Below are 144,179 nucleotides of genomic sequence, written 5' to 3' on the forward strand. Positions count from 1 at the left end.
TGCATAAAAGCCGATGAGGGAACACCAAACCTATCTTTAAGGTGGGTAAATGACACAAACTTGTTACCATCAAAGATGTCATGTAGTTTAGAGATTCCCCAGTCAACCCAATTTGAATGCAGATCATACGAGAAAACAGTAGTCAAAAAAGAGAGGGGAAGTCTAAGCATCAGCTCCATCTTGGCAAAATGCTTTTAATTTTGAGAAATTTCCGCCATGCTACAGCTACATGAACAGCTACAAAAATCGGATGATCAGACCGAAGCAAAGACTTAGAGGTGAATAAATTCATAATAATATTACAGGGTGTTTCTATTAAAATATAATTCCAATTCCACCCATGAAGGTGTATGATCTGCAGACCACCAAGACTCTGTTTATTTAAATTAGAGAAATAATAGGCCGAAACATTAGGTACACCCATACCCCCACGCAATTTATGTTGATACAGTTGACTAGAGGCTATACGAGCTCTCTTGTTGCTCCAAACAAACAGATTGAGGTGTGCCTGCAAACTGGTCAAATAGGAAGCAGAACCAAGTAAAGGAAGGGACCTGAAGACATAGAGAATCTTGGGAAGAATTATTGATTTTACAATGAGGCACTTTCCCCACCACGATACTTTATCATCATAAAATCTAAGCTCTTTAGAAATGGAAGCAATAAGAGAATCCAAATTGCTGGGAATCAAGGAGCTAAGGTTTCTAGAAAACCTCAGACCCAAATAAACAATATCCCTCTCCGCCCAACTCCAGGGTGAAATATCCTTTATACTCCGGATTTGAGAACAGTGAGATTAAATTGAAAAATTTTCAACTTGGACTTGTTTATTTTAAAATATGAAAAAAATGAAACATTTTTAAGAAGGGTTTGCAAATGTGGAATAGAATGACAAGGATTGGTAAGGGACAGGAGAATATCATCAGCATATAAACTGATTTTAAATTCCTTATGATCTGTGCGAACTCCCTCTATGGAGGGATTATCTCTAATGAGCTGGGCTAATGGCTCTATGGCAAGGGCAAAAAGCAATGGAGAAAGGGGGCAACCTTGCCGGGTACCATTAGAGATTGGAAATGGGGAAGAAAAGTGATTATTAGTATAAATTTTTGCCTGAGGATCGGAATATAAAGCTATAATTTTATTTATAAAGTCCAAATCAAAGCCAAATTTTTGTATTGAACATTTCAGAAAAGTCCAATTTAAGCGATCAAATGCTTTCTCTGCATCAAGGGAAATTAAAGTGGAGTTAATTTTTTCGGAATTAATTAATTTAATAATATTTATCAGCCTCCTCGTACCTTCAATGGATTGCGGCTGCTTGATAAATCCAATCTGGTCCATGGAAATTAATTTGGGCAAAATAAGGTTAAGGCGGTTAGCTAAGACTTTGGAATAAATTTTAAGATCAGTATTAATTAATGAAATGGGATGGTAATTAAGTATTTTATCAGGACTAGTGTAAGGCTTGGGAATAAGTATAATTGTGGCATCCAAATTTTCCCTAGGGAAAGAACCAATGGACGCAGCGGCATTGAAAATTTGAACTAAATGGGGGACAAGAATTTCACGGAATGATTTATAATAATTATTGCTAAACCATCAGGACCAGGGGCCTTATAAGATTTCAATTGTTTTATTGTGTCACTAATCTCTTCTGCAGTAAAAGGAGCAGCCAAAAAGTCTGCATCCATGGAATCAAGTTGTGGAAGATTGACAGAAGACAAAAAGTCATCAATAGATCTCGCACCTGGAATGGGAAGAGAGGGATCAGACCGCAAATTATATCATTGATTGAAATATTGTGCAAATTCATTTGCAAAGTCCTGTGGGTGGGTGAGAGAAATGCCCTTAGGAGAAATTATCTTGTCGATTCGGTTACGTATTCTAACCTTTTTAATTTTATTGAACATAAAACGAAAGGGCTTGTTAAGGGACATAATAATTGAGTTTTGATTGTTTGACCGCAGAGTCATAAAATGAAAAAAATTGTGACCCTTCATTCCTAAGATGGGATAAATGAGTCAAAGTTTTGGAACAAGGGGTTGGGCTATTGGCCAATGCCAGCTCCAACTCCTTCTCTTTAATCAAAGCTTGTAAATGTTTAATCTTTTAGCGGTTAAAATTTTAAATACAGGAGGAAATATGAATGAGAGTGCCACGTAGAACCGCCTTGTGCACGTTCCACTGGAGGAATGGCTTGGAAGGGTCATACACATTCTAAGAAGAATAAAGGTTAAGAGATCTAGAAATTTCCTCATGGTATGTAGGATTTTGAAAAATAGAAGCATTATACTTCCACAACAGTTGATTATTCATAGAGTGACCTTCAATCAATTTGGCAATGACAGGGGCATGATCCGAAATGGATTTATTACCAATGGATATAGAGGAAAATCTAGGGAGGGAGAACACATCTGATAATATCAGATTAATGCGAGAAGCTAACAAATGGGAGTCAGAAAAATACGTGTATTCCCTTGAAGTGGAGTTTAAACATCTAAAGATGTCATAAAGTTCGTGAGTAAAAAGCAAATTATTTAAGGAGGGGAAGTTAAGCCTATTTGAGGATGAGGCATCAAGTATATTATCAGGGACCAAATTAAAGTCTCCTAAAAGTAAAATAATGCCTTTTTTAAGTGGTTCAATTTTTTTCAGCAACTTATCTAAAAATGTAATTTGACCCTTATTAGGAGCATAAATATTTACAATTGTGTAAAAGTGGGAATTTAACTTGCAAACAAGGACATGAAAATGACCATTCACATCAACCAATTCCTCCAATAGTTCAAACGACAAAGAGTCTCTGATCAGGGTCATAACGCCTGCCCCTTTAGAGGGATCCGAGGCTTCAAAAACATGTGGGTAATTTTTTAGGGCAAATGCAGGATGATTATGTATCTTAAATTTAGTCTCTTGCAGGCACGCCACATCCGCAACAGATTTATTAATTTCCCTCTGAAAGGAAAAACGTATATTCGGGCTATTAAGACCCCTCACATTATAGGTAACCAAAGTAAGCACCATGAGAGAAAAAAGAAAGAAAAAATTGACGTTAGTAGGCAATAACCGGCTGGAAAGTAGCAAGAAAAAGAAATTACTACCAAGACTAAATAGACAAAGAAAAGTACAAACTTTAAACTTTACAGTACTAGAGCACTAGAGGGAAACCAAGAAAATGGCTCTCCTTCTTGTAGCGGGGGAAAAGTCTGTGCAGCGCAAGGCCAAGGAGACCCTCATTAGTACCAATAACAAATATTTAAGATTAAACAAATGAATAGTAGAAGCACAATATCATGCAATATTAGAAAATCCAGGTAAGCAAATCAAAAAATGACAAATTGAGCTCAAGTGACATAGCCTGGACCTGTGGAAGTAGATGCAGGAATGGAAGGAATAACACTGTGGGATTTCAAAACTAGGAGACCCTCCTCAGGTGCAAGAAAAACTGCATTTTTCCCCCATAACTAAAGATGAGCCTCAGAGGAAAACACCACTTGTAAGGAAGGCCTTTCTCTCTCAGAACAGAGGTGAGTGATCTAAAGTGCCTCCGAACCTCAATAGTTGCTTTGGACAGGTCAGCAAACAAATTAAGATGGTGATAGTGTTCCGGGTATCCTCCTTTAATTTTTACCAGGTTTTGTATTTTCTCTTTAATATGATTAAAGTGAATTTTCATGATAACATCTCTAGGGAGGTCTTTAGGGACAGAAGGAGGCTTAGGAAGACGATGGATAAGATCTATAATGAGATCCGTATCGAAAAGACTGGGAATCATCCTCCTAAAAATCCCCTTAAACTCAGGAAGCTTAATGGGCGAGATATCTTCCGATATACCTCTAATTTTAATGTTGTTACGACGGGATCTGTCCTCTAGATCTGCCAACTTAAGCTTCAACTGACTAATCTCTGACTTAGAGTCAGACTGTTCCTTTAGGGACAGTGCATGTGTCTTTTCCAATTCTCCCAGTCTAACTTCATGGTTATCCAACCGAGAAGTGAAAAACCTCGAGAGTCTCCTGAAAATTTTTTGTCTGGTTGTCCATATCAAGACGCAATCTGACGCTAAGTTTATCAACCAGAGTATTCCTACACGCCTCAAGCGATGTTGCATCATGAAAGGTGGATGCTGACTGTTGTGTCTGTGCAACTGTAGGTTGTGAACAGCAAGAATCAATGCCTCCTTCCTGGACAGCAGATTCGGAAAGGCGTAATACAGGGGAAGGGCCAGTGGTTTCACCATCAGACACAGATTTTTTACCCAGGAGTTCCGCCCACCAACTGGGGTGCTGCGTATATAAGGAGTATATGACATATGCTAACAGAGGTATTATGTCAAATTTCCCTTTATAAAGATATGTGTGGGTAAGATTTTTAAACTAGCAGCATATATAGAGCATGTTTCATTACTCATATTATTATTCTGTGTAAGCTGAAACCTGAAGAATTGTGTGGAGCTTATTAATGCATTCATGTTTCAAAATGTCCAAGTGCAGACCCAACAATCAACATCAGGCTACCAGATACATTCTTAAAGAGACCGTGAGAAGGTCAACACAATAAAATAATTATAATAAAATATACTGTATAGAGATTGAGAGTAGAAATTTGACTTTTGCACAATGTACAAAGGTTTCAAAAAATAACCCCAATAGGTCTGTAACATACCAGCTGAAAGCTGGGTACATCACAATACACTTTGCAGTTATTACATGAGGTAGAGATAGAGAGTAAAATTTTCACCAATGCACAATGTGCAAAGGTTTTAAAAAATTACCCAAGGGGTCTTTCTCAGTCCTGCTGAAAGATGCCGTGATGGGTACATCACAATACTCTTTGCAGTTATTATAAGAAGTAGAGATTGAGAGTAGAAATTTGACCATTGCATAATGTACAAAAGTTTCCAAAAATTATTTCAAGAGGTTTCTATCATACACGCTGAAAGAAACCGTGATGGGGACACCACAATACACTTTGCAGCTATGACAAGAGGAAGAGATAGAGCATTGTCATAGGGTAATCTTTTTAGCATGTCTACCCTTATAGCCCTCTAGCATTCATGCTCTGAAAATGGCTCATCTGCCTTCGACATGAGAGAAGCACATTTCTCCAAGTACCGTGGGTCAAGAAAGGTGCACAGCCAGTATTTCATGGTGGTCAAAATATCTTTTCCGGGAGGGTCTTGGGAAAGGCATCTGGACATGAACTGTGCCATATGTGTCAGACTACAAAGAGTCAAATGTTCAGTGTCCTCACCAGGAAGAACACTAACCATCCTTTCCTCCTCACGATGCATAGCCTCCTCCTTTTCTGGGAATTCTGGGAAGCTTGGATTGGGAATTCACTCGGTAGCGCAGAGCAAAAACTCCTGTTCCTCTTCATCCTCTTCCTTCTCCTGTTCCTTGTCATCACCCAATGTGGCCTGAGAATATTGTGTGAGGTTGGGCTGTGTGTTATCAGCCACTGTAAAATATTGCTTCATAGCCACCTGTTAGGAATTCAAAGCTTCCTCTTTGGGATTCTGAAGCGAACGTTTTAATACACAGAGCAGTGGGATGGTTACACTGATAATAGTGTCATCAGCGCTCACCATCTTTCTGCAGTACTCAAAGTTTTGAAGAACCTCACATAATATTAGTGATCCAAACCCACTTGGCATTTGTTATGTCTGATGGGCATTGAGAAGTTGGATTTTAGAGACTACCCTCTGCTGCTCACTAAGCCTTGCCAACATAAGGGAAGGTCAAAATTCAGATTGTGGGCAGGTCACAAATCAGTCGGTGAAGAGGCAAATTACTGTTTACAAAGTGATCAAAGTGATCAAAGTGCTCAAAGTACTGCTGCAGCGAAGCTAGACCGGGGAAATCCTGAGATGAATTTTGGAAATGAGCGCTGACATGGCATACCTTGGCAAGTAGATCAGGCAAGTCAGGGTATGTTTTTAAAAACCACTGTACAACCAATTTCAGCATGTGGACCATGCATGGAGCGTGTACCAGCTTGCGGAGTATTAAAGCCATCACCAAGTTACGCCTATTATCGCACACAACCAGACCTGGTTGGGGGTTGGCTTTGGCTTCATCAGGGTGCTGCACAGCATGGGTCCCGACTCCCGATATACCACATGATGGGTAATGATAAGGAACCATAGGATATGGGATGGTCTGATATGTACAGGGCACTTTTGCTCTAGGTACTATTACTATGGTTACTCACCACCTTATTGCCTTGTTTCTTTCCCTTAACATGATGGGACTGCACTAAGCACTTTATTATATAAATGATGTGGTATGTTATTATTTTCATGCCGGTATCCACCTTATTGCTCTGCTGAACATATCTCCTGTACTGTTGTTCTACAATTTGTCATATGTATTAAAATGAATGTTCTTATGAGATTCTATGGAATAAACATACCTTTTTACTATTTTTTGGACTTAAGCTCCATATTTTTCTCTTGTTTAAAACATATTTAGATTTGGAGTGTCCTTCTGTCAATGTTTTGCTCACAGTTTCTCCACACGGTGTGGAGCATGCATGGCAGACTTGCATCAATTATTCCTTATTTGGCCTAGATTTACTTGATGGAAGTTTGGCCCACTATTCTTGGTGTGGATAAGATGTGTGATGTCCCAGCCTCTAACTCTGTCTCAAATTCCACTAGTTTAACCCAGTGTCATGGAAATGTATCGTCCCTGTCCATAGGAACTTGTCCATGTGTCTGTGGTTAGGTGGATCTTCCCTGCAACTGCGTTGGCAAGAGCATGGCTGATATTGTGTAACATATGCTTATGGAACCCGGGGATGGCACACCGGGAAAAATAGTGTTGACTGGGAATCGAGTACCATGGGGCTGCCACCGCCAAGAGGTCACGGAAAGACTCAGTTCCCACAAGTCAAAACGGCAACATATCAAGGGATACCAATCTGGCAATGTGGATGTTTAGAGTTTGGGCCTGTGGGTGAGTGACTAGATATTTCTGCTTTCTGGTAAATGTCTGTGGAAGGGACAACTGAACACTGCATTGGGACAATGAACTGGATGTGGCTGCTGACTGTTGTGTGTGTGCAACTGCTGGTTGTGGGCAGGAGGCATCAGTGCCTGCTTCATGGTCAACATATTAGGAAGGCCATAACACAGGGGAAGGGCCAGTGGTTTGACCCTCAGACACATATTTTGTACCCAGGCATTCCACCCACCTACTGGGGTGCTTGGCTGCCATGTGCTTTTGCATGCTGGTGGTGCTCAGGTTGGCAGTGTGCTTGCATCTTCTTAGCTTGGTTTGGCAGATGCTGCAAATTACAGTTGTTTTATCTGAAGGACTTTCAGAAAAAAAACCTGTCATACAGGGGAACAACGGACCTTTGGCCTGTTAACTAGTGGAGTGGGAGAGCTCTCTGGAACAGTTGACCGAGATCTCCCTCTGGTCAAACCATTACCTCTTCTTGCCTGTTTACTTGCTATGGATCCTTACCTCTCTGCACTCCTGTGCTCGCTAGGCATGCTACCATGCCAGTTTGGATCAGTGGTAGGGTTGAGCGAAACGGATCGTTCATTTTCATAAGTCGCCGACTTTTGGCAAAGTCGGCGTCTCATGAAACCGACCCGATCCCTGTGTGGGGTCGGCCTTGCGGTACGCGACTTTCGCGCCAAAGTCGCGTTTCAATGACGCTAAAAGCGCCATTTCTCAGCCAATGAAGGTGGATGCAGAGTGTGGGCAGCGTGATGACATAGATCTCAGTCCCCACCATCTTAGAGAAGGGCATTGCAGTGATTGGCTTGCTTTCTGCCGCGTCACAGGGGCTATAAAGGGGCGTTCCTGCCGACCGCCATCTTACTGCTGCTGATCTGAGCGTAGGGAGAGGTTGCTGCCGCTTCTACAGAAGCAGGGATAGTGATAGGCAGGGTACATAAAGCCACAAGCTTGTGCTGTAGTGATTTCCACTGTCCAACACCACCTTTTGTTTGCAGGGACAGTGGAAGCTACATTTTTTTTTCCTCAGCGCTGTAGCTCATTGGGCTGCCCTAGAAGGCTCCCTGATAGCTGCGTTACTGTGTGTGTATGCCGTGCGCTGTGCAAACCAACTGCTTTTTTCAAAGCACAAATCCTGTTGTTCCTTCCTTTCTGCACAGCTATCTTGTGTGTTTGTCCCCACTTTTGTGTGCAGCAGTCCTTTTTATAGCTGCCTGCCATACTTTTCTGAGATTACTGCAGGGAGACAAAGATTAGCAAGTCTGCCTCTGTGCCAGTCCTGTGTGTGGCATCTGTCTCTCATTGTGTGCCACCGAAAACCACTGTGTAATACTGGGCTTTTTTTTTTTTTTTTTCTTCTAAATTCTGCCTTTTAAAAAAAAAAAAATTAGTGGGAAATAAAGATTGGCAAGTCTGCCTCTGTGCCAGTCCTGTGTGTGGCATCTGTCTCTCATTGTGTGCCACCGAAATCCACTGTGTAATACTTGGCCATTTATTTTTTGGGGGTAAATTCTCCCTGTAAAAAAAAAAAATAATTAGTGGGAGATAAAGATTGGCAAGTCTGCCTCTGTGCCAGTCCTGTGTGTGGCATCTGTCTCTCATTGTGTGCCACCGAAAACCACTGTGTAATACTTGGCCATTTATTTTTTGGGGGTAAATTCTCCCTGTAAAAAAAATAATAATTAGTGGGAGATAAAGATTGGCAAGTCTGCCTCTGTGCCAGTCCTGTGTGTGGCATCTGTCTCTCATTGTGTGCCACCAAAAACCACTGTGTAATACTGGGCCTTTTTTTTTTTTTTTTCTAACTTCTCCCTTTTAAAAAAAAAAAAAAATTGTGGGAGATAAAGATTGGCAAGTCTGCCTCTGTGCCAGTCCTGTGTGTGGCATCTGTCTCTCATTGTGTGCCACCGAAAACCACTGTGTAATACTTGGCCATTTATTTTTTGGGGGTAAATTCTCCCTGTAAAAAAAAAATAATTAGTGGGAGATAAAGATTGGCAAGTCTGCCTCTGTGCCAGTCCTGTGTGTGGCATCTGTCTCTTATTGTGTGCCACCAAAAACCACTGTGTAATACTGGGCCTTTTTTTTTTTTTTTTTCTAAATTCTCCCTTTTAAAAAAAAAAAAAATTAGTGGGAGATAAAGATTGGCAAGTCTGCATCTGTGCCAGTCCTGTGTGTGGCATCTATCTCTCATTGTGTGCCACCGAAAACCACTGTGTAATACTTGGCCATTTATTTTTTGGGGGTAAATTCTCCCTGTAAAAAAAAAAAAAATTAGTGGGAGATAAAGATTGGCAAGTCTGCCTCTGTGCCGGTCCTGTGTGTGGCATCTGTCTCTTATTGTGTGCCACCAAAAACCACTGTGTAATACTTGGCCATTTATTTTTTGGGGGTAAATTCTCCCTGTAAAAAAAAAAATAATTAGTGGGAGATAAAGATTGGCAAGTCTGCCTCTGTGCCAGTCCTGTGTGTGGCATCTGTCTCTCATTGTGTGCCACAGAAAACCTAGTGTGTAATATTGTTGGGGTTTTTTTTGTTTTTTTTTTAATTCTCCCAGAAAAAAAAAAAATAGTGGGAGATTAAGATTGGCATTTCTGCTTGAGTGCTGGTCCTGTGTGTGCCATCTCTCTCAAATTATTGGGGCACAGAAAACCTAGAGTGTAACATTGGGCCTGATTTTCCTTTCAGTGTCAGGCACCTATAAAGGTATATATAAATCCTACAGAAGTTTGAGTTCACCTTATAAGTTGTTTTACAGTAACAAATACCGTTACTTTGGTTACGTTTTGCAAACAATGAGGAAGTCTAGTGGAAGAGGTCGTGGCCGTGGGCGGTCATTGTCAGCTGGTACTGATGGTAGTGGTGGTGGAGCATCAGGTGGTCGTGGTAAAAGCAGTACAGCACCTAAGTCTCGAGTTGTTGAGCCAGGTTCGTTGTCTGGCTACACAAGGCCTCGAACGCTCTCTTTTCTGGGAGTAGGAAAACCACTTTTGAAGCCGGAGCAGGAGGAACAAGTATTGGCTTTCATTGCTGACTCTGCCTCTAGCTCTTTTGCCTCCTCCTCGGAAAGTGCCAAATGTCAGAGCAGTGCATCGTCAGTGGATGCTCCCGGTCAGGAACAAGTCGCTTCCTTGTGTCCTTCACCCAGAACAACAGTGAAGGATGCGTCAGTCGACAGAACAGGTTACTCCATGGAGCTCTTTACACATACCGTTCCTGGGTTAGACAGTGAAACAGTTAACAGGCCATGCCCATTTGAAGTTGAATCGCACATGGAGTGTACAGATGCACAGCCACAGCCACATTACTATGCTGTTCCTTTGACTCAGACCAGAACATTGCCCTCGCAGTGTACTGAGGCAGAATCAAACCCAGCGGAGACTATGGTGCCCCGTCACGAACGCAATACCACCGGCTTACACGGTGACACAGAAGAAGTTGCACACGACATAGAAGAGGAGGTCATAGATGACTCAGTTGTTGACCCCGATTGGCAGCCATTGGGGGAACAAGGTGCAGGTGGCAGTAGTTCTGAAGCGGAGGAGGAGGAGCCGCAGCAGGCATCAACATCACAACAGGTTCCATCTGCCGGGCCCGTATCTGGCCAAAAACGCATGGCAAAACCAAAACCAGTTGGAGGACAGTGTGGCCATCCAGTTAAAGAAGCTCAGTCTGCAATGCCTGAAAAGGTATCCGATAGTAGAAAGAGTGCAGTCTGGCATTTTTTTAAACAACATCCAAATGATCAGCGCAAAGTCATCTGTCAAAAATGTTCAACTACCTTAAGCAGAGGTCAGAATCTTAAAAGTCTAAATACAAGTTGCATGCATAGACATTTATCCACCATGCATTTGCAAGCCTGGACTAACTACCAAACGTCCCTAAAGGTTGCAGCACCCTCGGCCAATGAAGCTAGTCAGCAATGCTACATCCCTTCCCTCCCTGTAAGCCCACCATTTCCCACGCCACCTGCAGTATCTGTGCAGCTTTCTTCGCCAGGCCAAAGCAGTCAGGGAATCACCAGGTTAGTAGTAGGAAACACTGCATGTAGGGCACCGGCAAGAATACCATCTCCAACCCTCTCTCAGTCACCCATGTCCACCGGCACCACCGCTAGTTCCACGATCTCCAGCTCTCCAGTCCAGCTCACCCTACATGAGACTCTTGTTAGGAAAAGGAAGTACTCATCCTCGCATCCGCGTACACAGGGTTTGAACGCCCACATTGCTAGACTAATCTCATTAGAGATGATGCCCTACCGGTTAGTTGAAAGCGAAGCTTTCAAAGCGCTGATGGACTACGCTGTACCACGCTACGAGCTACCCAGTCGGCACTTCTTTTCTAGAAAAGCCATCCCAGCCCTCCAACAGCATGTTAAAGACCGCATCGACCATGCACTCAGGCAGTCTGTGACTACAAAGGTGCACCTGACAACAGATGCATGGACCAGTAGGCATGGCCATGGACGTTACGTGTCCATCATGGCACACTGGGTGAATGTGGTGGATGCAGGGTACACAGGGGACAGCAATATTGGGACAGTTCTGCCTAGCCCACGGTCAAAGAAAGAGTTGGCTGTAGGCATTCGCCCCCCCCCCTCCTCTTCCTCCTCCTTCTCCTGCAGAAGCGAGAGCTCGTCCACAGACCGCAGTCGCACATCCACTCCATCCGCAGCTGCCACTGTTGCACACCAGGTGTGCCATTATGGGACAGCTAGTGGCAAGCGTCAGCAGGCTGTATTGGCAATGAAGTGTTTGGGCGACAACAGACACACCGCGGAAGTTCTGTCTGAGTTCTTGCAGAAAGAAACTCAGTCATGGCTGGGCACTGTACATCTTGAGGCAGGCAAGGTAGTGAGTGATAACGGAAGGAATTTCATGGCTGCCATAGCCCTTTCCCAATTGAAACACATTCCTTGCCTGGCTCACACCTTAAACCTTGTGGTGCAGTGCTTCCTGAAAAGTTATCCGGGGTTACCCGACCTGCTCCTCAAAGTGCGCAGACTTTGCTCGCATATCCGCCGTTCGCCCGTACACTCCAGCCGTATGCAGAACTATAAGCGTTCTTTGAACCTTCCTCAGCATCGCCTAATCATCGACGTTGCAACAAGGTGGAACTCCACACTGCACATGCTTCAGAGAGTGTGCGAACAGAGGCGTGCTATTATGTATTTGTGGGAGGATACACGGGCAGGCAGTTGGATGGCAGACATGGAGTTGTCAGTTGTGCAGTGGTCAAAGCTACAAGACCTGTGTCAAGTCCTTCAGTGTTTTGAGGAATGCACACGGCTGGTTAGTGCAGACAACGCCATAATAAGCATGAGCATCCCCCTAATGCGTCTGCTGATGCAAAGTTTGACGCACATAAAGGAGCAGGCGTCTGCAGCCGAGGAAGAGGAAAGCCTTGATGACAGTCAGCCATTGTCTGGTCAGGGCCATGTAGAGGATGCGGTAGCGAGCGAAGAGGAGGAGGAGGACGAGGAGGATGATGGAGATGAGTACCTTTTTAATGAGGAAGCTTCTCCTGGGCCAACAGAAATTAGTGGCGTTGCAAGGCTGGGTTCTGTTTTTTTAAGGGAGACAAGTGACGTAGATTTGCCTGTAACTGCCCCTCAAACCAGCACAACCGCAGATTTGACAACTGGAACTTTGGCCCACATGGCGGATTATGCCTTATGTATCCTCAAAAGGGACCCACGCATTAGTAAAATGATGAGCGATGACGATTACTGGTTGGCCTGCATCCTTGACCCTCGCTATAAAGGCAAATTGCAAAATATTATGCCACATGAGAACCTCGAACAAATATTAGCAACCAAACAAGCTACTCTTGTAGACCGTTTGATTCAGGCATTCCCAGCACACAGCGCCGGTGATGGTTCTCACACGAGCTGCAGGGGGCAACAGGGCAGAGGTGTTAGAGGTGCACAGATCAGAAGTGGCGTTGGACAGAGGGGTTTTCTGACCAGGTTGTGGAGTGATTTTGCAATGACCGCAGACAGGACAGGTACTGCAGCATCTATTCAAAGTGACAGGAGACAACATTTGTCCAGTATGGTTACTAACTATTTTTCATCCCTTATCGATGTTCTCCCTCAACCGTCATACCCATTTGATTACTGGGCATCCAAATTAGACACCTGGCCTGAATTGGCAGAATATGCATTGCAGGAGCTTGCTTGCCCAGCAGCTAGTGTGCTATCAGAAAGAGTATTCAGTGCTGCTGGTTCAATATTAACCAAAAAAAGGACTCGTCTGGCTACTAGTGTTGAGCGATACCGTCCGATACTTGAAAGTATCGGTATCGGAAAGTATCGGCCGATACCGGCAAAGTATCGGATCCAATCCGATACCGATACCCGATACCAATACAAGTCAATGGGACTCAGGTATCGGACGGTATTCCTGATGGTTCCCAGGGTCTGAAGGAGAGGAAACTCTCCTTCAGGCCCTGGGAACCATATTAATGTGTAAAAGAAAGAATTAAAATAAAAAATATTGCTATACTCACCTGTCCGACGCAGCCTGAACCTCAGCGAGGGAACCGGCAGCGTTGTTTGTTTAAAATTCGCGCTTTTACTTGGTTACGTGAGGTCCCGGCTTGTGATTGGTCAGGGCGGCCATGTTGCCGGGACGCGGACCAATCACAGCAAGCCGTGACGAAATTACGTCACGGCTTGCTGTGATTGGTCCGCGTCCCGGCAACATGGCCGCCATTAACCAATCACAAGCCGTGACGTCACGGGAGGCTGGACATGCGCGTATTTTGAAAAGCGCGCGTGTCCAGCCTCCAGTGACGTCCCGGCTTGTGATTGGTTAATGGCGGCCATGTTGCCGGGACGCGGACCAATCACAGCAAGCCGTGACGTAATTTCGTCACGGCTTGCTGTGATTGGTCCGCGTCCCGGCAACATGGCCGCCCTGACCAATCACAAGCTGTGACGTCACGGGAGGCTGGACACGCGCGCTTTTCAAAATACGCGCATGTCCAGCCTCCCGTGATGTCACGGCTTGTGATTGGTTAATGGCGGCCATGTTGCCGGGACGTCACTGGAGGCTGGACACGCGCGCTTTTCAAAATACGCGCATGTCCAGCCTCCCGTGATGTCACGGCTTGTGATTGGTTAATGGCGGCCATGTTGCCGGGACGCGGACCAATCACAGCAAGCCGTGACGTAATTTCGTCACGGCTTGCTGTGATTGGTCCGCGTCCCGGCAACATGGCCGCCCTGACCAATCACAAGCCGGGACTTCACGTAACCAAGTAAAAGCGCGAAATTTAAACAAAGAACGCTGCCGCTTCCCTCGCTGAGGTCCCGGCTGCGTCGGACAGGTGAGTATAGCGATATTTTTTATTTTAATTCTCTTTTTTACACATTATTACATTAATGTTGTTGCGATACCCGATACCCGATACCACAAAAGTATCGGATCTCGGTATCGGAAATTCCGATACAGCAAGTATCGGCCGATACCCGATACTTGCAGTATCGGAATGCTCAACACTACTGGCTACCCAAAATGTGGATGATCTCACCTTCATTAAAATGAACCACTCCTGGATTTCAAATTATTTTGCCCCACCTTTCCCGGCTGACACCTAGCTTTCCTATAAAAAGGTCTTGCTTGTGGACTGGTCTTACTGAGTGTTCAAATCTCTTAATTTGCAGCAGCTGTTTGTCCAGCATACGATGTTTACACATCCCCCAATGGGAAAACTCCCCCCACGGGGCCGTTGTCTCACTCTCGACACTTGGCGCAAGCACCCGTTAGTTACAGTGCTGTTTGTCAGAAGAGGTGGGTGTGCTCGCTTTTGGTCGACGGCACTGCCACTGGGTCCCTCATAGTACAATTTAGTGTCTCTGGCGGTGGTGGTGCGCACCCAACGTCAGACACACCGTTGTAACATGAGGGGCCCTGGGGCGGTACCGCCGGCCACAAGAGAGTTCACCCCCTCCCCCAGCTCAAACTGTGCTCTACCACGTGCAAAATTATCTCGCACAGCTCCACCAATGTTTAGTCTATGCGCTGACATCATTCAATGCCTGGCACTGACAATACCAATTTGTTGACATCTATGATGCTAGTTAAAGTAGTCTGGGTCAGTGTCCTATATTGACAACAGTAAATACTTACTGCCAAATTACTTTGTCAGAAACTCAGCAGATGAGCCCACCCCTGTACCTAAGTATGCCACCCTTTTTTTTTTTTGTTTTGCGAGACATTTACATCTATTTATTTTTTGTGAGTACTAACTGTGTCAGACACTCCTTGCAATCCTCCTCCGATGACCACAATGCTGCCTGTGTATCCATGTAACCGATTTAAAACTGCCTTGAGCCTATTTTTTGTTATTTTAGGCCTTCGTTAGCCTGTCTGCGGTCCCTCCTTGCAATACTCCTCCACTGACCACAATGCTGCCTGTGTATCCATGTAACCGATTTAAAACTGCCTTGAGCCTATTTTAAGTTATTTTAGGCCTTCGTTAGCCTGTCTGCGGTCCCTACTTGCAATACTCCTCCACTGACCACAATGCTGCCTGTGTATCCATGTAACCGATTTTAAACTGCCTTGAGCCTATTTTTTGTTATTTTATGCCTTCGTTAGCCTGTCTGCGGTCCCTCCTTGCAATACTCCTCCACTGACCACAATGCTGCCTGTGTATCCATGTAACCGATTTAAAACTGCCTTGAGCCTATTTTAAGTTATTTTAAGCCTTCGTTAGCCTGTATGCTTGCCCTCCTAGCAATCCTCCTCCGCTGACCACACCAATGCTGCCTGTGTACCCCTGGAACACATTTAAAAGTTCATAGAGCCTATTTATATATTTTATTTAACATTAATAAAGCCATGATGGACTACGCTGTACCACGCTACAAGCTAACCAGTCGACACTTCTTTTGCGAGAAAAGCCATCCCAATCCTCCACCAGCATGTAAAAGACCGCATTGTCCATGCACTCTGGCAATCTGTGAGTACAAAGGTGCACCTGACAACAGACGCATGGACCTGTAGGCATGGCCACGGAAGGTTACGTGTCCATTACGGCGCAATGGGTTAATGTGGTGGATGCATGGTCCACAGGGGACAGCCTACTAAGTCTGTCTGCAGTCCCTAATTCAAATTGTCCTCCACTGTCTAAATCTGAGCTTCAACCTTCTGGCTCTCCTAAAGTGCTTTTTAAAAAAAAATTGGTGGTTGGGGCCTAATAACTATGTCTGCCGCTCCCTGGTGTTTGTCCTCAACTGTATAAAGCTGAGCTTCAACCTTCTGGCTTTCGGCATATAGTATCAGATATTAAACAGCATTTGGCCTTCAACTTTGGTTGCGGCCTACTAACGGTGTCTGCCGCTCCCTGGTGTTTGTCCTCAACTGTATAAAGCTGAGCTTCAACCTTCTGGCTCTCATTAAGTGCTTTTTTTAAAAAAAAATGGTGTTTGGGTCCAAATACCTCTGTTTGCCGCTCACTGGTATTCTCCTCAACTGAATAAATCTGAGCTTCAACCTTCTGGCTCTCATTTTTATTTTTTTTTTGAAAAATTGGTGTTTGGGGCCTAATACCTCTGTTTGCCGCTCCCTGTTGTTTGTCCTCAACTGTATAAAGCTGAGCTTCAACCTTCTGGCTTTCGGCCTATAGTATCAGATATGAAACAGCATTTGGCCTTCAACTTAGGTTGCGGCCTACTAACGGTGTCTGCCGCTCCCTGGTGTTTGTCCTCAACTGTATAAAGCTGAGCTTCAACCTTCTGGCTCTCCTTAAGTGCTTTTTTAAAAAAAAAATGGTGGTTGGGGCCTAATAACTCTGTCTGCCGCTCCCTGGTGTTCTCCTCAACTGAATAAATTTGAGCTTTAACCTTCTGGCTCTCATTAAGTGCTTTTTTTAAAAAAAAATGGTGTTTGGGTCCAAATACCTCTGTTTGCAGCTCACTGGTGTTCTCCTCAACTGCATAAATCTGAGCTTCAACCTCCTGGCTCTCATTTTTTTTTTTTTTTTTGAAAAATTGGTGTTTGGGGCCTAATAACTCTGTCTGCCGCTCCCTGGTGTTTGTCCTCAACTGTATAAAGCTGAGCTTCAACCTTCTGGCTTTCGGCCTATAGTATCAGATATTAAACAGCATTTGGCCTTCAAGTTTGGTTGCGGCCTACTAACGGTGTCTGCCGCTCCCTGGTGTTTGTCCTCGACTGTATAAAGCTGAGCTTCAACCTTCTGGCTCTCATTAAGTGCTTTTTTAAAAAGAATTGGTGGTTGGGGCCAAATAACTCTGTCTGCCGCTCCCTGGTGTTCTCCTCAACTGAATAAATCTGAGCTTTAACCTTCTGGCTCTCATTAAGTGCTTTTTTAAAAAAAATTTGGTGTTTGGGGCCTAATACCTCTGTTTGCCGCTCACTGGTGTTCTCCTCAACTGAATAAATCTGAGCTTCAACCTTCTGGCTCTAATTTTTTTTTTTTTTTAAAAATTGGTGTTTGGGGCCTAATACCTCTGTTTGCCGCTCCCTGTTGTTTGTCCTCAACTGTATAAAGCTGAGCTTCAACCTTCTGGCTTTCGGCCTATAGTATCAGATATTAAACAGCATTTGGCGTTCAACTTTGGTTGCGGCCTACTAACGGTGTCTGCCGCTCCCTGGTGTTTGTCCTCAACTGTATAAAGCTGAGCTTCAACCTTCTGGCTCTCCTTAAGTGCTTTTTTTAAAAAAATTGGTGGTTGGGGTCTAATAACTCTGTCTGCCGCTCCCTGGTGTTTGTCCTCAACTGTATAAAGCTGAGCTTCAACCTTCTGGCTTTCGGCCTATAGTATCAGATATTAAACAGCATTTGGCCTTCAACTTTGGTTGCGGCCTACTAATGGTGTCTGCCGCTCCCTGGTGTTTGTCCTCAACTGTATAAAGCTGAGCTTCAACCTTCTGGCTCTCCTTAAGTGCTTTTTTAAAAAAAATTGGTGGTTGGGGTCTAATAACTCTGTCTGCCGCTCCCTGGTGTTTGTCCTCAACTGTATAAAGCTGAGCTTCAACCTTCTGGCTTTCGGCCTATAGTATCAGATATTAAACAGCATTTGGCCTTCAACTTTGGTTGCGGCCTATTAACGGTGTCTGCCGCTCCCTGGTGTTTGTCCTCAACTGTATAAAGCTGAGCTTCAACCTTCTGGCTCTCCTTAAGTGCTTTTTAAAAAAAAATTGGTGTTTGGGGCCTAATAACTCTGTCTGCCGCTCCCTGGTGTTTGTCCTCAACTGTATAAAGCTGAGTTTCAACCTTCTGGCTTTCGGCCTATAGTATCAGATATTAAACAGCATTTGGCCTTCAACTTTGGTTGCGGCCTACTAACGGTGTCTGCCGCTCCCTGGTGTTTGTCCTCAACTGTATAAAGCTGAGCTTCAACCTTCTGGCTCTCCTTAAGTGCTTTTTTAAAAAAAATTTGTGGTTGGGGCCTAATAACTCTGTCTGCCGCTCCCTGGTGTTCTCCTCAACTGAATAAATCTGAGCTTCAACCTTCTGGCTCTCATTTTTTTTTTTTTTTTGAAAAATTGGTGTTTGGGGCCTAATACCTCTGTTTGCCGCTCCCTGTTGATTGTCCTCAACTGTATAAAGCTGAGCTTCAACCTTCTGGCTCTCCTTAAGTGCTTTTTTAAAAAAAATTTGTGGTTGGGGCCTAATAACTCTGTCTGCCGCTCCCTGGTGTTCTCCTCAACTGAATAAATCTGAGCTTCAACCTTCTGGCTCTCATTTTTTTTTTTTTTTGAAAAATTGGTGTTTGGGGCCTAATACCTCTGTTTGCTGCTCCCTGTTGATTGTCCTCAACTGTATAAAGCTGAGCTTCAACCTTCTGGCTCTCCTTAAGTGCTTTTTTTAAAAAAATTGGTGTTTGGGGCCTAATACCTCTGTTTGCCGCTCCCTGGTGTTCTCCTCAACTGAATAAATTTGAGCTTTAACCTTCTGGCTCTCATTAAGTGCTTTTTTTAAAAAAAAATGGTGTTTGGGTCCAAATACCTCTGTTTGCAGCTCACTGGTGTTCTCCTCAACTGCATAAATCTGAGCTTCAACCTCCTGGCTCTCATTTTTTTTTTTTTTTTTGAAAAATTGGTGTTTGGGGCCTAATAACTCTGTCTGCCGCTCCCTGGTGTTTGTCCTCAACTGTATAAAGCTGAGCTTCAACCTTCTGGCTTTCGGCCTATAGTATCAGATATTAAACAGCATTTGGCCTTCAAGTTTGGTTGCGGCCTACTAACGGTGTCTGCCGCTCCCTGGTGTTTGTCCTCGACTGTATAAAGCTGAGCTTCAACCTTCTGGCTCTCATTAAGTGCTTTTTTAAAAAGAATTGGTGGTTGGGGCCAAATAACTCTGTCTGCCGCTCCCTGGTGTTCTCCTCAACTGAATAAATCTGAGCTTTAACCTTCTGGCTCTCATTAAGTGCTTTTTTAAAAAAAATTTGGTGTTTGGGGCCTAATACCTCTGTTTGCCGCTCACTGGTGTTCTCCTCAACTGAATAAATCTGAGCTTCAACCTTCTGGCTCTAATTTTTTTTTTTTTTGAAAAATTGGTGTTTGGGGCCTAATACCTCTGTTTGCCGCTCCCTGTTGTTTGTCCTCAACTGTATAAAGCTGAGCTTCAACCTTCTGGCTTTCGGCCTATAGTATCAGATATTAAACAGCATTTGGCGTTCAACTTTGGTTGCGGCCTACTAACGGTGTCTGCCGCTCCCTGGTGTTTGTCCTCAACTGTATAAAGCTGAGCTTCAACCTTCTGGCTCTCCTTAAGTGCTTTTTTAAAAAAAATTGGTGGTTGGGGTCTAATAACTCTGTCTGCCGCTCCCTGGTGTTTGTCCTCAACTGTATAAAGCTGAGCTTCAACCTTCTGGCTTTCGGCCTATAGTATCAGATATTAAACAGCATTTGGCCTTCAACTTTGGTTGCGGCCTACTAATGGTGTCTGCCGCTCCCTGGTGTTTGTCCTCAACTGTATAAAGCTGAGCTTCAACCTTCTGGCTCTCCTTAAGTGCTTTTTTAAAAAAAATTGGTGGTTGGGGTCTAATAACTCTGTCTGCCGCTCCCTGGTGTTTGTCCTCAACTGTATAAAGCTGAGCTTCAACCTTCTGGCTTTCGGCCTATAGTATCAGATATTAAACAGCATTTGGCCTTCAACTTTGGTTGCGGCCTATTAACGGTGTCTGCCGCTCCCTGGTGTTTGTCCTCAACTGTATAAAGCTGAGCTTCAACCTTCTGGCTCTCCTTAAGTGCTTTTTAAAAAAAAATTGGTGTTTGGGGCCTAATAACTCTGTCTGCCGCTCCCTGGTGTTTGTCCTCAACTGTATAAAGCTGAGCTTCAACCTTCTGGCTTTCGGCCTATAGTATCAGATATTAAACAGCATTTGGCCTTCAACTTTGGTTGCGGCCTACTAACGGTGTCTGCCGCTCCCTGGTGTTTGTCCTCAACTGTATAAAGCTGAGCTTCAACCTTCTGGCTCTCCTTAAGTGCTTTTTTAAAAAAAATTTGTGGTTGGGGCCTAATAACTCTGTCTGCCGCTCCCTGGTGTTCTCCTCAACTGAATAAATCTGAGCTTCAACCTTCTGGCTCTCATTTTTTTTTTTTTTTTTTAAAATTGGTGTTTGGGGCCTAATACCTCTGTTTGCCGCTCCCTGTTGATTGTCCTCAACTGTATAAAGCTGAGCTTCAACCTTCTGGCTCTCCTTAAGTGCTTTTTTAAAAAAAATTTGTGGTTGGGGCCTAATAACTCTGTCTGCCGCTCCCTGGTGTTCTCCTCAACTGAATAAATCTGAGCTTCAACCTTCTGGCTCTCATTTTTTTTTTTTTTTTGAAAAATTGGTGTTTGGGGCCTAATACCTCTGTTTGCCGCTCCCTGTTGATTGTCCTCAACTGTATAAAGCTGAGCTTCAACCTTCTGGCTCTCCTTAAGTGCTTTTTTTAAAAAAATTGGTGTTTGGGGCCTAATACCTCTGTTTGCCGCTCACTGGTGTTCTCCTCAACTGAATAAATCTGAGCTTCAACCTTCTGGCTCTCATTTTTTTTTTTTAAATTGGTGTTTGGGGCCTAATACCTCTGTTTGCCGCTCCCTGTTGTTTGTCCTCAACTGTATAAAGCTGAGCTTCAACCTACTGGCTTTCGGCCTATAGTATCAGATATTAAACAGCATTTGGCCTTCAACTTTGGTTGCGGCCTAATAACGGTGTCTGCCGCTCCCTGGTGTTTGTCCTCAACTGTATAAAGCTGAGCTTCAACCTTCTGGCTCTCCTTAAGTGCTTTTTTTTAAAAAAATGGTGGTTGAGGCCTAATAACTCTGTCTGCCGCTCCCTGGTGTTCTCCTCAACTGAATAAATCTGAGCTTTAACCTTCTATCTCTCATTAAGTGCTTTTTTTTAAAAAATAAATGGTGTTTGGGGCCTAATACCTCTGTTTGCCGCTCACTGGTGTTCTCCTCAACTGAATACATCTGAGCTTCAACCTTCTGGCTCTCATTTTTTTTTTTTTTTTTTGAAAAATTGGTGTTTGGGGCCTAATACCTCTGTTTGCCGCTCCCTGTTGTTTGTCCTCAACTGTATAAAGCTGAGCTTCAACCTTCTGGCTTTCAGCCTATAGTATCAGATATTAAACAGCATTTGCCCTTCAACTTTGGTTGCGGCCTACTAACGGTGTCTGCCGCTCCCTGGTGTTTGTCCTCAACTGTATAAAGCTGAGCTTCAACCTTCTGGCTCTCCTTAAGTGCTTTTTTTTAAAAAAATGGTGGTTGGGGCCTAATAACTCTGTCTGCCGCTCCCTGGTGTTCTCCTCAACTGAATAAATCTGAGCTTCAACCTTCTGGCTCTCATTTTTTTTTTTTTTTTTTTTTTTAAATTGGTGTTTGGGGCCTAATACCTCTGTTTGCCGCTCCCTGTTGTTTGTCCTCAACTGTATAAAGCTGAGCTTCAACCTTCTGGCTTTCGGCCTATAGTATCAGATATTAAACAGCATTTGGCCTTCAACTTTGGTTGCGGCCTACTAACGGTGTCTGCCGCTCCCTGGTGTTTGTCCTCAACTGTATAAAGCTGAGCTTCAACCTTCTGGCTCTCCTTAAGTGTTTTTTTTTAAAAAATTGGTGGTTGGGGCCTAATAACTCTGTCTGCCACTCCCTGGTGTTTGTCCTCAACTGTATAAAGCTGAGCTTCAACCTTCTGGCTTTTGGCCTATAGTATCAGATATTAAACAGCATTTGGCCTTCAACTTTGGTTGCGTCCTACTAACGGTGTCTGCCGCTCCCTGGTGTTTGTCCTCAACTGTATAAAGCTGAGATTCAACCTTCTGGCTCTCCTTAAGTGCTTTTTAAAAAAAAATTGGTGGTTGGGGCCTAATAACTCTGTCTGCCGCTACCTGGTGTTTGTCCTCAACTGTATAAATCTGAGCTTCAACCTTCTGGCTCTCATTATTTATTTTTTTTTGAAAAATTGGTGTTTGGGGCCTAATACCTCTGTTTGCCGCTCCCTGTTGTTTGTCCTCAACTGTATAAAGCTGAGCTTCAACCTTCTGGCTTTCGGCCTATAGTATCAGATATTAAACAGCATTTGGCCTTCAACTTTGGTTGCGGCCTACTAACGGTGTCTGCCGCTCCCTGGTGTTTGTCCTCAACTGTATAAAGCTGAGCATCAACCTTCTGGCTCTCCTTAAGTGCTTTTTTAAAAAAAATTGGTGGTTGGGGCCTAATAACTCTGTCTGCCGCTCCCTGGTGTTCTCCTCAACTGAATAAATCTGAGCTTTAACCTTCTGGCTCTCATTAAGTGCTTTTTTTAAAAAAAATTTGGTGTTTGGGGCCTAATACCTTTGTTTGCCGCTCACTTGTGTTCTCCTCAACTGAATAAATCTGAGCTTTAACCTTCTGGCTCTCATTTTTTTTTTTTTTTTTTTTAAATTGGTGTTTGGGGCCTAATACCTCTGTTTGCCGCTCCCTGTTGTTTGTCCTCAACTGTATAAAGCTGAGCTTCAACCTTCTGGCTTTCGGCCTATAGTATCAGATATTAAACAGCATTTGGCCTTCAACTTTGGTTGCGTCCTACTAACGGTGTCTGCCGCTCCCTGGTGTTTGTCCTCAACTGTATAAAGCTGAGCATCAACCTTCTGGCTCTCCTTAAGTGCTTTTTTAAAAAAAATTGGTGGTTGGGGCCTAATAACTCTGTCTGCCGCTCCCTGGTGTTCTCCTCAACTGAATAAATCTGAGCTTTAACCTTCTGGCTCTCATTAAGTGCTTTTTTAAAAAAAAATTTGGTGTTTGGGGCCTAATACCTTTGTTTGCCGCTCACTTGTGTTCTCCTCAACTGAATAAATCTGAGCTTCAACCTTCTGGCTCTCATTTTTTTTTTTTTTTTTTAAAATTGGTGTTTGGGGCCTAATACCTCTGTTTGCCGCTCCCTGTTGTTTGTCCTCAACTGTATAAAGCTGAGCTTCAACCTTCTGGCTTTCGGCCTATAGTATCAGATATTAAACAGCATTTGGCCTTCAACTTTGGTTGCGGCCTATTAACGGTGTCTGCCGCTCCCTGGTGTTTGTCCTCAACTGTATAAAGCTGAGCTTCAACCTTCTGGCTCTCCTTAAGTGCTTTTTTAAAAAAAATTGGTGGTTGGGGTCTAATAACTCTGTCTGCCGCTCCCTGGTGTTTGTCCTCAACTGTATAAAGCTGAGCTTCAACCTTCTGGCTTTCGGCCTATAGTATCAGATATTAAACAGCATTTGGCCTTCAACTTTGGTTGCGGCCTATTAACGGTGTCTGCCGCTCCCTGGTGTTTGTCCTCAACTGTATAAAGCTGAGCTTCAACCTTCTGGCTCTCCTTAAGTGCTTTTTAAAAAAAAATTGGTGTTTGGGGCCTAATAACTCTGTCTGCCGCTCCCTGGTGTTTGTCCTCAACTGTATAAAGCTGAGCTTCAACCTTCTGGCTTTCGGCCTATAGTATCAGATATTAAACAGCATTTGGCCTTCAACTTTGGTTGCGGCCTACTAACGGTGTCTGCCGCTCCCTGGTGTTTGTCCTCAACTGTATAAAGCTGAGCTTCAACCTTCTGGCTCTCCTTAAGTGCTTTTTTAAAAAAAATTTGTGGTTGGGGCCTAATAACTCTGTCTGCCGCTCCCTGGTGTTCTCCTCAACTGAATAAATCTGAGCTTCAACCTTCTGGCTCTCATTTTTTTTTTTTTTTTTAAAAATTGGTGTTTGGGGCCTAATACCTCTGTTTGCCGCTCCCTGTTGATTGTCCTCAACTGTATAAAGCTGAGCTTCAACCTTCTGGCTCTCCTTAAGTGCTTTTTTAAAAAAAATTTGTGGTTGGGGCCTAATAACTCTGTCTGCCGCTCCCTGGTGTTCTCCTCAACTGAATAAATCTGAGCTTCAACCTTCTGGCTCTCATTTTTTTTTTTTTTTTGAAAAATTGGTGTTTGGGGCCTAATACCTCTGTTTGCCGCTCCCTGTTGATTGTCCTCAACTGTATAAAGCTGAGCTTCAACCTTCTGGCTCTCCTTAAGTGCTTTTTTTAAAAAAATTGGTGTTTGGGGCCTAATACCTCTGTTTGCCGCTCACTGGTGTTCTCCTCAACTGAATAAATCTGAGCTTCAACCTTCTGGCTCTCATTTTTTTTTTTTAAATTGGTGTTTGGGGCCTAATACCTCTGTTTGCCGCTCCCTGTTGTTTGTCCTCAACTGTATAAAGCTGAGCTTCAACCTACTGGCTTTCGGCCTATAGTATCAGATATTAAACAGCATTTGGCCTTCAACTTTGGTTGCGGCCTAATAACGGTGTCTGCCGCTCCCTGGTGTTTGTCCTCAACTGTATAAAGCTGAGCTTCAACCTTCTGGCTCTCCTTAAGTGCTTTTTTTTAAAAAAATGGTGGTTGAGGCCTAATAACTCTGTCTGCCGCTCCCTGGTGTTCTCCTCAACTGAATAAATCTGAGCTTTAACCTTCTATCTCTCATTAAGTGCTTTTTTTTAAAAAATAAATGGTGTTTGGGGCCTAATACCTCTGTTTGCCGCTCACTGGTGTTCTCCTCAACTGAATACATCTGAGCTTCAACCTTCTGGCTCTCATTTTTTTTTTTTTTTTTTGAAAAATTGGTGTTTGGGGCCTAATACCTCTGTTTGCCGCTCCCTGTTGTTTGTCCTCAACTGTATAAAGCTGAGCTTCAACCTTCTGGCTTTCAGCCTATAGTATCAGATATTAAACAGCATTTGCCCTTCAACTTTGGTTGCGGCCTACTAACGGTGTCTGCCGCTCCCTGGTGTTTGTCCTCAACTGTATAAAGCTGAGCTTCAACCTTCTGGCTCTCCTTAAGTGCTTTTTTTTAAAAAAATGGTGGTTGGGGCCTAATAACTCTGTCTGCCGCTCCCTGGTGTTCTCCTCAACTGAATAAATCTGAGCTTCAACCTTCTGGCTCTCATTTTTTTTTTTTTTTTTTTTTTTAAATTGGTGTTTGGGGCCTAATACCTCTGTTTGCCGCTCCCTGTTGTTTGTCCTCAACTGTATAAAGCTGAGCTTCAACCTTCTGGCTTTCGGCCTATAGTATCAGATATTAAACAGCATTTGGCCTTCAACTTTGGTTGCGGCCTACTAACGGTGTCTGCCGCTCCCTGGTGTTTGTCCTCAACTGTATAAAGCTGAGCTTCAACCTTCTGGCTCTCCTTAAGTGTTTTTTTTTAAAAAATTGGTGGTTGGGGCCTAATAACTCTGTCTGCCACTCCCTGGTGTTTGTCCTCAACTGTATAAAGCTGAGCTTCAACCTTCTGGCTTTTGGCCTATAGTATCAGATATTAAACAGCATTTGGCCTTCAACTTTGGTTGCGTCCTACTAACGGTGTCTGCCGCTCCCTGGTGTTTGTCCTCAACTGTATAAAGCTGAGATTCAACCTTCTGGCTCTCCTTAAGTGCTTTTTAAAAAAAAATTGGTGGTTGGGGCCTAATAACTCTGTCTGCCGCTACCTGGTGTTTGTCCTCAACTGTATAAATCTGAGCTTCAACCTTCTGGCTCTCATTATTTATTTTTTTTTGAAAAATTGGTGTTTGGGGCCTAATACCTCTGTTTGCCGCTCCCTGTTGTTTGTCCTCAACTGTATAAAGCTGAGCTTCAACCTTCTGGCTTTCGGCCTATAGTATCAGATATTAAACAGCATTTGGCCTTCAACTTTGGTTGCGGCCTACTAACGGTGTCTGCCGCTCCCTGGTGTTTGTCCTCAACTGTATAAAGCTGAGCATCAACCTTCTGGCTCTCCTTAAGTGCTTTTTTAAAAAAAATTGGTGGTTGGGGCCTAATAACTCTGTCTGCCGCTCCCTGGTGTTCTCCTCAACTGAATAAATCTGAGCTTTAACCTTCTGGCTCTCATTAAGTGCTTTTTTTAAAAAAAATTTGGTGTTTGGGGCCTAATACCTTTGTTTGCCGCTCACTTGTGTTCTCCTCAACTGAATAAATCTGAGCTTTAACCTTCTGGCTCTCATTTTTTTTTTTTTTTTTTTTAAATTGGTGTTTGGGGCCTAATACCTCTGTTTGCCGCTCCCTGTTGTTTGTCCTCAACTGTATAAAGCTGAGCTTCAACCTTCTGGCTTTCGGCCTATAGTATCAGATATTAAACAGCATTTGGCCTTCAACTTTGGTTGCGTCCTACTAACGGTGTCTGCCGCTCCCTGGTGTTTGTCCTCAACTGTATAAAGCTGAGCATCAACCTTCTGGCTCTCCTTAAGTGCTTTTTTAAAAAAAATTGGTGGTTGGGGCCTAATAACTCTGTCTGCCGCTCCCTGGTGTTCTCCTCAACTGAATAAATCTGAGCTTTAACCTTCTGGCTCTCATTAAGTGCTTTTTTAAAAAAAAATTTGGTGTTTGGGGCCTAATACCTTTGTTTGCCGCTCACTTGTGTTCTCCTCAACTGAATAAATCTGAGCTTCAACCTTCTGGCTCTCATTTTTTTTTTTTTTTTTAAAAATTGGTGTTTGGGGCCTAATACCTCTGTTTGCCGCTCCCTGTTGTTTGTCCTCAACTGTATAAAGCTGAGCTTCAACCTTCTGGCTTTCGGCCTATAGTATCAGATATTAAACAGCATTTGGCCTTCAACTTTGGTTGCGGCCTACTAATGGTGTCTGCCGCTCCCTGGTGTTTGTCCTCAACTGTATAAAGCTGAGCTTCAACCTTCTGGCTCTCCTTAAGTGCTTTTTTAAAAAAAATTGGTGGTTGGGGCCTAATAACTCTGTCTGCCGCTCCCTGGTGTTCTCCTCAACTGAATAAATCTGAGCTTTAACCTTCTGGCTCTCATTAAGTGCTTTTTTTACAAAAATTTGGTGTTTGGGGCCTAATACCTCTGTTTGCCGCTCACTGGTGTTCTCCTCAACTGAATAAATCTGAGCTTCAACCTTCTGGCTCTCATTTTTTTATTTTTTTTTTTAAAATTGGTGTTTGTGGCCTAATACCTCTGTTTGCCGCTCCCTGTTGTTTGTCCTCAACTGTATAAAGCTGAGCTTCAACCTTCTGGCTTTCGGCCTATAGTATCAGATATTAAACAGCATTTGGCCTTCAACTTTGGTTGTGGCCTACTAACGGTGTCTGCCGCTCCCTGTTGTTTGTCCTCAACTGTATGAAGCTGAGCTTCAACCTTCTGGCTTTCGGCCTATAGTATCAGATATTAAACTGCATTTGGCCTTCAACTTTGGTTACGGCCTACTAACGGTGTCTGCCGCTCCCTGGTGTTTGTCCTCAACTGTATAAAGCTGAGCTTCAACCTTCTGGCTCTCATTAAGTGCTGTTTTTTAAAAAATTGGTGGTTAGGGCCTACTAACGGTGTCTGCCGCTCCATGGTGTTGTGCTCCACTGTATAAAGCTGAGCTTCAGTCTTTAGGCTTTTGGCCTATAGTAGCAGATATTAAACTGCATTTGGCCTACTAGTGTGGTTGGGCCCTTAAAACAGTGTCTGCTGCTCCTGGGTTTGCTACTCCACTGAACAAAGCAATGCCGCCTGTTTAGTCCTGTTACCAGTTTTGAACTGCATTTAGCCTACTTTATTCTTTGGCCCTATATCTGTGTTTCCTCCTCATCCTGCCCATTGCCCAGCCACTGCTAGATGAGTCTGCTGGTACATTGACCTAGACCACTACATTCCCCTTGCACTCTACACAGCCAGAATCTGACCCTGCTGAAAGTAAGGTTCCCCTTCCCGCATGTTATACCACCTTACACAGGGACAAAGAGGAAGGTGCAGATGAAAGTGCAGGTTCCTTCATCAGGTGGTGGGCATACTCATTGGCGACGTCACTGGCACAGGGCCCCTCAGAGTACGCAAAAGTGTCACTGCTGGTGGGAGGCGCCCCCGCCGTGCAAACACACCGCTGTACTTTGAGGGGCCCTGTGCCAGTGCCAATGCCAACGAGTGGGCCCCCCTGCTTGCTTAGGATCACAGCACTTGCAAACTTGACATACTTACCTCTCACTGCTCCACCGCCGTGACGTAGTCCACGTTTCCTGGGCCCACTAAAACCTTGAACCAGCCCTACCCCCCACAACTTTTGCCAAATGACCCCCAATTTCCAATGCCCAACTATTATTATAAAGTTAATTAAGATTGACAAGCTTCAGAAACAAGAATGGATGTTTTTGGCATTAAAATGGGCACTGTAGGTGTTTTCCTGGCCTCCACTCACTGTCGACTATGCTTCCCCATTGACTTGCATTGGGTTTTGTGTTTTGGTCGATCCCCGACTTTTAGCGATAATCGGCCGACTGCACTCGACTCGACTCTGGACAAAGTCGGGTTTTGCAAAACCCGACTCGATCTTAAAAAAATTAAAGTCGCTCAACCCTAATCAGTGGCACTATCATCGACCACGTCATCTTCCAATTTCTCAATCTGATCCTCCTTCTGAGATATGATTTTAGGCTGACCTAATGGCAACTGTGCTTTAGACATGAATTGAGATTCCACAACGTGAATTTCTCCTGGCCATTGGTGCTCAAATGTTTGCGCTTCACTGCACTCCACCTCCTCATGACCCCCTTTAATGGTGCAAATCGAGAGGCCTGACAAATTACAGGGGAACATAAACAGTTTCTCAGAGTGGCCAGCGTTGGGACCATATATCTCCTGGGACTCTTGACGGTGGGAGGAAGGAGGACCAGGTTGAGGATTCAGAGGCCCAGTGTTAGAATCTGTTTGGTTTGACCATCTGCCATGTTGTTGTGGTTTTATGGCTGCTGGTCTTTTTCCCCTGGTGCTGGGTTGTCTTAGTCAGGTGATTGTATCACCCTTTATTACCCAGCACCTGCCTCCCTTTCCTTGCTGGACAACATTGTTAATCTGCTAGAGTTCTGGCTAGGTGCTTAGACAGCTTTCTGTGTTTGATATTTTGCAGTTCTGGGTCTGCTATCCGGTTCTGCTATCTTTTGTTTCTGTTTTCAGTTTGTTCCTGCAGCCTTCTCTGTGTTTCCTATTAGGAGGTGGCCTGTTTTTTGTACGCAGTCCTTAGATCTTTTAGGGACCTCGTTCCCCTTATCTATAGGTCTTCGCTGAGTTTAGACCAGGATCGTCAGTGGTTCTATTCACAAGGAATGGGTCCCCCACTCCATCGTAGGGTTTAAGCCTAGTCTTAGTGCAGGGTCAGTGTTCCCCCTTCTCTCCTAGTTCTGTGCTGCAGTTTCATAACACCCAGCCTCTTGGCTACTGAGACTGAACCCTGTGAAAGACTTCACGGTGCTGCTTGTCAACACAGTGGAACCTTTGTCTGTCATCCAACCCACAAAATCCTCGCCCTTGTCTAACCAAATTTTGACAGGAATCTAGAACGAGATACAGTCACCTTCAGCTCTGTCACACTGCCTTGGTGGGTACCATCACATCCACATACTTTAAAGTCACCCTTTCTCATATTGAATGCATTATGCTTAATAGAAAAAAAATGCTGGCTTTATTTTTAACAAATACCCTCACAGAGGTGTTATGTACAAATTCACTGTATCTAGCAATGTGTGGCTATTATTTTGGAAATTACAGCTTGATTATACAGGTCAACAGCAGCCTGATGTAAATTACAGGTAAATAGCCATGTTTACGTATCTCTGCTGGCTTTGCATCAGTCGCAGAACTGCTAGATCAAGATACGCTATTTTTTAAACCAATAGAAAATTATGATTTTATTTAAAATTGCCTTGCTGACACTCTCCAAATGCGGAGTAATGAAGATTATTGCTGCTGCTACATTGTGATGTAAGATTATCTCTACTTGGATTGCGCCAGTCGTACAACTGCTAGATAAAAATACACTATTTTTTTAAACCAATAAAAAAATTTGATTTTTTTTTAGATCGCCTTGCAGACACGTTCCAAATGCGGAATAATGAAGATTATTGCCACTGCTAAACTGTCACGTAAGATTATCTTTCCCTGGATTGTGCCAGCACAATTGCTAGATAAAGATACGCTATTTATTAAACTAATAGAAAATTATGATTTTTTTTAGATCGCCTTACTAACACATCCCAAATGCGGGGTACTGATGTTTATTGCCACTTCTAAATTGTCCCGTAAGATTATCTCTCCTCGGATTGCGCTAGTCACACAACTGCTAGTGCTAGATAAAGATATGCTACTAATTAATCGAATAGAAAATTATGTTTTTGTTTAGATCGCATTGCTGAAACACTCCAATAGTGGACTAATGACAATTATTTACACTGGTAAATTGGGACATTTGATTTTCTCTGCATGGATTGCAGCAGTCGCACAACTGCTAGATAAAGATACGCTATTTTTTTAACAAATATATTTTGGGGAGTATTTTTTTACATCGCCTTTATGAGACATACCAACAGCAGACTCAGGGAAATTAATGGTAACCAGTAGTGAGGAGCGAATATACTCATTACTCGAGATTTCTTGAGCATGCTCAGGGGTCTTCTGGGTATTTTTTAGTGCTCGGAGTTTTAGTTTTTGGGGCCGCAGCTGAATGATTTACATCTGTTATCCAGCATAAGTACATGTGGGGGTTGCCTTGTTGCTAGGGAATCCCCACATGTACTTATGCTGGCTAACAGATGTAAATCATTCAGCTGCGGCACTAAAAACTAAAACTCAGAGCACTAAAAAATACTTGGAGGACACCTGAGCATGCTCGAGAAATCTCAAGTAACGAGTATATTTGCTCATCACTAGTAACCATTGAAGTTTCTGTAGCTTAAGAGGTTTTGCGCTAGTTGCACAACTGCTAGACAAGTATTTCGTATTTAAGCAATAGACGAGGAATTCAATTTACCAATTATATTTTAAAGTGGATGTTACTATATACTGACACTGGGGAATATTATTTTGTAGTAAAAAAAAAATATATAGGCTAGGAGTCCAGTTGCCATAATGGCATTGCCTTTTCTCACGGGGGTGATGTAATGTCTGGAGGTAAGAAGGGATCCACTTAGCAGGTAACACAAACATTCAACTCCTTTCTAACTCCAGACCAGAAGGGGGAGCTCTAAACCCAGTTTCAGGGTAGCTTCCCTATAAGTTCTGGTCTGGAGGTGGGGTTAGTGAGTTTAGTGTGACACACTGAAGGGAAAGAAGCACAAGAGGAGAGAAACTGGGGTCTGGAGCTGTGATTGGGCTCACCCCAGAGGAAAGCCCCAAGAAACCGGACACCGGAGTCTGTGGTGGTGTGGGAATTGCATACCCAGCTCCTGAATCTGGAGGGCAGGAGAATGCAGGTCTACTGGCCAATCTAACACCTCAAGGTTCCACAGCAAGTCAGGAGCCTGGGGTTGCCAGTGAGAAGACAGTGCCCATGAAAGATTCAGGTTGTCAGCCATACAGGTTGGGAGTACAGACACTGAGAGGACTTATGCAGAGCTTCAGGCAGCAAAAGTCAGAGTTTACAGTGCAAAAGGAAGGCCTCCGAACCCACCTGGCTAGGTGGATCCCAAGCTGTTTCCAGGCTGTTTCCAGGACCCCAACACCACCTGCTACCTGTACCCTGGACTGTACCTGCATTTCATCAGTAAAAGGTAAAGAAAACTGTTATCCCTGTGTCCTTCAATTATTTCCTGCACCCTCAGTCCTGCACCCCACTGTCAATCATCCCTCTTACCAACTGTACCGGTAGCCCTGGGGACTAAGCTCTACCTGTGGGGAGCTATACCAACTCTGCTGCAACTCCTTCAGCCACAGTGGACCCCTTTAAGCAGCCTCAGCCATCCCTGGCCGAATACCACAGGTGGCATCACAAATTATCCTTTATAGACTTTATTCTCCACTTCCATTCATCCCCTTTAACTGGATGCCCAGGGCCACGGACAGGGTCACAGCCACTGTGACCACCCCTATGAGTACTGCCAGACCCGGCCCGAGTACCCCACGGCCCTAGCGGGCACTCCACAGGAACATTATGTAGCTCCCAAATAAAGGTTTTGTATCTGCTGGTACTCCCTAATAGGGTTGAGCGAAATGGGTCGGCCATTTTCAGAAGTCACCGACTTTTGGCAAAGTCGGGTTTCATGAAACCCGACCCGACCCCTGTGTGGGGTCGGCCATGAGGTCGGCGATCTTCTGAATCTGGTATCGGAATTCCGATACCGAGTTCGGATATGTTTGCGATATCGGAAATCGGTATCGGAATCCATATTTAAGTTTAAAATATAGAATCAAAATAAAAAATATTGATATACTCACCCTCGGACGCACCCTGGTACTAACTGGCAGCCTTCCTTCCTAAGAATGAGCGCATGAATGACCTGCGGTGACGTCGCGGCTTGTGATTGGTCGCCTGAGCGGTCACATGGGCGGGCGCGACCAATCACAAGCCGTGACGTCATCTAAGGCCCTTCACGCGCTCATTCTTAGGAAGGAAGGCTGCCGGAAAGAAGCCGAGGGTGAGTATATTCCTATTAGGTATATACTCACCCTCGGACGTGCCCTGCTTCTTTCCGGCAGCCTTCCTTCTTAAGAATGAGCACGTGAAGGGCCTTAGATGACGTCATGGCTTGTGATTGGTCGCGGCCGCCCATGTGACCGCTCACGTGACCAATCACAAGCCGTGACGTCATCTAAGGCCCTTCACGCGCTCATTCTTAAGAAGGAAGGCTGCCGGAAAGAAGCAGGGCGCGTCCGAGGGTGAGTATATACCTAATAGGAATATACTCACCCTTGGCTTCTTTCCGGCAGCCTTCCTTCCTAAGAATAAGCGCGTGAAGGGCCTTAGATGATGTCACGGCTTGTGATTGGTCGCGGCCGCCCATGTGACTGCTCACGAGACCAATGACAAGCCGTGACGTCACCGCAGGTCATTCACGCGCTCATTCTTAGGAAGGAAGGCTGCAAGTTAGTACCAGGGCGCGTCCGAGGGTGAGTATATCAATATTTTTTATTTTGATTCTTTATTTTACACTTAAATATGGATCCCAGGGCCTGAAGGAGAGTTTCCTCTCCTTCAGACCCTGGGAACCATAGTATCCCATTGCACTGCATTGGGTTTCATGTTTCGGCCGACCCCGACCCCGACTTTTTTATAGGATCGGCCGATTTCACTCGACCCGACTTTTGAGAAAGTCGGGTTTCGTGAAACCCGACCCGATCCTATAAAAATAAAAGTCGCTCAACCCTGCTCCCTAATATTATTTGCCTCTACAAATAGCTGATTTTAATATTTTGGTAGTGGATGAAACCCTGCCTATTTCACCCCAATCCCACAGTCTTTTTCTAATAGAAACTACTATACAACACAGTGGAAAATAGCTGAGATCTGCAGCATGTACTTGCAATGATGAGAACACCCAGGTGCCTGCCTTTCACTTTCCCTCCCTCCTATTAAATCTCTTCCTACGGTATCCCCACCAAACAAACAACTAATCTTCATAATCTTCAGCTCTTAAAAGAGCTTTTTTTGAATGAATAATGCTCACTATAAGCTCCTTTCACTCTCCCTATACTCAAACTATGCTCTCCCTATGCTGTTTCTGGACGGCAATATGCGCAAGATGTCGTCGACAGCCTTTAAATATCCCAATTGATGCTGTAAAGCCAGCCAATCACAGTAATGCCACACCAAAGATGGCATCGGGATTAGTGTTATTGGCATGCCTGCCCAACATGTTCATTGGTTGCAAATAAAACACCAAACATGGTGGGCGGGTCTCTCAAAATACAGAGACGAATACTTAATTACTCACCGAGTAACGAATAGCCCGAATACCGTACTATTCATGAGAGTAGTGCCGAATGTATTCACTCATCACTACACATGACCTACTCAAACAATTTCCCTTTTGTTTGCACCAATACATAGAATACACCTTTATCTTTCTGGATGTGTTAATCATAAAAGACGAACAAGGTCCCCTGTCCTCTGACACTTACATTATGGTCACCAATAAAAATAGCCTCTTACACTAACTTGTTCTCAGTTCCAATGAGTCCACAGATTAGTCACAAATCCAACACTCTGTGGAACTAAGTTGACAGATGTGGCCAATAAGTTTCAAGATAAAGAACAAAAACAGGGAACTTATCAACATCATTAGAGCAAAACAACAATAATGCTTATAGATTTCCTTTCCATGTTACTTATCATTCAACTGTCCCCGTCATCCAACATACTATAAAGTAACACCAAAAGGCATATCCACAGATCCCTGAGTCCCAGAAAAACACCCATCATGCGCCGCAAGAGACCACAGTACATATGAACCATCTAGTACAGGCTGATGTCAGTATTCTTAGACATATACCATCTGAAAACTTTTTGTGCAGTAAAAAAAGGGTATTCTTCTGTGTTTGCACTGCTTCAGTTAATCCAACGTCATCAAAGAAGACCACATTTCACACCCAGGGAAAACATACACCTTTAGGCCATGTTCACACTTTGCGGTGTGCTCTGCGGGTTTATCCCGCAGCGGAACTGAAAAATCTGCAGGGCAAAACCGCTGCGGTTATCCCTGCAGATTTATCGCGGTTTGTTCCGCGGTTTCCGCTGCGGGATTACTCCTGTACTATTGATGCTGCATATGCAGCAATATGCAGCATCAATAGTAATGATAAAAATAATAAAAATTGGTTATACTCACCCTCTGACGTCGCGATCTCCTCGGCGCTGCACTCGGCGGTCCGATTCCAAAGCTGCTGTACCGAGAAGGACCTTCGTGACGTCACAGTCATGTGACCGTGGCGTCATCACGGTCATGTGACCGCGACGTCACCACAGGTCCTGTTCGCACAGCAACTCTGACCGGACGGCCGCGGGCAGCGCTGAGAGGTGAGTATAGCATCATTTTTTATTTTAATTCTTTTTTTTTTTACACTATTCATGCTTCCCAGGGCCTGGAGGAGAGTCTCCTCTCCTCCACCCCGGGTAGCAACCCCAACGTGGGCACAGCCCCATGTGGGAAGTAAGCGGTTCAATGCATTCCTATGTGTGCAGAATCGCAGCGATTCTGCACAAAGAAGTGATATGCTGCGGGTTTTAAACCGCTGCGTTTCTGCGCGGTTTTTCCCGCAGCATGTGCACAGCGGTTTGCGGTTTCCATAGGGTTTACATGTTAATGGAAATGCTATGGAAACTGCTGCGGACCCGCAGCATCAAAATCGCCGCGGATCCGCGGTAAAAACCGCAAAGTGTGAACATGGCCTTAGAGCTTCTATACCTGTGAAAGTAATTATGTTGCTGTCAGGAATGGCAGCTCTGTACCTGAGCAGAACCCCTCACACTCCTAGTCAGGCTGTGGCTCTCCGGTGGGTCACCTGTTGCCCCTGAGGAAAAGGGTGTCACCTCCGGGGTGCGTAGCTTGCAGGGCTGTTTGCTCAGTTCAGATATTGCATTCTAGGAGATGCACTCCTAACATCTCTTGGAGATGGGGCACTGCTGATGCCAGCGATTATGCTAAACAGGGATCCTGGGATGTCAGGTCCCCTGGTGTTTAGCTGCTGCCAGAAGGTGCGGGACGCCATACCGGCTGAGGCAGTCAGATGGTGGGTGGTTCCCTCTAGTCTTCTCTCCCCTCCTGCGGTGTCTCTGTGATCTGCAGATTGGGCTTTGCTACAGCGTTGTCAGGTGACTGCTGGGAGGCGGATTTAAACCTGCCATTACCTATTTTTGTTGCTGATTATACTCAATTTTGATGGGTCTTTCAGGACATTGTTGCTGTGCCTCTGAGGAGTTTTATGCTTTTGGTGTCTGTGCTTGGGTTATCATTGTTCACCTTTGCTCATGCAGTTGCACTGTTTTTTTTTTGTTCTGGTGTGTTTGCCTTGTCCGCTGTTTGTGCGTCCGGTCCCAGCTGCCATGCTGCTCACCGCCCCGCTCTCATGTATATGACAGCGAGACAAACACCCGGTGTTGGGGTGCCAAACAGTAACACAGACTTCCTGGTGAAGATAGTGTTTGGTGTTCGGGCCCGAAAAATAAGTGTTTGGTACAGATGCCAAAATTTACTGTTCTGGTTGGCCTATCTCTACTGGCAATGAGTCTTTTACAATGCTCTGGAGGAATTTTTGCCCATATTTGCAGAATTATTGTAATTCAGCCACATTTGACAGTTTCTAAGCATGAACAGCCTTTGTAAGGACATGCCACAGCATTTAATTCTGATTAAGGTCAGGACTTTGACTAGGTCCCTCCAAAGTCTTAATTTTGTTTTTCTTAAGTCATTCAGAGGTTGACTTGCTGGTGTGTTCTAGATCATTGTCCTGCTGCATACCCAAGTGAACTTCAGCTTGAGGTTATGAACAGATGGCTGAGCATTCTTCCTTCAGGATTTTTGGTAGACAGCAGAATTCATGGTTCCATTTACCACAGCAAGCATGAATGGGAAAAGCGCAGGCATTGAATAATGCTTACCAGCACTGTTGATATATTGGGATCCATGGTGGTGTCTGTCTCTGCATAGCACCATGTGTTATTAAGGGAGACACCACGTTTGGCCATGTTACTAGAGAGTTAGCTGATAGTGTTGAGCGATACCTTCCGATATGCAAAGGTATCGGTATCGGATTGGATCGGCCGATACCCAAAAAATATCGGATATCGCCGATACCGATACCCGATACCAATGCATATCAATGGGACACAAAATATCGGAATGGTTCCCAGGGTCTGAAGGAGTGGAAACTCTCCTTCAGGCCCTGGGATCCATATTCATGTATAAAATAAAGAATAATAAAAAAAAATATTGATATACTCACCCCTCGGACGGCCCCTGGCTCTCACCGGTCCAAGCATCTGCCTCCGTTCCTAAGAATGCAGAGTGAAGGACCTTCGATGACGTCGCGGCTTGTGATTGGTCATGTGACCGCTCATGTGACCGCTCACACGACCAATCACAAGCCGCGACGTCATCGCAGGTCCTACACTCACTGCATTCTTAGGAACGGAGGCTGCCGGTTACATCGCTAAGGTCCAGGGTCCGCCGAAGGGGTGAGTATATCCATATTTTTTATTTTTATTCTTTATTTTTTACATGAATATGGATCCCAGGGCCTGAAGGAGAGTCTCCTCTCCTCCAGACCCTGGGAACCATATACTGGGCACTTCCGATTCCGATTTCCGATATCACAAAAATATCGGAACTCGGTATCGGAATTCCAATACAGCAAATATTGGCCGATACCCGATACTTGCGGTATCGGAATGCTCAACACTATTAGCTGACATTTCGGGCTTAGGTCATGTTGAAGGTAATGAATAACTAAGGAAGGAGAGAAGCGATGGAAACAAATGCGGAAAAGAGTGTTATGGACTGACCTGGTTGGAGTAGTGATATTGCAACCACTAGGGGCAGCAACGGGCAGGTAGCATAGTCTGGAATAGCCAAGAAGTCAATACACAGGAACAGCAATGTAGTTTGAAGGGATAAGCAGGAATCGTAATCAAGGCAGCCAGGGGTCGCATAACAAGACCAGCAGTGTCATTTGAAGGAATTAGCAGGAATCGTAGTCAAGAAAGCCAGAGGTCATTCACCAGGAGCAGCAGTGTCCTTTGGAGGAATAGCAGGTGGAAGGAAGTTGACTAAAGGCAGGTAGATCAATAATCGCGCAAGGAACTGAGAGCATGGCCAGGTTTAAATAGGTTGTGCAATCAGAATGAACCAATCAGGAACTCAGGGTAGTAACCAACAGAAAACTCAGAGAGGAGGCATAGGTTCAAGTATTTGGATAAGCACAGAACTGTACAGTGAGCCGAATAGCTCAGAAGGAAGAGCTGCCGACTGGTGCACAGGAGCTGCTAGGTTGAAATCCTCACAGAGAGAGAGTGTACAATGGAGGATAAGAGGTGTGATACTTCTACAGAAGACTAGCTTAACCAGTTAGGGTAAGAATAGAAAAGGACAACATAATGTGAAGGGAAAGAAGAAAAGTGACTGTAACATCCCTCTCTTAAAATGTAAATTGACTGATTTTTCACATCTTTACAAAGCTGAGCTCAAAATCCCTAGGCACACCCAGGTCTAACTACCGCCACACCTGTTCTCAATCAAGAAATCACTTAAATAGGACCTGCCTGACAAAGTGAAGATGACCAGAATATCCTCAAAAGCTAGACATCATGCCGCCATCCCAAGAAATACTGGAACAAATGAGAAACAAAGTAATTGAGATCTATCAGTCTGGAAAAGGTTATAATGCCATTTCTAAAGCTTTGGAACTCCATAGAAAAACAGTGAGAAATATTATTCACAAATGGCGAAAACATGGAACAGTGGTGAACCTTCCCAGGAGTGGCCGGCCGGCCGACCAAAGTTACCTCAAGAGCGCAGCAACGACCGACTCATCAGAGAGGTCACAAAAGACCCCTCAACTATATCAAAAGAAGTGCAAGCCTCAGTTAAGGTCAGCGTTCATGACTCCATCATAAGAAAGAGACTGGGAAAAAATTAGTTCCAAGATGAAAACCAATCATGAGCAGTAAAAACATAAAGGTTCATCTGAGTTTTGCCAGAAAGCATCTTGATGATCCCCAAGACTTTTGGGAGAATACTTCATGGACTGTCGAGACAAAAGTTGAACTTTTTGGAAGGTGTATGTCTCATTATGTGTTGCATAGAAGAAACACAGCATTTCAAAAAAGAAACATCATACCAACAATAAAATATGGTAGTGGTAGTGTGATGGTCTGGGGCTGTGTTGCTGCTTAAGGAAGACATGATGTGGTAAATGGAAACATGAATTCTGCTGTCTGCCTGATGGAGAATGTCCAGCCATCTGTTCTTGACCTCAAGCTGAAGCACACTTGGGTTATGCAGCAGGACAATGAGACAAAGCACTCCAGCAAATTCACATCTGAATGGCTTAAGAAAAACAAATTTAATACTTTGGATTGGCCTAGTTAAACTCCTGACCTTAATCCATTTGAGATGGTGTGTCATGGTGGGGGCATGGCCTAGCGAAGCATGTGAGCGGATGCCTGAAAGAACTCTCCCGCTGCACACAAGGTTCGCAGGACTATTCGAGGGCACTGCCGAACACCTGCTACAGCTGCTGGGGTGCCTGTGAGTGCGGGGAGTAAGAGGAGCCTGGAGGTGCAGGTACCTAAGGTCTGGATGACACGCAAAAGGCAGAAGGAGCTGGTCACGGACGGCAGCTCCCGGTCCCAAGATGAAGCCGAGTCAGCAGAGGAGGAGGCAACAAAAGCAAGCACTACATACAGGAGGAAGATGGAGGTAATCTCCAAGCTGGAGAAGTTCGCTACGATGGAGGGATCCGGGAAGCTGTGGCTGGGAGCTGGAGGTGAGGAGGCTGAGGGTGAGAGTGAACCAGGAAAGCTGATGGAGGAGCAGCCCCAGGCACTGGACAGTAGTGTAACACAGCAGACCCCTGCAGGTGCTGACAAGGTACCTGAGGAGAGAGGCATGTCACACATGGCTGAGGCCCCGAAAGCCCCTGTGCCCTGTGGGCAGCTTATGAGTGAGGGTGAAGCTAGTGTGAATGAGCCGACTTTTAAAGACATTTTCTCAGCAGTGATATTTTGCAAAACCGTGCTCACCACTCTGACAGTGCAAGTTGATGGATTAAAGGGCGAAACGGCTACTTTTCATTCCAGTATGCATAAAGTGGAGGAGAGAGTGGAGGCGGTGGAGGAGCGTGTAGGGGGAGTGGAGGATCAGACTGCTGAATTGTTAAAAAGGGAGAAGAATGCATCCAACATATCGCTGAGTTGGAATTTAAAACTGATTACCTGGAAAACTGTTCCCACAGGAACAATTTGAGAAATATTGGGGTGCCCGAAAAAGTGGAGGGAAACAACCTCACAGACTATGGTGAGACATGGCTAAAAACTAAAGTAGGTGGAGAAAGCCTTACTAAATTGTTTGCTGTGGAAAGGGCACACAGGGTGCCGTCTAGACCTTTGCCCCCAAGATCCGCCCCAAGATCTATCCTGGCCAAAATCCTGAACTATCGGGATCTTGATATTCTACTTAGAAAGGCCAGAGACATGGCAGACAACCATTGATGGTAACTGGATTTCCAATTACCCTGACTACTCCGCGGCAGTTCAGACGCTCAGGATGAAATTTGGAGAGGTTAAGAAAAGATTACGAGGACTGAGTTTGGCTTATTCAATGCTATATCTGGTCAAATTAAGGGTGGTGGCCCTGGGTGGGGTGCACTTTTTCAGGAACCCAGAGGAGGCAACAAATTGGCTGGATCAAAACACCAAACGGATTGGAGCACAGAAGGGGCGTTGAAGACAGCTCCACATAATTGTGGGACAGTGGTTGATTGCTAAATGTTATTAAAAATGCTAAAGTTGGTTTAGCTATATAACAGATGTCTTATGATATTGCATGAAGGATTGAGTCCAGATAATTGCATTCGGCAGATCACCAGACATTTTGTTTAAACAATGGTGGGTGGGAGAAACGAAGTTTTGGAGAGTTACTCGGGAGAGTAGAAAAGTGTCCGGAGTTTCGGACCTTTTTAATTGCTAGTTGGTAGGAAAGCGTACCCCTTTCTTATATAGAGAGGGCGACTGAGGTATTGACAAAAAGGGTTGACATAATTCCTGTGGGAAATGGGTGGGGGAAGTTGGTGGGGTTGGTTAAGTTGAGTTGTAATAATGTGGAATTGGGGGGGGTTGTTGGTAGGGTGGAGGGTTTTGGGGGGGAATGGAGACCAGAGGAGGGGGGATGCAAAGTTCTGATGTCAAAGAATACGATGGGAGGAAGGGTTAAAATTTTGAGCTGGAACGTCAGGGGTTTATCTAACAATACAAGGTGTGCAGCAATACTGCAGTATATTTTGAAGCAGAGGCCCTTGGTGATATGCCTTCAGGAAACACATTTGGTGAAGGAAAAAGTAGTTGGGTTGCAAAGTAGATGGGTGAGGAACGTGCATTATGTGACGTTCTTGACTTATGCCAGAGGGGTGTCAATCCTGGTTCCTGGTGTACACAAGCACTCTGTTTGAAGAGGTGGAAGTGGTGATAGACAATGATGGGCAGCATGTGTTTGTAGTGTGTAAGATTTTTAACAGAATGTTGTGTATTGTGTCGGTGTATATTCCTCCACCATATTCTGGGAATATTTTAGACATATTGGGTAGGTGGGTAGGGGTCCCTTTGCTTGTAGTAGGAGATGTCAATAATATTGTTAATGATCACTGGGATAAGGGAAGACATGCCCTGTTGAGGAGAGAAGGGAACGAGACAGGGTTTGGTAGTTACTTGAAGGAAGTAGCCCGGCGTCCACTTCCCTGCACTCCTCCTGCATCCTGTGTAAGTGCCGGCCGTAAAGCAGAGTGGTGACGTCACCGCTCTGCTCTGTGGGAGATGCCGGAGATGTTCGGCGCTGACACAGGATGCAGGAGGAGTGCAGGGAAGCGGACGCCGGGCACCGGAATGTGAGTATGTGGGGGTTTTTTTACTTTTACAATGGTAACCAGGGTAAACATCGGGTTACTAAGCGCGGCCCTGCGCTTAGTAACCCGATTTTTACCCTGGTTACCAGGGGACTTCGGCATCGTTGGTCGCTGGAGAGCAGTCTGTGTGACAGCTCTCCAGCGACCTGCATCTATGAGGGAGGCCATTATTGTGGTTATCCCTAAAGAGGAAAAAGATTTGCAGCTGCCAGTCATATAGACCAAGATGATTGTCATGCCGCAGTTACTATACGTGCTACATAACTCCCCTATTTGGCTTCCATTATGTAGGTTCCACAGGATGAAACCGCTATTCGATGAGTTAGTGTGGGGTAGGAAGAGCTCGAGAATCAAACAGGAAATTTTGCAGAGGCCAAAGGAGGAGGGAAGTCTTGCTCTCCCTAATCCCTGGTTATATTTTCTTTCTGCACAATGCCAGCATCTCAAGGGATGGGGAGAAATGTCGGGTAAGAGACAGGTGCCTAGTAGTGTGAAGTATCTGATTAAAACCTGGCTGTTGAGTAAAGGTCTAGAGGTGGGTCTTTTTAAAAAATGGGGGTCTCAGTACCATACCATAATTTTAATTCACAGGGTTTGGCAGAAGGTTAAACAGATTAGGGGGGGTAACACGTTTCACTGAATTTTCGCCTATTTGGGATAATATCTATTTTCAGGAGTTCAACAATAAGGAGGGAATGGATGAGTGAAAGGAAATGGGTGTTGGGTTAATAGATCAGCTAATCTACAGGGGAAAATTCAAGTCATACAAAATGTTGCAGGAAGAATTTCAGTTCCCAAGGCTGCATATTTTTCAAAACAGGCGGGTTCAACATGCATTCCAGGCGCAAAGAAGAAGAGTTCCTATAGTGATTCGGATGGATCTCTCATTAGTTTTTATACTTAAAAACAATGAAATGAAAGGGGCAATATCGGAAGTATATGGAGATCTATTGCACACCTTTTGGAAGGGCACCCTGTCAGGGCCAGGAGGAAGTGTGTTAGGGGTCAAGTTCCTGTCTCTGCACAAGGGGAATCTCGGGTTATCTCCGCTGCGATCTCCCATTCTTCTCCTGCCGCAGTGGAGTCTGCTCAGCGGAGACGTCGGTCCCAGCATCTTGCTCAGTCTGACTCTGTACAGAGAGTTGCTGCTGCTTTTCCTGCTTCTGCCATTGAAGTCAGTGCTGGGCAGCAGCGAGCAAACGCTTCTGGGACTAAGTCCTGCTTTTCTCATTCTGAGCATGCCCAGAGTAAGATCTTTCAGTGGAGATCGAGGGTTACATGATCAGACACTGCAGCTAAGGTCCTGTAGGTGCTCATGCTCTGTGGTAGCCTCTCATTGGTCCTTCTTGGTAGATCCTGTACGTGCTGCAACTATTTAAGGCTCGCATGGCCGCACGGCCATGCGCTAGTATTGCTTTCATTTATGTACTTTGCGCCAGTGTGGTCTGTTATGAGTGTGTTCAAGGACCCGGCTGAAATAAGCCCCTAGAATGCTGGCACCTCCGGCGAGGAGTTTGTATGCTAGTGTGTTCAGGGACCTGGCCGAAATAAGCCCCTAGAATGCTGGCACCTCCGGCGAGGAGTTTCGTGTGCATGCAAGACCACTGACTGTTGGACGCTTTAGAGAGACATTCCAGATGCTACTCACAAGTGTAAATGTACCAAGAGAAGCCTCACAGGGAAAAATAATCGATTTTAGTGTGTGTTAGTGAGCTCATTGCAGTTAAAAAATGATTTTCATGAAACATTTGTAATAAAAAATTAATTTTATGAGTCTATTTTCATTTATTTTGAGGTACTGTCTTATTTAACATAGTTACTTAAATTGTCAGAAAACGCGATGTCCTATGACTAGTGTTGAGCGATACCGTCCGATACTTGAAAGTATCGGTATCGGAAAGTATCGGCCGATACCGGCAAAGTATCGGATCCAATCCGATACCGATACCCGATACCAATACAAGTCAATGGGACTCAAGTATCGGACGGTATTCCTGATGGTTCCCAGGGTCTGAAGGAGAGGAAACTCTCCTTCAGGCCCTGGGATCCATATAAATGTGTAAAAGAAAGAATTAAAATAAAAAATATCGCTATACTCACCTGTCCGACGCAGCCTGGACCTCAGCGAGGGAACCGGCAGCGTTGTTTGTTTAAAATTCGCGCTTTTACTTGGTTACGTGAAGTCCCGGCTTGTGATTGGTCAGGGCGGCCATGTTGCCGGGACGCGGACCAATCACAGCAAGCCGTGACGAAATTACGTCACGGCTTGCTGTGATTGGTCCGCGTCCCGGCAACATGGCCGCCATTAACCAATCACAAGCCGTGACGTCACGGGAGGCTGGACACGCGCGCTTTTTAAAATGGGCGCGTGTCCAGCCTCCCGTGACGTCCCGGCTTGTGATTGGTTGCGCCGCGGTCAACCAATCACAAGCCGGGAGGCTGGACACGCGCGCATTTTAAAATTTTAAAATGCGCGCGTGTCCAGCCTCCCGGCTTGTGATTGGTTGATCGCGGCACAACCAATCACAAGCCGGGACATCACGGGAGGCTGGACACGCGCCCATTTTAAAATGCGCGCGTGTCCAGCCTCCCGTGACATCACGGCTTGTGATTGGTTGCGTCTCCCATGTGACTGCGACGCAACCAATCACAAAGCCGGGACGTAATTTTAAAATCCTTAAGGACCTGAAATTACGTCACGGCTTGCTGTGATTGGTTACGTCGCCCATGTGACTGCGACGCAACCAATCACAACGCCGGAACATAATTTTAAAATCCTGAAGGACCTGAAATTACGTCACGGCTTGCTGTGATTGGTTGCGTCCCGGTCACATGGGCGGCACGCAACCAATCACAAGCCGGGACTCACGTAAAGGAAAGAAAAGCGCGAATTTTAAACAAAGAACGCTGCCGCTTCCCTCGGTAAGGTGCAGGCTGCGTCGGAGAGGTGAGTATAGCAATATTTTTTATTTTAATTCTCTCTTTTACACATTTTTACATTAATGTTGTTTCGATACCGATACCCGATATCACAAAAATATCGGATCTCGGTATCGGAATTCCGATGCAGCAAGTATCGGCCGATACCCGATACTTGCAGTATCGGAATGCTCAACACTACCTATGACAAAACGGAGGTCATTTTCGTATTCAGCGCACTTAAAAACATAAAGATTACGTGGAATAACCAAAACAGCTCTTGAAAAAATTTTTTTTGCAGACCTGTGTTATTTGTCGCCAGGAAACTGATTGCAAGATGTAGGATCAGAGAGGAGCCTCCATCCAGGCGTGATTTCATTACTCAAATGAATCATATAATTCAACTTGAGAAAAGTATCTATGCTAAGAGAATCAAGCTAGAATTTTTCCATAAATTGCGGCAGCTGTAGTTGGATAGGGCTAATTAAAGTTTTTACCAGTATATAATGTCATTGGGTATAACTCATGATAAATTGGAACCCTGATTAATATTGTCTATTGTGGACAAATTGGTGCTTGCTCCTGATTTGGTCTCCATGGGGGGGAAGGTTATTTTATTGTAGAACACAAAATGAGTATTGACATGTGATTTGTTGTAAATCTTGTTGTTTAACCCTGCTGTTCTATTCATTTCCACTATACACTTGTACTGCTCCGGTCATTTTTGACCAGACCTATTAAAATGCTGTTTTAAAGTACCATTACACTAAACGACCTACCAACGATCACGACCAGCGATACGACCTGGCCGTGATCGTTGGTAAGTCGTTGTGTGGTCGCTGGGGAGCTGTCACACAGACAGCTCTCTCCAGCGACCAACGATCAGGGGAACGACTTCGGCATCGTTGAAACTGTCTTCAACGATGCCGAAGTCCCCTTGCAGCACCCGGGTAACCAGGGTAAACATCGGGTTACTAAGTGCAGGGCCGCGCTTAGTAACCCGATATTTACCCTGGTTACCATTGTAAAAGTAAAAAAAAAAAACAGTACATACTCACATTCTGATGTCTGTCACGTCCCCCGGCGTCCACAGGGTTAAAACTGCTTTCGGCAGGAGCGCTGGTAATGCATGCGCTGCTGCCAAGAGCTTCCCTGCACTGAATGTGTCAGCGGTGGCCGTAGAGCAGAGCACAGCGGTGATGTCACCGCTGTGCTCTGCTTTACGGCCGGCGCTGACACAGTCAACCCTGTGGACGCCGGGGGACGTGACAGACATCAGAATGTGAGTATGTACTGTTTTTTTTTTAACTTTTACAATGGTAACCAGGGTAAATATCGGGTTACTAAGCACGGCCCTGCACTTAGTAACCCGATATTTACCCTGGTTACAAGTGAACACATCGCTGGATCGGCGTCACACAAGCCGATCCAGCGATGACAGCGGGTGATCAGCGACCAAAAAAAGGTCCTGATCATTCCCATCGACCAACGATCTCCCAGCAGGGGCCTGATCGTGGGTCGCTGTCACACATAACAAGATCGTTAGCGGGATCGTTGCTTACGTCACCAAAAGTGTGACGTTGCAACGATATCGTTAACGATATCGTTATGTGTGACTCAGCCTTTAGCTACTTAAACATTTTTTTTTTAATACCTGTTGCATTATTATACTGTATGTGAACATGGTGGGTCATTATAAAAAAAATACGTAAAAAACTCAATTTTTTTTAATTTATTTTGTGTTTATAAAGGTTACAAGGGTTTATTGAATTCTGGACAGAAATTACAAATTTGAGCTTAGCTAACTAACTATAACTGCTACTACTACTACTACTATAACAACTATAACTAACTGTAACTATAACTAAAATAACTATAGTATAAAATTTAACTGCGTGCAAACATTTTGAAAAAAATAGTAATAGTAAAAATAATTTAAAAAACCACTGTTGTGTCTTGAGTGAAATAAAACATAGAACTACGTACACCACCTCTTTTGCTGAGAATACCTTGTGGAAGCTCAGGCTTGTTTTTTCAACAAAGGAGTCTGATATATCCTGGACCTCTATATGCCTCCCTTCCCCACCCATGTATTTTTACCATATGCTTTGGCAATGCTAAGGTGTATTAAGGTACCATTACACTAAACAACTTACCAACGATCACGACCAGCGATATGACCTGGCCGTGATCGTTGGTAAGTCGTTGTGTGGTCGCTGGGGAGCTGTCACACAGACAGCTCTCTCCAGCGACCAACGATCAGGGGAATGACTTCGGCATCGTTGAAACTGTCTTCAACGATGCCGAAGTCCCCCTGCAGCACCCGGGTAACCAGGGTAAACATCGGGTTACTAAGTGCAGGGCCACGCTTAGTAACCCGATATTTACACTGGTTACCATTGTAAAAGTAAAAAAAAAAAAAACACTACATACTCACATTCCGATGTCTGTCACGTCCCCCGCCGTCAGCTTCCCGCACTGACTGTGTCAGCGCCGGCCGTAAAGCAGAGCACAGGGGTAACGTCACTGACCCAACACAAGGAAAATAAAAAAAAGCAGGGTAAATAACATACAGAGAAAAAAATTGCACAGAACTGTACTGAAAGCCAATGCATATGGTTTGTACTGAAAGCATGTGTAAATCTGCACCTAAAGCAACTGTTTACTTCATAAGCAAACTATTGCAATAGATGCAATAAGTAGTCTCAAAAGAAATTATAACTCATTTGTTTTACTCAAAAATGGCTTAAATAGCATAAAATGCTATTCCGTCATTTTTGGCCGGGAACAGTATAAGTGTAAAAAAAAATGTGGCGCAAAAACTAAACAAAAAAAAAAGGTACCCTTAGAAAGAACCCCTCTAATTAGGAAAATAGAAGTAACCACAAGTTTCAGAACCGCATAATGAATTTTTTTAAAAATATAAAAGTTAAAAAACGGTCATTTTTGACCGAACAGAACAGCAGGGTTAATAAAAACTTATCTGACGTGTAGGCCCTGTAGGTTTGGATTTCTTTTTCCCTTCATAATAAAGACCTTCATTTAAAAACTGCATTTTGCATTTATGTGTGCAATCTTTACCCATTATTTAAATTAATTTGGTGATATGAAACATTTAAGTATGACAAAAATGCAAAAGAATAGGAAATCAGCTTTACTTATTTAATATTTACTGTATATGACAACAGGACGGCTTGTTTAGGAGGCTTTCCACCCATTTTTTGTGTTTGGTGCTGTTCCTGTATTTTATTACTAGCTACATAAGAACAAGAATCTGAATGCATTTGATTTACACTTTGATAGAATATGTTTTTCACAAATCAAACTGAACTAAATTTTATTTCTCTCGTATATAGTGATTCCCTTTTCACTTCAAAAGTGTCTCATTGAAACCTAAAGTACAACAAAAAGAGTTACAGATAAAAATCTGAAACAAAATCTTTTAACTGCAGCACAAGAACTTCCCACTGAAGTACCTTCAACCTTATATCCATCACTAGCGGCATGATTTCTGCATTCTGCATGTTCAGTAAATTCTTTTTCCTCTAGTGGTTTGACATTGAGCAATATATCAAGCAGACGTTAAGTGTATTTTGCATGGTTCTACTAGTCAACCTTATAACTTTCAAGTATATTTACAACTGCCATTTATACATCTTGCTTTCCAATTCTGTGAAAAGTAAAATACACAATTACATGTAATACTCTAGCTAGAAATAGTATATCACACAGTGAGAGTGTCATTTATTTGTGTGCTGATTGATAGCAAATCCTCTGCACTATTTTACTTGCCAAATAAATAATTCTTTAGATATTTATCTTGTTGCAATATTGATATAGCTATTGGTACATAATCAATCAGTTTGTTATTATTGCTTTAAAGAAACTGCTGAAACCAACCTTCAAATCTTTTGAAATTATAGATACTAACCTTTCACACTTATATTTTATTCATATGTGTAAAGGATCTTACATGTTTTTGGATCTGTGGCTATACATTTTTAATTTCTTTAGTCCTAAACTATAAAACAAGTTCCATATTAAACAGTTTTATTGGTATTTGAACACTTATTCTTATGAAGTTATCGAGAATTAGAAAAAAGGATGTTTTTTTTTCCCAGAAATATCACCACCTTTGTCCGTGGACTCTCGTGCACTGCAGCATATCCATATTTATATAAAATGGACTAAACTGCAATATCAAACACTGTCAATAGATAGACATAGTTCATTGAGGGGCAAAAAAACCTGTTTCTAATCCTGTATAAAACTATAAATCTTATTCCTAGGTTCTGCATCATTTGGGTGTGTTTTTTAGTCTACAAACCTAGAAACCCACATCACACACAAGCTGCTACTTCACATATGCTCTGTTTAAAATGAATCAGTGGTGACATCATGCTTAAAATGTATCCTTGAAAAGAGGTTCTGCAGTAGAAAAGTGTATTATTATTATACGTTTTATTGGGTTTACATTATCCAGTGTTCTTTTTATTAACTTACAGTGAAGAGACTGAAAACTGTCAATAAAAGTCTGCAAATTGCCTCTTCTGAGAAAAAGAGGACTTAAACTCTATAGTGCCACCTGTTGGAAGTAGCTATCCTACAAGTCACAATCAACCCTTTAACGAGTCTTGCAATATGACTTAGGATAAAATCCAAATCAGTATCTCAATTCGCAGACACGGTGTTTCGGGCTGTTGGCCCTCGTCAGTGCGAAGCATGAGAACTGATTTGGCTAGGTGAGAGGCTCTGGACTGGGGTCTAAGGGGTAATGTTTCTCCTTATGGAGAGTGACATACCAGCTGGCTTGTCAAGGTAAGGAGGCTTATTCACCGTGCAATGCTCCTCTGGGATATTAAATATGCAAATTGCCTCTTCTGAGAAAAAGAGGACTTAAACTCTATAGCGCCACCTGTTGGAAGTAGTGATCCTACAAGTCACAATCAACCCTTTAATGAGTCGTGCAATATGACTTAGGATAAAAGCCAAATCAGTATCTCAATTCACAGACACGGTGTTTCGGGCTGTTGGCCCTCGTCAGTGCGAAGCATGAGAACTGATTTGGCTAGGTGGGAGGACTGAGCTCCAAGGGGTAAGGTTTCTCCTTGTGGAGAGTGACATACCAGCTGGCTTGTCAAGGTAAGGAGGCTTATTGGCCGTGCAATGCTCCTCTGGGAAATTAAATATGCAAATTGCCTCTTCTGAGAAAAAGAGGACTTAACTCTATAGCGCCACCTGTTGGAAGTTCCCAGAGGAGCATTGCACGGCAAATAAACCTCCTTACCTTGACAAGCCAGCTGGTATGTCACTCTCCATAAGGAGAAACATTACCCCTTAGACCCCAATAAAAAGTCTATGAGTTGTCTGAACTTTCCACCCCTCTGTTATGGTTGTATGTTTGGTCTGCTGTATAATATGCCTTTTGGAAGCTCAGATTCTTTCAATGTGTTAATGAAAACATACCTACTGTTTAAATTAGGCTATAATGTTAATAGTATTTTTTATTTTCCTTCTCATCAACTACACTGGCATGAACAAATTTGGGCATCCCTGGTCAAAATTACTGTTGTTGTGAACAGTTAAGCAAGTTAAATATGAAATGATCTCTAAAAGGCCTAAAGTTAAAGATGACACATTTCCTTCATATTTTAATAAAAAAACATATTTTCATCTTTTACATTTTAAAAGTTACAAAAAGGAAAATTGGCCTTTGCAAAAGTTTGGACACCCTGCATGGTTAGTGCCTAATAGCACTCCATTTTGAAAGTATCACAGCATGTAAATGCTCTTTGTAGCTAGCCATAAACCTTTCAATTCTTGCTTGAGGGATTTTCATCCATTCTTCCTTGGAAAATTCTTCCAATTCTGTGAGTTTTCTGGGTCGTCTTGCAAGCACTTCTATTTTGAGGTCTAGCCACAAATATTCAATGATTTTCAGATAAAGGGACAGTGAGGGCCATTGTAAAACCTTCAGCTTGGGGCTTTTGAGGTGGTCTATCGTGGATATTAACATGTGTTTAGATCATTATACATTTGTAGAAGCCATCTTCTTTTCAACTTCAGCTTTTTTACAGATGGTGTTATGTTTGCATGAAGAATTTGTTGAAATTTCAATTAATCCTTTTTCCTCTCTACCTGTGAAATGTTCCTCATGAAATTGGCTGCAACGCAACACTAAAGCATGATTGATACACTCCCATGCTTTATGGTTGGCAAGATGTTCTTTTCTTGAAATTTGGTGCCCTTTTTTCTCTACACAATCCTTTGATCATTGTGGCCAAAGAGTTCTATTTTAATCTCATCGGTCCACAGAGTTGTTTCCAAAATGCAGTAGGCTAGTTTAGATGTTATTTTGCATAGTTCTGACCCTGAATTTTATGGTGAGGATGCAAGAGAGGTTTTGTTCTGATGACTCTTCAATGAAGGCCATATTTGTGCGGGTGTCTCTGAACAGTAAAACAATGTGCCACAACTCCACAAGTCTGCTAATTCTTTCTGAAGGTCTTTTGCATTCAAGTAGTGGGAGCTCTGATTTGCTTTTCCTGCAATCCTACTAGCAGCTTTCACTGAAATTTTGCTTGGTCTTCTAGACCTTATCTTGACTTCCACTGTTCCATTTCTTAATTACATTATGAACTGAGGAGTGGGCAACTTGAAAACTCTTTGATATCTTACGATAGCCTTCTCCTGCTTTGTGAGTCTCCACCATTTTCATATTCAGAGTGCTAGGAAGCTGCTTAGAAGAACCCATAGCGGCTGGTTTTAGCACAATGTTGGAGGAGGCTGGATTTTTATAAAGCCAGGAAATTTGCATCACATGGCCTTTCCTAACGATAATGGTAAACAAGCCATAACCCTAACCGACTAATTAAGATCTTAAACTTTGTTAAAAGTTTTCTGAGCACACAAATCTCCTAGGTTGCCCAAAATTTTGCATCACCCCATTTTGCTTTTTGTAATTTTTAAAATGTAATGAAAAATTATATATTTATTTTCTAAAATACAAAGCAAATGTGTCTTCTTTAACTTTTTAGCTCATTTAATCTTCAACTTGATTAACTGTTCCAATTAACAGTAAATTTGACCTGGGGTGCCCAAACCTTTATAATCCACTGTATATGAAACTTTTTTTTTCACACTGGTTAATAAATTTAATGAGTCCATATTTTCTAAGTCAGGTACACTGTGGCACTTGAGTGAAAAACAGAGTGGACAGAATGCCAGGGAATGATGGGTTTTTCCTACACATGCAAGTAGTCAGAGACCTGTCAGTCACTGGCAGCAGGCGGGGAGAAGCCTGTCTGACTAGTCTACAAAGTGGTCTGCATACAGACCTTTGACTGTCAAGTTTTACTGGCAACATAGTACCAGCCAAATGGCTGCATATGTCCCATGGGCCACATTTTGCCCAGGTCTGATACAGTGATCATCGGTGACATTATACACAGGAGATCTGTAGATAGTATTTAGTGAACAAGGTAAGTGTGCAGTGTATACAGTGATCACCAGTGACATTATACAATATACAAAGATGTTTTAAAGTTAGTATATAGTGTACAGTTAATCCAATGACTCACCAATAGTGATGAGTGAATACATTTGGCACTGTTTGCTACTCGCAATAATAGTATGCTATTCAGGCTAGTCATTACTAGTGTTGAGCGATACCGTCCGATACTTGAAAGTATCGGTATCGGAAAGTATTGGCCGATACCGGCAAAGTATCGGATCCAATCCGATACCGATACCCGATACCAATACAAGTCAATGGGACTCAAGTATCGGACGGTATTCCTGATGGTTCCCAGGGTCTGAAGGAGAGGAAACTCTCCTTCAGGCCCTGGGAACCATATTAATGTGTAAATGAAAGAAAGAATTAAAATAAAAAATATTGCTATACTCACCTCTCCGAGGGAACCGGCAGCGTTGTTTGCTTAAAATTCGCGCTTTTCTTTCCTTACGTGAAGTCCCGGCTTTGTGATTGGTTGCGTCGCAGTCACATGGGCGACGCAACCAATCACAGCAAGCCGTGACGTAATTTCAGGTCCTTAAGGATTTTAAAATTACGTCCCGGCTTTGTGATTGGTTGCGTCGCAGTCACATGGGCGACGCAACCAATCACAAGCCGTGACGTCACGGGAGGCTGGACACGCGCGCATTTTAAAATGCGCGCTTGTCCAGCCTCCCGTGACGTCCCGGCTTGTGATTGGTTGCATCGCGGTCAACCAATCACAAGCCGGGAGGCTGGACACGCGCGCATTTTAAAATGCGCGCTTGTCCAGCCTCCCGTGACGTCCCGGCTTGTGAAAATTTTAAAATTGTAAAATTGTAAAATTTTAAAATGCGCGCGTGTCCAGCCTCCCGGCTTGTGATTGGTTGACCGCGACGCAACCAATCACAAGCCGGGACGTCACGGGAGGCTGGACAAGCGCGCATTTTAAAATGCGCACGTGTTTAGCCTCCCGTGACGTCACGGCTTGTGATTGGTTGCGTCGCCCATGTGACTGCGACGCAACCAATCACAAAGCCGGGACGTAATTTTAAAATCCTTAAGGGCCTGAAATTACGTCACGGCTTGCTGTGATTGGTTGCGTCGCCCATGTGACTGCGACGCAACCAATCACAAAGCCGGGACGTAATTTTAAAATCCTTAAGGACCTGAAATTACGTCACGGCTTGCTGTGATTGGTTGCGTCGCCCATGTGACTGCGATGCAACCAATCACAAGCCGGGACTTCACGTAAAGGAAAGAAAAGCGCGAATTTTAAACAAAGAACGCTGCCGCTTCCCTCGGTAAGGTGCAGGCTGCGTCGGAGAGGTGAGTATAGCAATATTTTTTATTTTAATTCTCTCTTTTACACATTTTTACATTAATGTTGTTTCGATACCGATACCCGATACCACAAAAGTATCGGATCTCGGTATCGGAATTCCGATACCCGCAAGTATCGGCCGATACCCGATACTTGCGGTATCGGAATGCTCAACACTAGTCATTACTCTTCGAGTAATATTTGCCTCACTATATTCAGGTGACCCCTTCCAGCAGTTTGGTGCTTTGTTTGCAGCCAATAAACATGCTGGGCTGGCTTAACAATCACAGTAATGACACCATCTTTGGTGCCGGCATTACTGTGATTGGCTAGACTTACAGTGTCATAGGGGATATTTATTTACTGCCTGTGCCATCTTGCGCACATTGCAGCTGGAAACGGAGTAGGGAGAGCGTAGTGTGAGCGTAGGGAAAGTGAAAGGAGCATATAGCGAGATTTTTTTTGTTCCAAAAAGCACTCATAAAAGCTCATGAGGGTGATATTAGTTCTTTGTTAGGTGGAGATAGGGTAGAATAAGATTTAATAAGAGGGAGAATGAAAGGCAGGCACCTGGTTGCTATCAGTTCACATCATCATTACAAATACATCCTGCAGATCTCTGCTATTTTTCATTGTTTTGTATAGTTTAGAATTAATTTACAGACTGTGGAATTAGGGAGATAAAGGCAGGCTTTCATCCACTACCATAATATACAAATCAGCTATTTTTAGAGGCAAACAATATTAGGTAGTACCAGCATATATAAAACCAATTTCTTTGGAGCTACATAATATTCCTGTATAGCAGCATATAGAAAAACTTTTTTTTACAGCTAAATAATATTCTGCAGTGCCAGCATATAGTAACATCCCTTTTAAAAGCTAATTGCTAAATAATCCTTGCCTAATGCTTAAATGGCTAATATTTATCTAGCAGTTGTGCGACTGACGCAATCCGTGCAGAGATTAGCAAACATCACAATTTACCAGTGGCAATAATTTTAATTTGTCTGCTGTTGTAGTGTGCCAGCAAGGCCATATAAAAAATACAAATTTCTATTACTTTAATAAATAGCATATCTTTATCTAGCATTTGTGCGACTGGCGCAATTCGGGCAGAGATAAGCAAATGTCACAATTTAGCAGTGGCAATAATTTTCATTATTTGACCAAATTTTGTGCTAATCATGGCAAAAGCCATTTTTGCTATTCATATTTCATATATTTCACATTGATATGCTTTAACACGATTGAGTGCAACCATGTTCATATATTGTACATGTAAGTAGCTGTTTTTTGGTAGGCACCTGTTCAGATTAGTTCTTTATGAGCAAGTCCATTTTCTGTTATTTGCATGCTATCTTTCTGACTGAGCACTCTGCCTTTCACTATGATGTGATTTTATTTACAGGTGGTTCCTGCCAACCCATAAATGTAGGCTTTACTGAGAGAGGTGTCCACATTCACCCATGCATTCAGACATTAGCCTTAGGCCGGTTTCACATGTCCTGATATTTCTGGTACCACAAAAACCAGCTCAGAGATATCAGTCTCCATGTGTGTATTATGTGCTGCACATGTGTGCCGCATCAGTACCACAAGGACGGCCACCAGGGAAGAAGCGCTACTGTAAGTGCTGTTCCCCTGCATGTGGGGCTGAAGCTGGCTGTCATCCCTTCTCCCCGCTGTGTCTGCAAGCAACGTGAGCAGGGGAAATTAATGAATAATATGCAGTGGGCACAGGTTCAGTAACTAGCGCTGACGACAATGAGTCTTGGCACGCTCGCTGGCATGAACTCCTGTGACCTCAGGACCATGGGAGAATGCAAATGATGAGGTCACTGTGACAGAGCTTGACCTGCCATGACCTCATCACTTGCATTCTTCCATGGTTCAGAGGTCACAGGAGTTCATGCCAGCGAGCGAGCACAGAATCAGTGACGTCACCGCTCGTTACTGAGCCTGCGCCCTCTACGTATCATTCATTCCCCAGTAGTTTACAGCTGGGGTGGTCATATTAGCACCGCTCCTGGTTGTAAACTGAATATACCTCAGATATGGATTATGGTGTGGGACAGACTGAATGCCAGACAGGTATGAGTATATTGTTGGTTTGTTATTTTAATTTTTTTACAGGAGATCGAGGGTGTCGCCTAGACTAGCAGTATAATAAAGATTGAAAAACTGTGTGGTGTATGATTTCATTAAAATAATTTATTCTGCATGTAATTGTGTTTATTTAACCTATTACCAACTGTAGGATTAGTAATGGAGAGGTGTCTAATTAATAAATAGCGTATCTTTATCTAGAAGTTGCGCAACTGGCATAAAGCCTGCAGAGCTGAGATATGCAAATGTAACTATTTACCTGGAATTTTCATGAGTCTGCTGTTGCCATGTGTAATAAAGCTGATATCTGGAAAAAAATAGACACACATTGCTGGATACGTTAAATTTGTACATAACACCTCTGTGAGGGTACTTGTGAAAAATAAATCCCGGAAATGTTTTTTCATAAGCATAACGCATTCAATATGAGAAAGGATGACATTAATGGATGTGGATGTGGTGTTGCCCACCAAGGATGAGTGACAGATCAGAAGGTGACTGTTGTTATGGAACTGCAACACAGAACTAGGATAGAAGAGGGAAAACTTACCCTGCACTGAGACTAGGCTTATACCCTACGATGGAGTGGGTGACCATTCCTTGCAAATAGCCACACCGACGTTCCTAGGTTAATCTAGGATAGATATTAGATAGGGTGAAGAAGATCTAAGGACTGGGTATAAAAACAGGTCACCTCCTAATAGAAAACACAGAGAAGGCTGCGGAAACCAACAGAAAACAGAAACTAAGGATAGCAGAACTGAGGGTCCCAGAACAGCACAATATCAAACACAGAAAGCTATCAACGAACCTAACCAGAACTCTAGCAGATTAACACTGTTGTCCAGCAAGGACTGGAAGGCAGGTGCTGGGTAATAAAGGGTGATACAATCACCTGACCTAAGACAACCCAGCACCAGGGGAAAGAGACCAGCAGCCAGAAAACCACAACAAGATGGCGGATGGTCAAAAACAAGACAGATTCTAACAGTACCTCCCCTTTTATGAGGATCCTCCGGATCCTCTTGGCCAAGCCTTATTCAGAAATCTCCTGTGAAAAGCTTTAATCAGCCTTGAGGATGAGATGTCCTCAGCTTTCACCCAGGAATTATCCTCAGGACAGAAACCCTTCCAGGACACGAGATTCTGCAACCTTCCTCTGTGCCTCCTGGAATCTAAAATGCGTGAAATCTCCAACTTGCCATCCTCATCAACTGGAGGAACAGTCGGCATCGCCTCCTTATCTGGTGTGTCAACTTTTTTCAGTAAAGATACATGAAAAACTGAATTAATTCTCCAGGACGAGGGGATGTCTAATCTCACCGCTGCCGAGTTGACAACCTGAACCACTTTGAAGGGTCCTACAAACTTAGGCCCCAGTTTTTTAGAAGGGATCTTCAAACGCAGATACCTAGAGGACAACCAGACCATGTCCCCAACTGCAAACAACGCCTCTCTTCTTTTCTTCTCAAAATATTTATTTGACCTCCTATTTGCCTCTTTCAGATCATGGCGTACACTGGTGCAAACCCTTTCCAAATTTCCAGAAAAACCCTCCTCCTCAGGCACCACTGCCCAGTCTTTGAAAATGGATCGAAAGATGGATGCCTCCCTGTACAGCAAAAAAAGGAGAACACCCAGCTGAGGTAGATGTATGATTATTAAGAGCAAACTCAGCTAGTGGTAGATATTCCGACCACATCTCCTGATTGTCTGCTACAAAACATCTCAAAAACTGCTTGACGTCCTGGTTCTTCCTTTCAGTCTGTCCATTGGACTCCGGATAATAACCTGACAAAAATGACAAATTAACCTTTAATCTATCACAAAAAGCACGCCAAAAGTGAGCCACAAACTGTAGCTCTCTATTGGAAACAATGTCCGTGGGAACCCCATGGAGCCTGACAATCTCTTTCACAAATGCCTTAGCTAGAGTCTTGGCGCAGGGTAATTTATTGAACGGGACCAGATGACACATCTTACTAAATCGGTCCCAAACAACCCAGAGGACAGAAAAACCCTCAGAGACTGGCAGATCAGTGATAAAATCCATAGCAAGATGTGACCATGGAGAACTAGGAATCTCCAAAGGGCAAAGCAACCCTGTAGCCAGGGCATGTGAGGCTTTGGACCTAGTGCACACAGTACACTGACACACCCACTTGATGATTTCTCTTTGCCACCCTGGCCACCAGAAACTTCGACCTATTAACTTTCTAGTTTCTGAAATTCCTGGATGACCAGCCAACCGAGACTCATGACATTCAGCAAACAAAGCTATCCGCAAGGTTCTAGGCACAAATAATTTACCATACGGAGTGTTAGTTGGTGCAGCATTCTGGGCCTCTAGGATGCTACTCTCCAACTCAGAACCCAATGCTGCAACCACCACCCCTTTCTGCAAAATACATTCCTCCTTATCAGTATAAACTGCTGGAGAGAAACTACCAGACAAAGCATCCGCTTTAACATTCTTTGTCCCAGTGATATAAGTTATGGAGAAATGAAACCGGGCAAAAAACAGTGCCCACCTAGCTTGATGGGCATTCAAACATTTAGCAGCATCCAGATATATCAGATTGTTATGATTAGTAAAAACCTGTATCGGATGTCGAGACCCCTCCAAAAAATGTCGCTAATGCTCAAACACAAGTTTAATAGCCCGCAACTCTCTGTTCCGAACATAATACTTGAGCTCAGTCTTCAAAACTTTTTTAGAAAAGAAAGCACAGGGATGCACCCCATCCTCTCCACTGCCCCACCCCTACTGAAGAGGCATCAACCTCTACCAGAAATGGCTTGGTCTCTTCTGTCTGGATCAAAAGAGGAGCAGAGCTAAACCTCTCCTTGAGATGCTCAAAAGCCTTAACAGCCTCAGAGGACCATTGGACAGTACTGTATTAGAACCCTTCCCGGTGAGATCAGTTATAGGTTTAGCGATCACAGAAAAATTCCTTATGAATTTTCTGTAAAAATTAGCAAACCCTAAAAATCTCTGAACCGACTTCAAACATTCAGGCCTAGGCCATTCCAGCACTGCCTGATCCTTCACCGGGTCCATCTCAAAACCATCACTGGAGACAAGGTACCCTAAAAACCTCATTTTCTGTACTGCAAGCTCACACTTCTCCAATTTAGCAAAGAGTGTTTTGTGGACTCTCTGCCAATGCGACTCTAGATCAGGTGAATAAATCAAAATATCATCCAAATAAACAATAACACTCCTACCGATCAATGACCTCAGAATGTCATTAATGAAATTTTTTAAAAATGCAGGCACATTGGTAAGGCCAAAAGGCATCACCAGACACTCAAAATGACCTTCCGTTCATCACCCTCTTTCACCCGCAGCAAATTATATGCCCCACGAAGGTCAGTCTTAGAAAACCACTTCTCTCCGATTAGTTGGTTAAACAAATCCAGAATTAGCAGCAACAGGTAAGGATTGCGCACAGTGATCTTATTAATCTCCTGGAAGGAAATCCATACAAGGCCTAAGGCTCTCATTTTTCTTTTTCACAAAAATGAATCCTACAGCCACAGGGAACTTAGAGGGTCTTATATGACCTGCAGCTAAACTAGTCTGTAGGTATTCCTTTAAGGTCTCCCTCTCGGGAATCATCAGATTAAATAAACGACTCTTAGGTAGTGTGGCACCTGGGACGAAATCAATAGTGCAGTCATAATCTCTATGGGGTGGTAGAGCTTGCAACTCAACCGCCAAAAATACTCTCCAGAAATCCTGAATGGCTTCTTCTCAACAGCTGCAACGTGAACATTTCAACAATGACCATAACACCACTGACCCCAGGACTTTATTCTGTAGTGCAAGGCGACCAGTCCAGCAAAGGATTGTGCATTTTTAGCTAGGGTAAACCCAGGGCGACTGGGCAAGGTAATTTATAGTGATGGGCAAGCACTAGAATGCTCGGGTGCTCGTTGCTTGGGTCGAGCAAATTGGAATGCTTGGGTACTCGGCCCGAACAATGAGCCCAATGTAAGTCTATGGGAGACCCGAGTATTTTTACCGCGATCCCCCCTGGGGTCCTTTTAAGGTCTAAAAACGTCTGAAAATGATGGAAACACTGCTCAAATGACACAGGGTCCTTATGGGGATCACCTCTGGAAGCATTCCTGACTCCTAGTTCACAGCCTTAATCATTTTTTTCCGAGATTCATGCCATTTTTCCTGGTGACACAAAAAACACATGAAAATGAAACCAAAACGGGTTTTGCTTGGAAATATGTCAAGGTACATCCTTTGCAGGTTAATGACTTGCCTATAAGGCCAAATATTTAACCCCAGACCGAAAATTTTCTCTCCCACTTATGCTTAGTTCAGACGCTGCGGTTTTGAAGCGTTTTTCAACTATAACATTGCTTTCAACCACTGCAAATGCTATATTTTTAATGAACTGCTGAGGCAAAGTAACAGCATTGCTTTTTCAAATTTATTTGAAGTGTATTGTGTCCAATGTTAGCAACCAGGCAACACAGAAAGGAGATTTTCAAGTGAGCTCTATAAAGTACACAAATGTTGTGATTATGAAGTGTTTGCCAACAAGGATGTGGTTTCACCAATGGGGGGTACCTTTTGTAAAAATAGACTAGAGCCATCACAGCCCCTTGGACCAAACTTCACCGGCCTATAACAGTACAAAGCACGTTCACCCTGATGATCTAGTGGCAGTTAAACAAGAGACATTGCAGGAGACAGGTAAGAAGTAGGCCCAATGGAACGTCATGCCCAATTCCCCAATGTGGGGTCCTTTTTAGACTGATTAAAATAGTGCCATCACAGCCCCCTAGCTGTTATGATCCTTAGTGGTTGAGGATCACAAATTACTCCAGCTAAGTAACATACATAGGACAAGCTCTAGGGAGGTGGCAAACTGGACTGACCGCAAATCTGAACCTATCCAAACACACTAGAAGTAGCCGGTGAACGTGCCTAAAAAATCCTAGACGTCTCGAGCCAGCCTGAGGAACTAACTACCCCTAGAGAGAAAGAAAGACCTCTCTTGCCTCCAGAGAAATAATCCCCAAAGAAATAGAAGCCCCCAACATATAATAACGGTGAGGTAAGAGGAAGGCACATACACAGGGGTGAAAACAGATTTAGCAAATGAGGCCCACTAATACTAGATAGCAGAAAATAGTAAAGAGGTCTGTGCGGTCAGTAAAAAACCCTTACAAAATATCCACACTGAGATTTCAAGAACCCCCGCACCAACTAACGGTGTGGGGGGGAGAAACTCAGTCCCCTAGAGCAACCAGCAAGCGAGGAAATCACATTTTAGCGAGCTGGACTAAAAAACATAATAAATGCTGATAATCAAAAAATGATCAAACAAAAACTTAGCTTGTCTTGGAGAGACTGGGAGCAAGGTAGTCACAAGGAATCTGAAGAGCACTGAATACATTGAGAGCAGGCAAGGAACAGAGTATCCAGGTGAATTAAATAGGAAACCCAACCAAGGATAACAAACCAGCTGATGCTGCCAACCTGCAGAAAGACAACACTACACAGTACCGCTTGTGACCACTAGAGGGAGCCCAAAAACAGAATTCACAACAGTACCCCCCCCTTGAGGAGGGGTCACCAAACCCTCATCAAGACCCCCAGGGCGATCAGGACGAGCCGCGTGGAAGGCACGAACCAAATCGGCCGCATGAACATCAGAGGCGACAACCCAGGAATTATCCTCCTGACCATAGCCCTTCCACTTCACCAAATACTGAAGCCTCCGTCTAGAGATACGAGAATCCAATATCTTCTCCACCATGTACTCCAATTCGCCCTCGACCAGCACCGGAGCAGGAGGCTCAACAGAAGGAACCACAGGTACCACATACCTCCGCAACAAAGACCTATGGAACACATTATGAATGGCAAACGATGCTGGGAGATCCAAACGAAAAGACACCGGGTTAAGGATTTCCAAGATCTTATAAGGACCGATGAAGCGAGGCTTGAATTTAGGAGAGGAGACCTTCATAGGAACATACCGAGAAGACAGCCACACCAAATCCCCAACACGAAGTCGGGGACCCACACCGCGGCGGCGGTTGGCAAAGCGCTGAGCCTTCTCTTGTGACAACCTCAAATTGTCCACCACATGGTTCCAAATCTGCTGCAACCTATCCACCACAGAATCCACCCCAGGACAGTCAGAAGGCTCAACCTGACCCGAGGAAAAACGAGGATGGAAACCAGAATTGCAGAAAAAAGGCGAAACCAAAGTAGCAGAACTAGCCCGATTATTAAGGGCAAACTCGGCCAATGGCAAAAAAGTCACCCAATCATCCTGATCAGCAGAAACAAAACATCTCAAATAAGTTTCCAACGTCTGATTAGTTCGCTCGGTTTGGCCATTAGTCTGAGGATGGAAGGCCGACGAAAAAGACAAATCAATGCCCATCTTAGCACAAAAAGTCCGCCAAAACCTGGACACAAACTGGGATCCTCTATCAGACACAATATTTTCAGGAATGCCGTGCAAGCGAACCATATTCTGAAAAAATAGAGGAACCAAATCGGAGGAAGAAGGCAACCTAGGCAAGGGCACCAAATGGACCATCTTGGAAAAACGATCACAAACCACTCAGATGACAGACATTTTCTGAGATACCGGAAGATCCAAAATAAAATCCATGGAAATGTGCGTCCAAGGCCTTTTCGGAATAGGCAAAGGCAAAAGCAAACCGCTGGCATGAGAACAGCAAGGCTTAGCCCGAGCACAAATCCCACAAGACTGCACAAAGGAACGAACATCCCGTGACAAGGAAGGCCACCAGAAGGACCTAGCCACCAAATCTCTGGTACCAAAAATCCCAGGATGACCCGCCAACACCGAAGAATGAACCTCGGAAATAACTCTGCTGGTCCATCTATCCGGGACAAACAGTCTCTCTGGTGGAGAACGGTCAGGTCTATCCGCCTGAAATTTCTGCAGCACTCGTCGCAAATCTGGGGAAATGGCAGACAAAATCACTCCCTCTCTGAGAATACCAGCCGGCTCAGAAACTCCCGGAGAGTCAGGCACAAAACTCCTAGAAAGAGCATCAGCTTTCACGTTCTTCGAACCAGGCAGATATGAGACCACGAAGTTGAAACGGGAGAAAAACAACGACCAACGAGCCTGTCTAGGATTCAGGCGCTTGGCAGATTCAAGGTAAATCAGATTTTTGTGATCAGTCAAGACCACCACACGATGTTTAGCTCCTTCGAGCCAATGTTGCCACTCCTCAAATGCCCACTTCATAGCCAACAACTCCCGATTACCAACATCATAATTCCGCTCGGCAGGCGAAAACTTTCTTGAAAAGAAAGCACATGGTTTCATCACAGAGCCATCAGAGCTTCTCTGCGACAAAACAGCCCCTGCTCCAATCTCAGAAGCATCAACCTCGACCTGGAAGGGGAGAGAGACATCTGGCTGACATAAGACCGGAGCTGAAGAAAACTGGTGCTTCAGCTTCCGAAAGGCCTCCACGGCTGCAGGAGACCAATTAGTCACATCAGAACCCTTCTTGGTCAAATCCGTCAAAGGTTTAACCACGCTAGAAAAATTAGCGATGAAACGACGGTAAAAATTAGCAAAACCCAAGAACTTCTGAAGACTCTTAACAGACGTGGGCTGAGTCCAGTCATGAATAGCCTGGACCTTGACTGGGTCCATCTCCACAGTAGAAGGAGAAAAAATAAAACCCAAAAAGAAGACCTTCTGTACTCCGAAGAGGCATTTTGAGCCCTTCACAAATAAAGCATTAGCACGCTGGACCTGAAACACCATCCTGACCTGCTTCACATGGGACTCCCAATCATCAGAAAAGACCAAAATGTCATCCAGATAAACAATCATAAATTTATCCAGATATCCTCGGAAGATGTCATGCATGAAAGACTGAAACACAGAAGGAGCATTAGAGAGTCCAAAAGGCATCACCAAGTACTCAAAATGGCCTTCAGGCGTATTAAATGCTGTTTTCCATTCATCTCCCTGCTTAATGCGCACAAGGTTATCCGCACCACAGAGATCTATCTTGGTGAACCAACTGGCACCCTTAATCTGAGCAAACAAATCAGACAATAGTGGTAAAGGATACTGAAATTTGACTGTGATTTTATTCAGAAGACGATAATCTATACAAGGTCTCAATGAACCGTCCTTCTTGGCCACAAAAAAAAATCCTGCACCAAGAGGGGAAGAGGATGGGCGAATATGTCCCTTCTCCAAAGACTCCTTTATATAACTCCGCATCGCGGCCTGCTCTACTGTTATGATCCTTAGTGGTTGAGGATCACAAATTACTCCAGCTAAGTAACATACATAGGACAAGCTCTAGGGAGGTGGCAAACTGGACTGACCGCAAATCTGAACCTATCCAAACACACTAGAAGTAGCCGGTGAACGTGCCTAAAAAATCCTAGATGTCTCGAGCCAGCCTGAGGAACTAACTACCCCTAGAGAGAAAGAAAGACCTCTCTTGCCTCCAGAGAAATAATCCCCAAAGAAATAGAAGCCCCCAACATATAATAACGGTGAAGTAAGAGGAAGGCACATACACAGGGGTGAAAACAGATTTAGCAAATGAGGCCCACTAATACTAGATAGCAGAAAATAGTAAAGGGGTCTGTGCGGTCAGTAAAAAACCCTTACAAAATATCCACACTGAGATTTCAAGAACCCCCGCACCAACTAACGGTGTGGGGGGGAGAAACTCAGTCCCCTAGAGCAACCAGCAAGCGAGGAAATCACATTTTAGTGAGCTGGACTAAAAAACATAATAAATGCTGATAATCAAAAAATGATCAAACAAAAACTTAGCTTGTCTTGGAGAGACTGGGAGCAAGGTAGTCACAAGGAATCTGAAGAGCACTGAATACATTGAGAGCAGGCAAGGAACAGAGTATCCAGGTGAATTAAATAGGAAACCCAACCAAGGATAATGAACCAGCTGATGCTGCCAACCTGCAGAAAGACAACACTACACAGTACCGCTTGTGACGACTAGAGGGAGCCCAAATACAGAGTTCACAACACCTAGCCCTAAATGCCCTGTACAGACCACGCTCACCCTGGTGATCTGGTGGCAGGTACTAGAGTTGAGCGACTTTTACTTTTTTCGGATCGAGTCGGGTTTTGCGAAACCCGACTTTGTCAAAAGTCGGATCGGGTGAAATCGGCCGATTATTGCGTAAAGTCGGGGGCCGACTGAAACACGAAACCCAATGCAAGTCAATGGGGAATCAAAGTCAGCAGTGAGTGGAGGACAGGAAAACACCTACAGTGCCCATTTTAATGCTAAAAACATCAATTCTTATTACTGAAGCTTGTCAATCTTAATTTACTTTATAATAATAGTTAGGCATTGAAAACTGGGGGTCATTTGTCTAAAGTTGAGGGGGGGTAGGGCTGGCTCAAGATTTTCGTGGGCCCATGAAACGTGGAATACGTCACGGTGGTGGAGCAGGGAGAGGTAAGTATTTCAACTTTGCAAGTGCTGTGATCCTGAGCAAGCAGTGGGGGCCCACTCGTTGGCATTGGCACTGGCACAGGGCCCCTCATAGTACGGCAGTGTGTTTGACGGCGGGTGGCGCCTCCCACCGGCAGAGACACTTTTGCGTACTATGAAGGGCCCTGTGCCAGAGACGTCGCCAACGAGTATGCCACCCCACCTGATGAAGGAACCTGCACTTTCATCTGCACCTTCCTCTTTGTCCCCGTGTAAGGTGGTATAGTATGCGGGAAGGGGAACCTGACTTTCAGCAGGGTCAGATTCTGGCTGTGTAGAGTGCAAGGGGAATGTAGTGGTCTGGGTCAATGTACCAGCAGACTCATCTAGCAGTGGCTGAGCAATAGGCGGGATGAGGAGGAAACACAGATATAGGCCTAAATAAGTAAGTAGGCTAAATGCATTTCAAAATTGGTAACAGGACTAAACAGGCGGCATTGCTTTGTTCAGCGGAGGACAACTGTAAGGAGAGGCTGACACAGTGAGTAGGCCCAAATAAGTAAGTAGGCTAAATGCAGTTCAAAATTGGTAACAGGACTAACCAGGCGGCATTGCTTTGTTCAGCGAAGGACAACTGTAAGGAGTGGCTGACACAGTGAGTAGGCCCAAATAAGTAAGTAGGCTAAATCCAGTTTAAAATTTGTAACAGGACTAAACTGGCGGCATTGCTTTGTTCAGCAGAGGACAACTGTAATGAGAGGCTGACACAGTGAGTGGGCCCAAATAAGTAAGTAGGCTAAATGCAGTTCAAAATTGGTAACACGACTAAACAGGCGGCATTGCTTTGTTCAGTGGAGGACAACTGTAATGAGAGGCTGACACAGTGAGTAGGCCCAAATAAGTAAGTAGGCTAAATGCAGTTCAAAATTGTTAACAGATCTAACCAGGCGGCATTGCTTTGTTCAGCGGAGGACAACTGTAAGGAGAGGCTGACACAGTGATTAGGCCCAAATAAGTAAGTAGGCTAAATGCATTTCAAAATTGGTAACAGGACTAAACAGGCGGCATTGCTTTGTTCAGTGGAGGTGTTGGGGGTCGAGTTCCCAACTCTGCATGGGGGGAATCTCAGGCCATCTCCGCTATGGTCTCCCATTCTTCTTCTGCCACAGTGGAGCCTGCTCAGCGGAGACGTCGGTCCCAGAGTCTCGCTCAGTCTGACTCCGTACAAAGAGTTACTGCTGCTTTTCCTGCTTCTGCCATGGAAGTCAGTGCTGGGCAGCTACGAGCAGACGCTTCTGGGCCTAAGTCCTGCTTTTCTCATTCTGAGCATGCCCAGAGTAAGATCTCTCAGTGGAGATCGAGGGTCACATGATCAGATACTGCAGCTAAGGATATTGGTCCTTCAGGAAGGTCCTGTAGGTGCTCACGCTCTGTGACAGCCTCTCATTGGTCCTTCTAGGAAGGTCCTGTACGTGCTGCAACTATTTAAGGCTTGCATGGCCGCACGGCCATGCGCTAGTATTGTTCTATGTTATGTGCTTTGCGCCAGTGTGGTCATGTGAGTTTGTGTTCAGGGACCCGGCTGAAATAAGCCCCAAGAATGCTGGCACCTCCGGCGAGGAGATTTGGTGTGAATGTATTCAGGGACCTGGCTGAAATAAGTTTGTGTGCATGCATGACCACTGATTGCTCTCAGTTGAGTAGCTAGCCTGTGCCACTGTGAAGTCTAACAGGGCGCAGTGCTTTGAGTTTTCGGCTACTCTGTGAAGTAACAGGGTTAGCTCATATCGCCATATTGTTCCGCCGTTTGCTAGCAGCAGGTTCTCCTGCACGGTAGACCCCAGGCTGTGAACGCATCTATTATAATAAAACCTCTATATTTACTCGGTGCGTTCCGCTAGCCCTAACATAATACTAGCGCCTGGGTCTGGCTAGTAAATGGCGGACATTCAGCAATCCTTGCGGTATATCCAGCAGCTGGAGGGTAGGTTGGCGGCTCTCGAGAGCTCAACCTCAGCTGTGGATGTTACCGCAGTAGCTGTACAGGCTGCTAGCATGGCTGCAGCAACCTTGCCCACTGCCACCCCTGTTCCGAAATTATCTCGCCTCCCGCTCCCAGAAAAAATTTCTGGAGATAGCAAATCTTGTAGGGGATTCATGAGTCAGTGCTCTATTTACCTCAACTCCTGGCTGCACGTTTTCCCACAGAGTGGGCTAAGGTGGGATTTATTGTGTCTCTCTTGTCGGACAGGGCGTTGGAATGGGCTACACCGCTGTGGGAGCGTGGCGATCATGTGGTGCAGAGTGCTCCGCTGTTCCTGAGCACTCTGAAACAGGTCTTTCTAGGACCTCGAGTCACCCATGTGTTGTGAATTCCGTTCTGGAGCTCCCTCCTGTGGTTGCTAATGGTATTTTTGTGAGTTCTGCCCTTGGTCTGCCTCTGGTGGTTTCGAGTGGAACTGCTGCTCCTTTGGGTAGCTCTGGCAGCTGCCTTCACTAATCGCCTTGCCTGGTTTGTTATTTAAACCAGCTCTGGGCTTTAGTTCATGCCAGCTGTCAATGTCCTTGGCTTGGATTTGTTCTCTCCTTGGATTTCTCATATGGCCTGTCCTTGTCAGCAATAGATAAGTTTTTGCTAGTCCTTGTTTGTCCATTCACTTGGACTCTATTTCTCTGCAAATATGTCTCTTTTTGTCCAGCTTGTCACTATGTCATATTCAGGCTAGCTGGAAGCTCTGGGAAAGCAGATTTGCCCCTCCACACTGTGAGTCGGTGTGGAGTTCATTTTTGTAAACTCTGCATGGATTTTGTAGTTTTTAATACTGACCGCACAGTATCCTTTTATCTCTGTCTATCAAGTTTAGTATTGGCCTCCTTTGCTGAAATCTGATTTCATTTCTGTGTACGTCATTTCCCTCTTCACTCACAGCCAATATTTGTGGGGGGTTATCTTTCCTTTTGGGGTTTTCTCTGAGGCAAGATAGCTTTCTATTTCCTTCTTTAGGGGTAGTTAGTTCTTAGGCTGTGAAGAGGTGTCTAGGGAGAGTTAGGAACATCCCACGGCTATTACTAGTGTTGTTGTTAGGATTAGGGACTGCGGTCAGTAGAGATACCACCTTCTCAGAGCTCATCCCATGTTGCGTTTTAGCCACCAGGTCATATCAGTGTGGCCTCTTAACCACCAGGTCAGAACAGTACAGCTGGCCCACAATGTGTTAAATGCATCTCAAAAGAGGGAAAAGAAAGTTCTGAGCCATTTTTTTTTCCTTTGCAGCTTGTTTTGTCTTTTTTTTTCCCTTAATCTCTGGGTGGTTCAGGATTTTGGTGCTGATATGGAGGTTCAGGGTCTGTCCTTGCACGTGGATCAACTCGCTGCAAGGGTACAGAGTATCCAAGATTATGTTGTCCAGACTCCGGTATTAGAGCCTAGAATTCCTATTCCTGATTTGTTTTCTGGGGATAGATCTAAATTTTTGAATTTTAAAAATAATTGCAGATTGTTTTTTGCTCTGAGACCCCGTTCCTCTGGTGACCCCATTCAGCAGGTGAAGATTGTTATTTCTTTGCTGCGTGGCGACCCGCAGGACTGGGCATTCTCCCTTGAGCCAGAAAATCCTGCATTGCTTAATATTGACGCATTTTTTCAAGCGCTCGGATTGCTGTATGACGAGCCTAATTCTGTGGATCAGGCAGAAAAAACTTTGCTGGCTCTGTGTCAGGGTCAGGAAGCAGCAGAAGTATACTGCCAGAAATTTAGAAAGTGGTCTGTGCTCACAAAATGGAATGAGTATGCCCTGGCAGCGATTTTTAGAAAGGGTCTTTCTGAAGCCCTTAAAGATGTTATGGTGGGGTTTCATACGCCTGCTGGTCTGAATGAGTCAATGTCTTTGGCCATTCAGATTGATCGGCGCTTGCGCGAGCGCAAGGTTGTGCACCATATGCCAGTGTCCTCTGAGCAGAGTCCTGAGCCTATGCAATGTGATAGGATTTGGACTAGAGCAGAAAGGCAGGAATTCAGACGTCAGAATGGCCTGTGTTTTTACTGTAGTGATTCTGCTCATGCTATTTCTGATTGTCCTAAGCGTACTAAGAGGGTCCCTAGGTCTGTTACCATTAGTACTGTACAGCCTAAATTTCTCTTGTCTGTTACCCTGATTTGCTCATTGTCGTCCTTTTCTGTTATGGCATTTGTGGACTCTGGCGCTGCCCTAAACTTAATGGACTTGGAATTTGCCAAGCGCTGTGGTTTTTCCTTGGAGCCTTTGCAGAGTCCTATTCCCTTGTGGGGGATTGATGCTACACCATTGGCCAAGAATAAACCTCAGTACCGGACACAGTTAACCATGTACATGGCTCCAGCACATCAGGAAAGTATTTGCTTTTTGGTGTTGCATAGTTTGCATGATGTTGTTGTGCTGGGTTTTCCATGGTTACAGGTACATAATCCAGTGCTGGATTGGAGATCTATGTCTGTAACTGGTTGGGGTTGTCAGGGGGGATACATAGTGATATTCTTTTGATGTCCATTTCCTCGTCCCCTTCTTCTGAAGTTCCTGAGTTTTTGTTGGATTTCCAGGATATATTTGATGAGCCCAAGTCCAGTTCCATGCCTCCTCACAGGGACTGCGATTGTGCCATTAATTTGATTCCTGGCTGTAAGTTCCCTAAGGGCCGACTTTTCAATCTGTCTGTGCCAGAGCATGCCGCCATGCGGAGTTATGTAAAGGAGTCCTTGGAGAAGGGGCATATTCGCCTGTCTTCGTCACCATTGGGAGCGGGATTTTTTTTTTTGTTGCCAAGAAGGATGGCTCCTTGAGACCCTGTATAGATTATCGCCTTCTCAATAAGATCACTGTCAAGTTCCAGTACCCTTTACCTTTACTTTCTGATTTGTTTGCTCGGATTAGGGGTGCCAGTTGGTTTACTAAAATCGACCTTCGAGGGGCGTATAATCTCGTGCGTATTAAACAAGGTGATGAATGGAAAACAGCATTTAATATGCCCGAAGGCCATTTTGAATATCTTGTGATGCCATTCGGGCTTTCTAATGCTCCATCGGTATTTCAGTCCTTTATGCATGATATCTTCCGAAATTATCTGGATAAATTCATGATTGTGTATTTGGACGAAATTTTGGTTTTCTCCGATGATTGGGAGTCTCATGTGAGGCAGGTAAGGATGGTATTTCAGGTCCTTCGTGCTAATGCGTTGTTTGTGAAGGGGTCTAAGTGCCTCTTTGGAGTTCAGAAGGTTTCTTTTTTGGGTTTCATTTTTTCTCCCTCGGCTATTGAAATGGACCCTGTTAAAGTCCAGGCCATTTATGATTGGACTCAACCTACATCTGTAAAGAGCCTTCAGAAATTTTTGGGCTTTGCCAATTTTTATCGCCGCTTTATTGCTAATTTTTCTAGTGTGGTGAAGCCTCTGACCGATTTGACGAGGAAGGGCGCTGATGTGATGAATTGGTCCTCTGCGGCTGTTGAGGCCTTTCAGGAGCTTAAACGTCGTTTTACTTCTGCCCCTGTGTTGCGTCAGCCAGATGTTTCTCTCCCTTTTCAGGTTGAGGTTGATGCTTCTGAGATTGGGGCAGGGGCCGTTTTGTCTCAGAAAAATTCTGATGGCTCTTTGATGAAACCGTGTGCTTTCTTCTCCAGAAAGTTTTCGCCTGCTGAGCATAATTATGATGTCGGCAATCGGGAGTTGTTGGCTATGAAGTGGGCATTTGAGGAGTGGCGACATTGGCTTGAGGGAGCCAAGCATCGCATGGTGGTCTTGACTGATCATAAGAATCTGATTTACCTCGAGTCTGCTAAGCGGTTGAATCCTAGACAGGCTCGGTGGTCTCTGTTTTTCTCACGTTTTGATTTTGTGGTCTCGTATATTCCGGGATCTAAGAATGTGAAGGCTGATGCCCTTTCTAGGAGTTTTTTGCCTGATTCTCCGGGAGTTCTTGAGCCGGCTGGGATCCTCAAGGAGGGGGTGATTCTTTCTGCCATCTCCCCTGATTTGCGGCGGGTACTTCAGGAGTTTCAGGCTGATAAACCTGACCGCTGTCCTGTGGGGAAATTGTTTGTTCCTGATAGATGGACTAGCAGGGTAATTTCTGAGGTTCATTGTTCGGTGTTGGCTGGTCACCCTGGGATTTTCGGTACCAGAGATTTGGTGGCTAGGTCCTTTTGGTGGCCTTCCTTGTCATGGGATGTGCGTTCATTTGTGCAGTCCTGTGGGACCTGTGCTTGGGCTAAGCCTTGCTGTTCCCGTGCCAGTGGGTTGCTTTTGCCTTTGCCTATTCCTGAGAGGCCCTGGACGCATATTTCCATGGATTTTATTTCTGATCTTCCTGTTTCTCAGAAGATGTCTGTCATCTGGGTGGTTTGTGACCGGTTTTCTAAGATGGTCCATTTGGTACCATTGCCTAAGTTGCCTTCCTCCTCTGATTTAGTTCCATTATTTTTTCAGCATGTGGTTCGTTTGCATGGTATTCCGGAGAATATTGTGTCTGACAGAGGTTCCCAGTTCGTTTCCAGGTTTTGGCGGGCCTTTTCTGCTAGAATGGGCATTGATTTGTCTTTTTCTTCAGCATTCCATCCTCAGACAAATGGCCAAACGGAGCGAACCAATCAGACCTTGGAAACCTATTTGAGATGCTTCGTGTCTGCTGATCAGGATGATTGGGTGACCTTTTTGCCATTGGCCGAGTTTGCCCTTAATAATCGGGCTAGTTCGGCTACCTTGGTTTCGCCTTTCTTTTGTAATTTTGGTTTTCATCCTCGTTTTTCTTCAGGGCAGCTTGAGCCTTCTGACTGTCCTGGTGTGGATTCTGTGGTGGACAGGTTGCAGCAAATTTGGACTCATGTGGTGGACAATTTGACGTTGTCTCAGGAAAAGGCTCAACGTTTTGCTAACCGTCGTCGGTGTGTTGGTCCCCGGCTTCGTGTTGGGGATTTGGTCTGGTTGTCTTCTCGTCATGTTCCTATGAAGGTTTCTTCCCCTAAGTTCAAGCCTCGCTTTATTGGGCCTTATAAGATTTCTGAAATTATTAATCTGGTGTCTTTTCGTTTGGCCCTTCCAGCTTCCTTTTCCATTCATAATGTGTTCCATAGATCCTTGTTGCGGAGATATGTGATACCTATGGTTCCCTCCGTTGATCCTCCTGCTCCGGTGTTGGTTGAGGGGGAATTGGAATATGTGGTGGAGAAGATTTTGGATTCTCGTTTTTCGAGGCGGAAGCTTCAGTATCTGGTCAAGTGGAAGGGTTATGGCCAGGAGGATAATTCTTGGGTTGTGGCCTCCGATGTTCATGCTGCCGATTTGGTTTGTGCTTTCCATTTGGCTCGTCCTGATCGGCCTGGGAGCTCTGGTGAGGGTTCGGTGACACCTCCTCAAGGGGGGGGTACTGTTGTGAATTCCGTTCTGGAGCTCCCTCCTGTTGTTGCTAATGATATTTTTGTGAGTTCTGCCCTTGGGCTCCCTCTGGTGGTTTCGAGTGGAACTGCTGCTCCTTTGGGTAGCTCTGGCAGCTGCCTTCACTAATCGCCTTGCCTGGGTTTGTTATTTAAACCTGCTCTGGGCTTTAGTTCATGCCAGCTGTCAATGTCCTTGGCTTGGATTTGTTCTCTCCTTGGATTTCTCATATGGCCTGTCCTTGTCAGCAAAAGATAAGTTTTTGCTAGTCCTTGTTTGTCCATTCGCTTGGACTCTATTTCTCTGCAAATATGTCTCTTTTTGTCCAGCTTGTCACTATGTCATATTCAGGCTAGCTGGAAGCTCTGAGAAAGCAGATTTGCCCCTCCACACCGTGAGTCGGTGTGGAGTTCATTTTTGTAAACTCTGCGTGGATTTTGTAGTTTTTAATACTGACCGCACAGTATCCTTTTCTCTCTGTCTATCAAGTTTAGTATTGGCCTCCTTTGCTGAAATCTGATTTCATTTCTGTGTACGTCATTTCCCTCTTCACTCACAGCCAATATTTGTGGCGGGCTATCTTTCCTTTTGGGGTTTTCTCTGAGGCAAGATAGCTTTCTATTTCCTTCTTTAGGGGTAGTTAGTTCTTAGGCTGTGAAGAGGTGTCTAGGGAGAGTTAGGAACATTCCACGGCTATTACTAGTGTTGTTGTTAGGATTAGGGACTGCGGTCACTAGAGATACCACCTTCTCAGAGCTCGTCCCATGTTGCGCTTTAGCCACCAGGTCATATCAGTGTGGCCTCTTAACCACCAGGTCATAACACCCATGACACAGCGCTCCAACTGCTGGCATTAACTCAGGGGGTGTCCTTGGTCAGCCATTTTGCCGTCCAATTCCATACTTTAGCTTCTGAGCTGGAGTGGTCGGATAAAGCCCTTATCCCCATATTTTGGAGGGGGCTGGCTGATCATGTGAAGGACGCTCTGGCCACCAGGGAGATTCCTGCCACACTGGAGGAGTTAATAACTGTCTCTACTCATATTGACCTCCATTTTAACGAGCGGAGGTTAGTGCGGGCCCAGTGTAGGCAGAGGTTTCGGCTGGCTCCCACCTTCACCAAACCTCTGGAATCTCCGGTCCTGGTTCCTTAGTCACATGAGGCCATGGAAGTGTCACGAGCGGGATCTAAGTCCCGGACCGCTTGTGCACTCAAGGTCTGTCATGTTTGCCAGCAGTCAGGACATCTTGCCACCAGATGTCCCCAGTGGTTGAGGAAACGTCAGCGTCTAGTGGTAGTAGGTGGAGGTACACTAGACACGGCGACGTTTGCCTCCAAATTGTCCTTTAAGGGGACAATTATTATAGGCTCATCCTCCCACTCGGTAGAGCTCTGCGTGGATTCAGTCTTCTGCCTTCGCCCAACGTCATGCAATACCCCGGGTTATGCTAGCTCAACCAGTAACGGTACGAGTGGTGAATGGGTCAACACTGCCCTCACAGATAACACACCAGACCATCCCTTTTACTCTGTCCATGTCGCCATCCCATCAGGAGACTATATCTCTGCTTGTCATTCCTGAGGGAATTGATGAGGTCCTGTTGGGGATTCCTTGGCTACGGTACCACTCGCCTCATATCGAGTGGTCCTCTGGCAGAATTTTGGAATGGGGTGAATCTTGTGGGGGTAGGTGTCAGAGGGAGTGCATTCAGGTTGCTACTACAGAGGTACCCGCAGATCTATCCTCTCTCCCCAAGCAATGTTGGTCTTAAGCGGATGTGTTCTCCAAAAAGGCGGCGGAGACCCTTTTGCCCCATCGCCCCTATGACTGTCCTATTGACCTCTTTCCTGGTGCTGAGCCTCCCCGGGGTCGAGTCTATCCATTATCTCTCCCGGAGACAGAGGCAATGTCTCAGTACATTCAAGAGAATCTGGCAAGAGGGTTCATCAGGAAGTCAGTGTCACCTACTGGGGCTGGGTTCTTCTTTGTGCAGAAGAAGAATGGGGAACTGCGTCCATGCATAGATTACAGGGGTCTTAACGCCATCACTGTTAAGAATAAGTATCCTTTGCCCTTGATATCAGGGGTCTACGATAGGCTTCGGGGAGCAAGGGTATTTACTAAATTAGATCTGCGGGGTGCTTACAACCTGATTCGCATCTGTGAGGGGGACAAATGGAAGATGGCTTTTAACACCAGGGATGGGCACTATGAATATCTGGTGATGCCCTTCGGGCTCTGTAATGCCCCAGCCGTTTTCCAAGACTTTGTGAATGACATATTCCGGGATATGCTCTCCACCTCGGTTGTAGTCTTTCTGGATGATATTCTCATCTACTCTCCAGATATTGACTCCCACCGGAGAGATGTTTGCAAAGTCTTCGACCTCCTACGGGCAAACTCCCTCTATGCCAAGTTGGAGAAGTGTATGTTCAAGCAGGAGTCCTTACCTTTCCTAGGCTATATCATCTCCGCCCAGGGATTGGCTATGGATCCTGCCAAACTACAGGCTGTGATGGACTGGCAGGAACCCCCATTCTCTTAAAGCGGTGCAGCACTTTATGGGGTTCATTAATTATTATCGCCAGTTCATTCCGCACTTCTCAACTTTGGTAGCTCCCTTGGTTGCCCTCACCAAGAAGGGAGCAAATCCCAAATTGTGGTCTGAGGAGGTCTCCAAGGCCTTTAACTCCATAAAGTCACACTTCGCTTGCGCTCCCATCCTACATCGCCCCGATGTAGATAAGCCTTTTATCATGGAGGTGGATGCCTCATCTGTTGGTGCTGGAGCAGTCCTCTTCCAAAAGGATGCTCAAGGTCGGAAGCATCCTTGCTTCTTCTTTTCTAAGACCTTCTCACCAGCAGAGAGGAATTATTCCATCGGGGACAGGGAGTTGCTAGCCATGAAGTTGGCTTTCTCGGAGTGGAGACATCTCTAGGAGGGAGCTCGTTTTCCCTTCCAAGTCTTCACAGATAATAAAAATTTGGTGTACCTGCAGACAGCCCAGCAGTTAAATTCTCGCCAGGCCAGATGGTCCTTGTTCTTCTCCCAATTTCATTTCTTTCTGGGGAGAAGAACATTCGTGCCGATGCTCTCTCTTGCTCTGTTGTGTCATCTGTAGAGGAGGAAGAGGAGCCTCAGCTTATTGTCCCCACTGAGAGCCTGAGAACTGTGGCCCCGGTTTCACTAGAGTCTGTGCCTCCGGGCAAGACTTTTGTACCATCCAGTTTGCGACCGGAGGTTCTCTCTTGGGCACACTCGTCCAGGGTGGGTGGACATTTTGGTTCCAAAAGGACATCTGAGTTACTGGCGAGGACATACTGGTGGCCGCATATGGCTCGTGATGTCGCAGACTATGTTCGGGTGTGTGTCTCTTGCACCAAGAACAAGTCCCCTCGTCAATGGCCAGCTGGGTTGCTTTACCCTCTGCCGGTGGCAGACAGGCCCTGGGAGATGGACAGGATGGACTTTGTGGTGGGCTTACCCAAGTCTCGTAACTGCACCATTATCTGGGTGATCACCGACCATTTTTCCAAAATGGTTCATTTGGTGCCTCTTCCACAGCTACCTTCAGCACGGGCTCTGGTAGCCTTCTTCATCAAGCATATCTTTCGCTTACACGGTATGCTGGACAAGATTGTCAGTGACCGGGGTCCCCAGTTTGTGTCTCGATTCTGGAGGGAGCTTTGTCGTCTACTCAGTATTGAGTTAAATCTCTCCTCGGCTTATCATCCCGAGACGAATGGGTTGGTTGATAGGGCCAATCAGACTCTGGTCACTTATTTACGACATTTTGTTTCTGCCAGGCAGGATGACTGGGCATCCTTGTTACCGTGGGCTGATTTTGCCCTTAACAACGCTGTAGCCGACTCCACCGGTCAGACTCCTTTCCTCCTTAATTACGGCCAACATCCACGGGTTCCTGTGCCTATGCCCGTGTCCTCTGCTGACTCCAGGGTGGTAGACTGGGCAGTGGAGGCACGAGACATTTGGGACCACACTCAGGATGCCATCTGGGCCTCCAAGGAGAAAATGAGGTCCTCCGCCGATGCACATCGGCGCCCTGCCCCGACTATTGCTCCTGGCGACTTAGTCTGGCTCTCCACTCGTAACATCAGGCTGCATGTTGAGTCCACTAAGTTTGCACCTCGCTACTTGGGTCCCTTCAAGGTCCTTGAACAGATTAATCCTGTGGTCTACCGTCTAGCCCTTCCTCCACGCCTAGGTATCACCGACACCTTTTATGTGTCCCTCCTTAAGCCCGTATACATGTCCTGGTTTTCTGAGTCGTCTGCTGGGACATCGGGTTTGTCTACGGATGATTACAAGGTGAACGCTATTTTGGGGTGCAAGGTGGTTCATGGCAAAAAATTTTATTTGGTGGACTGGAAGGGTTACGGTCTTGGGAGCCTGCTGAGCACATTCGGGCTCCGCAGCTCATTGCTGCCTTCGAAGGTAGCGAGGCCCAAGGAGGGAGGGCCATAGGAGAGGGGGTAATGTTAGGGGTCAAGTTCCCACCTCTGCACAGGGGGAATCTCAGGCCATCTCCGCTGCGGTCTCCCATTCTTCTTCTGCCGCAGTGGAGCCTGCTCAGCGGAGACATCGGTCCCAGCGTCTCGCTCAGTCTGACTCTGTACAAAGAGTTACTGCTGCTCTTCCTGCTTCTGCCATGGAAGTCAGTGCTGGGCAGCGGCGAGCAGACGCTTCTGAGACTAAGTCCTGCTTTTCTCGTTCTGAGCATGCCCAGAGTAAGATCTCTCAGTGGAGATCGAGGGTCACATGATCAGATACTGCAGCTAAGACCATTGGTCCTTCAGGAAGGTCCTGTAGGTGCCCACGCTCTGTGGCAGTCTCTCATTAGTCCTTCTAGGAAGGTCCTGTACGTGCTGCAACTATTTAAGGCTCGCATGGTCGCACGGCCATGCGCTAGTATTGTTCTATGTTATGTGCTTTGTGCCAGTGTGGTCATGTGAGTTTGTGTTCAGGGACCAGGCTGAAATAAGCCCCTAGAATGCTGGCACCTCCGGCGAGGAGTTTGTGTGCATACATGACCACTGACTGCTCTCAGTTAAGTAGTTAGCCTGTGCCACTGTGAAGTCAAAACAGGGCGCAGTGCTTTGAGTTTCGGCTACTCTGTGAAGTAACAGGGTTAGCTCTTACCGCCATATAGTTCCGCCATTTGCTAGCAGCAGGTTCTCCTGCACGGTGGACCCCGGGCTGCAAACGCATCAATTATAATAAAACCTCTATATTTACTCGGTGCGTTCCACTAACCCTAAAAGAAGCCATTGCACATTTTAACTCTTCAAATTACAAGAAAATGACAAATGTATTGTCAACTGAAGATAAATAAACCTGAGTAGAGTCTGCTAATCTACTCGTATATCTTCTGTTATCTAGATTGCTGGAGTTGTTTGGGAACCAGAGAAGCAAAGAGACCAATCCAAATGTGTCATTTCATAAAGGCTATATAAAGAAAGAAGTAATTTGACTGTACTGTATGTAAGTGGTAACAATATGGCAGGTGAATAAACTTCTTTATAGTAGTCAGGAATTTTCAATATGGGCTTAGATGCTCTGGACCAAGGAGTATGTTGTGACTGTTAACTCCTGGGCTTGACATCTGCATATTTTTAAAAAAAACTTTATCCAGCACTTATCTTGGTGTGACTAAAAGAACAATTGTCTATTGAATATTCATTGTCCTGTCTCCTTATCACCTCACTTTTTCATGACAAACTTCTCACTTAGGTAATAAATGGGAGGCAGAACTAAAAGCCCTATATATATATATATATATATATATATATATATATATATATATATATATATATATAATTGTCTAAGGTCCACTTCCATCTGTTTGTCTGTCTGTAACGAAAATCCCATGTCGCTGTTTGGTCGCGGCCAACTGGGCGCGACCAATCAGCGACAGGCACAGTCTGGATGCGAATTGGCCCCTCCTTACTCCCCTCCAGTCACTGCCCCCTCCATACTTCCCTGCAGTCAGTGCCCCCTCCCTACTCCCTTCCAGTCAGTGCCCACATAGCATTTTAGCATTGGTCTCGCAAGACCACTACATCATCACTGGTTAATGCCCAAGCATTACTGGGAACGGAGCGTCGCAAGGAGCATCGCTAAAGGCCTGGGCTGGATCCGGGGGCCGCCGGAAGGTGAGTATATAACTATTTTTTATTTTAATTCTTTTTTTAACAGGGATATGGTGCCCACATTGCCATATACTACATGGGCTGTGTTATATACTGCATGGGCTGTGTTATATACTATGTCACTGTGCTATATAATATGTGGGCTGTGCTATATACTACATGGCTGTGCAATATACTACGTACGCTGTGCTATATACTACGTGGCTGTGTTATGTACAATGTGGGCTGTGTTATATACTGCGTGGGCTGTGTTATATACTACATGGGCTGTGTTATATACTGCATGGGCTGTGCAATATACTATGTGGCTGTGCAATATACTACGTGGGCTGTGCAATATACTACGTGGGCTGTGCTATATACTACGTGGCTGTGCTTTATACTATGTGACTGTGCAATATACTACATGGCTGTGTTATATACTACATAGCTGTGCTATATACCACATGGCTGTGCTATATACTACGTGGCTGTGCTATATATGTGGGCTGTGTTATATGCTACGTGGGCTGTGAGACTTTTGCCCGGGGCCCTCAAAAACAAGGAGCTCACCCTGGCTGCACTGTTTGCGGCCGGCCAGGTGCGACCAATCAATCAGCAACAGATGCAGTCCGGCCGCGAATTGGCGCGAGATTTTGAACCACGCTTTGCTAATTGGTCGTGCCCGGCCGGCCAAATCCTGTGTATTCATTGCATTATTCTGAAATCTTCATAAATAAACTACATACATATTCTAGAATACCCGATGTGTTAGAATTGGCCACCATTTAGTATATATATATATATATATATATATATATATATATATATATGTGTAAAACCAATTTCAAATTTGACATGTACTTTACACATTCGGATTCCTGAGCATTTTCCTCAACTTCGGCAAAATTCGGTCAAAGTTCAGTAAACTGAGTTTCCACTAATGCTTTTGTTGGGACTTTGGCTAGGATAGCAGTGCTGTATGATAAGTGAGGGGATAGGGAGGGGAGAGGTCAGAGGAGCAGCGGACTGTTCTTTCCTTTTTTAATTATTTTTTTAATTAAATTAATGTGTTGAGATTCCGGCAGCCAATCAGGACATGTAAACCATCCACAAAGTCATTGTCCGCCTAAGTCACATGTCCCTCTCCATATAAAAAGGGATATGAAGCTTTGGCATGATTTTGAGCGTAACAGCATAGTGAGTCTGCTGCTGCTGAAAGCAGTCAGATAGCTAGGAGATAGGATCCTATGTCAAATTGACCTTCCAGGATATAATTCTGGAGTGCTAACTCTCTAGTCCAGCCACAAGTCACCACTTCAGCATATAACTCTATAGTGCTGCTGATTCTGTGGTATAGCAACCAGTCGCCTCTTCAGAATCAGCAGCACTATGGATTTGTATGCTGAGGTGGCAACTCGTTGCTGTACCACAGAATCAGAAGCACTATGGCTTTTTATGCTGTGGTACTGCAACCAGTCGCAACATCAGCATATAAATCCTTTATGCTAATTGTGTGGTCCAACCACCAGTCCACATTTCAGCATATAAATCTTTCGTGCTATTTTTGTGGTCTAGCTGCACTGCCTCAGCAAATAAATACTGATTGTTAATTGAGTGACAGGTGACTGACAGGCCTGTGCATAGGGTTGTGAAACAGCTGGATAAAAGCCGGAAAGGGCATAACCAACATGAGTGGGGAAAAAGCGAGGTTTTGGTGGAAAGGGGAATAGGAGCGGTGTTCGACGTGTATTTGGGTAGGTGGTAATGTTACTGAAAGCTCTACTGAATAAACACTGGCTCGTCCTATCCAAAGACAGCTGACAACTTCTGCTACTAGACTGGCTACTTGACTGCTTCACAGGGTCTCCATCTAGTGGGGTGCTTGTAGTGAAAAGTCTCCGAGCACCAGGCCTATGCCTGTCACTCATCCACTTTTTACTGATCAATTTGTAAGCTTGAAATGATGGGCCAGGCCCTCTCCCATCCATCTATGCTGCTTCATTATAAAATTTCTACTGTGGGTCAATTGATCCTACTTTCCTGGTGTCTGCCCCTAATTTTTGGAAATGTTTTGACTCCAAGTAGCATCCTGTTTATGTGTGTTGCCTGAATTTGCCAGGGCTCCCAACACAGCAGGCCTACACCAGTCCTTCACCCACCAATTAATTTCAACTTAATTTCAAAGCTCTAAATGCTGGCACCGATCCTGTCTCATGCATGGTCCATGTCTGACTGCAGCACCATTGTCAAATTTCTACTGTGGGTCAATTGATGCCACTTTTCCTGGTGTTTGTCCCTAATTTTTAAAAATGTTTGGACTCCATGTTGGGTCTCCTTAATGTGTGTTGCCTGAATTTGGCAGAGCTCTAAGAGCACCACACCTGTCACTCATCCACCTGTTACTGAACAAAGTTTAAGCTAGAAATGTTGGTCCAAGCTCTGTCCTGGGCCCTGTCCCATGCATCTATTATGCAAAATTATACTATTTGTACTTTGGGTCAATTAATGTAACTTTTTCTTGTGTCTTCTCCTAATTTGAGCTGTTTTGGACCCCTGAAGTTGTTGTCTATGCGTATGGTTTTACCTCCCATTGAATTCAATCGGTTTCAGGTACGTCGATCCTAGCCAATCCCAACAATAAAAGGTTCGCTCATCTCTTCTCTTGACTCCACCGCACACATGAACTCAGAGAAAACTAAAGATACCACTCCCATACACTTTAGATGGCTGTCGTCCAAATGATGGTTGCGGCTGATCACTAGCTATCTCACCCGACTCTCCAAGACATAGGAACACTCACTCTCCCAAGTGCTCCAGTGTTCTCTGTAAATGAGCCACTGAAAAACATCTGTGGTTACGGCTTACCTGTTACAGAATAAAAATGGGCATACCGGATCCCTCTGTCCCCCGACAACACCTGTCGAGAGACAGATAGCATGTCACCATTCACTTTAGACCAGTGTTTAAAAAAATACCGCCCTCACAGTAACACATCATATTTTCAGGATTTACTCAGTATTGCACAGGTGAGACAACAGGTGGAAATTTCTGATGCCTTAATAATAATTCCATTACTGCCGCAATACTAAGGAAATCTTGAAAACATTAAGTGGTGGGCCCAGTAAGGACTGGAGTTTGGGAAATATTGCATTAGACTGTCAACCAAACCCATCAATATTTTGTCTGTTAGTCTAATGTGTATGGGGTCTTAAAAGTACTCATCTCTAAAGTACTTTTTGCACACATTGCTATATAATAGTTATTGATCAATACTGCACTGTACTGTGATTTGTTACCTCCTGAATATTATTTGCTGAGCTTTTTGCACTCCCAGGAGATTGTAGTCATAGGATACGCATACCTATTGGGTCACCTATGAGTATTGTTTGTGTCTGTTGTTTGATTATATGTTTCATAACTAATGTATTAATAAAGATTAATTTTATGGATTTCTAAACATGAGCCCTGCACATTTATCTTAAAGGTACAGTATATGTTTGAAGATTGTGCTTTTGGGAGGTTACACTTCTCTGTGGGTTACTTGTATAACATTTATATTACTACAGATTGCAAGTTTGCAACCAATAACTACATATTGTGCAGCCCTAATAGTTTGCCATCATCCTTCCTCTAATGTATTGACAGCATAGACAAAATAGTTTTGAAAGCATACAAAATAGTTCTTAGTGGAAATAGAAATTAAAGTTTAAATTGGAAATAAAAATAAACAATAACATGATTTAAAGCTGTCACGCGGTAGTGAGAGCCGAAACCACAACACCCTTTTGGAGGATGGGTACTGGATCTTCCCGAGGTTCACCCCCCGGAAAACACATGGACAGAGCATCCGCCTTAGTGTTTTTAGACCCCGGTCTGTAAGTGGCAACAAAATTGAACCGCGTGAAAAAGAATGCCCAGCGAGCCTGCCTGGGGGACAGACGCTTGGCTGACTCCAAATACAGCAGATTCTTATGATCGGTAATAACAGTAACCTGATGTACCGACCCCTCCAAGAAGTGTCGCCATTCCTCAAAGGCCAACTTGATTGCCAACAACTCCCTGTTGCCGATATCGTAGTTACATTCGGCGGACGACAGTTTCTTGGAGAAATAGGCGCACGGACGCAAACCACTCAAAGATGAGCCTTGAGATAGTACCGCCCCCACACCAACCTCAGACGCATCGACTTCCACAACAAAGGGTTTTGATACATCTGGCTGCATAAGAATGGGGGCTGAAACAAAACTGTTCTTAATACAAAATTCGAATGCGCGCACAGCAGCCTCAGGCCAAACAGAGAAATTGGTACCCTTTTTAGTCATGTTAGTTAGCGGTTTAGCAATGATGGAAAAATCCTTGATAAATTTCCCATAGTAGTTAGAAAACCCAAGGAACCGCTGAAGTGCTTTCAGGTTATCAGGACGTTCCCAATGCAGCACCGCTTGCACCTTAGCGGCATCCATTTTAAAACCAGAAGCAGACACAATATAACCCAAGAAAGGCAACTCTTGAACAGAAAATACACATTTCTCAAGTTTAGCATACAGCTTATTCTCTCTGAGAAGCTGTAACACCTGCCTGACATGATTTAAATGAGCATCACGGTCGCAAGAATATATGAGGATGTCATCTAGGTACACGATAACGAATTTCCCCAAAACATGCGAGAACACATCATTGATGAAATGTTGGAACACTGCAGGTGCGTTAGTCAACCCAAAAGGCATCACCAAATTTTCAAAATGACCCTCAGGGGTATTAAAAGCCGTCTTCCACTCATCACCTTGACGGACTTTTATGAGGTTGTATGCCCCCCTGAGGTCAAGCTTGGTAAACCACTTAGCACCCGCCACCTGGTTGAACAAATCTGGTATCAGTGGCATCGGGTATGGATCACGAACCGTAATCTGGTTCAACTCCCTGAAATCCAAACACGGGCATAATCCGCCATCTTTCTTCTTCACGAAGAAGAACCCTGCTGCCACCGGCGAGGATGACGGCCTGATGTGCCCTTTGCTCAAGCTTTCAGCAATATAGTTTTTTAACGCTTGTCTCTCCAGACCGGAGATGTTAAACATCCTTGCTTTAGGCAACTTGGCCCCTGGTTTAAACCTGATAGAACAGTCATAGGGGCGATGTGGCGGCAAATCTGAACAACCCTTTTCAGAGAACACATCCACAAAATCCAGAAGTGACTCCGGAACGCTTGAAGTCACCGCAGCCACACATGTGGCCAGGCAATTCTCCTGGCAGAACTCGCACCACTGAATTATGTCCTGAGTTTTCCAGTCAATTACCGGGTTGTGCATGGACAACCAAGGAAAACCCAAAACCACCTGAGCAGGAAGATTCCTGAGCACCTTACATGTAACCTGCTCGGAATGTAGAACCCCAATGTGGAGTTTTACCTCAGCCACAAATTCAGTAGTCTCCCCCTGAGAGAGAGGAGCAGCATTGATGGTGACCACGCGGATAGGATGAGACAGTTTTTCAATCCTAAAATCTGCTGTGCGCGCAAACTCCTCATCAATGAGATTTGTGGCTGAACCACTATCCACAAAAACAGTTATTGGCAGCTCACTGCCAGCGATAAAAACCTTAGCAGGGAGCATGCATTGAGAAACCACCATGGAGGATACACATAAGCTCAGATTGGTCTCCTCCACACCCTTTGAGCTTAGAAGTTTTCCGCCGTTGCATTTTTCTTAGACAGCAGAGGACAGATGTTAATAAAATGACCAGTTTTACCACAGTAAAAACAGGCTCCCTGCTTCCTGAGCTCAGGGGCTTGTCGCTTCACATGTGACACCCCTGCGATTTGCATAGGCTCCATGAGCTCACCTGCAGCAACCTCATGTGAACCTAAACCCTCTCCCATAGGCGGTGTCTCATGCTCCCCCTGACGCAAACGGCGATCAATGCGGACAACCAGACTCATAGAGGAATCTAGAGAAGCAGGAGTCTCGTACATCAGAAGGGCTTTTTTAACCCTTCCAGAAACCCCATGAATAAACTGACTCCGCAATGCTGGATCATTCCATTGTGTATCGATCGCCCAGCGACAAAATTCAGAACAGTAATCCTCTGCAACTCGCTCCCCCTGGCGAATAGTGCGTATCTTAGATTCTGCTAGAGCCATTATGTCAGGTTCATCGTAGATTTTTCCAAGAGAGGAAAAAAAACTCTCCACAGAGTCAAATGCAGCAGAATCAGATGGCAAAGAAAATGCCCATGCTTGGGGATCCCCGCTTAACAATGACAACACCAGGCCCACACGCTGAGCCTCATTACCCGAGGAGATCGGGCGCATACGGAAATATAGTTTGCAAGCTTCACGAAAAGAAACAAATTTACTGCGTTCCCCAGCAAATTTTTCAGGCAAAGGGAATTTAGGCTCAGCAACTCTTCCTGTCGCTCCAGCTTGCACATTAGATACTGCTAGTCCCTATTGCTGAACTGCCCCCCTCAACTCAGTGACCTGTAGGGACAGCGTCTCCAACTGGCGAGTTATGGAAGTCATGGGATCCATGACAAAAGAAAAAAAAGAACCCCCTTTTTTTTTTTTTCTTTTTTGTTGTTGGGCCGATTATAATGTCACGGGGAGACTAGGTGAGCGACAGCTAATAACCCGGGCCCCTGCAATTTCCCTCAGACTAGGGAAATCCTGACTGACCCTCTACCTGGAGTTTACATTGATGGTGTGCATGTCCAGGCCTCGAACCTCACCCTGTCTCCTGTTTCAACCCTAGGCTGAAACCTCTGCCCACCACCCAGTGAAGAGGTAATACACCAATACCCACAGTTAGCACAGACAAGGATAAAGGAAAAATATACACCATGCCGCAGTCACTCAGGAATACACTATAAATGTGCAGGGCAAAATAAATACAAATATAGGAAGGAGTAAATAAGACTAAGGAAAATACACCACCAGCAACGAATCTCCAACAACCAGCTCTCCACTCCAGACCGAGATAACAACGCACAAGACAGAAGCTATAATCGGTGACGCCCAATGATCAGGAGAACTATTTAAAGGCAATGGGCATGGCCCAGCTTCCAATCCGAGGATCAGGTAAACTAACCCCGGAACAGCTAGATAAAATCTAGCCGACGCCAATGAGCAAATAGTGGTCAAAAGCGGAATTACCGCCGTCTGTCGAACGACCTGGTCTGAACAGCGTCCGACATGACAAAAGCCTAGTGTTTTCTTGACTTAAAAAGCTGTTTTTGTTTTTTTTTTTCACATCAATCAGTTTGTGAAATGTATTTTTTCTTTCAATTTTGTACCATCCTTACCATTTTTCTGAAAATAAGTTGATGCTTAGCAGTAGGAGGCACATAGTAGAAAATTAATTACATTATAGTTTTTAGAAAAATGTTTATAAGTGTTTTTATATCTTCATTAATGTAACATCCTGAACAATAAAGCTAATGTTACTTACGGTATATTGTACAGCCAGAAGTGTAAAATTCCAGTTGTAGTAATGACTTTTTTGCATCCCTACTAACACAAAACCCCATGCAGCTATATCAGTGTTCGGAGACAAACAAAAAAATGTTCAGCCTCCTTAAAGAATTGATTTGGATTTATTACCTGCAGAATAGTATTATTGTAAATTACCGTACATGTTTTAGAAATTGATTTGCTGCTCATTGACTGTACATTAATAACGTACTGCATAGCTTCATGCTTTCTATTTCATAGTGTAAAGGTTATCCTACAGTTGGGTCAGTATCGCAGGCTTTTTTAATATAAAAGGTAAAATGACCAGAATGTAAGAGCATCATACTGGAGAGATGGAAGTCACATAATGCGGTGAGTAAGGTTAATGGAAATTATTGCTACCACAATGATGACACTCAGAGATCTGTACTGTCAAGAGCATTCGTATTACTAACCTCTAGTAATTGATTCTGCCAGTAGATTATTTTGAGAGTTGCTGAGACAAGCACTAGCCCCACAATCATGATGACCAATTTTTCATTTTTCAACAAGGTTATAGAAGAAGGACCAGGTCACATGGGAGATAAAGCAGATAGCTATCCATGCTCACTAGTAGGGATATACAATAGTGTCCATCACTAATGGAAGACAAAATAATACTTATTTTTATATTCATTAGCAAACCATTTGCCAAACAATTTACTACAGGTGATTACTTTACTTAAAATACAATTAAAAGAATGGATACTGTGCTTGTAAGGTACAAAAAGCTGAAAAATGTGTGTAAAGAAATTGTATTAATAGGACAAATAATTGGACAATTTACAAAAGAAAAAACAGCTACTTTAGTTTTCACAAAAAATTACTTGATTATTAAAGTAGAAGAAATACTACTTACAATCAAATTTACTCCTGACATGTCAAATTACACCTTCTTTAGGTTGCTCTCAAATCTTATTTTGTAAGAAAATTTAAAAAGATATCCCTAAAACATTTGTCACTTATACACAATGATAATAGATAAGTGACACATTTGCAGATTTCCATTACTGATGAGCGAGCGTGCTCACCACTGCTAAATATTTATCTCTCTATAATAAAACCACTGTTACCTGCATTCAGTGGAGGGACAACTTAGAATTAAAGGCATCTAGGCAGAGTTTAATATTACTATTTCACTACTTGTCTACCACTGCTGCTGCTCCCTTAGTCCTAGTACAGTCCTTGTCAGGGCTAAAGTTTACTACCAAATTTAAACTGTGCAAGGCATGCGGTAAGGGACAGGAAAAAGGACATGCTGCTGATGGCGCACGCCAAGGCCGTGACCGTGGGTCTGGTGAAACTGTGCCTACTACAGGAGCGCAACAAATATGCTTTTCCACGAGACCTAGCTCCCTGTCTCATTTTGCATGGGGGCACGGGACACTACTCTTTAAGCTAGATCAGTGTGAACAGGTGTTCGTTTGGATGGCAGATAAAGCTTTCAGTAGGTTTCCCAGCACCACCCTATTTTCAGCATGGTCCAGTTTCAATAGCCAAGAGTTTGGACCACATAATCATCACCCTGACCCTCCTTCTTCCCACCATTTTGAGTCCAAGGAGACAAGTGATCTCACACTTAGACACTCTGTGGAGCTCATTATATTTCTATTTATTGATTCAGGCCTCTTGCTTTCTACGTTTCAAGAGGGATATGAGGAGTTCATGTGTAGTGATGACCAAATATTTGAGCAGTCACGCTCAGAAGAAGAAGGGGAGAAAACAGCAATTAGCATCTCAAGAGGTAGATGATGATGATGATGAGACACAGTTGCCAACAAGGAATTTTGTTAAGTCAACAAGTCAGAAGAACCAGAGTGTGGAATTGGAAGATGGTGGTGGACGATGAAGTCACTGACCATACCTGGGAAGGTGTCATGCAGAGTGAGCCCAGCTTCACAAAGGGGGAGGGATCTGCAGTACCGGAAAAGGCAGTGGGGTAGCCAGTGGGAGAGTGAAGGCAACTGTTCCCCAGAGCACCCACATGCAGCAAGTTTCAAGGTCAAGGGTTAAGTGTTCCCAGTCTGGTGCATTTTTTAAAGAAAGTGCACGCGATAAACAAATTATGTGCTATACTAAGATCAGTAGGTACCTGACCACATCCAGCCTGACCACCATCAGCATGCTCAGACACATATCATCAAAGCACTTGACTATGTGGGCCAAACACCTTGATCCACAATGAGTGTCTTTGACTGACACCCCTGCTTCTTCCCCTGTGCTACATTCTTGCCAATTGCCTGTTCATGACATAGTCATGAATGCCTCCCACCATGGATGCCATTGCACATCTGAAAACTTCCAGGAAATGTTGTTTAGACTGAGGCTTTCTGCAATCTCATGATGGAGGCTTTCCCTCGGTATTCAGTCTTCAGCTGCCACTTTTTTTTCTGGTGTGACAACCCTTCCTTACACCATAAAATGTCCCATAATGTCACCTGTGTTCTGACCAACACAGTTAATGGGAATGTCCACTTAACGACCAACATGTGGATAAGTGCATATGGCCAGGGATGCTGCATTTCACTGACACATTGGGTGAACATACAGAACACCACTAAAAAGTATAACAGACCAGACCAATCTGTGACTCTCCCTACTGTACCTACAACCAGGCATGGTTGTGTGTGATAATAGCCATAACCTGGTGGTGGTTGTGAAGCCTAGCAACCTCGCACATGTACCATGCCTACATGCTCAACTTAGTGGTTCAGCAGTTTCTGAAAATGTACCCAGATTTGCCTGAGCTACTTGTGAAGGTATGCCATGCATGCACCCATTTCTGCATGGGAGTGCTGCAGTAGCATTTGCAAGTGACAGCTCACCGACTGGTGGGAGAAGTGACCACATGCTGGAACTCCACATTACATATGTTGGCAAGACTTTGTGAGCAGCAGAGTGTAAGGTTCTCAGTCTCTTTGCTTTATCTGCTGTGATTTTCTGTTATTGTAACCTGGTTTTTCTGTCGGCCATTTTGCTTTGTCCTGCTGCAGCTACTTTGCCCTGAGTCAATATGTAGTTTCTAGCTTCTATGTTTCCGCCCTGTTCTCTGCCTCTTGCCTTTGTAAGCAACCTCAGCTGTTCAATCAGTGCTTCTGAATCATGTTTGCAGTCAGCCTGTGACCTGCTCCTGGAAGTCTTGGACTTAGTATTCCTTCCATCTCCTACTGAGGATCTCTGGGACACTTGTGGACACTGGAACTCTGCTGCATGCTGATCTACATTTGCAAGGGAAGTAACAGAGAGAGAGACTCGGAACCAGTTTGTGCTTAATGTTGAACTTAATGTTTACTCTGACCTGCCATGTCACCTGCCGTGTCTCCTGCCTGTGTACCTGCAATTGTGTAAAGCCTTTTTCCCTGTGGCATACTTGTATGCAGTAATACAAGCAAGTTATAACTAAACCTCTGTCTACTGTGTCTTCCTCGCACCCAAGCACAAGACTCTAAATAGACTGTGTACAATACATTACACAGAGGACAGTAGTTGAATACCTGCTATAACATGCCAGTCGCTATTCTGGTCAGCCTCTGCATAACAACTGATGAGTGTGCATAAATGTCTGACATCTGTGAGGTTCTTCAAAACTTTGAGTAATCAACAAAGTTGGTCAGTAGCGATGATGCCATAATTAGCAAAAATATTCTGCTTCTGTGTCTACTGAAACACTCATTACTCACAATTAAAGAATAAGCTTTGCATGTGGACCAGGTGGAGATAGAGGAAGAAAGTACACAGGGTGATACTACCCAGCCCAGACTCATCTCATCGTCTCAGCATGGATTGGGTGATAATGAGAAAGATGAGGATCAGGAGATGGCAGCCTGTGCTACTAAGGGTACTACCCACATGAGCTTCATCCCATCTGTTCAGTGTGGATGGGATGAAGAAGAGGAGGAGATGGAGAGTCATCCTCCTGGTGGGGACAGAAAAATCTTGACTGTTGGGAGTCTGGCACACTGGGCTGACTTTATGTCCTGCTGCTTTACCCGTGACTCTCCAGATATATACGAATTTTTGCCAACACTGATTACTGGTTGTTCACCCTTCTCAACTCTCGCTACATGGGCAACTTTCCTTCTCTACTCCCTGCGGCAGAGAGAGGTAGTAAAATGGTTCAATACCAGATGGCCCTAGTTTAACAATTTGTACAAAAATTTACATATGACAATGCTGGCGGCAGAGGTCATAGATCCTTGAGAAATCAATGAGGAGAGCTGAGAGAGACACTCACCAGGTCCAACAGAAGCAGGGGAACACTATCATGGGTCTGGGACAGTTTCACTAGACCCTCCCAGTGCCCAGACCTTGATGCGTGTGGTAGTCTGACAAGTAAGGAAAAGTTTTTAAAGATGGTGAAGGAGTACCTAGCCGATCATACCAGCATCCTCCGTGATTCCTTTGTGCTGTGCAACTATTGGGTATCCAAGTGGTACACGTGGTATGAACTGCCCTTCTACACCTTGAATGTGCTAGCCTGCCCTGCTGGTTTTTCAAAGCATGTTTTTAATGCCACCGGGGGCATAATAACTGAAGGGCGCATCCACCTGTCAACTTAAAATGCTGATAGGCTGACTCATCAAAATGAACAAAGCCTGGATTCACCCAGACTTCTTCCCCCCACTAGATGACAGCAGCCGAACATAAAGACATTTTCAATGTTCCTTTTTTCTGGTGCACTCTCACGCACTCCTTTCCACTCAAAAAAGATATACTGTTCATGGTTTCTTCTTTTTATTGCCCTCCTCCTCTTCCTCCACCCTAATAGGGTCATCAAGCAGCCCTCACAGAAAATTTTTACAAGGCCTGGATTGACCCAGACTTCTCAACCCCACCAGATGACAAAACCAATTTCAAATGTAGAGTCATTCTGCAGCCCTATCTTTATATTCACCAATGCTATTTATGAATACTGTTCTGTGATCTGTGCTATACCCTAATTATAGTTTATGTGTGCTTCAGGGTATTCAGTGATACCGACGTTGAGCAGGGGGCCATATCACAAACCTTAGAGTGCTAACAGTGGGAAAAGTGAAGAGAGCGGTACTTCCACAGGTGAAATAAAAGCACTATTTTATTTCTTTAAACTGTAAAACACAACATACAAATATAAAAAATGTTTCTTGCCTCTCAGATGCCCTTAATCATAGCATGGATTCATGAATAATGAATTGGTATGATTAAGGGCGTCTGGGATGCCAGAACTAGTCAGTTTTTTTATCTTTGTATGTCGGTTTTTACAGTTGAAAGAAATAAAATAGTGCTTTTCTTTCACATGTGGAAGTGACACTCTATTTACTTTTCCCACTGTTGCTGAGTCACACCAGCTGGAACAATGGCACCTCTATAACCTCAGGACCGGGTTTATCAGAGTGTGCTGCATGAAAAAAATGGATTAGCCTGACCGCATGGACATAAGTCTGTCTTTAGGACTGTAGCCCTAGCGAGAATCAACAATCTTAGGAATCTGAAATTCCAAATTTCTTTCAAATTTCCATCAAATTTCCATCTATAATGACCGGAGATGAAGTTAGTGGTGATGGTACAGAGGGCACAACATATTTTCTGAGTAGAAACTGGTGAAACACATTATAAATCCTAAAGGTCGGCTGCAAAGCAAGGTGGAAGGCTACAGGATTGACGACGGCAACAATCTTATAAGGACCAATTAACCTTGAACCTAGATCCCAGTTTCCATGAAGGAAAAATCAACCTAATGTTCTTTGAGGACAACCACACCAAAATCACCAACAAAGAGGTCAGGATCCACCAAGCGTCTCCAATCAGCCATACAGTTATATTTGGACCCCATCTTCAAATTATTCAAACCCCTTGAAACACAGATGTACTAGATGACGATTCCTCTTCAGGTAATCCTGAAGATCAATCTCAACTAAAAGAGCAAAACTGAGGATGAAATCCGTATGCCCCGAAGAACAGGGACTTACCAGTAGACTCATGACAATGGTTATTGATGTTGAATTCAGGTAGGAGAATTAAGTCATATAATCCTCCTGATACTCAGATGCAAAACACCTAATGTAAGTTTCAAGATTTTTGAAAAACGTTAAGTTTGCTCATTAGACTGTGGATGAAAAGCTGAAGAAAAGGACAGATGAATCCTCAAATGAGTGCAAAAAGCTTTCCAAAATTTTGAAATAAATTACACCCATCAACCAGAAAAAATATTGGTAGGAATTAGTGATGAGCGAGCACTAAAATGCTCAGGTGCTCGTTGCTCGGGTCGAGCAGATTGGAATACTCGAGTACTCGGCCAGAACAACGAGCCCAATGTAAGTCTATGGGAGACCCGAGTATTTTTACCGAGATCCCCCCGGGGGTCCTTTTAAGGTCTAAAAACATCTGAAAATGATGGAAACACTGCTCAAATGACACAGGGACCTCATGGGGATCGCCCCTGGAAGCATTCCTGACTCCTAGTTCACAGCTGTAAACTTTTTTTCCGAGATTCATGCAATTTTTCCCGGTGCAACAAAAAACACACTAAAATGAAACCAAAACGGATTTTGCTGGGAAATATGTCAAGGTACGTCCTTTGCAGGTTAATGACTTGCCTGTAAGGCCAAATGTTTAACCCCAGACCGAAAATTTCCTCCCCCACTTAGGCTTAGTTCAGACGCAGCGTTTTTGAAGCGTTTTTCAACTTTAACATTGCTTTCAACCACTACAAATGCATTCACTGGGAAATGTCATTGTAACATTTAACAACCCTAGCTGGCCATGTGGTGTGTGACACATAAGCAGACCCATCTTGTTTCATTTATGAAGGAGGGACTCTTAAATTCACAGAGCCAATTTTTACTGGTGCATCAGGCAGCATTAATCTTCTTAAAGGGCCATTATTAAACAGTGGGTCTCCTAAGCTGTTATAGCCTGTGCTGTGAGTGGATGGGCTGCCAAAAATTACGACGCACCACAATACCCCTTTCATCAGATGTCCAGGGGGACTCCTGAAAAAGTGTTGCATTGAATTCAAGGCCTGCCCTGCTACCAATTCATATGCACCCTGATAAGCCTTTGAACCCACATACTGGATGGGCCCATGAAAATCCACTTCACAATATGCATTTTGTACTCCCGTACTCCTTTGTTTTACATATTGGCAGCAAGGCCAGCCCTGCTGCATAGTGTTAGGGCTAGCGGAACACACCGAGTATATATAGGTAGCTACAAGGTGCGTTCGCAGCCCGGGGTCCACCGTGTCGGGACACCTGCTGCAAAGTAATGGTGGATAGACTATAAGCTCACACGTGGGTTAAGCTTCACCCCGTGTGAACTGGCAGCGATCTCTATTACCTCATAGAGACGCGCTGTACACAAACTAGACCTTAACTAGGGTTACACTTGCTCTGAGATGAGATGCAAAGCCAATGGCTAATTGCCCCCACTGACGCTAGCTGCCTGCCTGAGTGTACAGCCCCAGAACTAAACATACTCACACCACATATGACTGAGTGGTAGAGTATCCACTGGCATTAGCCAAACATATTTGATACTAGCGCATGGCCGTGCAGCCATGCAAACCTTTTATAGTTGCAGCTCTTCAGGACCTTCCTGTGGTGGACCAATAGGAGCTGCAACAGGGCCTGAGCATTTGACCCCCGACCTCCAATGAGAGGTCCTCCCATGGGCATGCTCAGTGTGTGAAAAGGAGGACTTATCCCAGGAAAGCCTGCTCGCCGCTGACATATGCTGGCTACAGAAGCAGAGCCTGGAAAGGCAGCAACCATCCGCACAGTATCAGGCTGAGCCAGACGCTGGGACCAATGTCTCCACTGAGCAGGCTCCACTGTGACTGGAGTAGAATGGGAGACCACAGCAGACACGGCTCGAAATTCACCCTGTGCAGCGGCAGGAACTCGAAACCTAACACATAGTCAGTCATATGTACCCCATTAGTCCTTGGAACCCACAAACTGGATTGGCCCATGAAAATCCACTTCAAAATATGCATTTTGTACCCCATACTCCTTTGTTTTACACATTGGCAACAAGGCCAGCCCTGCTGCATAGTCAGTCATATGCACCCCATTACACCTTGGAACCCACATACTGGATGGGCCCATGAAAATCCACTTCACAATATGCATTTTGTACTCCGCACTCCTTTGTTTTACACATTGGCAGCAAGGCCAGCCCTGCTGCATAGTTATATGCACCCCATTACCCCTTGGAACCCACATACTAGATGGACCCATTACAATCCACTCATATTTTTTAATGGTATGATGGTTCCCTCTTTGCAGAATTATTTATAGCAGAATTTGACAATTTTATTTGCCATGTTTTTAACACTAAGTTTCAGATAATGCTAATACTTGCAATACAATGCAATTTTATTGCAAACTACAAAATTCAAGGAATGGTATGACTGAATAGTGTGAGTGCGTACACTTTTGTGTATGTTAACATACAAAGGTTAATAAGTACATATAAGGATTAAATACGTATAGTGATTACGTATATTTGAAGATTAACTACAAACAGTATACTTACATGATCCACAAGAGGCTTTTAAACATCATCAGTCTGGAATATCAGAGAAGCACGACCAAGACAGAGTACCCCTGGGAGATTACCTACACTGCATGGGCGTCCCCAATTATGCAGGTATCAGCACACTGTACATGTACAGGCACCCCAGATTTGGCATCTGTCTTAGTCATGTTTTCTGGTCTTATATAGTGATTTACACTATGTATTAACTCTAGTTTCACCCAGACCTTCAAGTGGCCAGCTTTCAAGGTTGTATGAAACTAAGATATCATGGAGTCATCAGACGAATATAAAAGCCACAAGGATTTAGATCAAACCACCACAGGCAGAGTTTCAGTAAACCATAATATTTTACAATGACAAACAGCAAACATATAGAGGCTTAGAACTGTTTGTGAAGTGAATAAACAAACATTTCTCAAGATTGTGTCACTATGAGCATTGTCAGTCACATCTGTAAATGTTTTACAAGAAATGCAGCTATGTGATTGTCTGAGTGCATTGGTTATACAGTATTTCAATCTGGATTCCAATTCACCATTTGTATATTCGCCATTTCTACATTTGAGGCAGCCAAAGTTATGGCTCTCAAGGAGAGAAACAAATATAGTCGACAAAGAAATATTTGTAATGAACTACTAAGCCAAATTAACAGCATTGCTTTATCAAATTTATATGAAGTGCATTGTGTCCAATGTGAGCAACCAGGCAACACAAAAAGGAGCTTTTCAAGTGAGCTCTGCAAGGTACACAAATGTTATGAAGTCTTTGCCAACACGGATGTTGTTTCACCAATGGGGGGTACCTTTTTAAAAAATATACTATTGCCATCACAGCCTCCCTTGCTCAAAATTCTGGGGCTTATAAAAGTACAGAACATGTTCACCCAGGTCATGTCGTCGGAGATAAGGAAGAGACATTGCAGGAAACAGTGTTAAGAAGTAGGCCCAATGTAGGGGTGTGGGTCTATGAGACTTGTAATGGAGGGCATGAGCTGACAAACAATACCCCAATAGGGGTACCATTTTATACTAAATAAAATAGTCCAACAGCCCACTTGCCCAAAATTCACCGTACAGAGCACGTTCACCCTGGTGAATTAGTAGCAGTTAAAAGACACATTGCAGGAGACAAAGTTAACAATTAGGCCCAATGTAAAGTCATGTCCAATTCCCCAATGTGGGATCCTTTATTTGCTAAATAAAATAGTGCCATCACAGTCCCCTTGCCCAAAATGCACCGTACAGAGCATGTTCACCCTGGTGATCAAGTGGCAGTTAAAGGACACATTGCAGGAAACAGAGTTAAGAAGTAGGCCCAATGTAATGTCATGCCCAATTCCCCAAAGTAGGGTCATTTTTTACTAAATAAAATAGTGCCATCACAGCCCCCTTGCCCAAAATGCACAGTACAGAGCACTTTCACCTTGGTGATCTAGTGGCAGTTAAAAGACACATTGCAGGAGACAGAGTTAAGAAGTAGGTCCAATGTAATGTCATGCCCAATTCTCCAATATCAGGGTCCTTTCTTTACTAAATAAAATAGTGCCATCACAGCCTCCTTGCCCAAAATGCACCATACAGGGCACGTTCACCCTGTTGATCTAGTGGCAGTTAAAAGACACAATGCATTAGACAGAGTTAAGAAGTAGGCCCAATGTAATGTCATGCCCAATTCCCCAAAGTAGGGTCATTTTTTACTAAATAAAATAGTGCCATCACAGCCCCCTTGCCCAAAATGCACAGTACAGAGCACTTTCACCTTGGTGATCTAGTGGCAGTTAAAGGACACATTGCAGGAGACAGAGTTAGGAAGTGGGCCCAATGTAATGTCATTCCCAATTCCACAATGTGGGTTCATTTCTTTATTAAATAAAATAGTGCCATCACAGCTCCCTTTCCCAAAATGCACCGTACAGAGCACTTTCACCCTGGTGATCTAGTGGCAGTTAAAATACACATTGCAGGAAAAAGAGTTAAGAAGTAGGCCCAATGTAATGTCATGCCCAATTCTCCAATGTCAGGGTCCATTCTTTACTAAATAAAATAGTGCCATCACAGCCCACTTGCCCAAAATTCACCGTACAGAGCATGTTCACCCTGGTGATCTAGTAGCAGTTTAAGGACACATTGCACGAGACAGAGTTAGGAAGTGGGCCCAATGTAATGTCATGCCCAATTCCCCAATGTGGGGTCCTTTCTTTACTAAATAAAATAGTGCCATCACAGCTCCCTTGCCCAAAATGCACCGAACAGAGCACGTTCACCCTGGTGATCTAGTGGCAGTTAAAAGATACAATGCATTAGACAGAGTTAAGAAGTAGGCCCAATGTAATGTCATGCCCAATTCCCCAATGTGGGGTCCTTTTTTTTACTAAATAAAATAGTGCCATCACAGCCCCCTTGCCCAAAATGCACTGTACAGAGCACGTTCACCCTGGTGATCTAGTGGCAGTTAAAGGACACATTGCAGGAGACAGAGTTAAGAAGTAGGCCCAATGTAATGTCATGCCCAATTCCACAATGTGGGTCCTTTTTTTACTAAATAAAATAGTGCCATCACAGCCCCCTTGCCCAAAATTCACCGTACAGAGCACATTCACCCTGGTGATCTTGTGGCAGTTACCGGACACATTGCAGGAGACAGAGTTAGGAAGTGAGCCCAATGTAATCTCATTCCCAATTCCCCAATGTGGGTTCCTTTTCTTACTAAATAAAATAGTGCCATCACAGCTCCCTTGCCCAAAATGCACCATACAGAGCACGTTCACCCTGGTGATCTAGTGGCAGTTAAAGGACACATTGCAGGAGACAGAGTTAAGAAGTAGGCCCAATGTAATGTCATGCCCAATTATCCAATGTGGGGTCCATTTTTACTAAATAAAATAGTGCCATCACAGCTCCCTTGCCCAAAATGCACCGTACAGATCACTTTCAACCCTGGTGATCTAGTGGCAGTTAAAGGACACATTGCAGGAGACAGAGTTAAGAAGTAGGCCCAATGTAATGTCATGCCCAATTCTCCAATGTCAGGGTTCTTTCTTTACTAAATAAAATAGTGCCATCACAGCCCCCTTGCCCAAAATGCACAGTACAGAGCACGTTCACCCTGGTGATCTAGTGGCAGTTAAAAGACACAATGAATTAGACAGAGTTAATAAGTAGGCCCAATGTAATGTCGTACCCAATTCTCCAATGTCAGGGTTCTTTTTTTACTAAATAAAATAGTGCCATCACAGCCCCCTTCCCCAAAATGCACAGGCCTAGAACAGTACAGAGCACGTTCCGTTCACCCTGGTCAACTAGTGGTTCTGGATGATGAGGATGAGGATAAGGAGGAGGATAACAACAAACAGACCAAATATGGACGCGTTTTCCCATGTGTGTGTCATGTCGGACGCTGTTCAGACCAGGTCGTTCGACAGACAGCGGTAATTCTGCTTTTGACCACTATTTGCTCATTGGCGTCAGCTAGATTTTATCTAGCTGTTAAGGGGTTAATTTACCTGATCCTCGGATTGGAAGCTGGGCCTTGCCCATTGCCTTTAAATAGTTCTCCTGATCATTGGGCGTCACTGATTATAGCTTCTGTCTTGTGCGTTGTTATCTCGGTCTGGAGTGGAGAGCTGGTTGTTGGAGATTCGTTGCTGGTGGTGTATTTTCCTTAGTCTTATTTACTCCTTCCTATATTTGTATTTATTTTGCCCTGCACATTTATAGTGTATTCCTGAGTGACTGCGGCGTGGTGTATATTTTCCTTTATCCTTGTCTGTGCTAACTGTGGGTATTGGTGTATTACCTCTTCACTGGGTGGTGGGCAGAGGTTTCAGCCTAGGGTTGAAACAGGAGACAGGGTGAGGTTTGAGGCCTGGACATGCACACCATCAGTGTAAACTCCAGGTAGAGGGTCAGTCAGGATTTCCCTAGTCTGAGGGAAATTGCAGGGGCCCGGGTTATTAGCTCTCGCTCACCTAGTCTCCCGGTGACAGTGTGGTTGTGAAGAGGTGCTTGAGACTACACCTCACCAAAAGAGAGAATGTATTTGAGGTTATGTTTCGCTGTTTTCACTTGGTGGTGTACAGAAGTCTTTCCCAATCCAGCCCTTGTTCATTTTTATAAGAGTCAGCCTGTCAGCATTTTCAATTGACAGGCGGATGCGCTTATCTGTTATAATTCCACCAGCGGCACTAAAAACCTGCTCTGACAGAACGCTAGCAGCAGGGCAGGCCAGGACCTACAAGGCATAGAGAGGCAGTTCATGCCATGTGTCCAGATTGGATACCCAATAATTAAAAGGCACAGAGGAATCACAGAGGATGTTTGTACGATCTGCAAGGTATTCCCTCATCATCTTCCCAAACATTGCAATTCTTGTGACCACACCCCTTGACTCTGTGCCGTCACAAGGGGAGTTTCTGAGAAAACTGTCCCAGATCTTTGCCACTATTCCCCTGCCTGAGCTGGATTGTACTTCTGTCTCTCTCACTTGGACTCCTTGGTTGTACAACAAACTCTGACGTCTGCTGCCAGCATTCTCACATGGGAATTTTCTAAGTAATTCCACTACAAGTGCCCTCTGGTAGTGCAACATTTTAGTACACCTCTCTGCTTCTGGTAGAAGAGATTGAAAGTTCTCCTTGTAGCGTGGGTCTATAATTGTCACCAACCAGTAATGAGTGTCACCCAAAATTTTTATAATGCGAGGGTCATGTGGAACGCAGCGCAGTATAAAGTCAGCCATGCGTGCCAGATTGCTAACAGGCAAGACTTCCATGTCCTGATCAACAGGATGACTGACCATGCTGTCCTCCTCCTCATCCTCATCCTCCTCCTCCCTGTCCTCAGGCCATCCCCACTGAACAGACAGTATGACAGCTGTGTTTGTAGTACCGTCTATAGTGCATGAAAGTAGCTCCTGTTCTTCCTCCTCATTGCCTACAAATTCATGTTGAGAAGACATGAGGCTGGGCTGAGTGTAATCCCTCTGTATGGTTCCTTGCTCCATGTCCTCGTGCCCTGCCTGCAATGCATCCTTTTTAATTGTGAGCGGAGAGGTTTTCAGAATGCCGAAAAGCGGGATGGTGATGCTAATTATGGCATCATTGCCGCTCACCATCTTGGTGCAGTCCTCAAAGTTTTGGAGGATGGTACATATGTCTGACATCCATGTCCATTCCTGAGGTCTTACATCCACACCCTGCTCCTCCTCCTGACTTTCTGGCAATTGTGTCTCATCATCGTCCACCTCTTCTGACACTTTCCCACCATTGTCTTTGTGTGACTGGGGTTGGTCAAAGCTTTGGACAGCTCTACATGCGATCTCATCTATCCCCACTTCAAGTTGACCGGCAGAGATTTCTGAATCTTGAAATGGAAAACTGAACAGCTCTTCAGAGTGTCCAAGTGTGGGATCAGTTGTCTTGGGGCACTCGGCATGGTGGGAGGAAGAAGGATCAGGGTGGGGAATATCCTTGCCACAGTCATGGCTACTCAGACTTGATCATGTGGAAGACAAGGTGGTGGTGGTGGCTGAGTGACTGAAAGCATTATCTGCTATCCAACCAACAACCGTTTCACACTGCTATGGCTTCAATAGTGGTGTGCTGCGGTCCCCTAGAAACTTGGACAGGAAGGTCGAGTGAGAAGATGTGGGTCTTTGTTGTTGCCCACTTTCACCTTGGCCACGGCCTCGTCCTCTGGATGCACCATCAGCATCACATCCACTTCCCCGTCCCTTGTCCGTTGCCTTAACCATTTTAAATGGACTACTGCACTATTTCAAATGCTCAACACAAATGTCTTTATGAGTAGCAAAATAATATCTGATCAGTATGTCAGCAAATCTACGATTTTTCAAACCCAAACACCAGACAGGCCTCATCCTGACCTAACAGACTGTATTCAAATTTTTTTTTTTTTTTTGTCAAGTTAATATATGCTAAATAGTGCTGTATAGAATTTGAGTATAAGACAGCCAAAAAATAAGTACACCCGCCAACAATGCCCAAACTTGGAGCAGAGATATATGGGGGCTCTCACAGAAATACCACACTGCAAATCTGTGGCCTTTCTTTGGTTTGATAGGCCAAATAGTGCTGTATACAATTTGAGTATAAGACAGCCAAAAAATAAGTACACCGGCCTACAATGCCCAAACCTGGAGCACAGAGATATATGAGGGCTCTCACAGAATTACCACACTGGCAAATCTGTGGCCTTTGAATTTTTTTTATGCTAAATAGTGCTGTATAGAATTTGAGTACCAGACAGCCAAAAAATAAGTACACTGGCCTACAATGACCAAACTTGGAGCACGCTGATATATGACGGCAGTAATGGAAATACCACACTGGCAAATATGTGGCCTTTTTTTTGTTTGAGAGGACAAATAGTGCTGTATAGAATTTGAGGATCAGACAGCCAAAAAATAAGTACACCGGCCTTCAATGACCAAAGTTGGAGCACGCAGATATATGAGGCCTTTTTCGGTGAATTCAAAGCACAAAAAAAAAAAAAAAAAAAAGTGGCACAAGGGTAGCACACACAACTATGCTACGTATGCCTGACGAACTATGATTTTTCAACAGGCCTCAGTCTGACAGAACAGACTGTATATTTTTTTTGGGGGGATGAATTTTTGGAAAAATAAAATTGGTATATAGTAAATAAGCTGCAGCAGCAGGCAGTTATGGAGCTTTGGGAAGGATGCAGTGGGAGCAATGGATGCACATACAGTGCCTGCAGCCCTTGCACTGATGTGGATATGCTGTGCTACTACCTAGCGCTGCAATATTGTTGTAGCGCCCCCACTGCCGCAGGGCTGAGGGGTACCCGGTACCGGGCCTGTGAGTCTCTGCTCTGGGGTTGTCACGGTGGCTAGACCTGGTCCGTGACCCTGCTGAGGGGCACCCAATGAAAGGTGTAGGTATGGTGACGATGTTATGGTGCGGTGCAGTAAATAACGAGGACACCAGGTTGCAGTCTCTTTACGTCTTTACTGAAGGCTTCAGGGTCCTCAATCCGGAATACGGTTAACTGGGCTGCGCAAGCCTGGTCGGTCCGATGGCACTTCCAGAGTTCCCTTTGCAGGTGGAAATCTGTGCCTACCTGCTAGTGCTTGTGTGTTGTAGTCCTTCCCTGCTGAGCACCACGGGATAGTCCTCACAACTGTTGTGTCTGTTTCTCGTGTTCCCTCACAACTCTATTCTGATGTTCTTCCACGTCCCCCAGATCTTATGGATAGGACGCACCCGTATGACGGGGAGGCTCAGAGCTCTTCCGGGACTCTAGCGTCGCCCCACTCCTGTTGTTACCCCCCTGTGTCTTCCTAGGTCAATTGGGTGAGACAGCCCGCCTATAACTGACTGTCCTGCCATAGGTTTGAAGTTTGGCTTGGAGCTCTATACTTCCTCGGCGTTCCGGCCACCGGTATTGCGCCTCAATAGGATGTTGCCTCGTCTTACAGCTCGACTCCTACTGGTATTCTCCTTGTTGCGTTGATCTCGTTTCTCACTCAGCACAATAAACCTCGCTTCTTATCCTTTCTTGGGGTACCGCCTCTATATCGTGCAGGCGCGGTCCCGTAACGTTCTCTCTGGTTGCTAGGCCTCTGTCAGGATCCCACCCCTGACAGGGACCCCTCTGAATCTTCCCCTACAACACCCTCTGCCACAAGGTGTTGCCTGGTTCCAACCCAGTCAGCTTTCTGATCTAACTTCCTGCCTAACCCCCAGTTTTACCAGACTGTGAGGAGTGGCCTAATGTATAGTACCCTTAGCTCCCCCTGGAGGCCAGACTGTGAAGTGTATTGGTGTCTGTGATACCTGGTCAGATGAACTCCTTCAGTGCCATCAGACGTACCATAGCACCCCTTAGCGGCGGAGCCACAGTACTGCAACGACCAGGACTCTGGGGCGCTGCATTGTGACCAACGAATTAGCCCTAAAAAGGACTGTTGGTTTCTCAGGGGTTGTGGATGTAAGAGTTGCAGACCTACACTACCTCTAAAAACCATGATTCTGACCCTATCTCTGCAGCAGCTCTCTCTACTCTCACTGAATCCGGAGTTAAATGTGGCGAGCAGGGCGGCGCCAGGTGTCTTATACTCGGGATGATGCTGTGCGGCCAATCCAATCACTGCACGACTACAACAAAGATGGCTGCGGCATTTCCTAGCCTGGCAGACAATCCCTGCACCGTGATTGGGTCTCTGGAGTCTGTCAAAAACGCTGGGTGGAGACACCAGTTACTGCCGAATAATCCCGGAAATGCTCGCTGCTCGCCGAGTACACCGAGCATAGTAATACTCAGGCGAGTAACGAGTAGTGGCGAGCACGTTCGCTCATCACTAGCTGGGACCGATGTCTGTGCTGAGCAGCAATCACAATGTCTGGACCTGAATAGGAGACCACAGAAGCAAATAGTGCTTGATATCTATCCTGCTGCCTAACGGTTCATTTTACAAATTGTAAAGTCCTGTAAATAGTATTTGTTACTGAATATATTTAATATAAATGCCCAGCCTTTTCCTCAGTGGTGTAACTCACCTGGGCACCCACCTGCATGTTGGTCAGATGTATGGTCCTTATATTGCTTGGGATCCTATAATGACATGTGTTCACCCCCCAGGTAATAATGCCTCACACCCTGGCACCATACCTGTGCCTGATGTGCCATCCTGTAATAATGTCACACACTATATTACCATCTTGAAATATTGTCCACCATACTGGCCCCTTTCTGTAATAATGACCCTCATCCTGGTCTCCATTCTGTAATTATTATCCCCATCATTAACCCCTTTGTGGATTCATGTACCCTGTAATGGCTCCTTTTTGTAATAATGTTCCTCATCCTGGCCCAATTCTGTAATAATGTTCCCCATCCTGGATCCTTCCTTTAATAAGGTGCAACTTCCCGACCCCATTGTGTAATAATAATGTCCGCTATCCTGGCCCCTTCCTGTAATAATGTCCTCCATCCCGGGCACCTTCCTGGAATAATGTCCCCTATCCTGTCTGAAACTCGTATTTGTTGCTAATTTTACTATAAATGCCCAGGCTTTTCCTCAGTGGACAAAATAGAGTCCAGTAAAAATTTGTACCTGGACCCTCACCTGCATGTTGATCAGATGTATGGTCCCTTATTGTATTCTGTATCCTATAAAGACATATGTGTTCGCCCTTCATGTAATAATGCCCCACATCCGGGCGCCATCTTGCTATAATGTTCTCCACACAGGTGCCATCCTGTAATAATGTCACCCACCCTGGCACCATCTTTTAATAATGTCCACCATCTTTGCCCATTTCTGTAATAATGTCCCACACAATGGGTCCCTTTCTGTAATAATGTCCCTCATCATGGCCCCTTCCTACAATAAAGTTCCCCATCCTTGCCCTATTTTGTAATAATCTTCTCCATCCTGGTTCCTTTCTGTAATAATATTCCCCATCTTGGCCCCATGCTGTAATAATGTCCTCATCATGTGCACCTTCCTGTAATTATGTCCCCTGTCCTGGCCTCAACCCCTAATAATGTCTTTCATTCTGGCTTTTTCCTGTAATACTGTCCTTAATCCTGTAATAATATCTCCCATCCTGGGCCCCTTCATGTAATAATGTGCCTTGTCCTTGGCCCTTTCTTGTATTAATGTCTCCATCCTGGAACACTTCACGTTATAATGTTCCCTGTCCTTGACCCCTTCTTGTAATAATGTCCTCCATTTTAGGCCTCTTCCTGTAATAATATCCCCTATCCTGAGCCCCTTTCTGTAATAATATCCTCTGTCCTGGGCCCCTTCCTTTACTAAGGTCCCCATCCTGGTCCCTTAGTGAAATATCCTCCATCCTGGGTCCCTTCCTTTTTAAATGTCATACATCCTAGGCCACTTCATGTAATTATGTCCTCCACCCTGGTCTCTTTATTAAATAATAGACCCATCCTGTAATATTGTCCCCCATCCTCGGACCCTTTCTATAATAATGTTACCCATCCTGGGCCCCTTCCTATAATAATATCCCCTATCCTGGGTAGTGTTGTTTCCTGTAATAGCGTTCACCATCATTAGCCACTTCCTGCAATATTGTCCCCTGTCCTGGCAACAATCTGTAATGTATCCGTACAGTCACATATGAAATGTGACTGTATCCGAGTCTGTATCCGTGACTGCAATCCTGACTCTGAGGGTCAGATGCTGCAGTTCCAGTGACTGCCCAGGAGTGATACCTGGTGGTTACCCGCAGCACACTCCTAACTTCACCATCGAGAGATCTAACGAAAATCAGGTAGCTGCTTAGACATAGTCCTCCTGGGTAAGCCTGACCCATGGCACAGTGGGTCCACGATCAACATGTGTGACAGTTTGCTCAGGCCATTGACCCTGCTGATCCCAATCACCCTTCTCACTCGGAGTCATATCAAGAAATGTCCCACCAGTGAGATCAGCAGAAATTTTTTATATCTATCTGCTGACAATGAATATCCGTTTGGATTCCTTAATGTCGGCTTCTTCAACCACTCCAGCACAAGTTGCAGCAACCACAGCCATGACTACTCAGCATTCAACTTATGTACCTGGAGATAATCCTCAACTGTCTGCTCTGCCATGTTACGATGGGAATCCTAAGCAGTGCACGCTGCACTATGAACTATTGGCCCATCAGTTTCCCTCTGATTGTCCTAAAGTGGGATTCCTAATGTCCCACCTGGCAGGAGTGGCCCTAGTGTGCCTCAATCCCCTAGGCGAGGGAGGGTACCCTGTGATCTTGGATCTGAAGGCCTGCCTGGTGGCCTTCTGTAAGGTTTTTGATGAGCTGGATCATGTGTCTTCTGCTGCATCTTCACTTCTCAGACTGCGTCAGGAAGGTCTGTCTGTATGCCAGCATGTCGTCTGGTTTTGCACCTTGTCTTCCCAACTTGGTTTGAAAGATAAAGCATTGGTAGCTACCATCTGGGAGGGTTTGTCTGGAAGTATTAATGACAAATTAGATGGTCAAGACTTCCCTGTTACTCTCGAAGACTTGGCAATCCGGATTGACCTTTTGTTCCAGGAACGGATCAGAGAGGTAACGCATGAGAGGAAACCATCGTGTATGGCTCCATGCTTCCAGAGACTGCTTGATACTCTGCCTTCTGAAACAGCTGTCATCTCTGAACCCATGAAGGCTGATGGTGTTCCGGCTGCTGCTCAGCCAGCCTAAAACAAGCATACCAAAGCATTGTACTACTTCTGCATTAGCATGGAACATTTGATTTGTTTTTGTCCTGAGAAGTCTGAAAAACTCCAAAGGCTAGGGATTTCAAAAGACGCTACCATAGGCGACATTAACACTTCTTCATCGCTGTCTCTGACTATATCCGTATCATGCGGAGGCTCCTGGTTCATTGAGACAGACTACCTCAACTCAAGTTCATTTGGAAGTTTCTTGCAGCAAATGTCATAGATCGCTATCAGATTACCATTCATCAACTCCAGAGTTATTTAATGGTATCATTAGTTGAGGGAAGAGCCTTATCTGAAGTCATTGAAGTGGTTACTGAACAAGTAGAACTCCAGATACGGATGCTGCATGTGGAGAAGATTGCCTTCTATGTGCCATCTTTTCTGTGTAATCCACTAATCATGGGTCTTCCGTGGTTATGAACTCATGAGACCATTCTGGAATGGAGATCCGGTTTGATGCTTCATTGGGGACAGTGATGTCACAAAACGTGCCTGGTCTCTTTACATCCAGTGACATCTAGTGATGTCATCTTCTCCGCCAGGTCTGCCATCCACTGACTGGTCATAAGATAACAGAGCTGACATCTCTGATAGGAGGTAAGCAGAGACATTACCTCAACACAGTCCATAAATCTGCTCCCAGGATCCCCACCATCTTGAGGACTTATCTTCGTGGACACCTTTTGGAAGATGACTCAGAGAGCATATCTTCAATTCTCAAACAGCCGAGAACATCAATGCGGATGCGCTTTACAAGTCTTTCCTATCCATCAACCATGAAGAAGAACCTCAACTTCTCTTTGATTCTTCCAAGATGGTGGTCAGTCATGCCAGGCAGGGAGAGACTCAAGTATTCTGGTACTCCGCTTGCTTAAGTCTTCTCTGAAGATGTCTTAATTGTGAGCAGCACCCTGGCCTTGAAGAAGATGAGAGGTGAAACATTTTTCCAAGTGGACAGGAGAGAACGTAATTCCGAAACGAGGTCATCTTAGTCCAAGGAGAATATTCATGCTCAACTTCTTCTCCACAGACCCCAGATACCGCTATCGCTATGCCCCTGTTTTTCCTAATTTCTTGCCATAACTGTATTTGGTATTACAGATTACCTATGTTCTATTTCTTGCCATCTGTAAATCAACATTAAAGTTAGCAGAATCTTGTGTATCTGTTATCTTAGAAGAGACATTACTTTCTTATAGTAACAGTGTATTTAATATTGTCTTGAACAATTCTTTGTGAATAACAATGAGGAATATGTTTTTAAATTAAGATTATATTGGATGCATACATTATTAACATGTCATATCTCTAGTCAAGTTACGATCTTTCTTTATACGATGTTGGAGATTATAACATCAAAGCTTATTTATTACTTATTAGGGAGCATTACATTATAAATCTTGACACGTAGTATTAATGACAGTACTAAGAAGGGAAGCAGCTTGGCAGCAATAAAGCCTTTTATTTCCTGTGTGAGCTGGACACCCACAATAAAAGTGCAATGAGAATATTGGATAACCACATTTTAAAAAGTCTGTGGCAGAAAGAATTACATTTAAAAGAAAAAAAATCACAGCAACAAATATAACATATGATATGAAACGTAATAAAAGAAAGATTGATTCTTCTTATAAGGGCCGTTCCACACGTCCTGATATTTCCGGTCGCAGAAAAACTGATACCGGAGATGTCAGTGTCTGCGTATGTAATGCTTGTGGCACACATCTGGCAACCGTGTGCCGCATCAGTGTGCCACACGCACGGGCGCCATGGAAGCAGTGGTACAGTAAGGGATTCAGTGGAATTAGGCATGAGTTTAACTGTTTATTATTTTTTAACAAAATTGGAAAAGTGTGTTTTGCTTAATTTATAATAAAGGACTTTATACTTGCTGTGTCTTTATTTACCATATAACTGTAGGATTAGTAATGGAGAGGTGTCTTATAGACACCTCTCCATTATTAAGCCGTGGGCTTGATGTCACCAGACAATACAAAGGTGACATCAATATCATGGCCCTTTACAGGCCTGAGAATACTGGCCCGGAGCTGTCAGCTTTTTAAAAAATTTAAAAAATCAGTGTGGGGTCCCCTCTATTCTTAATAAACAGCCTTGCTCAAGCTGACAGCTGAGGTTTGCAGCCACCAGCTGTGAGTTTTGCCTGGCTGGTTATAGAAAATACAGGGGAACCCTTGCCAGATTTATTATTTATTTATTTAGAGCACAGGCGACGTGTGATGAATACTCCCATCAGCAGCTCCTGCCCTCACTGTTATTAGCGGCAGCAGGTGTAGGCTGATAGGAGTAATAGTCCCATTAGCCATCTTCTGTTGTTATTACTTTAATATAACTCTCATCAATCTCCCCTGCTTGAGCTGGGACAATGATAAGAGCCATCTTCAGCACCCGGCACCGGTGAGCAGCATCTCAGTGTGTCAACCATGTGCACGTGTGCAGGACGTTTTGCAGCCAGTGCTGCCAATAAAAATCAAACATGTCTTCGTGTGGGTCACATGGACACATGGTCTGTGGAAACACATTGACATGTGCACAGCAACATAGATTTCAATGTGTGTACGTGTGTAATTGTCTCTGGTACGTGTGAAAACTTTCACCACACAGAGCTGACACACTCACCTCTGAAAGATGACTTAGGAATAGGTGACTTACAAAACATTTTAAGATCTAAAGAATGCTAATAGAATAGAATAAATTTATTATAACATATACTTAAATGTAACTAACTCACACCTCTTTTCAATTCTATACAGTCTAGGAAGGAACATGGAAAATAAAGTTAGACCAGCGCCTCCTGGAGCTACTTGTAGCTTACCCAACTTTTCTTTTTGACAGAGAACTTTTTTCTATCATAACTTTTTACCTCTCTCACATTTTACTTTAGAATGATTTTTTTTACTGACTTGTACTCTAGTCCAAATAAATACTCAGTGCTTTTTAAGCATAATTGTATCAATTATTTGAGAAATATCAAAATTGTTCAGAAAAATGATTTTCTGATCATTTCTATTAAAAAGTGTGTCAGATATATTTATCAGATGGTTACATATATTTACAACTGTATTTATTATTTATAAGGATCACCCCTTTGACAATTTCTAGCTTGAGGGATTTAAACAATTTTTTTAGCTTTGATATAATTATATGCTGCATATCATGAGTTTAATTCATACAAAAATATTTGAAATCTAAACCAAAGAACTGAATACTGGTGCAAAGGACTTAGGAACTGGCCATGTAAGTTTAATGTGTTCTGTTATTTTATCCCCTTCCCTGCACTCAAAAGTAAGGCTTTTGGGGGGAATTGATTCACACAAACTCTTGCAAAATGGTGACAAACTAGATGTCATTTTGTTGGATTTGTATGAATAAAATCCCACAAAATGTTAAATTCACAAGAATCCAAAACTTTGGGAACATTTCTAGAGAATTTATTTCAGATCGATTCAAACAGGTCAGAACTGGCCATGATTGCTGTGCTGAGTTTTGTCTTAAGCACCCATTCTATGACTTGCTGCCAACTTCCAACATTGAGGGGAATTCTGCACAGTTTCTAGCTCCTCAGGGGCTCAGACAATCCAGAGCTGAGTCCAATTTTTTTTTAAACATAAGGATGAATGACCTCGGGGAGATCAAAACATCCAACACCGCGGAGACACCATCACGTGTTTCTCAACGCAGTGATCCAGAACACTGCCCCCATCCCTAAAGGGAAATATGCAAATGCATGTAGAAAAGCCGCAGAGACACCATAACGTGTTTCTCAATGCAAGCAATGAATAGCCAGGTCTTTCACCGGGAAGGAACAACCACGGGAAGGGCAGCATCCAAGCAAGAAAAAACCACATGTGCCAAAACATGGTATCCATCCACAGACAGCTGTTTCGAAATATTTGCCCCTCATCAGTGTGGAGTAGGAAACTGGCTATTAGGAGCAGTGCCTAGTGAAAAGACTATAAACATAAGGATGAATGACCTCGGTGAGATCAAAACATTGAGGTCATTCATCCTTATGATGGTGTCTCCGTGGTGTTGGATGTTTTGATCTCCCCGAGGTCATTCATCCTTATGTTTATAGTCTTTTCATTAGGCACTGCTCCTAATAGCCAGTTTCCTACGCCACACTGATGAGGGGCAAATACCCCGAAACAGCTGTCTGTGGATGGATACCATGTTTTGGCATAGGTGGTTTTCCTTTCTTGGATGCTGCCCTTCCCGTGGTTGTTCCTTCCCGGTGAAAGACCTGGCTATTCATTGCTTGCGTTGAGAAACACGTGATGGTGTCTCCGCGGCTTTTCTACATGCAATTTTTTTTAAAGCCACATAGCTTGAACTGCAACTATGGTCCATGCCCCCTTATTAGTAAATTAAGTTACTCTGTCATTTTTGTAACACCACAGGAAGCTGATTGTTACAGTGGTATTGCCTTCCTCATGGGGAGGGTGATGCCATGCCTGGAAGCGACAAGGATCCCTTTAACAGGTAACATGTACATACAGCATTGTTCTGACTCCAGGCCAGAAGGGGGAGCTCTGATCCAGTTTGTGGGAGGCTTCCCTATATATTCTGGCTGGAGGAGGAGTTAGCTAGTCAGTCAAGAAGAAATGTGGAGCTGAGCAGACATGCGGTTCAGCAGCTCCTGACAGAGCAGTCTGTAGGAGACTGTGAGGGGAGAAGAGGCAAAGGAGAGGAAAGATACTGGGAGTGGAGCTGCTAGTGGGCTCTGTTGTGAACTCTATTTTTGGGCTCCCTCTAGTGGTCACAAGCGGTACTGTGTAGTGTTGTCTTTCTGCAGGTTGGCTTCATCACCTGGTTCGTTATCCTTGGTTGGTTTCCTATTTAGCTCACCTGGATACTCAGTTCCTTGCCTGCTATCAATGTATTCAGTGCTCTTCAGATTCCTGGTGACTACCTTGCTCCCAGTCTCTCCAAGACAAGCTAAGTTTTTGTTTGTTCAGTTTCTGATTATCAGCGTTCATCATGTTTTTTTGTCCAGCTTGTTAAAATGTGATTTCTTACTTGCTGGTTGCTCTAGGGGACTGAGTTTCTCCCCTCACACCGTTAGTTGGTGTGGGGGTTCTTGAAATCTCAGTGTGGATATTTTGTAAGGGTTTTTTACTGACCGCATAGACCCCTTTTCTATTTTCTGCTATCTAGAATTAGTGGGCCTCTTTTGCTGAATCTGCTTTCACCCCTGTGTATGTGCCTTCCTCTTACCTCACCGTTATTATCTGTTGGGGGCTTCTATATCTTTTGGGGATTATTTCTCTGGAGGCAAGAGAGGTCTTTCTTTCTCTCTAGTTGTAGTTAGTTCCTCAGGCTGGCTCGAGACGTCTAGGATTTTAGACACGTTCACCGGCTGCCTCTAGTGTGGTTGGATAGGTTCAGTTTTGCGGTCAGTCCAGTTTTCCACCTCCCTAGAGCTTGTCCTATATTTAGTCACCTTGCTGGAGTAATTTGTGATCCTCAACCACTAAGGATCATAACAGGGCTCACTCCAGAATCAGCGCAGAAACCGGAGGCCGGAATTCCAAGGTTGTGGGGAACTGTATGCTCCACAGCAGAAACCGGCGGGCAGATTCCAAGTCTCCTGGCCACCATTACACCCGAAGGCACAGCAGCACATTAGAGCCCGGAGTCACCATGAGAAGGGACACCTGTAAAGCGAAAGAGAGGACCTTGTGTGAAGTTTCAGACAGCAAGGAACAGCAAGGAACACAGCGAGGAAGGCTTCCAACCCCACCTGGCTAGGGGGATTCTGAATCGCTTCCAGGCTGGCCGGACCTTACTATCACCTGTTGCCGGTACCCTGGACTGTGCGTGCATACTACCAGTAAAAGGAAAAGAGACTGCAACATTGTGTCCTCTAGTTCTTTCCTGCACCTTACTATCTCTCTTCCTTACCAACTACACCGTGAGCCGGGGGACCGAGTTCTACCTGTGGAGAACTATTTCACCTCTGCTGCAATACCATCATCCCCAGAGGACCACTTTAAGCAGTGTTGGCCATCCCTGGCCGAATACCACAGGTGGCGTCACGAACACTACAACAATAGACTTTATTCCCATTTCCATTAACCTCCTTTTTACTGGACACCCAGGGCCACGACCCGGTCACTGCCTCTGTGACCATCCCTTTAAGAACAGAACCAGCCCCGTACCGAGTATCCCACAGCCCTAGCGGGTGCTCCATTTTCATTGATCAGCATACATCTGTATACTCTGTATCCTGACTTATGGTTTTAAGCTACAGAACTGTAAGTAAATAGAAAGTGTGAATGTCTTCTCATATCAAATATGTCGCAATCATATTTCTTTACAGCTTGTATATTTCCTTGAAGCTATGCTTTGATGGTGGAATTGATGGACTTTATGTATTCATCACTTTTTGTGATTCTGAAAGAGATCACATTTTAATACATTTTCTAGTGTTTTACTTTAACAAAACAAAATAGAGATTACTGTAAAGATCAAATGAATGATCAATGTACTAAAAACAAATAATGTATTTAATGTGATTATCCATATCTTGTCATTCTTTTTTACTAGAGGTGAATGATTTATTTGAGTGGGATGACATTTTCAGAACAGGATACTTAAATAAACCATATCTGATTATTGCCAGAAATTGCAGAAGTATAGTCAATACAGGACTTGCAGCAGACAAATTGTTAATGACAGAGTTGCATGGAGAAAGAGAGCAGTGATATAAAGGTAGGCAGTCAAAAAACAGGCAGGCAGAAGAGATGAACAGGTAATCTGGACAATTGAAAATATTAAACACCATTACTTAAACACCATTACAGCAGTATGTTAGTGTGAACAGCATCAAAGTTCATTATCCTTACAGAACACAAATGGTTATTCACAGGTTTGAAACTTAAAGGAAATGCAGATAGATTAAAAACAAGCAGGAATTCACTGAATACAAGATAATTAGCCAGTTGAGAGAAATGGTTGGGGAGTAGTGTTGAGCATTCCGATACCGCAAGTATCGGGTATCGGCCGATACTTGCGGTATCGGAATTCCGATACCGGGATTCCGATACTTGCCGCGTATCGGATACCGGAATCGGAAGTTCCCAGATTCAAACTGCACAAATTCAGCCAATAACAATGATTCCAAGTGTGGGCACATCCTGTTCAGCATGGAGGGCATGAAACTACTGGTATGGCTGTGATTGGCTGCTGAAATGATGTCATGATGCAGTTTAAAAGTCGCTGGCGCCATTTTGCGCTCACTCTGCTGTGAATTCAGTTAGTGACAGGACGCTGTTTGCTGACTGAGGGCCAGTTTAGAGATAGCGATTTGCTTTTTTGTGCTTTTCAAAGGCTAATTTAGCAACCGCTGTGTTCACCTAATATTCACCTTGCTTTTGCCTTGTAGCGCTGTTTTCACAGCGATCTGCAAGGTCTGTGTGTGTGTGTGTGTGTGAGTGCAGCCCACTCTCTAGTCTGAGTGCAGCCACATAGGCCATCCATAGCTGGTTGTATTCAGTTCAGGGAGGGTGGTTCATTGCCTCATACTTTTTTTTTTTTTTTTTTCCAAGTAGTGTAGTCTGCTGCTAATTTTTTCCCAAAAATCCTATTAGTGTCTTTCCACCCGTCTCCAGCTAATTTGTGGAAAAACACTACATAGGATAACGTAGAGGAGGGTTTTTGGGCCTTGCAGCGCCGTTTACGGCTGTCTGCACGGTCTCCGTGTGACTGCAGCTCGCCCTGTAGTCTGTGAGCAGCCATAGCCTGGTTGTCTCCAGCTCAGGGTTCTTCACTGCGTCATACCGTAAAATCAATTTTCCTTTTCTTTTAAGTAGTGCAGGCTGCTGCACATTTTTTCCAAAAAATCCTATTAGTGTCTTTCCACCCGTCTCCAGCTAATTTGTGGAATAACACTACATAGGATAACGTAGAGGAGGGTTTTTGGGCCTTGCAGCGCCATTTACGGCTGTCTGCACGGTCTCCGTGTGACTGCAGCTCGCCCTGTAGTCTGTGAGCAGCCATAGCCTGGTTGTCTCCAGCTCAGGGTTCTTCACTGCGTCATACCGTAAAATCAATTTTCCTTTTCTTTTAAGTAGTGCAGGCTGCTGCACATTTTTTCCAAAAAATCCTATTAGTGTCTTTCCACCCGTCTCCAGCTAATTTGTGGAAAAACACTACATAGGATAACGTAGAGGAGGGTTTTTGGGCCTTGCAGCGCCGTTTACAGCTGTCTGCACGGTCTCCGTGTGACTGCAGCTCTCTCTGTTGTCAGTTCAGCCCCCCCCCAAAAAAATAAATAATAAAGTTCACCAAACACACCAGTGACACCACTTTACATTTGTGTAGGCCACATTAGCTCATATTAAAGTCTAGTCCACACTTTAGAAAATTAGTGTTTCTTATACCTGTTAGGAGTTGTTCAGGAATAAGCACACTAAGCCGTTAGTACTTTTCTGCTTATCTTTATCAGTCAACCAAGATGAAGAAGGCAGTGAGTAAGGCACGTGGGCGTGGGCGTGGGCGCGGAGCAGGGAGGGGACGTGGGGATTCTGTGCCTGCTGCGGGCACCGGTGACTCATCAGCACCCACTTTCACCAGGGAACAGTCATTCATGCGCAGCTTTGTCGCAGAGCGCCGTACACCGCTGCTGCGTGAAGACCAAATTGAAGCCGTTGTCGGATGGATGGCAGCTAATGCATCAACTTCAATTAGTGCCACATCCTCTCAGACACAGAGCACTGGAGAGCAGCCATCTGTCTCTTCACCACCTGCCAAATTGCCCAGGCAGACAGAGAGCCCAGGACAGGAGCCGTCTCTACTTCTGTTCTCTGAATCTCTTGGCTTGGAAACAGGGGGCCAGCCAAGCAGCATTGGAGAAATGGAAGAAGAGGCAGGGTGCAGTGATGCCCAACAGCTTTTTCTCTCTGAGTCTGAAGAGGCGGGTGGGCCAGTGCCTCCGGTCACCACATCGCAGGCCGCATCCGCTGATGATGACACTCAGGTGCCACTTACTGGTGCATGCTCTGCTGCTGAGACTACCCAGGAGGAGCAGTTGGGGGCAGAGGGTAGTGTAGATGATGAGGTCCTTGACCCATCTTGGCGTGAGGGACAGGAAGGTGGTGGGAGCAGCTCTGAGGAAGAGATTCCCCGTACGGCCCAAAGAGGGAGAGGGAGGGGGAAGACTGCGGATCCTGCAGCCTCCGCTTTGGCACCCGTTAGGAGCATGTCTCTTCCAAAAGCCAAAAAGGGCGCTCCCAAGACTTGCAGTGCCTGGGCCTTTTTTGACACAGTTGCAGATGACATTTGCTATGTCAAATGCAAGGTGTGTCATCACAAAGTCAAAAGAGGTCGAAATGTCAGCAGCCTCAATACCTCCAACATGTGGAAACATGTGCGGACTAGGCACGTGGCGTTGTTAGAAAAACACACTGAAGAGCTAGGCCAACCAACAGCGGCAGCTACCACCTCTTCAGCTCGTGTTGCCTCTTCCTCCAGCTCACACGCAGCTGGTTCGGCTTCCTCCCAGGATCGCCGTGGAAGAACCTCTGGCCCTGTTGTCCAGAGACCCGCTGTAATTCCACCCGCAGCACCACTTTCCCAGTCATCCACACACTCCCAGCCCAGTGTACAGCCATCGGTAGTACAGGCATGGGAGAAAAGGCGGCCTTTCTCGGCAAACCACCCACGAGCACAGGCTCTGACTGCAGGCATTGCCAAACTTCTGTCACTGGAAATGCTGTCATTCAGGCTGGTGGAGACTGACAGCTTCCGTGACTTGATGTCATTGGCAGTCCCACAGTACAATGTGCCCAGCCGCTTTTATTTCAGCAGGCAAGCCGTCCCTGCCCTGCACAAGCATGTGGAGGGACACATAAAACACGCGCTACTGAACGCCATCAGTAGCAAGGTCCACCTCACCACCGATGTGTGGACCAGTCAACATGGACAGGGGCGATACCTTTCCCTCACTGCCCATTGTGTTAATGTTGTTGAGCCGGGTACAGACCGTGCGAGTGGCGCAGGACGTGTCCTGCCCACTCCAAGGATTGCAGGAATCCATTCTGTATGCATTGACTCCTCCTCTTACACCAGTTCCTCAGAATCATCGCTGCAGGAGCCGTCACAGTCCACCTCCACATGGACCCGTGATGAACGTTTACCTGTTACGACCGACATGAGCACAGCCGTGGCCAAACGTCAACAGGCCGTCTTGAAATTAATTTCTTTGGGGAATCGAAGCCACACAGCGCAGGAGCTCTGGAATGCCATCAAGCAGGAGAGCGATGTGTGGTTTGTGCCAGCGAATCTCCAGCCAGGCATGGTAGTGTGTGATAATGGCCGAAATCTGGTGGCAGCTCTGGGCCTCGGCAACCTCACTCACATCCCTTGTCTGGCACATGTGCTCAATTTGGTCGTGCAGAGTTTTTTGAGGGACTATCCGGATCTTGATGCACTGCTGCACAAGGTCCGCCTAGAGTGTGCTCACTTGCGGCGTTCCAGCATGGCAAAAGCGTGCATTGCGGCTCTGCAGCGCCGACACCGCCTGCCGGAACATCGCATCATATGTGACCTACCTACCAGGTGGAATTCCACGTTACATATGTTGGAGCGGTTGTGTGAGCAGCAGCAAGCTGTAATGGAGTACCAGCTGCATCAGGTGCAAAGAAGTCGCACTCAGCGCCATTCAGACTTCACAACCACAGAGTGGGCCACTATGAAGGACGTCTGCCAGGTTTTGCGTCCCTTCGATTATTCCACGCGGATGGCGAGTGCAGATGATGCACTAGTCAGCATGACTGTCCCCCTTATCTGCCTGCTTGAAAAATCACTGCAAGCGCTAAGGGATGATGTTGTGGAAGAGGTGGAGGATGAGGATTCACCACTTCCATCATCTTCTGGACAGTCAGCGCCACGTGGTTCCTCACAAACGCGTAGGCAGGGGACAGTTTGTGAGGAGGATGAGGAGGAGTCAATGGAGGAGGAAGACATCCGTCCAGAGGAGGGAGTTACACAATTGTCCAGTACTCAGTGTGTACAGCGAGGGTGGGGTGATGACGAGCGGGCAGAGATCACGCCTCCAGCAGGGAACAGCGTTTCTTGGGCAGTTGGCAGTCTGCAGCACATGGTGGATTACATGCTGCAGTGCCTGAGAAACGACCGCCGCATCGCCCACATTCTCAACATGTCTGATTATTGGATGTTCACCCTCCTCGATCCTCGCTACCGGGACAACATAGAAAGCCTCATCACACCGTTGAACCGGGAGCGAAAAATGCGGGAGTACCAAGACACACTGGTGAATTCCATCATCTTCTCCATTCCAACTGAGAGAAGTGCTGCTAGTGCATTCCAAAGCAGCTCAGTGCGTCCAGGCAGTGGTGGAGGCTCTGCACAAAGAGGGAGCAGAAGCAGTGCCTCTGCCCAAGGCAAGACCAGTATGGCCCAACTGTGGCACAGTTTTGTGTGCCCGCCACAAAAGTCTACACCATCACAGACGGCTCCAGTCAGATGGTGACAGACTACATGTCTTGCCCTCTTGCTGTACTCCCAGACGGCTCTTCCCCTTTCAAGTTTTGGGTCTCAAAGCTGGATACATGGCCAGAGCTAAGCCAGTATGCATTGGAGGTGCTGGCTTGCCCTGCGGCTAGTGTATTATCGGAACGCGTCTTTAGTGCTGCAGGTGGTGTACTAACTGTCCGTCGCATGCGACTATCCTCCGATAACGTTGACCGGCTTACTTTCCTGAAAATGAACAAGGCCTGGATCTCGAAGGAATTTGCCACTCCTCTTCCTGATAAAATAATTAGGTGACTGTCTACGTTATCCAGGTCTCCTGTTGTGTTCATCTTTCTACCACCTGAACTTAAATTCCTGGGCTCCAACACCGCCAGTTGAGGCTCAGAAGTGCCGTCTGCACAGTCAAAACATACGACCCAGTGTTATTGGGTTTCAGTAACGTCAGCTGATCCCCAGCTGTGTAGCCGGCAATGTGTCCTGCGACCGCCACGCTGACACAACAACTGAAATGTAAGGGAACCTGCCCCCCCCCCAAGGCGTTTGTTACTGAAAGAGCCACCTTGTGCAGCAGTAATGCTGCACAAGGAAAAGGTAGCTATTTTTGTTTAGCTCCTTGCACACGCAGAACTTAACACTTATAAAATGTGTCCACTGATACCGTAAAACCGTCCCGGAGGTGGGACTTTCCTTCGTAATATGACGCAGCACAGCTGTCATTCCTACCCCATTGGCGCCGTGCCCCGGCTCCTCAGCGTTGTTTAAATCTGTCCCGGAGCCTGCGCTGTTATGTTATCCCTTGGCCAGGCACACTTAGCGCTGCCCATCTTCTGACATCAATTGGTGTCAGGCTGGCTGCGCCTGTGCGGCCGCGCTGGCCGAGAGCCCGCCTCGCATTGTCTTCTGATTTCATCCCACTGGGGGCCTGAGATCCATGGACATGCGCAGTGCATATCTGAACCTCCGCCTCTCACTCATCTCCCTACGCCTTCTTCAGACTGTGCGCCGTCAGCTGATCCCTAATAGCATGCCACGGCCGTGACGCCGCACAGTCTGAAGAAGCCGTAGGGAGGGGAGTGAGAGACGAGGATATGCACTGCGCATGGCCACGGATCCCAGGCCCGCGGTGGGATTACATTAGATGACACTGCGAGGCGGGATCTCGGCCAGCGCGGCCGCACAGGCGCAGCCAGCTTGACACCAAATGATGTCAGAAGATGGGCAGCGCAAAGTGTGCCTGGCCAAGGGGTAACATAACAGCGCAGGCTCCGGGACAGATTCAAACAACGCTGAGGAGCCGCGGCACGGCGCCAAGGGTGTAGGAATGACAGCTGTGCTGCGTCACATCACAAAGGAAAGTCCCACCTCCGGGACGGTCTCACGGTTTCAGGGGACACATTTTATAAGTGTTTAGTTCTGTGTTTGCAAGGAGCAAAATGAAAAGAGCCACCTTTTCCTTTTGCATCTTTTGTGCTGCACAAGCTGGCTCTTTCAGCTACAAATGCCTTGGGGGGGGGTTAAAGGTTCCCTTTCTCCAATCAGGCTTCGGCCTACATTGTGTTCCTCTGCTTCTCCTGCTGTCCCTGGGCTCCAACACCGCTAGTTGTTGCCTGGTAGTGCTGTACGCACAGTCCCAACAGTCGCTCCTCTGTTATTGGCGTTCAGTAACGTCAGCTGTTCCCCTGCTGTGTGTGTGGCAATCCCTCCTATCTCCTCCACCTCCTCCTCCTCCTGTCCCTGGGCTCCAACACCGCTAGTTGTTGCCTGGTAGTGCTGTACGCACAGTCCCAACAGTCGCTCCTCTGTTATTGGGGTTCAGTAACGTCAGCTGTTCCCCTGCTGTGTGTGTGGCAATCCCTCCTATCTCCTCCACCTCCTCCTGTCCCTGGGCTCCAACACCGCTAGTTGTTGCCTGGTAGTGCTGTACGCACAGTCCCAACAGTCCCTCCTCTGTTATTGGGGTTCAGTAACGTCAGCTGTTCCCCTGCTGTGTGTGTGGCAATCCCTCCTATCTCCTCCACCTCCTCCTCCTCCTGTCCCTGGGCTCCAACACCGCTAGTTGTTGCCTGGTAGTGCTGTACGCACAGTCCCAACAGTCCCTCCTCTGTTATTGGGGTTCAGTAACGTCAGCTGTTCCCCTGCTGTGTGTGTGGCAATCCCTCCTATCTCCTCCACCTCCTCCTCCTCCTGTCCCTGGGCTCCAACACCGCTAGTTGTTGCCTGGTAGTGCTGTACGCACAGTCCCAACAGTCCCTCCTCTGTTATTGGGGTTCAGTAACGTCAGCTGTTCCCTTGCTGTGTGTGTGGCAATCCCTCCTATCTCCTCCACCTCCTCCTCCTCCTGTCCCTGGGCTCCAACACCGCTAGTTGTTGCCTGGTAGTGCTGTACGCACAGTCCCAACAGTCCCTCCTCTGTTATTGGGGTTCAGTAACGTCAGCTGTTCCCCTGCTGTGTGTGTGGCAATCCCTCCTATCTCCTCCACCTCCTCCTCCTCCTGTCCCTGGGCTCCAACACCGCTAGTTGTTGCCTGGTAGTGCTGTACGCACAGTCCCAACAGTCCCTCCTCTGTTATTGGGGTTCAGTAACGTCAGCTGTTCCCCTGCTGTGTGTGTGGCAATCCCTCCTATCTCCTCCACCTCCTCCTCCTCCTGTCCCTGGACTCCAACACCGCTAGTTGTTGCCTGGTAGTGCTGTACGCACAGTCCCAACAGTCGCTCCTCTGTTATTGGGGTTCAGTAACGTCAGCTGTTCCCCTGCTGTGTGTGTGGCAATCCCTCCTATCTCCTCCACCTCCTCCTCCTCCTCCTCCTGTCCCTGGGCTCCAACACCGCTAGTTGCTGTCCAGAAGTGCTGTACGCACAGAGCCAAACACCTCGCCAATGTGTTAGTGGGGTTCAGCACCGCCAGCTGTTCCCCTGCTGTGTATACGGCAACGTGTACTGCGACCGCCACGCAGGCACAACAAGTTAAATTTAAGGGAACCTGTCCCCCCCCCCCCCAGGCGTTTGTTACTGAAGGAGCCACCTTGTGCAGCAGTAATGATGCAAAGAGAAAAAGTGCCTCTTTTCGTGGTGCTCCTTGCACATGCTGAACCTAACACTTATGAAAAGTGTCCCCTCCTACCGTGATACCGTCCGGTAGGTGGAACTTTCCTTTGTGATGTGACGCAGCACAGCCGTCATTCTTACCCCCTTGGTGCCGTGCGCCGCCTCCTCAGCGTTGTTTGAATCAGTCCCGGAGCCTGCGCTGTTAGGTTAGCCCTTGGCCATGCACACATTTTGCGCTGCCCGTCTTCTGACATCATTTGGTGTCAGGCTGGCTGAGCCTGTGCGGCCGCGCTGGACGAGATCCCGCCTCGTAGTGTCTTCTGATTTAATCCCACTGGGGGCCTGAGATCCATGGACATGCGCAGTGCATATCTGAACCTCCACCTCTCACTCATCTCTCTACGGCTTCTTCAGACTGTGCGGTGTCAGCTGATCCCTAATAGCATGCCACGGCCGTGACACCGCACAGTCTGAAGAAGCCGTAGGGAGGGGATTGAGAGGTGAGGATATGCACTGCGCATGGCCTCGGATCCCAGGCCCGCGGTGGGATTACATTAGATGACACTGCGAGGCGGGATCTCGGCCAGCGCGGCCGCACAGGCGCAGCCAGTCTGACACCAAATGATGTCAGAAGACGGGCAGCGCAAAATGTGTGCATGGCCAAGGGCTAACCTAACAGCGCAGGCTCCGGTACTGATTCAAACAACGCTGAGGAGGCGGCGCACGGCGCCAAGGGGGTAAGAATGACGGCTGTGCTGCGTCACATCACAAAGGAAAGTTCCACCTACCGGACGGTATCACGGTAGGAGGGGACACTTTTCATAAGTGTTAGGTTCAGCATGTGCAAGGACCATAATTAAAAGAGCTAAGTTTACCTTTTCCAGCATTAGTGCTGTACACGATGGCTCTTTCAGCTACAAACGCCTGGGGGGGGGTTAAAGGTTCCCTTTCAACTTGCTCCAGTGCAGGCTTCGGCCTACACTCTGCTCCCTCTCCTCCTCCTGCTGACCCTGGGCTCTAACACCGCCAGTTGGGGCCCAGATGTGCTAGCTGCAAAGAGAAAAACACCAGCCAATGTGTCAGTGGGGTTCAGCACCGCCAGCTGTTCCCCTGCTGTGCAGCCAGCAACGTGTCCTGCAACAGCCACGCAGACACAAGAACTGAAATTGAAGGAAACCTGTCCCCCCTCCCCCAGGTGTTTCTACGTTGTGCAGCCACCTTGTACGACAGTAATGCTGCATGTGTGCAAGGTGGCTCAGAAACTTATTCTCCTTGCCCATGTTGAACTGAACACGTCTAAAATGAGTCCTCTGCGACCATTAAAACGTCCCTCAGGTGTGATTTTCAACAAGCTCCTTGGTAGCGCTGCCCGTCTTCTGGCATCATTGTTTGGCTGCCTGCGGCTCTGCGGCCGCCTTGCCCCACACAACGCCCCTCGGTGTTTTATTTATTTGTACTGCGAGGGTGTGATTGATGGGCATGAACGGTGCATTTCTTTGCCTGTCCCTCATCTCCTTCCGCCTTCTTCGGACTGTGCGGCTTCATGGCCGTGGCATGCGATAAGGGATCAGCTGACGCCGCATAGTCTGAAGCAGGTGTAAGAACCCAAGCGAGAGGCGAACATATGTACTGCGCCAGGCCATGAATCCCAGCCCCGCAGAGTTTTAACAATGTTAAGACACTGCGGGGCTGGGATTCATGGTCATCGCGAACCGCTCCGGCCAACATCAAATGTTGTCAGAGGACGGGCAGCGCTAACAGCGCAAGGCCAAGGGATAACACGACAGCGCAGACTCCTGTGCAACAAATAACGAAGCTCAGGAGGCCGCGCAAAGCACCAAGGTGGCATTTTTGTCAGCTGTGCTGCGTCTCATTACGAAGGGAACTCACGCCTCCAACACAGTTTGACTGTATAAAGGGCTAAATGTTATACGTGTTTCATTCAGCGTGTGCAAGGAGAAAAATTAAAAGAGCAACCTTTGACTTGTGCAGCACTACTGCTGCATAAGCTGTGGCTCTTCTAGTTTGTAACCCCTGAGGGGGGGTTAAAGGTTACCTTTGAAATCGGTTCAATTAGGCTTCGGCCTACACTCTGCTCCACCTGCAGAGCATGGGCTCCAACACCGCTAGTTGCTGTCCGGAAGTGCTGGCTGCACAGAGCCAAACACCTCGCCAATGTGTCAGTGGGGTTCAGCACCGCCAGCTGTTCCCCTGCTGTGTAGCCGGCAACGTGTCCTGCGACCGCCACGCAGACACAACAGACCCAAAGCTGCCGCCAGTGCAGGCTTCAGCCTACACTCCCCTCCCCCTGCTCCTCCTCCTGCTCCTCCTCCTGCTGACCCTGGGCTCTAACACCGCCAGTTGGGGCCCAGATGTGCTAGCTGCACAGAGAAAAACACCAGCCAATGTGTCAGTGGGGTCCAGCACCGCCAGCTGTTCCCCTGCTGTGTAGCCGGCAACGTGTCCTGCGACAGCCACGCAGACACAAGAACTCAAATTGAAGGGAACCTGTCCCCCCTCCCCCAGGTGCTTCTATGTTTTACAGCCACCTTGTACAGCAGTAATGCTGCATGTGTGCAAGGTGGCTCGGAAACTTATTCTCCTTGCCCATGGGGAACTGAACACGACTAAAATGAGTCCTCTGAGACCATTAAAACGTCCCTCAGGTGTGATTTTCCTTTGTATTGACACGCAACAAGCTCCTTGGTAGCGCTGCCCGTCTTCTGGCATCATTGTTTGGCTGGCTGCACCTCTGCCGCCGCCTTGCCCCACACAACGCCCCTCGGTGTCTTATTTATTTTGACTGCGAGGGTGTGATTGACGGGCATGAACGGTGCATTTCTTCGCCTATCCCTCATCTCCTTCCGCCTTCTTCGGACTGTGCGGCTTCATGGCCGTGGCATGCGATAAGGGATCAGCTGACGCCGCATAGTCTGAAGCAGGTGTAAGAACCCAAGCGAGAGGCGAACATATGTACTGCGCCAGGCCATGAATCCCAGCCCCGCAGTGTTTTAACAATGTTAAGACACTGCGGGGCTGGGATTCATGGTCATCGCGAACCGCACCGGCCGACATCAAATGTTGTCAGAGGACGGGCAGCGCTAACAGCGCAAGGGCAAGGGATAACACGACAGCGCAGACTCCTGTGCAACAAATAACGAAGCTCAGGAGGCCGCGCAAAGCACCAAGGTGGCATTTTTGTCAGCTGTGCTGCGTCTCATTACGAAGGGAACTCACGCCTCCAACACAGTTTGACTGTATAAAGGGCTAAATGTTATACGTGTTTCATTCAGCTTGTGCAAGGAGAAAAATTAAAAGAGCAACCTTTGACTTGTGCAGCACTACTGCTGCATAAGCTGTGGCTCTTCTAGTTTGTAACCCCTGAGGGGGGGTTAAAGGTTACCTTTGAAATCGGTTCAATTAGGCTTCGGCCTACACTCTGCTCCACCTGCAGAGCCCGGGCTCCAACACCGCTAGTTGCTGTCCGGAAGTGCTGGCTGCACAGAGCCAAACACCTCGCCAATGTGTCAGTGGGGTTCAGCACCGCCAGCTGTTCCCCTGCTGTGTAGCCGGCAACGTGTCCTGCGACCGCCACGCAGACACAACAGACCCAAAGCTGCCGCCAGTGCAGGCTTCGGCCTACACTCCCCTCCCCCTGCTCCTCCTTCTGCTGACCCTGGGCTCTAACACCGCCAGTTGGGGCTCTAGGAAGACAAGCTTGAATAGGTCCCCATCCTGGTTCCAGTACCGTCAGCTGGTTCCGGGCAGAGCCTTTGGCTTAGGTGCCTCCCTCTGGGTATCCGAGTTCCACCAACGTCAGGTGGTCCTTGGTAGTGCTTTCAGGCACGGGTACCTCCTGCTTAGTAACCGGGTTCCAGTAACGTCAGCTGGTCCACGGTAGTTCCATTGGCTCTTGGACCTTCGGGTAGCCATCCGAGTTCCAGTTCCATCAGCTGTTTCTTGGCATTTTCTCAGCCTTCTTGTACCTTCTGCTACATTTCCAAGTTCAAGACCCTAAAGACGATGACCCGGAAGGCCACCCCTAAGATGATGACGACACCAGAGACGACAACCACCGAGATGACGACGACCCTGGAGACGATGACCCTGATGACGACCCCGATGACGAGGACCCCGATGACGACGACCCCGGAGACGATGACCCTGGAGACAACGACGACAACCTGGAAGACCGAGAAGCAGAAGAACAAGAGGCTGCAGAACAAAGAGCAGAAGAACATTAAGCATAAGACTAAATATAAGAGCAAAAGAAATTATCTAAATTATAAGCAGAAGAAGACTAAGCAGTGTATGGGGGTGAGTCCGTTCCTCCTCGTGGTGCCCCTGGATAAAGCCTGATGCTGCAGGCCAAACTGAACGCGGACAAATGTACCTCTTTTGTGACAGGCAGAACGGAAGGTGTAATCTTCAAACTTTTATAGATAACAACTACGGGAATGCCTGTCACAAATAAGAATATGATGAAGAAGTTGAATATGAAAAAGATAATAGTTAAATAAAAAGAATATGAACAATGTAAAAAAAAAAAATTATAGGTAGAAGAAGAAGAAGATGAATAAGGTGAAGATAGTTGATGTCAAAGAAGCTGATGATGAGGATAATGAAGAAGAAAGTGTGGGAGAAGTAAAAAAGAAGGTGAAGGACGTGGAAGTAGTGAAACATCAATATCTGACAAAATAAAAAAAAAAATAGTCAAAATCTTTCTAACGCCGAACGTCATAAAAAAAAACAAAAAAACCTGCTATTCTATTTGTTTGGGCTAAACCTCTGTGCCTTTAATGTCTCCGCCACCTCCCCCAATACATCCTACATTATTCTTAGTTGTTTTCCTTCATTTAGAATGAACCTACAAGGAAAGAAAGGGTTTATTTTAATTCCGATATTTTCGTCCCATTGACTTGCATTGGGATCGGGTATCGGTATCGGATTAGATCCGATACTTTGACGGTATCGGCCGATACTTTCCGATACCGATACTTTCCGATATCGGAAGGTATCGCTCAACACTATTGGGGAGGCAAACTACAGAAATACAGACGATAACTGACTGCAAAGCTTACAGAATACTCAGAAAGCACACATCTGTCTAAGTTGGCCTTAAAAAGCCTTGGGTGATGATGTCAAAGGAGTTTGGTGGGTTAATTTGGAAAACCCAGTGTGGCCTGCAGCAAAGAAAATCATTCATAGGAGAAAAGAATGGACTGGCACAGGTGCCGGTACATGTGAGGAACATTTTTTAGGGAAGTTTTTGTTCAGGGGTCTACATTAGTTTAAGGGGTCTAGTAAGTCTTTTATTCTGGGATCTCTGTAAGTGGCTGTAAGTTAAGTAGCTCTGTATCTATGGTTTAGGATCTGTATTTTTGGGGATGCAGCAAGGGGTTTGTATTTTTTTTCTGCTCAGGATCTATGATAATTTTTAGCTATAAAAGTTTGTATTTATTTTCATGGGGTCTCAAGTCTGTATTTTTTTGTCATATAAGTTTTGGGTGTTGATATTAGGGTATGATGAAATTACACTAGTTGTGATTCAAAAGAATGCAATTATTTAGATAACCCTTATAGCCATATTTTATTCACAACAGAACATAGAATGCAGATGAGAAGTGGAAAGTTAGACTTTTTTTCTAACATTTGAAAAACTTAACATTTAAAAATTGATTGCAACAACACATCTTAAAAAATAGGAACATGTTTACTATTGTATGCATACAAAAATAATCCAGCACTTCATATTCAAATAGGGCCAAAGGTATATGATTCAAAACCTTTCCCATGCATTAAATCAGCATACCGCCAGGTGAAATACTCCAAACTAGGGTTGAGCAAAACGGATCGGTCATTTTCATAAATCGGCGACTTTTAGGCAAAGTTGGGTTTCATGAAACCCGAACCGATCCTAGTGTGGGATCGGCCATGCGGTACACGATCAGAGCGCCAAAGTCGCGTTTCATATGACTCTGTCACCGCCGTTTTTCATCCAATGAAGGAGGACGCAGAGTGTGGGCAGCGTGATGACATAGGTCTCAGTCCCCACCATCTTAGAGAAGGGCATGGCAGTGATTGGCTTGCTGTCTGCGGCGTCACAGGGGGTATAAAGGGGCGTGCACGCCGACCGCCATCTTACTTCTGCCGATCTGAGCATAGGGAGAGGTGTTGCTGCAGTTAGTCAGAAGCAGGGACAGAGTTAGGGAGGAAATATAAACCCCCAAACCGCTTGTGCTGGAGCGATTTTCACTGTCCCACACCATCTTTTTGTGCAGGGACAGTGGAGGTCGTATTTTAGTGCAGCAGCTGCATAGCTGTGTGCACGGTGCTGTGCAAACCAACTGCTTTTTTAAAAGCAAAATTCCTGTTGCTCCTTTCTGCATAGTTACCTGTCTTGTTTATTTGTCCACATTTTTGTGTTCAGCAGTCCTTTTTATTGCTGCCATACTTGTCCTGAGCTCATTGTAGGGAGCTTGTTATTTATTTATTTATTTTTTAAATAATAATTCCAGCCACTTTCAGGCACGTTCATAGTGTTGTGTTATACCACTGGGCCAGTGTTGTGGTTCTGTGTCTCCCCCCAAAAAAAAGGGAGATTAAAATTCGCACACAGTGTATATTCTGCTGTACTGCTAGTGTGTCGTATATATCAGGCAGCCACTTTCTGCCACATTCATAGTTTACTGTTATACCACTGGGCCAGAGTTGTGGTTCTGTGTCTCTCCCCAAAAAAAAGGGAGATTAAAATTCGCACACAATGTATATTCTGCTGTACTGCTAGTGTGTCGTATATATCAGGCAGCCACTTTCTGCCACGTTCATAGTTTACTGTTATACCACTGGGCCAGTGTTGTGGTTCTGTGTCTCCCCCCAAAAAAAAGGGAGATTAAAATTCGCACACAGTGTATATTCTGCTGTACTGCTAGTGTGTCGTATATATCAGGCAGCCACTTTCTGCCACATTCATAGTTTACTGTTATACCACTGGGCCAGAGTTGTGGTTCTGTGTCTCTCCCCCAAAAAAAGGGAGATTAAAATTCGCACACAATGTATATTCTGCTGTACTGCTAGTGTGTCGTATATATCAGGCAGCCACTTTCTGCCACGTTCATAGTTTACTGTTATACCACTGGGCCAGAGTTGTGGTTCTGTGTCTCCCCCCCAAAAAAAGGGAGATTAAAATTTGCACACAGTGTATATTCTGCTGTACTGCTAGTGTGTCGTATATATCAGGCAGCCACTTTCTGCCACATTCATAGTTTACTGTTATACCACTGGGCCAGAGTTGTGGTTCTGTGTCTCCCCCCCAAAAATGAGGAAGTCTGGTGGAAGAGGCCGTGGGCGGGGGTTGTCAGCTGGTACTGATGGTGGTGCTGCATCTGGTGGTAGTGGCAAAAGCACAGTAGCACCTAAGGCTGGAGGTGTTGAGCCTGCGTCATAGTCTGGCTACACAAGGCCTCGAAGGCTCCCTTACCTGGGAGTAGGAAAACAGCTTTTAAAGCCGGAGCAGCAGGAAAAAGTTTTGGCTTTCCTTGCTGACTAAGCCTCTAGCTCTTTGGCCTCCTCTTCCCAAAGTTCAAAATGTCACAGCAGCCAGTCGTCAGTGGATGCTCACGGTCAGGAACAAGACGTTTCCTTGTGTCCTTCTCCCAAACCAAAAGTGAAGGATGCATCAGGCGACACAACAGGTTACTCCATGGAGCTCTTTACACATACCGTGCCTGGGTTAGAAAGGGAAATTGTACCCTGCCAATTACAAGAAGAATCGGACATGGAGTGCACTGATGCACAGCCACAGCTAGATTATGATGCTGTTCCATTGAGTCAGATCACTACATTGCCCTCGCAGTTTGCTGAGCCAGAATCTGACCCTGATGAGACTATGGTGCCCTGTCCCGAACTCTATAGCACCTTACACGGTGACACTGAGGAAGGTGCACATGACATTGAGGAGGAGGAGGTGATAGATGACCCAGTTGTTGACCCAGATTGGCAGCCATTGGGGGAAGAGGGTGGCGCTGCCACTAGCTCAGAAGCGGAGGAGGGTTATCCACAGCAGCACCAATCTACATCGCAACAGCTGTCATCTGGCAGGCCTGTATCAGGCAAAAAACGTTTGACAAAACCAGTTTTAGGACAGCGTGGCCATCCTGTGAAAGTTGCACAGCGTGCAATGCCTGAAAAGGAATTCCATAGTAGGAAGAGTGCAGTGTGGCATTTTTTTGACCAAGATCCCACTGATCAGTCAAAAGTGATCTGTAAAAAATGCTCAAAGACCTTAAGCAGAGGGAAGATTCTTAACAATTTAAATACAACGTGCATCCGTAGACATTTAAACAGCATGCACTTGCAAGCCTGGACTAACTACCTAACGTCCCGTACCGTTGGTGCACCAGGTGTGAATGAAGGTAGTCAGCACCACAACATTGCTTCCCTCACTGTAAGCCCACCGGTTAGGACACCAGCAGCAAATGTGGAGGGATCGTCGCTAGGCCAAAGCAGACAGGGAGTCAGAAGGTTATTGGTAGGAAGCACTGTATGTAGGCCAACATCACCAACTCACTCTCAATCTGCCATGTCCACAACCGCCACCACCGCTAGTTCCACCATAGGCAGCTCTCCAGTCCAGCTCACCCTAGAAGAGACTCTTGTTAGGAAACAAAAGTACTCCTCATCCTGTCATCCACGTACACAGGGTTTGAACGCCCACATTGCCAGACTTATCTCGTTAGAGATGATGCCCTACCGGTTGGTTGAAAGCGAAGCTTTTAAAGCCCTGATGGCCTACGCAGTACCACGCTATGACCTACCCTGTCGCCACTTCTTTGCGAGAAAAGCCAGCCCTCCACCAGCATGTCAAAGACCGCATTGTCCATGCACTGAGGCAGTCTGTCAGTGGGAAGATGCACCTCACAACAGATGCATGGACCAGTAGGCATGGCCAGGGACATTACGTGTCCATCACGGCGCACTGGGTTAATGTCGTGGATGCAGGGTCCACAGGGGACAGCAATAGTGGGACATTTCTGCCTAGCCCACGATCTAGGAAACAGTTGGCTGTAGACGTTCGCCACCCCACCTCCTCCTCCTCCTCCAGAAGCGAAAGCTCATCCACAGAGCGCTGTCGCACGACCACTCCATCCGCAGCTGCCAGTGTTGCACACGAGGTGTCCCATTACGGAACAGCTAGTGGGAAGCGTCAGCAGGCCGTGTTTGAAATGAAGTGTTTGGGCGACAACAGACACACCGCAGAAGTTCTGGCCGAGTTCTTGCAGCAAGAAACTCAGTCATGGCTGGGCAGTGTACATCTTGAGGCAGGCAAGGTAGTCAGTGATAACGGAAGGAATTTTATGGCTGCCATAGCCCTTTCACAACTCAAACACATACCTTGCCTGGCTCACACTTTGAACCTGGTGGTGCAGTGCTTTCTTAAAAATTATCCGGAGTTACCAGCCCTGCTCCTGAAGGTGCAAAGACTTTGCTCGCACATCCGCCGGTCGCCCGTACACTCCAGCCGTATGCTGAACCATCAGCGATCGCTCAATCTTCCACAGCACTGCCTAATTATCGACGTTGCAACAAGGTGGAACTCCACACTGCACATGGTTCAGAGGCTGTGTGAACAGAGGCATGCTGTCATGTATTTGTGGGAGGATACGCATACACGGGCAGGCAGTTGGATGGCAGACAAGGAGTTGTCTGGTGTGCAGTGGTCCAAGCTACAAGACCTCTGTCAAGTCCTTCAGTGTTTTGAGGAATGCACACGGCTGGCAAGTGCAGGCGACACCATCATAAGCATGAGCATCCCACTTATGCGTCTGCTGATGCAAAGTTTGACGCACATCAAGGAGCTGGCGTCTGCAGCCGAGGAGGAGGGAATCCTTGATGACAGTCAGCCATTGTCTGGTCAGGGAACGGTCCAGGACGAGGTGGCGGTCGAAGAGGATGAGGAGGAGGATGATGGGGATGACTATGTATGGGAGGAGGATGCTTCTCAGGGGCCACTTGAAACTGGTGGCGTTGCTAGGTCAGGTACAGGTTTCTTGCGGGACACTTGTGATGTGGATTTCCAAGAAAGTGCTCCTCAACCCAGCAGGACCAGTGAATTGACACCAGGAACATTGGCCCACATGGCTGAGTATGCCTTGCGTATTCTAAAAAGGGACCCCGCATTGTCAAAATGATGACCGATGACGATTACTGGTTGGCCTGCCTCCTGGATCCACGCTATAAAGGGATGATGCAAAACACCATGCCACATGAGAACCTTGAGCAAATATTGGCTACCAAACAAGCAACTCTTGTAGACCATTTGGTTCAGGCATTCCCAGCACACAGAGGCGGTGATGGTCCTCACACCTGCCGTAGGGGGCAACATGACAGAGGTGCTAGAGGTGCCGAAATCCGAAGTGGCGTTGGACAGAGGGGTTTTCTGACAAGGTTGTGGAGTGATTTTTCAATGACCGCTGACACAACAGGGACTGCTACATCTATTCAAAGTGACAGGAGACAGCATTTGTCCAGTATGGTTACAAACTATTTTTCATCCCTTATCGATGTTCTCCCTCACAGGTCATTCCCCTTTGATTACTGGGCATCTAAACTAGACACCTGGCCCGAATTGGCAGAATATGCATTACAGGAGCTCGCTTGCCCTGCTGCCAGTGTGCTTTCAGAAAGAGTCTTCAGTGCTGCTGGTTCAATACTGACCGAAAAAAGGACACGTCTGGCTACCCAAAATGTAGATGATCTAACCTTCATTAAAATGAACCAATCATGGATTTCCAATTCTTTTGCCCCACCTTCCCCTGCTGACACGTAGCTTGGGTGATAAATGACTCGCTTTTGCCCTCCTCTTACTGACTTCGCCAATTCCTCCATTTGCAGCTGCTGAATGTCCACCATAGGCCATTTTTATACCTCCCTAAATGGGCTGACTCCCCCCACAGGACCGTGGTCACCACTTGGCGCAAGCACCCGTGCAAGTGCCGTTTGCCTGGACAGGTGGGTGCGCCCACTCTACCTCTACTAAACAAAGCTGAGTTTGAATCTACAGGCTTTCAGCCTCTATCAACAATATGAAACTGCATTTGGCCTGGTTCTTGGTTTGGGCCTAGTGACGTCTGCTGCTGCCTCTTGGTTTCCTCAAAGAAACAAAGCTGAGTTTCAATCTACAGGCTTTCGGCCTCTATCAACAATATGAAACTGCATTTGGCCTGGTTCTTGGTTTGGGCCTAGTGACGTCTGCTGCTGCCTCTTGGTTTCCTCAAAGAAACAAAGCTGAGTTTCAATCTACAGGCTTTCGGCCTCTATCAACAATATGAAACTGCATTTGGCCTGGTTCTTGGTTTGGGCCTAGTGACGTCTGCTGCTGCCTCATGGTTTCCTCAAAGAAACAAAGCTGAGTTTCAATCTACAGGCTTTCGGCCTCTATCAACAATATGAAACTGCATTTGGCCTGGTTCTTGGTTTGGGCCTAGTGACGTCTGCTGCTGCCTCATGGTTTCCTCAAAGAAACAAAGCTGAGTTTCAATCTACAGGCTTTCGGCCTCTATCAACAATATGAAACTGCATTTGGCCTGGTTCTTGGTTTGGGCCTAGTGACGTCTGCTGCTGCCTCTTGGTTTCCTCAAAGAAACAAAGCTGAGTTTCAATCTAAAGGCTTTCGGCCTGTATTTAGAATTTGAAACTGTATTTGCCCTACTAGTTTGGTTGGGCCCTACTAACAGTGTCTGCTGCTGCTTGTTGTTGTCCTCCACTGAACAAAGCAATGCTGCCTGTTTACTCCTGTTACCAATTTTTTTCTGCTTTTAGCCTCCTTTTTTATTTTGGGCCTATATCTGTGTTTCCTCCTCATCCTGCCTATTACCCAGCCACTGCTTGATGGGTCTGCTGGTACATTGACCCAGACCACTACATTCCCCTTGCACTCTACACAGCCAGAATCTGACCCTGCTGAAAGTCAGGTCCCCCTTCCCGCATACTATACCACCTTACACGGGGACAAAGAGGAAGGGGCATATGAAAGTGCAGGTTCCTTCATCAGGTGGGGGGGGCATACTCGTTGGCGACGTCACTGTCACAGGGCCCGTCATAGTACGCAAAAGTGTCACTGCCGGTGGGAGGCGCCCCCGCCGTCAAACACAACGCCGTACTTTGAGGGGCCCTGTGCCAGTGCCAATGCGAACGAGTGGGCCCCCCTACTTGCTCTGGATCACAGCACTTGCAAAGTTGAAATACTTACCTCTCCCTGCTCCACCGCCGTGACGTATTCCACATTTCCTGGGCCCAAGAAAAAATTGAGCCAGCCCTCCCCCCCCACAACTTTAACCAAATGACCCCCAATTTTCAATACCTAACTATTATTATAAGGTTAATTAAGATTGACAAGCTTAAGTAACAATAATTGATGTTTTTGACATTAAAATGGGCTCTGTAGGTGTTTTCCTGTCCTCCACTCACTGCCGACTTTTATTCCCCATTGACTTGCATTGGGTTTCGTGTTTCAGTCGGCCCCCGACTTTTCGCAATGATCGGCCGATTTCACCCGACCCGACTTTTGACAAAGTCGGGTTTCGCGAAACCCGACTCGATCCTAAAAAAGTAAAAGTCGCTCAACCCTACTCCAAACAACAATTTTAACACAAGGAAAGCAGAGTACATATATCACCAACACATCAACTTACAAAAATAATTTTTATTAAACATTAGGTATAATAACATGTAACAAGACAATACAAAATACAAAGAGGAACAACAATTGAGCTCTCAAAGAGAGGAGCACTGCTCCGTTAGTAAGACTTGGCATAGCATGTGTCCATATAAAGAAAACAGTTCCATTACTGCTGGTGCTTTAACATAGAAAAAGTCAAGCTTGTATCAGAAGATACACATGTATTAAAAGCACCACCCAGTTCTCAATAACATTTATGTCACTGACATCAATGCTTACCCATTGTAAGTCCAGAAAGGTGCAGTGGTCCGCCCTATGACCCCTGACGCGCGTTTCGCATTTGATGGCTTTCTCCCCTTTGAGAAAGCCATCAAACGCGAAACGCGCGTCAGGGGTCATAGGGCGGACCACTGCACCTTTCTGGACTTACAATGGGTAAGCATTGATGTCAGTGACATATATGTTATTGAGAACTGGGTGGTGCTTTTAATACATGTGTATCTTCTGATACAAGCTTGACTTTTTCTATGTTAAAGCACCAGCAGTAATGGAACTGTTTTCTTTATATGGACACATGTTATGCCAAGTCTTACTAACGGAGCAGTGCTCCTCTCTTTGAGTGCTCAATTGTTGTTCCTCTTTGTATTTTGTATTCTCTTGTTACATGTTATTATACCTAATGTTTAATAAAAATTATTTTTGTAAGTTGATGTGTTGGTGATATATGTACTCTGCTTTCCTTGTGTTAAAAATGTTTACTATTGTGTATCATATCCTCCTCTTTTTACAACAGGCTCCAAATGTATGGGAAGTGAAGAGACCAAATGTCTCGCCTTTGGCCTGGGACAGCTCATAGAGTCTCATGGCTTTCAGTATCATCTCTATGCTCATGACACACAGATCTACCTCCTGGACCCAATATCACCTCATTACTAACAAGAATCCCACAATGTCTGTCAGTTATTTCTTCTCTGCTAGATTTCTAAAACTTAACATGGATAAAACAGAATTCATCATCTTTCACCTTCTCACTCAACCTCCCCAACAGACCTATCCATCAAAGTCAATGGCTACTCACTCTCCCCAGTCCTGCAAGCTTGCTGCTTCAGTGTAACCCTTGACTCTGATCTCTCCTTCAAACCACATATCCAAGCCCCTTCCACTCCCTGCAACTCCAACTCAAAAATATCTCCTGGATCCATAAATTCCTCAAACAAAAATCTGCAAAAACACTAGTGCATGCCCTCAGCATCTCTGTGTACTTACCTGCATGCAATCTCCATTCCTCAAAAGATCTCCTCGCATCTCCTCTTCCCACAATCGCATGCAAGATTTTTCCCATGCATCCCCCATACTCTGGAACTCTCTACCCCAATGTTTCAAAATCTCACCTACTGTAGAATCCTTCGAAAAGAACCTGAAGACCCACCTTTTCTGACAAGCTTACAACCATCAGTAACCCTTGTTCCACTAAACCGCTGCACGACCAGCTGTGCCGTCACCTACTGTATCCTCACCCATCCCTTGTAGATTATGAGCCCTCGTGGGCAGGGTCCTCTCTCCTACTGTACTAATTGGTGACTCGTTTTGTGCAAGATTATTCTACTTGTGTTTTGCTATATATGCCCCTTTTCACACGTTAATAATAATATTAATGAAAGGTCTGGGCTTTAGGTGGCCATGTCATCACCTAAACTTTTCTTCTGCGATGCCATGCTGTTATGATGAATGTAGTATTTTATTTAGTATTGTCAGCGGTTGTATTCTTTTAGCAGTGTTTAGGTGCATCACCTTTGCAAATGGAACAACATATGGTAAACAATTTTGTGTTTTAATATGATTATCTTATGGAATTTCCCTGACGTAACTAGTCAAAAGTAAGTAAATTTAGTGTGTGCAAGCCTATGGTATGTACAGAATATGCAGTATATTCTTGGTAACAATTTCACTACCAAAGACCCAGTAACTGCCATTAAGAGATTATTTTCTGACGAGAAGATGGGTTGGGTACCATGTATTTTATGCCTTGGGCACCAAAATTCCTTCTGTACCAGGCTTGTATGTAAGATCAACTTACTTTTGTCTGTTTAATGCAGAATATGGTAAACATAACTTAAATGATTAATTCATTAGCTTGCATGTCATTATGTTTTACATCATCAAGAATAGAAAACATAATTTCTAATTAGTCATAAATCTCGAGGGATGATGGTATGTCAGCTTTGATAAATAAGATACAACCACATCTCAGTCTAGGTTAGTAATATTGTGATTGCTCCATTAGTGGCATAGATTCTTTGGGGAATTTTGAAAATAGCAATTGTTTAGCCAATATTCAGATCTCTTGTAATGTAGTCTGCATACACATCACATCATTGAAACTTTTAATTGAAAGATAATTTGACATCTTAAAGAGCAATTGTGAAATATAGTTTGTGCTATTTAAGAGAATACAACAAATGAATGAATGGTTCACACTGATCAACCATTAACACTAAAACCACTGGTGTGTAGAACGCACTGACTTTTATGTGAAGCAAAAGCTGGTCTCTCTGGTCTGATCTTAAAACATGTCTTTCTGGGACTAAGTGACACTTTTCTCATACTGAGCATGTCCACGGGACGACCTCCCATTGGAGGTCGGGGGTCACATGTTCAGGTCCTGTTGTGGCTCCTATTGGACCATCTGGAAGGTCCCTGTGTCCTACTGCTATAAAAGCTTTGCATGTCTGCTCGGCCATGCACTAGTGTATACTTATTAATGTGTGTGTAGATGAATGTCTGTCGATGGATGAAAGCTCCTTAATCATTCCCATTCCTTGTGTTGATGACTGTTCGTGAATGTTGGAAGCTACCTAGCGCCCGACAGTGCTAACCTGCACATTTAGCACACGTTACAGCATCTCTTCGCAGTGCCCACCAGTGCGGTGCTGTGTGCTCTGAGAGCGCTTTCCTGGCAACCGGCCAGTGTAGGGTGGGAATTCCCGCTTGGACTCAGCATCTCAAGTGCGGGCTCAAAAGCCACTGAGGGTCAGACCGAGTCTAATCACCAGTTTAGTGGGGGTGATTCATAGGGATCCCACTAGTGTCTTTCAGCTGCACCCTGTGACTGCTAACAGGGCCCAGCGTATATTGGCGACTCTGTGAAGCAACAGAGTTCGCTTTCTTTCACATTGGGTGAGGTCTAAACCCCGGTGTGAGCAAGCGTCCATCCACCATTACTGAGCTGCAGGTGTCATCTCAGCACAGTGGACCCCGGACTGCGAACGCACCTCATATTCTCTATTATCATTATTTGCTGCGTTCCGCCAGTCCTAACATTACACTAGCGTCAGGGTCTGGCTAGTAATGGTGGACGAACACCGATTACAACGGTACATTCAGCAGCTGGAGGGTAGGTTGGTGGCTCTTGAGCGCACAACCTCAGCTGTGGATGTTACCGCTGTCACTTTTCAGGCTGCTAGCGTGGCTGCAGCCAGTTTGTCCACTGTCACCCCTGCTCCGACATTATCTCATCTCCCGTTACCGGACAAGTTTGCTGGAGACAGTAAGCTGTGTCGGGGATTCGTGAGCCAGTGCGCTATACATCTTGAGCTCCTGGCTGCACGTTTTCCCATGGAACAGGCTAGAGTGGAATTTATTATATCCCTTCTGTCAGGCAGGGTGTTGGAGTGGGCAACGCCATTGTGGGAGCGTGACAATCATGTGGTGCAGAGTGCTCCAAGGTTCCTGGACACTCTGAAACAGGTCTTTATGGGACCCCGCATCACCCATGATTCGGCGCTTCAACTGTTGGCATTGACACAGGGTTCGTCCTTGGTCAGCCATTTTGCCATCCACTTCTGGACAATAGTATCTGAGCTGAAGTGGCTGGATAAAGTCCTGATTCCAGTGTTTTTGAGTGGACTGGCTGACCATGTAAAGGACGTCTTGGCCACTAGGGAGATTCCCGCTACACTGGAGGAGTTAATAACTTTATCCACATGCATAGACCTCTGTTTTAATGAGCGAAGGTTGGAGCAAGCCCAGTGTAGACAGAGGTTTCGGTTGGTGCCTACCTTCGCCAAACCTCTGGAGTCACCTGTCCAAGCGTCCGAGCCCTATGAGGCCATGGAGGTTTCTCGATCAGGTCATAAGTCTTGGGCTGCTTGAACGCTCATGGTCTGTAGTGTCTGCCAGCAGTCAGGACATTATTCCAATAATTGTCCACAGCGGCAGGGAAAACGACCGCGTCTAGTAACTGTAGGAGGAGTTTCACTAAACACAGCGGCGGTTTCATCCAAATTGTCATTCAAGGGGACAATTACTTGTGGCCCTTTCAGTTTTACGGTTGAGCTTTATGTGGATTGCGGGGTGGAGGGAAATTTCATGTGTTCTTCCTTCACCCAACTACACGCAATACCCCTGGTTATGCTAGCCACACCAGTGACCGTAAGATTGGTGAATGGGTCAGCACTGCCTTTAAAGATTACACATCAGACTATTCCCTTTACACTATCCATGTCTCCATCCCATCAGGAGATCATTTCTCTTCTCGTCATTCCTGAGGGAATAGACGAGATTCTTCTTAGGATACCTTGGTTGCGTTACCACTCCCCACATATTGAGTGGTCCTCTGGGAGAATTCTGGAATGGAGTAAATCTTGTGAAGGTAGATGTCAGAGATGTCACTATGGAGATACCCGCAGATATTAACCCTCTACCCAAACACTACTGGTCTTATGCGGACCTGTAGTGTCTGCCAGCAGTCAGGACATTATTCCAAGAATTGTCCACAGTGGCAGGGAAAACGATCGCGTCTAGTAACTGTAGGAGGAGTTTCACTAAACACAGCAGCGGTTTCATCCAAATTGTCATTCAAGGGGACAATTACTTGTGGCCCTTTCACTTTTACGGTTGAGCTTTATGTGGATTGCGGGGTGGAGGGAAATTTCATGTGTTCTTCCTTCACCCAACTACACGCAATACCCCTGGTTATGCTAGCCACACCAGTGACCTTAAGATTGGTGAATGGGTTGGCACTGCCTTTACAGATTACACATCAGACTATTCCCTTTACACTATCCATGTCTCCATCCCATCTGTAGATCATTTCCCTTCTCGTCATTCCTGAGGGAATAGACGAGATTCTTCTTGGGATACCTTGGTTGCGCTACCACTCCCCACATATTGAGTGGTCCTCTGGGAGGATTCTGGAATGGAGTAAATCTTGTGAAGGTAGATGTCAGAGATGTCACTATGGAGATACCCGCAGATCTTAACCCTCTACCCAAACACTACTGGTTTTATGCGGACGTTTTCTCCAAGAGAGCTGCGGAGGCTCTTCCGCCTCACCGCCCCTATGACTGTCTTATTGACCTCTTGCCCGGGGAAGAGCCTCCTCCGGGACGTGTCTATCCCCTGTCTCTCCGGGAGACAGAGGCACTGTCACAGTACATCCAGGAGAATCTGGCAAGAGGATTCATTAGGAAGTCAGTGTCACCTGTGGGGGCGGGGTTCTTCTTCATGCAGAAGAAGAGCGGAGAATTACGTCCATGCATAGACTACAAAGGTCTTAACGCCATTACCGTTAAGAACAAGTACCCTCTCCCCCTGATATCTGTGCTCTTTGATAGGTTCCGGGGAGCAAGGGTATTTACTAAGCTAGATCTGCGGGGTGCTTACAACCTGATTTGCATCCATGAGAGGGACGAGTGGAAGACTGCTTTTACTACCAGAGATTGGCACTATGAATATCTGGTGATGCCCTTTGGGCTCTGTAATGCCCCAGCTGTCATGATTCTCAATGGCGAGAGAACATAGCCCAGCATATATGAGAACTAGCTCTTGGAAGATGGAAACTATACTGACCATGAACTAAACCTGCCGCACAACTAGAAGTGGCCGGGTAGCATGCCTACGTTTTTTAACCCTAGATGCCCAGCGCCAGCCGGAGAACTACCTAATCCTAGCAGAGGAAAAGACAGTCCTGGCTCACCTCTAGAGAAATTTTCCCAAAAGGCAGACAGAGGCCCCCACATATATTGGCGGTGATTTTAGATGAAATGACAAACGTAGTATGAAAATAGGTTTAGCAAAATCGAGGTCCGCTTTCTAGATAGCAGGAAGACAGAAAGGACACTTTCATGGTCAGCAGAAAACCCTATCAAAACACCATCCAGAAATTCCTTTAAGACTCTAGCATTAACTCATAACACCAGAGTGGCAATTTCCGATCACAAGAGCTTTCCAGACACAGTAACGAAACAGCAGCTGTGAACAGGAACAAAATGCAAAAACACACAAGGACAAAAGTCCAACTTAGCTGGGAGTTGTCTAGTAGCAGGAACAAGCACAGAAGGCTTCTGATTACATTGTTGACCGGCAAGAAACTGACAGAGGAGCAAGGTTATATAGCGACTCCCACATCCTGATAGGAGCAGGTGAACAGAGGGGATGATGCACACAAGTTCAATTCCACAAGTGGCCACCGGGGGAGCCCAGAATCCAATTTCACAACAGTACCCCCCCCTCAAGGAGGGGGCACCGAACCCTCACCAGAACCACCAGGGCGATCAGGATGAGCCCTATGAAAGGCACGGACAAGATCGGAGGCATGAACATCAGAGGCAGTGACCCAAGAATTATCCTCCTGACCGTATCCCTTCCATTTGACCAGATACTGGAGTCTCCGTCTGGAAACACGAGAGTCTAAGATCTTTTCCACAACGTACTCCAACTCACCCTCAACCAACACCGGAGCAGGAGGCTCAACGGAAGGCACAACCGGTACCTCATACCTGCGCAACAATGACCGATGAAAAACATTATGAATCGAAAAGGATGCAGGGAGGTCCAAACGGAAGGACACAGGGTTAAGAATCTCCAATATCTTGTACGGGCCGATGAACCGAGGTTTAAACTTAGGAGAAGAAACCCTCATAGGGACAAAACGAGAAGACAACCACACCAAGTCCCCAACACAAAGCCGAGGACCAACACGACGACGGCGGTTGGCAAAAAGCTGAGTCTTCTCCTGGGACAACTTCAAATTGTCCACCACCTGCCCCCAAATCTGATGCAACCTCTCCACCACAGCATCCACTCCAGGACAATCCGAAGATTCCACTTGACCAGAGGAAAATCGAGGATGAAACCCCAAATTACAGAAAAACGGGGACACCAAGGTGGCAGAGCTGGCCCGATTATTGAGGGCGAACTCCGCCAAAGGCAAAAAAGCAACCCAATCATCCTGATCCGCAGACACAAAACACCTCAAATATGTCTCCAAGGTCTGATTAGTCCGCTCAGTCTGGCCATTAGTCTGAGGATGGAAAGCAGACGAAAAAGACAAATCTATGCCCATCCTAGCACAGAATGCCCGCCAAAATCTAGACACGAATTGGGTCCCTCTGTCAGAAACGATATTCTCAGGAATACCATGCAAACGAACAACATTTTGAAAAAACAGAGGAACCAACTCGGAAGAAGAAGGCAACTTAGGCAAGGGAACCAGATGGACCATCTTAGAGAAACGGTCACACACCACCCAGATGACAGACATCTTCTGAGAAACAGGCAGATCCGAAATAAAATCCATCGAGATGTGCGTCCAAGGCCTCTTCGGGATAGGCAAGGGCAACAACAATCCACTAGCCCGAGAACAACAAGGCTTGGCCCGAGCACAAACGTCACAAGACTGCACAAAGCCTCGCACATCTCGTGACAGGGAAGGCCACCAGAAGGACCTTGCCACCAAATCCCTGGTACCAAAGATTCCAGGATGACCTGCCAACGCAGAAGAATGAACCTCAGAGATGACTCTACTGGTCCAATCATCAGGAACAAACAGTCTACCAGGTGGGCAACGATCAGGTCTATCCGCCTGAAACTCCTGCAAGGCCCGCCGCAGGTCTGGAGAAACGGCAGACAATATCACTCCATCTTTAAGGATACCTGTGGGCTCAGAATTACCAGGGGAGTCAGGCTCAAAACTCCTAGAAAGGGCATCCGCCTTAGCATTCTTAGAACCCGGTAGGTACGACACCACAAAATTAAACCGAGAGAAAAACAACGACCAGCGCGCCTGTCTAGGATTCAGGCGCCTGGCAGACTCAAGGTAAATTAAATTTTTGTGGTCAGTCAATACCACCACCTGATGTCTGGCCCCCTCAAGCCAGTGACGCCACTCCTCAAAAGCCCACTTCATGGCCAAAAGCTCCCGATTCCCAATATCATAATTCCGCTCGGCGGGCGAAAATTTACGGGGAAAAAAAGCACAAGGTCTCATCACGGAGCAGTCGGAACTTCTCTGCGACAACACCGCCCCAGCTCCGATTTCAGAAGCGTCGACCTCAACCTGAAAAGGAAGAGCAACATCAGGCTGACGCAACACTGGGGCGGAAGAAAAGCGGCGCTTGAGCTCCCGAAAGGCCTCCACAGCATCAGGGGACCAATCAGCAACATCAGCACCCTTCTTAGTCAAATCAGTCAATGGTTTTACAACATCAGAAAAACCAGCAATAAATCGACGATAAAAGTTAGCAAAGCCCAAAAATTTCTGAAGACTCTTAAGAGAAGAGGGTTGCGTCCAATCACCAATAGCCTGAACCTTGACAGGATCCATCTCGATGGAAGAGGGGGAAAAAATGTATCCCAAGAAAGAAATCTTTTGAACCCCAAAAACACACTTAGAACCCTTCACACACAAGGAATTAGACCGCAAAACCTGAAAAACCCTCCTGACCTGCTGGACATGAGAGTCCCAGTCATCCGAAAAAATCAGAATATCATCCAGATACACAATCATAAATTTATCCAAATAATCGCGGAAAATGTCATGCATAAAGGACTGGAAGACTGAAGGGGCATTTGAAAGACCAAAAGGCATCACCAAATACTCAAAATGGCCCTCGGGCGTATTAAATGCGGTTTTCCACTCATCCCCCTGCTTGATTCGCACCAAATTATACGCCCCACGGAGATCAATCTTAGAGAACCACTTGGCCCCCTTTATACGAGCAAACAAATCAGTAAGCAGTGGTAACGGATATTGATATTTAACCGTGATTTTATTCAAAAGTCGATAATCAATACACGGCCTCAAAGAGCCGTCTTTCTTAGACACAAAGAAAAAACCGGCTCCTAAGGGAGATGACGAAGGACGAATATGTCCCTTTTCCAAGGACTCCTTTATATATTCTCGCATAGCAGCGTGTTCAGGCACAGACAGATTAAATAAACGACCCTTAGGGTATTTACTACCCGGAATCAAGTCTATGGCACAATCGCACTCCCGGTGCGGAGGTAGTGAACCAACCTTGGGTTCTTCAAAAACGTCACGAAAGTCAGACAAGAATTCAGGAATCTCAGAGGGAATAGATGATGAAATGGAAACCAAAGGTACGTCCCCATGAGTTCCTTTACATCCCCAGCTTAACACAGACATAGCTCTCCAGTCGAGGACTGGGTTATGAGATTGCAGCCATGGCAATCCCAGCACCAAAACATCATGTAGATTATACAGCACCAGAAAGCGAATAACCTCCTGGTGATCCGGATTAACACGCATAGTCACTTGTGTCCAGTATTGTGGTTTATTACTAGCCAATGGGGTGGAGTCAATCCCTTTCAGAGGTATCGGAGCCTCCAGTGGCTCCAAATCATACCCACAGCGTTTGGCAAAGGACCAATCCATAAGACTCAAAGCAGCGCCAGAGTCGACATAGGCGTCCGCGGTAATAGATGACAAAGAACAAATCAGGGTCACAGATAGAATAAACTTAGACTGTAAAGTGCTAATTGAAACAGACTTGTCAGGCTTCTTAGTACGCTTAAAGCATGCTGATATAACATGAGTTGAATCACCACAATAGAAGCACAACCCATTTTTTCGTCTAAAATTCTGCCGCTCGCTTCTGGACAGAATTCTATCACATTGCATATTTTCTGGCGTTTTCTCAGTAGACACCGCCAAATGGTGCACAGGTTTGCGCTCCCGCAGACGCCTATCGATCTGAATAGCCATCGTCATGGACTCATTCAGACTCGCAGGCACAGGGAACCCCACCATAACATCCTTAATGGCATCAGAGAGACCTTCTCTGAAAATTGCCGCCAGGGCGCACTCATTCCACTGAGTAAGCACAGACCATTTGCGGAATTTTTGGCAGTATATTTCAGCTTCATCTTGCCCCTGAGACAAGGACATCAAGGCCTTTTCCGCCTGAAGCTCTAAATGAGGTTCCTCATAAAGCAACCCCAAGGCCAGAAAAAACGCATCCACATTGAGCAACGCAGGATCCCCTGGTGCCAATGCAAAAGCCCAGTCTTGAGGGTCGCCCCGGAGCAAGGAAATTACAATCCTGACCTGCTGTGCAGGGTCTCCGGCAGAGCGAGACTTCAGGGACAAAAACAATTTGCAATTATTTTTAAAATTTTGAAAGTGAGATCTATTCCCCGAGAAGAATTCAGGCAAAGGAATTCTAGGCTCAGACATAGGTGCATGAACAACAAAATCTTGCAAATTTTGTACCTTTGTGGCGAGATTATTCAAACCTGTAGCTACACTCTGAAGATCCATTTGAAACAGGTGAACACAGAGCCATTCAAGGATTAGAAGGAGAGAAAGAGAGGAAGGCTGCAGTATAGGCAGACTAGCAAGTGATTCAATTAAGAGCACACTCAGAACTAGAGGAAAAAAAAAAAATAAAAAAAATAAAAAAAATTTGTAGCAGACTTCTTTTTTCTCTCCTTTCTCAGCCAGAAATTTAACCCTTTTTTCGGGCCGGTCAAACTGTCATGATTCTCAATGGCGAGATAACATAGCCCAGCATATATGAGAACTAGCTCTTGGAAGATGGAAACTATACTGACCATGAACTAAACCTGCCGCACAACTAGAAGTGGCCGGGTAGCATGCCTACGTTTTTTAACCCTAGATGCCCAGCGCCAGCCGGAGAACTACCTAATCCTAGCAGAGGAAAAGACAGTCCTGGCTCACCTCTAGAGAAATTTTCCCAAAAGGCAGACAGAGGCCCCCACATATATTGGCGGTGATTTTAGATGAAATGACAAACGTAGTA

The sequence above is a fragment of the Ranitomeya variabilis genome, chromosome 5 (assembly GCF_051348905.1).
Source record: "Ranitomeya variabilis isolate aRanVar5 chromosome 5, aRanVar5.hap1, whole genome shotgun sequence".
NCBI classification, from domain to species: domain Eukaryota; kingdom Metazoa; phylum Chordata; class Amphibia; order Anura; family Dendrobatidae; genus Ranitomeya; species Ranitomeya variabilis.